General features: G+C 45.3%; 1 protein-coding gene across 3 annotated transcripts; it reads left to right on the top strand.

The window, feature by feature from the left end:
- Positions 1-39982: 39982 nt before the first annotated feature.
- On the top strand, positions 39983-142805 carry MARCH10 (membrane associated ring-CH-type finger 10). 3 transcript variants are annotated; one of them, XR_003506838.1, is made up of 11 exons: positions 39983-40204; positions 47974-48080; positions 61518-61637; positions 89128-89299; positions 104405-104557; positions 110681-112103; positions 119121-119287; positions 121928-122037; positions 129763-129876; positions 136363-138651; positions 139577-140006. XR_003506838.1 is itself a non-coding variant. In XM_027518399.1 (11 exons), exons 2-11 carry the CDS (start codon positions 47991-47993, stop codon positions 139612-139614), a joined length of 2430 nt encoding a protein of 809 aa, XP_027374200.1. In that variant the 5' UTR covers positions 39983-40204; positions 47974-47990; the 3' UTR covers positions 139615-140006. The 3 variants fall into 3 exon arrangements, 2 of the variants coding, with proteins under 2 accessions (XP_027374200.1, XP_027374201.1); XM_027518399.1 differs by having other exon boundaries at positions 136363-136405; XM_027518400.1 differs by lacking the exons at positions 136363-138651; positions 139577-140006 and adding an exon at positions 142505-142805.
- Positions 142806-144179: the final 1374 nt, after the last annotated feature.

The following is a 144179-nucleotide window of genomic DNA, read 5'->3' as shown; positions in this document are numbered from 1 at the left end:
AGTGGCTTTTGGGCAGGGCCATCAAAGTAGGATGGGTGGGTGGAGACCTATAATTGGACTTACTCCTATCTGATCTGAGTTCTCTGAAAGCCTGAGGCATTTTATTTCTCTTCTCCACCCTTTTCCCCACTTGAATTAAAATGTGATCTTCTACATCTTGAGGGTGCTTTACAGCATGGGCTTTAGAGTCTGAGAATACAGGGTCTGTACATGTGTGGTCTGGGGTGTGTCAGGGGACCTCACTGACCTCAGCTTCCTCATCAGAGAGCTAGGGATAATGGCACTTCATAGGGTTGCAGGAAGCATTGAATGGAATGCTCTAGACAGAGAAAATCACTGAAGAGAAGTTGAACAGTCATTCTGAGGGGGCTTCAAGTAGGGTTTGATGGACTTGGATAGGACATTTGTCATATCTCAAGTGGCAAAAATATTACCTCTCTTAATTAAATGTCTTATTTTGAGATCATTGCAGATTCACATGCAGTTGTAAGAAATAACTGAGAAGTCCTGTATGTCCTTTACCAAGTTTCCACCAATGATAAGTCTTATGAAACTGTAGGACTATCAACCAGAATATTGACACTGATACTATCACGATTCAGAACATCTTCTCCACCAAGAGTTCCCAGGCTGCCTTTTTATAAGTACACCCACTTCTCTTCCACTCCATCCACTCCTTAACTCTTCAGTTCAGTTCAGTTTCTCAGTCATGCCCTACTCTTTGCAACCCCATGGACTGCAGCATGCCAGGCTTCCATCACCAACTCCCAGGAGCTTGCTCAAACTCATGTCCATTGAGTTGGTGATGCCATCCAACCATCTCATCCTCTGTCATCCCCTTCTCCTCCCACCTTCAATCTTTCCCAGCATCAGGGTCTTTTCTAATTAGTTCTTTGCATCAGGTGGCCAAAGTATTGGAGTTTCAGCCTCAGCATCAGTCCTTCCAATGAACACTCAGGACTGATTTCCTTTAGGATTGACTGGTTTGATCTCCTTGCAGTCCAAGGGACTCTCAAGAGTTTTCTCCAACACCACAGTTCAAAAGCATCAATTCTACAGCGCTCAGCTTTCTTTGTAGTCCACCTCTCACATCCATACATGACTCCTGGAAAAACCATAGCTTTGACAAGAGAGACTTCTGTCAGCAAAGTAATGTCTCTGCTTTTTAATACGCTATCTAGGTTGGTCATAGCTTTTCTTCCAAGGAGCAAGCATCTTCTAATTTCATGGCTGCAGTCACCATCTGCAGTGATTTTGGAGACCAAGAAAATAAAGTCTCTCACTGTTTCCATTGTTTCCCCATCTATTTGCCATGAAGTGATGGGACCAGATGCCATGATCTTTGTTTTTTGAATGTTGAGTTTTAAGCCAGCTTTTTCCCTCTCCTCTTTCACTTTCATCAAGAGGTTCTTTAGTTCCTCCTTGCTTTCTGCCATAAGGGTGGTGTCATCTGTGTACCTGAGGGTATTGATATTTCTCCCGGCAATCTTGATTCCAGCTTGTGCTTCATCCAGCCCGGCATTTTGCATGATGTACTCTTCATATAAGTTAAATAAGCAGGGTGACAATATGGAGCCTTGACATACTCCTAACCCCTGGCAACCACTAATCTATTTCTATAATTTTATCATTTCAAGAGTATCATGCATGCAGGGAGCTCAAACCCGGTGCTCTGTAACAACACAGAAAGGTGGGATGGGGTAGGAAGAGGGACGGAGGTTCATGAGGGAGGGAACATATATATACCTATGGCTGATCCATGTTGATGTATGGCAGAAGCTAACACAATACTGTAAAACAATTATCCACAAATTAGAAATAAATTTATTAAAAACAACAAAAAAGAACCCAAACCAACCAACCAGTGTCTTGTAAATGGAATCACATAGTATATCATCTCTTGGGATTTCCTTTATTCATTTGGCATAATTCTCTGAAGAGTCATGAAAAGGTTGTTGTGTGAATAATTCATTCGTTTACATTGTTGAATATTATTTTGGATGGACCACCATTTAACCACTTACCCGTTGAAAGACATCTAGGCTGTTTCTAGTCTGGGGCTACTATGGATAAAGCTGCAATTAACATTTGTGTATAGGTTTTTATGTGAACTGAATGTATGTTTTCATTTTTCTGAAACAAATGTCCAAGATTGTAATTTCTGGGTTGCCTAGTCATTATGTGTTCAGTTTAAGACATTGTTGAACTGTCTTCCAGAGTGGCTGTAGCATTTTAACTGCATGCCAGCAATATATGAGTGAGCCAGTTTCTCTGCATCACTGCTGGCATTTGATATTGTAGTTATTTCTTATTTTAGCTTTTCTGACAGGCAAGTAGCAGTATCTCATTGTGGTTTCAGTTTGGATTTCCCTAATGGCAAATAGGGAGGAGGGAATGGCAAACCACCCCAGTATACTTGCTGTGAGAACCTCATGAACTGTATAAAAAGATAAAAAGATATGACACTGAAAGATGTCCCCCAGGTCAGAAGATTTCCAATATGCTACTGGGGAAGAGTGGAAGACAATAATAGCCCCAGAAGGCATGAAGCAGCTGGGCCAAAACGGAAACGCTGCTCAGTTGTGGATGTGTCTGGTGGTGAAAGTAAAATCCAGTGCTACAGAGAACAGTATTGCATAGGAACCTGGAATGCTAGGTCCGTGAATCAAGGAAAATTGGACATGGTCAAGCAGGAGATGGTAAGAATAAACTTCAACATCCTAGGAATCAGTGAACTAAAATGGACATGGACAGGAATGGGCGAATTTAATTCAGAAGACCATTATATCTACTACTGTGGGCAAGGGTCCTATAGAAGAAATGGAGTAGCCCTCATAATCAACAAGAGTCCAAAATGCAGTACTTGGGTACAACCTCAAAAATGACAGAATGATCTCAGTTTGTTTTTCAAGACATGCTGTTCAACATCACAGAAATTCAAGTCTATGCCCCTACTACCAATGCCAAAGAAGCTGATCGGTTCTACGAAGACCTAGAAGACCTAGAACTAACACCAATAAAAGACGTTCTATTCATTACTGGGGATTGGGATGCAAAAGTAGGAAGTCAAGAGAGACCTGGAGTAACAGGCAACTTTGGCCTTGGAGAACAAAATGAAGCTGGACAGAGGCTAACTGAATTCTGCCAAGAGAATGCACTGGTCATAGCAAACACCGATTTTCAACAACACAAGAGATGACTTTACACATGGACATCACCAAATGGTCAATACTGAAATCAAATTGATTGCATTCTTTGTACTGAAGATGGAGAAGCTGTATACAGTCAGCAAAAACAAGACCTGGAGCTGACTGTGGCTCAGATCATCAGCTTCTCACAGCAAAATTCAGGCTTAAACTAAAGAAAGTGGGGGAAAACCACTAGGTCAGCCAGGTGCGACTTAAGGTGACGAATAGGTTCAAGGGATTAAATACAGTAAGCAGTGTGCCTGAAGAACTAGGGACAGGGGTCCAAAATATTGTACAGGAGGCAGCGGACAAAACCATTCCAAAGACAAAGAAAAGATGGCAAAGTGGTTATCTGAGGAGGCTTTACAAATAGCTGAAGAAAGAGAAGCGAAAAGCAAGGGCAAAAGGGAAAGGTACATCCAGCTAAACGCAGAGTTCCAAAGGAGAGACAAGAAGGCCTTCTTCAATGAACAGCGCATAAAACTAGAGGAAAACAGCAGAAGGGGAAAGACAAGAGATCTCTTCAGGAAAATTGGAAATATCAAGGGAACATTTCGCCCAAAGATGAGCACAATAAAGGACAGAAATGGTAGAGACCTAGTCAACTCAGAAGAGATGGAAAGAAGACACAGAAGAATTGTAAAAAGATCTTAATGAACCAGATAACTATGATGGTGTGATCTGTCACCCAGAGCCACTCTGGGGTGTGAAGTTAAGTGAGCCTTAGGAAGCACTGCTGTCAATAAAGCTGGTGGATGCAATGGAATTCCAGTAGAGCTACTCAAAACCCTAAAGGATGATGCTGTCAAAGTGCTGCACTCAATATGTCAGCAAATTTGGAAGACCCAGCAGTGGTCACAGGACTGGAAAAGGTCAATCCTCATCCCAGTTCCCAAGAAGGGTAGTGCTAAAGAATGTTCAAACCATCAGACAATTGCACTCATCTCTCATGCTAGTAAGATCATACTTAAAATATTACATGCTAGGCTTCAGCATTATATAAACCAAGAACTTCCAGACATCCAAGCTGGGTCTAGAAAAAGCAGAGGAACCAGAGATTAAATTACCAACATCTGGTGAATCATAGAGACAGCAAGCGAATGCCAGAAAAACATCCACTTCTGTTTCATTGACTGTGCTAAAGCTTTTGACTGTGTGGATCATAACAAATTGTGGAAAGCTCTTAAAGAGATAGGAATACCAGACATCATCTTACCTGTCTCCTGAGAAACCTGTAGGCAGGTCAAGAAGTAACAGTCAGAACCCTGTATGGAACAACTGACTGGTTCAGGACTGAGAAAGGAGTACACCAGGGCTGTCTGCTGTCACCCTATTTAACCTATACACTGAGCACAGCATGAGAAATGCCAGGCTGGATGAGTTATAAGCTGGAATCAAGACAAGTGGGAGAAACATAAACAACCTCAGATATGTGGATGATATCACTGTAATGGCAAAAGCAAAGAAGAACTAAAGAGCCTCTTGATGAGGGTGAAGGAGGAGAGTAAAAGAGCTGGCTTAAAACTAAATATTAAAAAACCTAAGATCATAGCATCCGGCCCCATTACTGGCAAATAGAAGGGGAAAATGTGGAAGTAGTGACAGATTTCCTCTTCTTGGGCTCTAAAATCACCGTGGATGGTGACTGCAGCCATGAAATCAGAAGACGATTGCTTCTTGGCAGGAAAGCAACGACAAACCTAGACAGTGTGTTGAGAAGCAGAGACATTACTCTGCTGACAAAGGTCCATATAATTAGGGCTATGGTCTTCCCAGTGGTCAGGTACGGTTGTGAGAGCCGGACCATAAAGAAGGCAGAGCGCCAAAGAATTGATGCGTTCCAACTGTGGTGCTGAGGAAGACTCCTGAGAGTCCCTTAGACAGCAAGGAAATCAAACCAGTCAATCTGAAGGGAAATCAACCCTAAATACTCACTGGAAGGACTGATGCTGAAGCTGAAGCTCTAGTATTTTGGTCACCTGATGTGAACAGCCAACTCTTTGGAAAAGTCCCTGATGCTGGGGAAAAAATGAGGGCAGAAGGAGAAGAGGGCTTCAGAGGATGAGATGGCTGGATGGCATCATTGATGCAATGGACATGAACTTGGGCAAACTTTGGGAAATGATGAGGGACAGAGAGGTCTGGCATGTTGCAGTCCATGGAGTTGCACAGAGTCAGACACTGTTAGGCGACTGAACAACGACAAATAATACTGAACATCTTTTCATGTGTTTTTTTGCCATCTTTAATAGCATCTCCATGCCTTTTGGCCATCTTCTAATTGGCTTTTTGCCTATTTTCTTGCTGAGTTTTGAAAATTCTTTATATATTCTAGATATTCTGGGTAGCATATATGTGGCTTGCAAATATTTCCTCTGGAGAAACATGTCCAGAGCTATTTTTTTTGTCTTCACAGAATCTTGTGCAGAACAAAAATTTAAATTTGATGAAGTCTCATTGATCAGTTTTTCTTTTTATGGACATTATTTTTTTGGTGTCAGGTCTAAGACTTTTCCTAGACCCAGGTTGCAAAGATTTTCTTTTTTTTTTCTAATTGTCTTACAATTTTACATTTCATAGTTAAGTTTATGACCCTTTTTGAGTTTTCTTTTTTGTAGCAAATGAGCTTTTTTAAATTTGTTTTTGCCTATAGATATCTAATTGCTTCAGCAAGATTTTTTGAGGTTTGCCTCCTTTGAATTGGTTTTACATGTTTGTCAAAAATCATTGGGGTATATTCGTGTGAGCCTGTTTCTAGATTTTCTTTTTTGTTCCATTAATATGTCTAAAGTGTCTCTTTGCCAATACTATGCAGCTGCAATGACTACGGCTATAGAGTAAGTCCTGAAATCTAGTAGACTGATTTGTTGTTTAGTCACTAAGTCATGTTCAGCTCTTTTGTGGCCCCATGGACAGTAGTCCATCAGGCTCCTCTCCATGGGATCTCCCAGGAAAGAATTCTGCAGTGGTTTGCCATTTCCTTCTCCAGGGGATCTTTTCAACCCAAGGACCCAATCCTCGTCTCTTGAATTGGCAGGTGGATTCTTTACCACTGAGCCATCAAGGGAGCCCAGTAGACTGATTACTTCCAGTTTATTCTTTTTCAAAATTGTTTTAGCTTTTTGTTTTGATTTTCCCTATGAAGCTTAGAAAATTCTTGTCGATATCTATAAAAAGTCGTGCTGGAATTTTGATAGGAATTAAAATTTTATATCCATCTAGGCAGAATTGATATCTTTACTATGTTGAGTCTTCCAATTCATGAAAAAGGAATATCTCTCCATTTATTTAGATATTCTTTGATATCTTTCCTCATATTGTAGAATTTACAACATACAAGTCCTATTCTTATTTTGTTAAATTTATACCTAGGCATTTTTTGGGGGAATGATTGTTTATAGTATAGTATTTTTAATTTTTGTATCCACATGTTCATTGGTAGTATACAGAAATATAATTGATTTTTGGATTTTGATCTTATATTACACACCCTTAAGCTCACTTAGTTCCACAAGGGTTTTGTTTGGTTGGTTTTGTTGTTTTTTGTTGGGTGGGGGAGGCAGATTCTTTGGGGTTTTTAATGTGGTCATGCCATCTGCAAATAGGAAACCTTGTAGTCCTTCCTTCTCAACTTATATGCATTTCCTATTCTTTCTTTCTTATACTGATTCGACCTTCCAGCACTATGTTCAGTAAGAATGGTGACAGTGGACCTCCTTGGCTGGCCTCAGTCTTAGAGGAAAAGCTTCAGTCTTTCCCCATCAAGTATAATCTTAACTGTTGTAGGTGTTTTGTAGATGCTCAAAGGCTTGGGATAGATTATTTCCATTCCAAAGGAGAGAAACAGGAAAGAAGGAAAGGGTGATGGGTCTCAAGCAAAGCTAAAACCTAGCAAGGCAAATTCCACTGGATTTTAAGGCTTGAGAATAATCTTCTCCGGTTCCATGCTCTGCCTCCTGGATCCCCTAAGACAGCAATTCCACTTCTGCGGCTTCCTTCATTTCACCTCTTTTCTTTATGACCCCTTTAATTCAAATTGGCTGGGTCTTTGCTGGTAGAATCCCATCTCTATTTCTGGCCTCTGTTCATTTCCATGTATGGGCTCTCTAGTTGTGGCGCATGGGTTCAGTTGCCCTGCAGCCTGTGGGATTTTATTCCCTAAACAGGGATTGAATCTGTGTCCCCTGTATTGGAAGGTGGATTCTTAACCACTTGACCACCTGTGAAGTCCTCTGTCTCATTTCTTTTTTTTTTTTTTAACAATATGGATAGGTTGAAAATTTTCTGAATCTTCAAGTTCTGGTTCCTTTTTCTTAATTCCTTCTTCAATTCATCGCTCCTCTTCCACGTTTTACTTCAAGAATTCAGGAGGAACCAAACTTCTCTTTCAGTAATCTCAGCAAAGTATCTAATTTTATCATTCACAATTCTACCTTTCCAAAAACACTAGAACACATTTCAGCTAAGCTCTTTGCCAAATTTTAACAAGGATCACCTTTCCTCCAACGTTCAAACTCCTGTTTCTCATTTCTGTCCAAGATCTCACCAAAATCACTTCTTTTGTTGTTTTTAGGCCATACCATGTGGTGGTGGGATTTTAGTTCCCTGACTAGGGACTGAACCTGCCCTCAGCAGCGAGAGTGCAGAGTCCTAACCACTGGACATCCAGGGAAGTCCCTCACCAAAATAACTTTTAACATCTATATTTCTAGCATGCACCTCAAAACTCTTCCAGCCTTTACCCATTGCATGCATGCATGCATGCTAAGTCACTTCAGTCATGTCCAACTCCGTATGACCCTATGGACTGTAGGCCACCAGGCCCCTCTGTCCATGGGATTTTCCGGGCGAGCGTACTGGAGTGGGTTGCCATGCCCTTCTCCAGGCTTTACCCACTACCCATTTCCAAAGCTGCTTCTGCATATACAAGTAGTTGTTACAGCAGCATCCCACTTCTCAGGACCAAACTCTGTTTTAATCTGCTTGGCTTCTAAGTCACTTCAGTCATGTCCGACTCTATGCACTGTAGCCCACCAGGCTCCTCTGTCCATGGGGACGTTCCAGGCAAGAATACTAGAGTGGGTTGCCATGCCCTCCTCCACAGGATCTTCTCAACCCAGGGATTGAACCTGCATCTCTTACATCTCCTGCATTGGCAGGTGGGTTCTTTACCACCACCACCACCTGGGAAGCCCTTGGGCTTGGGCTGTTATAACAAAAGATATACCATAGCCTGGGTGACGTAACGAAAATTTATTTCCCCACAGTTCTGGAGGCTGAAAGTCTAAGGTCAAAGGCCAACAAGGTCAATATCTCATGAGGGCTCTCTCCCTGTGTTGCCGTCTCTTACTCTGTCCATACATGGCAGAAAGCAAGTGATCTCTCACTCACACTTCTTATAAAACCACTAATCCCATCACAAGGGCCCCACCTTCATGACTTCATCTAACCCTAATTATCTCCCAAAGACCTCATCTCCAAACATTAACACATCGGGGGTTAGGGTTTCAACATCTGAACATAGCCCATAGCATTGTTGAGAAGTCTTCTGTCTTCCTAGGCTGTTCCTTTTCCAATCCTTTGGGAAGAGACAGCAGGCTATTGTTTGGGTTTTCTCGTCTGCTCCTGTTGGCATTTCCAGGTTGCAGGCTTCGTCAGCTGCAGGTTTGAGGTATATGAGGCCAAAACATCCAAGAGACAGCTGTGCTGCTCCTCAGGTCCTGACATCCCTAGCCACTCTGCCTTTTCTCCACATTTCAGAGTCTTCTTTCATTTTCTATATAATGTACAGGGTTTTCAGGTTTACTCAGTGGAAAGAACAGGGAGAAGTATATCTACTCCACCTTCCCTGTTACTCTAATCTTTTTACAACTCTATTGGAAGGTTGTGCCATAACTTACTGATGAACATTTAGCATTGGTAATAAATGTCATTTTTTCCTACTAAAAACAACACTGCAATAAACAATGGAGTCGACTGTTTAGTTGGCTGTTTGCTTGTTTCTCATTTCTCTATTACCAGGGCTCAGTAGTGCCAAGCCACATAGCAGGTAAGTAATAAATGTTTATTGAATGAATAACTGCATTGTGACTGAACTGCCTCATTCCCTACCTGGTGTGGACTTAAATGCATCAGAGACTCTTATTACTTAAAAACCTCAACAGTTAGAACTGATTTGACTGAAAATGTACTTCTTAGGCGAGGTGGGAGGGAGGTCCAAGAGGGAGGGGATATATGTATCCATACAGCAGACTTCATCATACATCAGAAATAACACAACACGGTAAAGCAATTATACTTCATCTTTAAAAATAGCTTATTAATTGATAAAGACTTGATTTATACCTTCTCCATCAGTATTTGCACTTTATGATTGACAGAACTTAACTTTCTCCATATGGGTGCAAACATGATTAGAAGGAAATTCATGGAAACAAAATCCCAACATAAATGGGAAGGAAGTCCAAAAAGGACGGGATATATGTAAATATACAGCTGATTCACTTTGCTGTACAGCAGATACTAAAACAACATTGTAAAGTTAACTCTACTCAATAAAAATTAATTAAAAAAAAAAAATCCCAGTGTTAACTCCCAATGGGATTATGGGTGATTTACATTTCCTTACGTTCTAAGTTTCCTACAATGATCACACTTTGTATCTGAAAAGAGTAACACAATAAAAATCACTCAGAGTCAAAAGCTTTTAAAACTCAATGGCCTGAAGCTGCAGTCATTGGTGGAGGGTCTGGAGTCCCCATAAATAACATCATGCTGTGGGTATATTTACTGGTACGCTGGCCCTGCATGAATCTGGAAACAGAGATGGGAGCCTAATGTGAAATGCATCACACCACCAATAGCATCGCAGCTCAGGGGTCCCCAACCTCTGCTCCAAGGGCTGACACCTCCTGTCAGATCAGCAGTGACATTAGAACAGAAATAAAAGGCACTATAAACTTAATGTGCTTGAGTCATCCTGAAACCATCTCCCCACCCCAACCCTGGGCCATGGAAAAACTGTCTTCCACGAAAATGGTCCTGGTGCCAAAAAGGCTGGGGACTGCCAGCCAGACTCCTCTGTCCATAGGATTTCCCAGGCACGAATACTGGAGTGGATTGCCAGGGGATCTTCCCAATCCAGGCATCGAACCTGCATCTCCTGCATCGGCAGGCAGGTTCTTTCCCACTGAGCCACCAGGGGAGCCCGCAGATAAACACGCAGAAATTTCACACAGCTGTACCCAGTGCTGGTCAGAGGAGTGAGCAACATGGAGGCAGACAGGTGACAAAAGCTGGGGTGTGTTGAGCCATTGCCTCACGTCAGATACTGTTCTGGATGCTTCGCATGAAGCAACGTCCTAATGACAACACCTACTCCATTTCTACAGAGAAAATGGAAGCGGGGCTGCCTTGTGTGATTGCCCTCAGTCACACAAGACCAGACAGAGGAACCAGGACTCAAAGCACAGGAAGCACAGCTTCAGAGCCCAGACTCTGAATTTCCAGGGTGTCAAGGTCTCCTCTGTCCTAAAAATACCTCCTTGTTCAGCTGTTTCTTGATCTGTCATGCTTGCCAGAAGCAGCACTGAGGTGTTTGTAGACAAAGGGAGATGCAATAAACCTTGCCCATGGGAATTCTGTGTGGGCATGTATACCCCCATGGCATGCCCCTGATGGCTCACTACTGATTTTCCCCTTCCACTGTTTCTAGAACACACCTCATGATTTGCCTTCACCCCTAACTTTATTTGGGGTTCCCCAGGTGGTGCTAGTGGTGAAGAATCTGTCTGCCAATGTAGCAGATACAAGAGACATGGGTTCAGTCCTTGGGTCAAGAAGATCCTCTGGAGAAGGAAACAGCAACCCACTCCAGTATTCTTGCCTGGAAAACTCCATGGACAGAGGAGCCTGGTGGGCTCCAGTCCATAGGGTCGCAAATAAACACGACTGAGCGCGTGCACGCGCGCGCACACACACACACAGAGTTTGCTTAGCTGTGTCTAGTTGCATTATGCACGATCTTTGCTGGGCCTTGAGGGCTTAGTGGTTGCAGCCTGAGGCCTTGGTTGCCCAGCAGTATGTGGGATCTTATTTCCCAGATGAGAAATCAAATCTGTGTCCCCTGCATTGCAAGGTGGATTCTTAACCACTGGACCCCCAGGGAAGTCCCACCCTTAACTTTTTTTTGGAATATGATTGCTTTACAGTGTTGTGTTAGTTTCTGCTGGACAGCATCATAGATCAGCCACAAGTATACATTATGCCCTCCCTCGTAAACCTCCTTCCTGCCCTCCCATTCCACCCCTCCAGGTTACTACAGAGCACTGAGCTGAGTTCCCTGTGCTAGCCTTAACTTTTGACTACTACCAGACCTTTGCGTTTGGAATAGGTCTCAGCTACCTCATCACACCTCCTCTGGTTCCATCCTTACGTTCTGTTCTGGCTGCTTCTCATAGTCATTCCCATATTTAGTCCCCCTGCTGGGGGTTGACAACAGTGGGTTTATTTCTCTGGTTTTGGTCCCTGTGAAAACAGTATTCCTGGAGAGATACACCAAGTCTCATTAGTATTTTCTCCAGAAAACTCACACTAAGGCATAATAATTTGAGCCAGAAAATCATAGACTGTGAATCTGTTAAAAATGGAAGGGATGACTTTTGGTGATGATGTTGGTTATTTGAGTGATACCTCTGAGGTTCTAGAGGCTTTATATATACTGTCTTATATTGGGTTGGCCAAAGAGTTGGTTTGGGTTTTCATGTAATGGGAGAACCTGAACGAACTTTTTGGCCAACTCAATATAATCTTCACAGTCTTGGCAATGATATCATTTCCCTTTTACAGATGGAGAACAAAAGACTCCGAGAAGTTAAATAAGATTACGTAGCCAAGATTCAAATCCAGGTCTGCTGGTTGCAAAACTAGAGTTCTTTCCCCATTTCTATGCTTAAACATGAGCGGAGGAGTGAGAAAAGAAAGGAAAAAGTTGAGGACACCATATACTGTCTACGCATACAAATACATTATAAGCCCATTACTGGGCATCATCTATCAGTTTTTTGGTTATTAAAGAGACATTCATTGGCTCACAGACTTTAGGTAATACATTTATACATACACACAGTATATTTCTTGAAAAATAAGAATTATATCCTGCCAAGAGCCACTGGGAGAAAAAAACAAATCTAAACAAAATTGACTCTGCCCAATGGATTAGAACACTGGCTTTAGCACATAAAATTTCTTTTGTGCTTTCTAAATCATTTTTGCAGAAAATGAAGTGAACATTCCACATTTGGGAAACAGATTTCTATTTGGTCTTTCCAAAGCTTGAACTAAATAGTATGGGTTGTATTTGTTTGCTGCAGGCCAGTGGCTCTCAAAATGTAGTCCGTGGGCCCCGGGGATCTGTGAGATCCTTCCTAGGGTGCTCACAAAATTAAAACTATCTTTATAATTCTAGAGATTATTAAGATGCTATGTGCCTTTTCCCTGTGTTAAAATTTGCACCGATGTTAAACAATGGTGGGTGAAATTGCTGGTATCTTAGTATAAATCAAGACAGTGGCACCAAACTGTACCAGTATGAACAGTCCACTGATTTTAGAGAACAGAAAGACAAGCAACTAGGAGAAAATACTTATAAAATGCATATTTGATTAAAGAGCAGTATCCAAAATATACAAAGAACTCTTAAAACTCAACAATAAACAACCCAATTAAAAAAAAAATGAGTAAAAGATCTCAACAGACAACTCAAAGAAAATACACAGATAGCAATGAGCACATGGAAAGATGCTCAGCATCAGACGCCATTAGCAACGCAAAACGATGAGATACTACTGTATACCTATTAGATGGCTAAAATTTAAAAAAAAAGACAACAACTGATAACACCTAATGTTGGCAGGAATATAGAACAATAGGAAAACTCATTCACTGCTGCTAGGAACGCAAAATGGTATAACCACTTTGGAAGATAGTCTGGCAGTTTCTTCCAAACTTTAAATAAACAGTCTTACCAGAAAACCCCGGTGGCTCATTTGGTAAAGAATCTGCCTGCAATGCAGGAGCTTGCCTGCAATGCAAGAGAGCTGGGTTCGATCCCTGGGTTGGGAAGATCCCCCAGAGAAGGAAATGGCAACCCACTCCAGTCTTCTTGCTTGGGAAATCTCATGGACAAAGGAGCCTGGCAGGCTATAGTCCATGGGATCACAAGAGTTGGATATGACTTAGCAACTAACCACAACCACCGGACACCCAGCTATCACATTCCTCAGCATCTACCCAAATTGAGTTGCAAAAACTCACACACAGATGAGTAGTAGCTTTGTTATAATTTCCCAAAACTGAAAGCACCCAAGATGTCCTCAAAAGCTGAATGGGTAACAAATTGTAATACACTGATCAATGGAATTTTACCCAGCTACAAAACGAAATGAGCTCTAGAGGCATGAAAAGGCATAAAAGAATCAGATCAGATCAGATCAGTCGCTCAGCCAGGCCTCCCTGTCCAACACCAACTCCCGGAGTTTACTGAGACTCACGTCCATCGAGTCAGTAATGCCATCCAGCCATCTCATCCTCTGTCGTCCCCTTCTCCTCCTGCCCCAATCCCTCCCAGCATCAGAATCTTTTCCAATGAGTCAACTCTTCACATGAGGTGCCCAGAGTACAGAGTTTCAGCTTCAGCATCATTCCTTCCAAAGAAATCCCAGAGTTGATCTCCTTCAGAATGGACTGGTTGGATCTCCTTGCAGTCCAAGAGACTTTCAAGAGTCTTCTCCAACACCACAGTTCAAAAGCATCAATTCTTCGGCACTCAGCCTTCTTCACAGTCCAACTCTCACATCCATACATGACCACAGGAAAAACCATAGCCTTGACTAGACGAACTTTGTTGGCAAAGTAATGTCTCTGCTTTTGAATATGCTATCTAGGTTGGTCATAACTTTGCTTCCAAGGAGTAAGCGTCTTTGAATTTCATGGCTGCAGTCACCATCTGTAGTGATTGTGGAGCCCAGAAAAATAAAGTCTGATACTGTTTCCACTGTTTCCCCATCTATTTCCCATGAAGTGGTGGGACCAGATGCCATGATCTTCGTTTTCTGAATGTTGAGCTTTAAGCCAACTTTTTCACTCTCCACTTTCACCTTCATCAAGAGGCTTTTCAGTTCCTCTTCACTTTCTGCTATAAGGGTGGTGTCATCTGCATATCTGAGGTTATTGGTATTTCTCCCGGCAATCTTGATTCCAGCTTGTGTTTCTTCCAGTCTAGCGTTTCTCATGATGTACTCTGCATATAAGTTAAATAAACAGGGTGACAATATACAGCCTTGATGAACTTCTTTTCCTATTTGGAACCAGTCTGTTGTTCCATGTCCAGTTCTAACTGTTGCTTCCTGACCTGCATACAAATTTCTCAAGAGGCAGATCAGGTGGTCTGGTATTCCCATCTCTTTCAGAATTTCCCACAGTTTATTGTGATCCACACAGTCAAAGGCTTTGGCATAGTCAATAAAGCAGAAATAGATGTTTTTCTGGAACTCTCTTGCTTTTTCCATGATCCAGCAGATGTTGGCAATTTGATCTCTGGTTCCTCTGCCTTTTCTAAAACCAGCTTGAACATCAGGAAGTTCACGGTTCACATATTGCTGAAGCCTGGCTTGGAGAATTTTGAGCATTACTTTACTAGCATGTGAGATGAGTGCAATTGTGCGGTAGTTTGAGCATTCTTTAGCATTGCCTTTCTTTGGGATTGGAATTAAAACTGACTTTTCCAGTCCTGTGGCCACGGCTGAGTTTTCCAAATTTGCTGGCATATTGAGTGCAGCACTTTCACAGCATCATCTTTCAGGATTTGAAATAGCTCAACTGGAATTCTATCACCTCCACTAGCTTTGTTCATAGTGATGCCTTCTAAGGCCCACTTGACTTCACATTCCAGGATGTCTGGCTCTAGGTCAGTGATCACACCATTGTGATTATCTGGGTTGTGAAGATCTTTTTTGTACAGTTCTTCTGTGTATTCTTGCCACCTCTTCTTAATATCTTCTGCTTCTGTTAGGTCCATACCGTTTCTGTCCTTTATCGAGCCCATCTTTGCATGAAATGTTCCTTTGGTATCTCTGATTTTCTTGAAGAGATCCCTAGTCTTTCCCATTCTGTTGTTTTCCTCTATTTCTTTGCATTGATCGCTGAAGAAGGCTTTCTTATCTCTTCTTGCTATTCTTTGGAACTCTGCATTCAGATGTTTATATCTTTCCTTTTCTCCTTTGCTTTTCACTTCTCTTCTTTTCACAGCTATTTGTAAGGCCTCCCCAGACAGCCATTTTGCTTTTTTGCATTTCTTTTCCATGAGGATGGTCTTGATCCTTGTCTCCTGTACAATGTCATGAACCTCAGTCCATAGTTCATCAGGCACTCTATCTATCAGATCTAGGCCCTTAAATCTATTTGTCACTTCCACTGTATAATCATAAGGGATTTGATTTAGGTCATACCTGAATGGTCTAGTGGTTTTCCCTACTTTCTTCAATTTAAGTCTGAATTTGGCAATAAGGAGTTCATGGTCTGAGCCACAGTCAGCTCCTGGTCTTGTTTTTGCTGACTGTATAGAGCTTCTCCATCTTTGGCTGCAAAGAATATAATCAATCTGATTTCGGTGTTGACCATCTGGTGATGTCCATGTATAGAGTCTTCTCTTGTGTTGTTGGAAGAGGGTGTTTGTTATGACCAGTGCATTTTCTTGGCAAAACTCTATTAGTCTTTGCCCTGCTTCATTGTATATTCCAAGGCCAAATTTGCCTGTTACTCCAGGTGTTTCTTGACTTCCTACTTTTGCATTCCAGTCCCCTATAATGAAAAGGACATCTTTTTGGGGTGTTAGTTCTAAAAGGTCTTGTAGGTCTTCATAGAACCATACAACTTCAGCTTCTTCAGTGTTACTGGTTGGGGCATAGACTTGGATTACTGTGATATTGAATGGTTTGCCTTGGAAATGAACAGAGATCATTCTGTCATTTTTGAGATCGCATCCAAGTACTGCATTTCAGACTCTTTTGTTGACCATGATGGCTACTCCATTTCTTCTGAGGGATTCCTGCCCGCAGTAGTAGATATAATGGTCATCGGAATTAAATTCACCCATTCCAGTCCATTTCAGTTCGCTGATTCCTAGAATGTCGACATTCACTCTTGCCATCTCTTGTTTGACCACTTCCAATTTGCCTTGATTCATGGACCTGACATTCCAGGTTCCTATGCAATATTGCTCTTTACAGCATCGGACCTTGCTTCTATCACCAGTCACATCCACAGCTGGGTATTGTTTTTGCTTTGGCTCCATCCCTTCATTCTTTCTGGAGTTATTACTCCACTGATCTCCAGTAGCATATTGGGCGCCTACTGACCTGGGGAGTTTCTCTTTCAGTATCCTATCATTTTGCCTTTTCATACTGTTCATGGGGTTCTCAAGGCAAGAATACTGAAGTGGTTTGCCATTCCCTTCTCCAGTGGACCACATTCTGTCAGATCTCTCCACCATGACCTGCCCATCTTGGGTTGCCCCATGGGCATGGCTTAGTTTCATTGAGTTAGACAGGGCTGTGGTCCTAGTGTGATTAGATTGACTAGTTTTCTGTGAGTATGGTTTCAGTGTGTCTGCCCTCTGATGCCCTCTTGCAGCATCTACCGTCTTACTTGGGTTTCTCTTACCTTGGGCGTGGGGTATCTCTTCACGGCTGCTCCAGCAAAGCGCAGCCGCTGCTCCTTCCCTTGGACGAGGGGTATCTCCTCACCGCCCCCCTTCCTGACCTTCAACGTGGGATAGCTCCTCTAGGCCCTCCTGCGCCTGCGCAGCCACGGCTCCTTGGACGTGGGGTTGGTCCTCCCAACCACCACCCCTGGCTTCGGGTGTGGGGTAACTCCTCTTGGCCGCCGCCCTTCGGGCATGGGGTCCTCCCAGCTTCTGCCCCTGACCTGGGACGTGGGGTAGCTCCTCTCGGGTGCACTTAGCATGCCGGTCATCACAGCCGCCTGTGAGCTCATATTGCTTTAGTGAAAGAAGGCAGTCGGAAAGGGGTATATATGGTATGACTCCAACGGTAAGATATTCTGGAAAATGTGATAATATAGAGGTCATAAATAGATCAATGGTTACCAGAGTCTGGGGGAAGAAGATAAGGGGTAAGTAGGTAGAGAACATGGTTTTTAGGTCAGTGAAACTATTTTGTATGACACTGTCATGGTGGGCACATGACATGCATTTATCAGAACCCACAGAACTATGTGCCACAGAGAGTGAACTCTGTTGTACGCCATGGACTTTAGCTAATTATAACGTACCAATATTGGCTCATCAATTTTTTATGTTGTTTTTCAGTGGTTAAATCATGTCCAGCTCTTTGTGACTCCATAGACTGTAGCACACCAGGCTTCCCTGTCCTTCACTATCTCCCAGAGTTTGCTCAAACTCATGTCCATTGAGTTGGCGATACCATCCAACCATCTCATCTTCTGTCACCCTTCTCCTTCTGCCCTCAATCTTTTGCATCAGGATCTTTTCCAATGAGTTGGTCCTTCACATCAGGTGGCCAAAGTATGTGGACTATTATTAAAGGCTTTACTGAATTTGTTTCAATATTGCTTCTGTTTTATGTTTTGGTTTTTTAGACTTGAGACATGTAGGAGCCTTGCTCCCCGATCAGGGATCACACCCCTATGTTGGAAGGTGAAGTCTTAACCACTGGACACCCAGGGAAGTCCCCCAGTTCACCAATTTTAACAAACATACCACACTAATGTAAGATATAAATAATAGAAGAAACTGAGAGGGGGAAAGTTTATGGAAACTCTGTACACCTTGCTCAATTTTTTGTAAAGCTAAAACTGCTCTAAAAGTCTGTTAGTTTTTTAAAAGATAAACGTCCACTCATAGGATTTCCAATTCCTCATTGCAACTAACCTTTAAGAAGCTACAACCTGTGGAGTCTGGGTTGGTAGTCAAAGAAGAATATTCACGATTGTTTGAAAAGGCTGTTAAAATACTCTTTTCCAACTACCTATCTGAGTAGGGCCAGATTTTTTTCACATACTTTAACCAAAGCAACATATTAATATCACAACGAGTTGAATGAAGTAGCAGATATGAGTCTTTTTTTCTATTAAATCACACAAAATCTAAAAACAATCCCTCTCTTTGCACTATATATATTTTTTAAAGAAAATAGAATTTTTCTTTTGAAATGTCATTAATATTACATGTAACAGATTTTTAAGTTATTTTAAAACAAATACATATCCTTATTAAAAAATATGTTTAAATGGTCTCTGTTCACATTTCTTATACAATAAACATTGATAGATGTAATCCATACAAACAAAACCTCATTGGGGTCTTCAAAAACAGTTTAAGAGTATAAAGGGGGTCCTGAGAATAAAAAGTTTGGGAGCTGATGCCCTGGGCCTATATGGTCTGGTTAAACTTTAATTTTTAGGCTGTTTTCTGGACCATTGAAGAAATGATGGACTAATAGCAACTGCCATCTAATAGTTACATGGAAGCTGCCAATATCCAGAAAGTAGCCATCAGGGCTGTCCAGGCATAGGCAAAAATATGCATATATATACATGTATGCTAAGCATATCTCTTTTTCAAGTGTGAACTTGGAATTTGTTCAATTTTCATTCTTCTGTTATCTTTCTTTAGAATGAAACATTTCAAAGAATGTAATAAAACACGAAGGTAAATAAAAAAACAGTGCAGTCAAATTTATGGTGTGGGAACATAAGGCTTGCTATTACAGCTTTTAATGGCAGATAGTTTACAATAAACATTGGGCTTAGCCTGGTAGAAAATAGTCACAGACAGGAGGTAATTACTTGTCCATCTCCAAGCATCAGAAACGCTGGAGTCCCTCCAGCTGAATAATGTGGATCTGCCAACTGTCACTCACTTGGACGGACGCTTTTTTTTGGTTGTTGTTTTAATTAAATTGGGGGGAAAAAGAATATAAGACAAACCTCCTTCTGAAAGTGCTAAAATTCCACGGATGGATAAACCCACAGACCATCATTTTACACTGTCTTTATTAGTCTTGGATAAATCACAGGAGCTCCCATAAATAGAGTCACAGAGAGGAATGGAATGTATACGGTGCTAGAAAGGGCCCATTGCCAGCAAATCTGAATATTACAGTGTGGGTTCTATAAACAGTAAGACAGAAATGGCTAGATCCCCATGCAGATAACAAGAATATAAATGGACCTTTTAATGAGCTTTGCATCATCACATATGAAATAATAAATACACCCAAACAGAGAGAAAAAGAGGAAGAGCAAAACTATGCAAAAATTCTGTTGTTAAGATATGTGGGCAGCGTGACTCAAAATAGAAACCAAGCAGTTTTCCAAAGACTTGAAGGTTTTAGATAAGAAAATATAATCGCTCTAATTCTTGTTTAATCTTGTTCCCTACAGCTTTTGTCAGAAACAGTTAGTTACCCATCTCTGTTTATCTGAGGACAGGGGAAACTGTTCACAGACATATACTTGAAACAGGTACTCACAAGTACAGATTCTAATTTTAAGCCTTTTACATTAAAAAAAAAAATCATGGTGAAATTCAAGGTTATGTGTAGGGAGAATAGCCAAGACACAAATGCCATGCATATTTTATGTTCATCTCCAACGTGCCTCACAAACAACTTACACTTATTTTTACAATGTACTTTGGATGAAAGGGTAATTTAGCATCAATTCTTACATTGTTAACGAAAAAGGCTTTACGTTTATTAATACCTTAGATTATTTGAAATCAAGGGCTCTCGAAGTCGCACTGATGACTTAGCCAGGCTGCTTTTTTCTTGAAATAAAGAATGTGGGTAAGAGTAATTCTAATTTTTATTTGGATTATCATTTCATTGGCTAAGAGGTTGCCCCAGAATTTGCTGTTTGTCTCGGGGAACTCAAACAGGGGCTCCGTAATAACCTGGACAGGTGGGATGAGGAGGGAGGTTCAAGAGGTAGGGGACACATATATACCTATTTCTGATTCATGTTGATATTTGGCAGAAAACAAAATTCTGTAAAGCAATTATCCTTCAGTTAAAAAATAAATAAAATCAGATTAAAAAAAAGATTATATATTAAAAAAAAGAGGTGCCCCAGGACTTACTTCAAGGGAAATTTCCATTTCATTTCACAGTAAATGAAAACATTTTTTGCTTATATACCCCTATATAGAACAACTAGCCTATCCATGGCAATGCTAATAATAGTTTGATTTGTTATATGTTAAAAAAGAAGTTAAAAATAAATAGTGCCAGAACTGAGGCACTGTAATGATCTTCACTTTCAATTTTGTACTGAAAATGCATGACCTGTCACAGGTGCCAAACGCCAAAAAATAATGTGGACAGTGAGAAAATGAGTAAAATTTTAAAAGAAACTCAGAAACAGACTTGTGGACCTGGGGTGAGGGTAAGTGGAAAGGAGAAGGTGGGATGAATTGAGAGAGTAGCGTTGATATATATATACAGTGGATGTGTGCTCAGTCATATCCAACTCTCTGCGACCCCCTGGACTGTAGCCCACCAGGCTCCTCTATCCATGGAATTCTCTAGGCAAGAATACTGGAGTGGGTTGTCATTTCCTTCTCCAGGGGATCTTCCCAACCCAGGGATTGAACCCAAATCTCCTGCATTGGTAGGAGGATTCTCTACTGCTGAGCCAAGGGAAGCCAGAAAAACTTTAGCCAGAGAATAAGTTTAATCAGAGATATCAGAAAATACAGAAGCAAACGAAAGCAGTCAAAGAGGACAAAATAATAGCTTAGTCATTAAGCAAAGTCAGGTACCTTTAGTTCCTCCTCAAGGGCTACGGATAATATTCTGAGCCTCATCCTTTGAGCCGTATTATAAATACCAAAACCCCAACCAGGTAGAAGAAGTTAACTACATGATGACCAGACTGTAGCCATGACAGATGCTGCCAACATTCCCAGAACTGGCCTCAAGGAAATGGAACAAAACATCCCTGGAACTGAAGACTGCTGCTGCTGCTGCTAAGTCGCTTCAGTCGTGTCCGACTCTGTGCGACCCCATAGACGGAAGCCCACCAGGCTCCCCCGACCCTGGGATTCTCCAGGCAAGAACACTGGAGTGGGTTGCCATTTTCTTCTCCAACGCATGAAAGTGAAAAGTGAAAGTGAAGTCACTCAGTCGTGCCCGACCCTCAGCGACCCCATGGACTGCAGCCTTCCAGGCTCCTCCATCCATGGGATTTTCCAGGTAAGAGTACTGGAGTGGGGTGTCATTGCCTTCTCCGGGAACTGAAGACTAACTGTACTTAAAACAATCAAAATGACGCTCATCAGACCACTGCATGACCAATTTCAAGATAACTGTCAGAGCTGACCCAGTGCTGTTTCCATGTATAGCCCCCTCCCTCTGCCTACAGGAGTCACCACCACTGCCCATCTTGCTCCCCCACCCCTTGCCAGCCTCAGAAATAAAGCAACCTTTCTTTTCCACCAGCCTGGTCTCTATCTTGACTTCAGGGCGGTGAGCAGCCGGACCCCACTTTCAGTAACAGTACAACTTCTCTCCCATTTTTCCCCTCTGGTACTGCCGCCTGCTTTCATCAGCTTCACAGAGTCAGGGCAAAAAGCAAACACGAAGCCAGGAGATCACCATTTTGAAAACCCATACAACTCAATATTGAGCATGAAGAAGTCTTAGCTTTAACTAAAAGTTTGCACGTGGAACACTTCTAGGTAGAAGAAACCTCATGAGTGGGCTTTACTTGACCCTGCGTTTTTCTAAAAATTGGATTGTTTGCCAGCATTCATAAATCAGGGTATTTCACTAGAACAGAAACAAACACAGACCTACATTTCTGTCTTCTGGAGTAACCAGACCAGCAGCAGTTCTGGCAACACAGGACCCCCGTCGCTGTGCCCTGGGTGCAGGGGGACAGGAGACAGGCCTTGGCTGTTCTCCACCCAGGGGCTCAAGCATTCCCCCCAGCCCCTGCCCCAGCTCAAGCGTCCCTCCAACCCCTCCCCCAAGCCCACTTTGCGCATGCACACTTCCTGCTTGGTATTCTGACTATGAAGACCCTCTGGATGAACCACTAGCTCTAGCTGTGAGTCAGTGAGGATGAGCTGGATCAGATTCAGGTGTTAGCTTCTTCAGGGTTCTTCCCTATCCTTTCCAATAAAACCCAATATTCAGTATATAGTTTCCAGATCATGACTGAGCCTAAAATGAGAGGCATTTAGGGCCACTGCCCCAGATGAGAGGGCTTCCCTGGTGGCTCAGTGGTAAAGAATCTGCCTGCCAATGCAGGAGATTTGGGTTCAATCCCTGGGTTGGAAAGATCCCCTGGAGAAGGAAATGGCAACCCACTCCAGTATTCTTGCCTAGAAAATTCCATGGATAGAGGAGCCTGGTGGGCTACAGTCCATGGGGTCACAGAACAGTCGGACACAATTGATCGACTGAGCAACAACAACCCAGATGAGAATCACTTTAAAGTCATCATTGATTTAGAGATTTTCTGGGAAATAAGAGCTCAGAGTCTTTACTAAAAGTTTCTGTCTAATCTAGGTTGATCTGGGTAATGTATCTCAATTCAGAGTGAGAAATTCTGAGACCAAGCAGGGAAAATATGTGTGATGGAGGTATTACTGAAGTGTTTCGCTGGGTATGAGATAAGCAAGAGGAGAATTCCTGAGTTCTGGACCCTACTCTACCCCTAACAACCTGTGGGACTTGAGGTGAGTTGCTTAATCATTAGCTCTGTTTCTTCACCTATAAAATGAAGGGGATGTTTCTGCACTCAGAGGCCAGGCCATACATTAGAATCACTTGGGAGGATTTTAAAGCCTACTGATGCCCTACACCTGACCCCCGACCACCTGAATCTGATTCTCTGAGCTGGAGGTCCAGGAATCAGTATTTTCCCAACATTTCCCTCTGTGATTCTGAGGTACAGACAGGGAAGCAGTGCAACATTGTTTCCAAGGAGAGATGTGAATCAATATGATCTCCAAGGTTCCTTCTCAAATTTTGTGGTCTCAGGGCTTCCCTCATAGCTCAGTCGGTAAAGAATCTGCCTGCAGTGCAGGAGACCAGGGTTTGATCCCTGAGTCAGGAAGATCCCCTGGAGAAGGAAATGGCCACCCACTCCAGTGTTCTTGCCTGGAAAATCCCATGGACAGAGGAGACTGGTGGCTGCAGTCCATGAGGTTGCCAAGAGTCGGGCATGACTGAGCAACTAACACTTCACTTCAGGAGTGGATGCCAGGAGAATAGCCATTTGCTCTGTTAATTTCTCCTTTATTTCAGATTGCTTGTAAAGGCTATACATTTCACACTTTTAAAATATTTTTTTCAGTAAGTCACTAAAAGAGGCCCAGACTAGAAGCCCCAGTTCTGACACCCACTACCTTAAATTAACTTTCCACAACCATATTCAGGCATCACTTGTTCAAGGCCCACTGATTCTCACATTGTAAGTATTTTTACCCTGGGGAAAGTATCTAAATTGCTGCCATTTAAAGATACCAAGATTTAACCACTATAGAGAACAGTATGGAGGTTCCTTAAAAAACTAAAAATAAAACTACTAATATGATCCAGCAATCCCACACCTGGGCATATATCCAGAAAAGATGAAAATTTTAATTCAAAATGATACATGCACCCCAATATTCATTGCAGCCCTATATACATAGTGCTAAGACATATAAGCAACCTAAATGTCCATCAGCAGATGAATGGATAAGATGTGGTACATATATATGATGGAATATTACTTAGCCATAAAAAGAATGAAATATTGTCATTTGCAGCAACATGAATGAACTTACAGATTATCATCGTGAAGTCAAAGACAAATGTCATATGATGTCACATGTGCAACATAAAAAGTGATACAAATGAACTTATTTCCAAAACAGAAACGGTCTCACAGACATAGAAAACAAATTTATGGTTACCAATGGGGAAATCGGGGTGGGAGGGTGGTGGGAAGAGATAAATTAGGAATCTGAGATTAACAGATATACACTACTATATATAAAATAAATAACCAATAAGGATGCTGTATAGCATAGGGAACTTTTTTCAGCATCTTGTAATAACCTATAATGGAAAAGAATCTGAAAAATATACAGATGGATAGGGAGCTATAGATCTGAATTACTTTGCTATACACCAGAAAGTAATGCAACACTGTAAATCAACAGTATTCAGTAAAACAAACAAAAAGATACTAAGCGTGTCACAGTATTTAAAAGGTAACTGCCAGCCACACCCGATGCACAAATACCTAGGATGTGATGAGTCCCAGTGGAGATGCCCTGGAGTTGAAAAACATATGATGTAACTTTAGCACCTAAAAAGTAAAATATCTCATTAATAATTTTTATGTTAATCCCATGTGGAAATAATATTTTAATATAGTGAGTTTAAAAATATATATTAGTAGGGACTTCCCTGGCGGTCCAGTGGTTAAGATTCCAAGCTTCCCTTGCAGGGAGTGTGGGCTCAGTTCCTGGTGGGGGAAGTGATATCCCACGTGCCGTAGGGCATGGCAAGTTATATATATATATATGTATATATATTCTTAAATGTATATTATTAAAATTAAATTTCCCAGTTTGCTTTTACCTTTCCAAATATGGTTACTAGAGAATTTTAAATTCCTTAGGCTTTCTCCCATTTCGTTGCTATTAGATCGTTCCAATGAGACATGTCTACTTTCTGAAACTCCTGTTGAAGTTTATAGTGTTGAAAAGAAGTCAGCTCCTCAGAATGAACTAAGTTAGAGTTTGAAAAGACATTTGATGCCTAGTCTTTACTGCCCAGGCCCCTACAAGGAGTTGATTTTTTTTTTAATTGGAGGATAATTGCTTTATAATGTTGTGTTGGTTTCTACTGTACAACAATATGAATCAGCTTTAAGTAGACATACACCCCCTCCCTTCCTGAGCCTCCCTCTCACCCCCTGCCCCTCCCACCCCTCTAGGTTGTCACAGAGTACAGAGCTGACAAAGGGAAAATTTTTAATAGAATTGACTGAAACTACACAACTTCATCTGGATGAGGATGCACAAAATCAAAAGCAGGCCTCTATGGCAATAGGACACTGTTATACAGTCAAGTAGGGCCCTTGGGAGAATCCTAGTGGAAAACTTCGAGGGAGAATGATGTAGAGGAGGTCACATCCTCCTTCCTCCCACCCAACATTAGGAATATAATTTCACTATATTTACCAGCCCACAATGTTTTCCTCATTCATGCATTCACTTAATGCCAGTTCTGTCCTGAAGCTGGAAAAATGCAAATGATAAAGAATGAACTAGGGACTTCCCTGGTGGTCCAGTGACTAGATTCTACGCTCCCCCTGCAGGGGGCCTGGGTTCCAGCCCTGGTCAGGGAACTAGATCCCACACTCTGCAACTAAGAGGTTCTAAGTGCCGCAACCAAGACCCAGCACAGCCAAATAAAATAATTTTAAAAAGAAAGAAAGAAGAATGAACTAAATGAGTGAGTGCATTTGGAGGGGGCAGCATCTGAAGGTCCTACTTATAGCCACTTTGTTTTCCATCACTGGTGTCTCAAACGTTTCAAAGTCGTTGTTTCTGCAGCCTTGTGGGATTTCCAGCCAAAACGTCTCAGATTAGTAGTAATCGGGCCCCCACCCTTGCCTTATCATGCAGCCACAATAGAGGGCCGGGAGGGAAAAACATAAGACTGAATGGAAACAAGGCCAGCTCTAAGTGCAGAAAGAGTCGGCAACTATCCAGACCACGTGAATTCAGAGGTGCCTGTAGCACTCCAGCATGCTAAGGAAAATGGTTTTTCCACAGCCAAAGCTTAAGGCTTTGAAGCCGGTAAATGCAGGTGTTCCCAGGTGTCCCCCATATTAGTCATTCATACCTTAATGTGAATACTTTTCAGATCGGTTTGATTCTGTAAATGATGGGCCATGTGTGGCTGCCCTGAATAGAATTTGATAAGACTGGGAGCAAAAAGAAAGTGGGGGAGGGAGGAAACAGACAGAGACGGAAGGCGGGGAGAGCTGACGGCCAACGTCATCTGGCTCAGATGGAGCCAGCGCCTGGCACTGTGAGAAATGCTTCCATCCGAGGGGAACTGACGCGCCAGCAGGCAGTGCTGAGTGGGGCCTCCAGAGCGGCTTGGAGGCACTTCATTCCTCACCGTGAGAACCTTCCCTCTTTCCATCTCCCCGTCCGGGTCTCCCAGGCCCAAACCCTCCTCTATTGTAGGGTTTGCTCCATCCTTGTTTACCTTCCTTCCTCCCCCACAAGCACAAAGACTGCATCTTATTCCTCTATGTCCCCAGGACTTGGCACTTAAGTGCTTAATAAGCATTTGATGAATGAATACATGACTGTACTTCCCTGCCTCCTGAGGTGGGAGGATCCCAGGAGGGTCTATCATCCTGCTGGTGGAACTGGGTTCCAAAACCCTGCATCAAACTGTTTTTCTCAACTCTGGACACAACATTCTTCAACAAAGATGAAGGGGCAGAGGCGTGGGACAGGTCGGGGCATGAAGATACCACCACCTAGATACACACGTATCTATTCAGATGCTGCCAGAAGGTTGCTTGGCCCTTTCCCATGGACGCAAGTTACTGTTTCACACCCAATCTCTGTAGGTTGTTTGTTTTTTTTAATGAGGAAAAATCATTATTATAATTTGTTTTGCATCAAAATAAATAAAAAGCAGAGTATCTTTTATATCAAAATAAAAAGCAGAGTATCTCAAAACCCTCCCCTCTCTCACCCCCTCCCCAGTAGATTATTATACTTTTTAACAAACTGACTCATCACCATTTTCCAGCACTTGTGATGTGCAGCAAGCAAGTGACTGGCACTCAGGAAGCTCACGGTTCCAGTAACCGTTGTGTGGCCTTGGATAAGGGACACAGGGAGACTCTTTGTTCTCTGGCTTCTTCAGTGTATTAAGGAAGATAATGGTAGATTCAATGGGTATGAAACAAGCTTAACATTCGCCTGCATGAAGCTCTTTGAAATGCATGAAGGGCCCTACAGTGTATAAATGTAACACTTGCCCCAGTGTTCACTTAGAACCCTAGTCTGAACATTTATAAAATCTCTCTGTGGATGTGTGTACACACAAACACACACAAACACATACATGAATATATTTTAAATTGTTTAATTGCTTTTAAAATTTTAAGTAAACACACTGAAATGATTATAAGGCATCTGTACAATGTATCCTAAATGCAAGCCTGCCACGATAAGAGCTATTTGAGAAATGAAATCACATCAATGCAAGAATAGCAATGAGCCAATTGATGAAATATTGCATTAGCAACGGCCTCTGACCTCGTACGATGCCAACCAAACGCTTTTTCCTCCCTTTGTAATTTAGTTATTTTTCAGTTAAATTAATTTCTTAAAATCCACTCAGATAAGCCGCCTGTGTTAAACACACACACACACACACACACTCCAGGTATAAGTGAATTAAAGGACAAACTGACCCCAGTTGGGATTCTCTCTCCCTCTGCTTGATTTTGGAAATGGACAATATCTTGTTTTCTTTTTTTTTTTCTATCTCTGAAAGACTTTCCCATAATGTCTTCCTGCTAATTTGTGATGTCAAGGGCACCCCTCTTCCCAGCCCCTAAGACAGAAACCCGTTACCACAATACAAAACTCTGAAAATGCATCCATAAAAAACCCCACTGTGTCTCTGGCTTTTTTTTTTTTTTTTTAAGTTTTAACAATTGAACACATACTAACTGGCTCGGAGGTGGCTTTGTAAAGGTAGCAGCTCTGAGAAGCATGCTGACAAGCCCGCCCCACATGTCTGTGCTCAGGCTTGCTGGTGGAGCGTATTCCACACACAACCAGGAATTTGTGTGAGGACTGAGCGTGGTTAAGTCATGTTTCAAGAATGTTCTCTCATTATCCTGACTCAGAGGGTGCCGTGAGCCAAGAAGGGAGGCCGCCCAGTGATACCTTCTGTCCCGTCTGGTTTTCAAGAACTGCCTTCCGTGGTCTTGGTGCCCGTGAACTGATGTCACCACGGTTCAGCTCTTCACATATTCTTTTTACAGGGTGAGAGCAAGAGCACTTCCTCCTGTTGACGTGTTTAAAACTGAGTGACCTCAGGGTTGGGCTGACTGAGAGAGGGGAGAGGTGACAGGGAACCAGAGAAGGCTCCAGCCTGGAAAGAGAGGCGAGAACCAGGGACTGAGATGACCAGCCAAGAAATGTTTGGGAGAAAATAGGAATCTAAGAGCTGCGGTTTGGCAAGTTACTCTTAATGAGAACGGCAGGGGGAGAAGTGGCGGGGGTGAATGGGACAAGGAGGGCAGAGGGGTGCTGAGGAATGAGAGGAGGAGGACAGCGAGACAGGAAAAAAGAGACAGGGAGGAAAAGGAGCGGGCCTCAGTGTGGGACAGAAAGGCGTCACTGGGACAGTGCAATGAAGCACACTGGAATGAGAGGCTGCAAGTTACAAACCAGATATGCTACGCAATATGGGACCTCTGGTCTTGTCAATGTCCTGGAAGTAGGAGAAAGGGCTTTGATTATTCGTCTCTAATCATCTTGTCTTAGTGCCACTCGCCAGGAACGTACTTGAATGACATTTTGAAGTTTCCTTAATGGCTGGAAGAGGGATCAAGTGGTCCCATCTCCCAGTTCTGGTGAGGAACCTCCTCACAGGTCTCCATGTGATATGACACGTCCACACACATACACACACACACATGCACACACAACATGCTTTAAAACCACCCATGGCTTTCTGTTTTTTGGCTGCTCTGGGTCTTAGTTGCAGCATGTGGGATCTAGTTCCCTGACCAAGGATCAAACCCAGGCCCCCTGTACTGACAGCACAGAGTCTTAACCACTGCACCACCAGAAAGTTCCCACCCATGGCTTTCCATTGTACTTGGAATAAAATCTACCACCAAATCTTGCAACCTCGCCAGCCTTCCCTCACAACAGTTTTCCGGTCATGCTGGATTCCTCTCAGATCCTTGAATCCCATGAGCTCTCTTTTACCCCAAGACTCTCCCAACGTTGTTTGTCTCACCTGCGCCCCTTCTCCGCCCGCCGAGAGCTGGCTCCTCTTCATCCTTCGGATCTCACCCACAGAGACCATCTTTGACTACTTTGTCTCAATAGGTTCCTGCTCTCCCCTTCACCACCACAATATCCTCTGTCACGGTACCCTATTCCTCTCCTGGTGCTAATAGCATGTATTTATTGATTTGTCTACACGTACATTGTCCCTGACACCTATCAGTCAAAGATTTGTTAAGTGAGTCGACAGAATGTTCTAGATTCACTGGTTTGGAATGCACAGCTTTGAACACCAGCAGCAGTCCCCCATCTTGACTCTAAGTGTCTCTTCCTCCCCCTTGTTGTCCCCACCTAGCACCTATCTAGGCCATGAAGCTGTTCCTGCTGCCTGTGACACCCTGAGAGGGCCTCCCCCAAGTTGGAGGGGGGAGCATCAGTCCTTAGTAGGGGTGAAGGCAATGAGGGGTCACAAAGGGTTAAAAAGAAAAAAATTAGTTAGCCACTGATCTGATGCTTGTGCTCTGCTGGGCTTAGTCACTCAGTCGTGTCCGACTCTTTGTGACTCCATGGACTGTAGCCCTCCAAGCTCCTCTGTCCATGGGATTCTCCAGGCAAGAATCCTGGAGTGAGTAGCCATTCCCTTCTCCAAGGGATCTTCCTGACCCAGGGATCAAACCTGGGCCTCCTGCACTGCAGGCAGATTCTTTACCTTCTGAGCCACCAAGGAAGCCCCAGGTAGAACAACAGAAAGCAAATCATAAAGAGTACTGGGAATTCCCTGGCTGTCCAGTGGCTAGGACCTGGTGCTTTCACTGCATGGCCCTGGGTTCAATCCCTGGTTTGGGAACAAAGATCCTGTAAGCCCTGCAGCATAGCAAAAAAATAAAATAAACAAAAATTTTAAAAATAAAAGCTTCCTAAGAGAAGTGCAGACATTAGAAATATCCATGTCAGGGGCTACCCTGGTGATCCAGTGGCTAAGACTCCCAATGCAGAGGGCCCAGATTTGATCCCTAGTCAGGGAACTATTCGGAGAAGGCAATGGCACCCCACTCCAGTACTCTTGCCTGGAAAATCCCATGGACGGAGGAGCCTGGAAGGCTGCAGTCCATGGGGTCGCTGAGGGTTGGGCACGACTGAGTGACTTCACTTTCACTTTTCACTTTCATGCATTGGAGAAGGAAATGGCAACCCACTCCAGTGTTCTTGCCTGGAGAATCCCAGGGACGGGGGAGCCTAGTGGGCTGCCATCTATGGGGTTGCAGAGAGTCGGACACGACTGAAGTGACTTAGCAGTAGCAGCAGGGAACTATTAACAGACCCCACATGCCACAACTAAGGGGCTTCCCAGGTGGCGCGAGTGGTAAGGAACCCACCTGCCAATGCGGGAGATGTAATAGACATGGGTTCGATTCCTGGATTGGGAAGATCCCGCAGACGAAGAAATGGCAACTCACTTCAGTATTCTTGCCTGGGAAACCCCATGGTCAGAGGAGTCTTGAGGGCTACAGTCCATAGGGTTGCACAAAGCAGGACATGACTGAAGGGACTCAGCATGCACACATGCCACAACTAAGACCCAGCGGAGGAAGGAAGAAGCAGATTCCACGTCAGGGATGAATGCTCCTGTGTGTGGCATGGTCCTCTGTTGTTGGTACTGTTTAGCCACTCAGTCATGTCAGACTCTTTTGTGACTTGATGGACTTTAGCCCGCCAGGCTCCTCTGTCCATGTGATTTCCCAGGCAAGAATACTGGACTGGGTTGCCATTTCCTTCTCCAGGGCAGCTTCCTGACCCAGGGATAGAACCTATGTTTCCTGCATTGACAGGTGGATTCTTTACCATGAGCCACCTTGAAGCCCATGGCACAGTCACTGGGGGATCCCCAGATACCTCCTTGTGAGTGCAGAGGGCAAAATCTCCATGACTGCCAGGATCAGGAAACACATGATTAGAAGGGGGGCTCGCTCCCCCACATCACTGCTGCCCCTGCTCCTCTAGGGAGCTGTCTTCTGTGCTGCTCTGTTCCCCCCCTCTCCTGCTATCCAAACAAAACATCACCAAGTAACATCGACTTATTGAAGGTCCAGGAGTTGCTCAGTGCCCTGTTGATGAGAAGGATTTTTGTTGTTGTGTTTGGCCTGAATATTCATCTATCCAGAGCATATTTAATAATCACATGAGATCCCTGATGTTGTCATAGCTTTCTGAAACCTGAGTCTTGCTTAGAGCTTGGTGATCAGTCCACAAATTAAACTCTTGGCCAAACATATATGGCTTGAGTTTATCCCAAATCCAAACAAATCAGATATTCTTTCTGGACAGAAGTCAAATTCTTTCCTTTGGCAATAATTTCTCAGAAATTCAGAAAAGCCGTATGTTTTCTGTTCTCAAAGTTCTTATAATCACATCAACTGCATCAATTGCCATAATGAAGGGTTTTTGAAAAGTCTGAAGCTTCCAAAGTGGATAAAGAAATCAAAGCCTGTTTGAACTTTTGAGAACTATCCCAACAAACTTTAATGAGTTTGCCCTCTCTTTGTAAAACAGTACAACAAACCCACTACAATTAGAAATGAGGGAAATCCTAAGGGATTCCCCCAAAGGACATGCTTTTTTTTAATTAAAAAATTTTAATTTTAAAATTGTAGAGTTTGCCAATGTCCAGTAGAGTCTACTTTATCCTGCAAGAGAATCAGATCTCAAATATTTGACCTATGAAAGCCCAATAAGCATTACTAAATTTCAGATAGTTCATGGATGACTGCAAGTCTCAAACTGGATACAACCTCACAATTAGGTATAAGGTCATAAAATGTCACTCTCTGAAATTCAGAAAAAAAATCAATCTAAACTTAACCACCATGATATTAGCAACATAAGGTGAACATTTTCAAGAAATAACTACTTTAGAGATGTTTTATAAACTCATGCATGATGTATGTACCTTGATGTATCCTCAGCAAGGAGAATTAAATTTATATTATGCAAATAATCATGACAGCTACCATTTGTTGAAGAATTATCAAGTGACAGGTTCAAGACCAGAAACTTTGCACTTGAAGTTTCATTAATCGTAACACCAAGCTAGTGCAGAGGCTCGGGCTATTCCCATTGTAACTATGTGGATCTCGAGGTGTGAAGAGGTGTTTACTACGTCTTTTTGCTCAGTCACTAAGTCGTGTCTGACTCTTTTGTGACTCCATGGACTATAGCCCGCCAGGCTCCTCTGTCCATAGAATTCTCCAGGCAAGAATATTGGAGTGGGTTGCCAATTCCTTCTCCAGGGGATCTTCTTGACCCAGGGGTCGAACCCGTGCCTCCTGAATTGGCAGGCAGATCCTTCACTGCTGAGCCACCAGGAAAGCCCTGTTTACCACATATCATACAGCAAAGGCCACCCAGGACTTGTCAAGTCCAAGCCATGCTGTCAGTGGTGTAAGTGGAAGAGAAATGGTTCAGAAAAGTTGAGCAAAAAGGCAGTTAACTGAAACAAAGATGGGGTAAAAAACCTCCCAAAGCTTTGAACAGTTCAAATCAGTTATCCAGACTGAAACCTCTCTGGAGGGAAGGAAGGTTATTCCACAGGGCCTCCTCAGCTGCTAGAGATATCCCTGAGGACACTCAGCTCCCTCTGATCTAATTCAACCTTCACCAAACACACCTTCGGGTCTTTAATTTAATCTCCCAGGGATGCCTTTCCACCAAGAGGGAGGACTCTGGATATGTGACCATGGATGGTCAGCTGCCAGCTTTAGTCTCTGGGCTAAAACATCAGCTCAGTCAGGTGGAGTTCATTTAGTCTCCACTGAGTAGAATTATTAGGAATTAGATCCCAATAATTCTTCCCTGGTGGCTCAGATGGTATACAATCTGCCTGCAATGCGGGAGACCTGGGTTTGATCCCTGGGTAGGGATGATCCCCTGGAGGAGGCATGGCAACCCACTCCAATATTCTTGCCTACAGAATCCCAAAGGACAGAGGAGCCTCGTGGGCTACAGTCCATGGTGTCGCAAAGAGTCGGACACGACTGAGCAACTAAGCATAGCACATAGCACAGTTCCTATAAAGATCAGCCCTGAATTAACTAAAATGACATTTCTGACCTTAGGAACCCAAGGAACTCAATCCTGGATCTTCAGTGACTTCCACCAAAATGTATACCTAGCCCCAGGTCTTCCCTGATGGTCCAGTAGCTAAGACTCAGTGTTCCCACTGCAGGGGCCTGAGTTCGATCCCTGGTTGGGGAACTAGATCCCACCACAACTAAAGAAACTGCATGCTGCAACTAAGACCCGGCACGGCCGAATAAATAAATAATAAGTAAAAAATTTTTTAAATGCATACATAGCCCAGAAGATACACCTCAAAACAACCTACCAAGTTCTCTAGCCATCTTAATGACATTGATAAAGGACTGCTTTTAATGAGTGACATCAAGAGATGGTAACATTCCATATCCACAGTCTGGCCAAATATCTCTATGGGATGAATGCAGAAAGTCACAATAGTCCATGGCATATTCAATAATCCACTAGCCAGTTACGGTTACCAAGGGGATAATGGGGAGATGGGGAGAGATAAATTAGAAGTTTGGAAATAACATCTATACACTACTATATGTAAAATAGGTAAACAACAAAGATCTACTGTATAGCACAGGGAACTATATCCATAACTTATAATAACCTATAATGGAAAAGAAGCTGAAAAAAAAATATATATATAACTGAAGCACTTTGCTGTGCACTTGAAATTAACACAACATTGTAAATTACACTTAGCATCAAAGAATTGATTCTTTTGAATTGTGGAGCTGGAGAAGACTCTTGCGAGTTCCTTGGACAGCAAAGAAATCAAACCAGGCAAATCTAAAGGAAATCAACCCTGAATATTCATTGGAAGGACTGATGCTGAAGCTGAAACTCCAATACTTTGGCCACCTGATGCAAAGAACTGACTCATTTGAAAAGACCCTGATGCTGGGAAAGAGTGAAGGGAGGAGAAGGGGATAACAGAGGATGAGATGGTTGGATGGCATCACCGACTCAATGGGCATGAATCTGAGCAAACTCCAGGAGATGGTGAAGGACAGGGAAGCCTGGCATGCTGCAGTCAATGGGGTTGCAAAGAGTTGGATATGACTTAGGGACTGAAGAGCAACAACAAATATTTTTTAATTAATCAGATGAATCCCAGTAGGGTTCTGGAGGAGAACCCATGAAGCTTTAAAAGACCACTGTGCCCACAGTCCCCTTCTCAGAAAAGCCCCTCCTAGAGATTCTATCTGTAAACAACCTTCTATGCATTGAATGAAGGCAACATCACCTGGGTGGCCTCAGCCACCTGTTTCTGAAAAACAGAAACCCATGGGTCACAGTGAGGACCAAGGTAAAAAATGACCATATTGCGTATGAGGGAGCCCATCTCCTTGTAGGACCACTTGGCATGAAGCACTATGTCCATCAGGGGAGCTTCTGATTAGACAGTGACAAAGTGACCTAGTTAGACTCGTTCTTAGGAAGAGGAAATACTAGGTGAACAAAGAAAGTATGGGTTGTTCCAGATCAAGTAGCTGGGCCAGGTCTCCATGAGGCACCTAACCCTCAGGGGCTTAGAAAGCAGGCTACAGCCCTAGACAGCTTACTCTTTGTACTGAGTTCAATATTTCCCTCAAAAAATGTGATTTCTAAAACCTAATACACAGTCTACTTCTGAAATTTTATACTTGAAGTTGCCCTTTGCAGAACCCTTAAATTAATCTAAAGAACTTCTTGATACTTATTTGCAAACACCAAATATCTCAGTCATTTGAATCTACTATCTACTTAAGTTGGTTTTTTCCCTTCATTTGTTTATCATCCATCAGGGACACCATGCAGAGAGCAATGAAGAGCAGGATCCTTTCCCCAACCAGGAATTGTGCTTCTTCCTCAATGTAACATTTCACGTTCTTTGCATTTTGCTCTTTAAGGCTAGAACTAGTCTTATTAGTAATTTACATGAGCAACTCTGGGAGATAGTGAAGGACAGGGATGCATGACATGTTGCGGTTCACGGTTGCAGATAGTCGGACATGACTTAGTGACTGAACAACAACAAAGCTCAAATTTACCCATTAAACACTGTAACAGGAGTTGCTTGATAAAAGTTTTTACAAGCTGACCTCTGGAACTCTTGCCCTCTTGCAAAGACACCATGATTCTTTCCACAGAAGTTAATTTTCATAAACACTTGAAATGTAGAAGAGTTTAAAACTGAGACATGAAGTGACATCTCCAAACCTTTTGAAGATTTACAAATGTTCAAAAATGTATGGCTGACATGCATATGCAGTAAATAAAATCTTAAAATATGCCTCAAAAAGTAAAGCTACTGATTATTGAGTGCTTAAGTGCATGCTAGTGCTCAGTCATACCCAACTCTTTGCGACCCCATGGACTATAGCCCTCGAGTCTCCTTTGTCCATGGGATTTCCCAGGCAAGAATACTGGAGTGGATTGCCATGTCCTCCTCTGGGGGATCTTCCCAATCCAGGGATTGAACCCATGTCTTTTGTGTCTCCTGCATTGCGGGCAGATTCTTTACCTCCTGAGCCAGTGGGGAAGCCCAATTGAGTGCTTACTGTATATCAAGTAAGATGTTAAGTGTTTCACTTGTCCTGTCTCTCAAATCCCCATAGAAATCTTTTGAGGTAGAAACTATTGTTTTATACAGATGTTGAACTGGAAGAAAAATGTGGGTCTGATATGTACCAAGGTGCTTTTCTTACTAGTAGGTATCATCAGGGAATCAGGAATGGGAAGCCCTGCTTTTGAGCCACTTGCCATGTGTCCTAAGGCAGGTCACTTCTCTTTGACTATCTCATCTGGATTTCAACTTCCTCCAGTGTTAATCATTATAATCATTTTTATTTGAGGGGGATGTCCTCGCTCCAGCAGAACAAACTCTCTACCCATCATTTCACTATTACAGTTTCAGTCCAGTGTGTCTTAAAGATTTTTGCATCTTTAAGCACCTCCTTTCAAAAAGCACAAACTGTGGGGAGAGGTCGTGGGTTAGTACTTCTAAGTTAATGCTTCAATTATCAGTTAATACTTTAATAAGGATTACTTAATGGCTAGCTGACAACAAGAACAGAATATGGATTGGGCTACTGAAATTCCAGAAAAGCTACTTCTGCTTCACTGGCTACACTAAAGACTTTGACTGTGTGGATCACAACAAACTATGGAAAATTCTTCGAGAGATGGGAATACCAGACCACCTTATCTGCCTCCTGAGAAACCTGCATGCAGGTCAAGAAGCAAAATTAGAACTGGACATGGAACAACGGACTGGTTCCAAATTGGGAAAGGAGTACATCAAGGCTCTACATTGTCACCCTATTTATTTACATTACACCCTACAACTTATATGCAGAGTACATCATGCAAAATACCAGCCTGGATGAAGCACAAGCTGGAATCAAGACTGCTGGGAGAAATATCAATAAACTCAGATTTGCAGATGACACCATCTTTATGGCAGAAAGAAAAGAGGAGTGGGAATGTAAATTGATACAGCCACTATGGAAGATGGTATGGAGATTCCTTTAAAAACTAGGAATAAAACCACCATATGACCCAGCAATCCTAATCCAATCCTAATCCATTTTGAAACCAAAATTGAAAGAGACACATGTATCCCATTGTTCATTGCAGCACTATTTACAATAGCTAGGACATGGGAACAACCTGATGTCCATCAACAGATGAATGGATAAAGAAGTTGTGGTACATATACACAATGGAATATCACTCAGTTGTGGTACATATCACAATGGAATAATATACAATGGAATAAAAAGGAATGCATTTGAGTCAGTTCTAACGAGGTGGATGAACCTAGAACCTATTATAGAGTGAAGTAAGTCAGAAAGATAAATATCGTATTCTAACGCATATATATGGAATCTAGAAAAATGGTACTGAAGAATTTATTTATAGGGCAACAGTGGAGAAACAGACATATAGAATAGACTTATAGACATGGGGAGAGGGGAGGAGAGAGTGAGATGTATGGACAGAGTAACATGGAAACTTACATTACCATATGTAAAATAGCCAACGGGAATTCGCTGTATGGCCAGGAAACTCAAACAGGGGCTCTATATCAACCTAGAGGGGTGGGATTGGGAGGGAGGTTAAAAAGGGAGGGGGTATATGAATACCTATGGCTGATTCATGTTGATGTTTGACAGAAAACAGCATAATTCTGTAAAGCAATTATCCTTCAATAAAAAATAAATAAATTTAAAAAAATAAAAAGAAAGAGAAGAAGAACTAAAGAGCCTCTTAATGAAGGTGAAAGAGGAAAGTGAAAAATCTGGCTTAAAACTCAACATTCAGAACACTAAGATCATGGCATCTGGTCCCATCACTTCATGGCAAATAAATGGGGGAAATGGAGACAGTGAGAAACTTTATTTTCTTGGGCTCCAAAATCACTGCAAATGGTGACTGCAGCCATGAAATTAAAAGATGCTTGCTCCTTGGAAGAAAAGCTATGACCAACCTAGACAGCATATTAAAAAGCAGAGACATTACTTTGCTGACAGAGGTCTGTACAGTCAAAGCTATGATTTTTCCAGCTAGTCATGTATGTATGTGAGAGTTGGACCATAAAGGAGGCTGAGCGCAGAAAAATTTATGCTTTTGCACTGTGGTGTTGGAGAAGACTCTTGAGAGTCCCTTGGACAGCAAGATCAAACCAGTCAATACTAAAGGAATCAACACTGAATATTCATTTTGAAGACTGATGCTGAAGCTGAAGCTCCAGTACTTTGGCCACCTAATGTGAAGAGCCGACTCATTGAAAAAGACTCTGATGTTGGGAAAGATTGAAGGCAGGAGGAAAAGGGGATGACAGAGGATGAGATGGCATCACCAACTCAATGGACATGAGTTTGAGCAAGCTCTGAGAGATGGTGAAGGACAGGAAAGCCTGGTGTGCTGCAGCCCATGGGGTCCCAAAGAGTTGGACACAACTGAGCAACTGAACGACAACAATGCCACAAGAGATGGACAGGTATTAGGGATTGCTGAAGAACCAATGAAAGCTGGATGACAAAGTGCCCAAAATAAAGACTTCACGTAAATATTGGGTTGGCTTAATATTTCATTCAAATTTTTCATAAAAGTATGGAAAACCCAAACATAATTTTTGGCCAACTCAATATATTTGATCTGGGCTCTGCCAGGCTCAGGATGTGCCTTAGGAGTTGGTATGAAGGCAGGGAGTAATGTTCAGTGTGTAACACACAGTTGCTTCTGGTGGAAGTATGATTGAAGAAGCGCTGAATGAGGAAAAGCAAGAAGGTAAGCCCTGGGGAAGGGATTTCATTCCCCAGGGAGTAAGGTATTTTGAGAGCTTCCTAACGTGTGGCTCAATGACACTAGATCTGTGCTGGTTTTAGAACAATGGAAATGGTGGGCATAGGGTGTGGAAGACAGGGATGCAGGGTGTGGTTAGGAGGCCCATCTAATAACCCAGTTAAAAGGTTGTGCGTGCGTGCTCAGGTGCTCAGTCGTGTCTGACTCTTTACTACCAAATGAACTGTAGCCCACCAGGCTCTCTGTCTGTGGCATTTTTCAGGCAAAAATACTGGAGTGGGTTACCATTCCCTTCTCCAGGGGATCTTCCTGACCCAGGGATTGAACCCACATCTCCAGCATCTCCTGCACTGGCAGGTGGATTCTTTACCACTGAGCCACCTGGGAAGATTAGTTAAAAGGTCACAGAGCCCCAAACTAGGGTGGTGGTGATAAAAGAAAGAAGGGTGTGTGATGCTGCAGGAGACATGGAGGTCAACTGGATTTAGGGGATTACTGAGAAAACACCCAAAGCACGGACACCTGAGGATTCTGAGCACGGATGAATAGTCCAAGTATTTCTATTCTCCCTTTTCCCTATTCTCTACCCAATCAAAAATGCCAGAACTTGACATTAGTTGGCAAGTTATCAGGTGTCTAAATATGCACAATAAATGGAAGAGAGTCATCTTTGCCTACGAAAACCACAGACAAAAATAAACCTGACAGAGGGCGTATCTAGCACAGGCTCAGGCGCCTTCTTTGCAAATCTGTGGGCACTAGTCTAAACCTCCAAGAGCCTTGGGAAAAGCAGCCAAGATTACTGACAACCAAGAGAAAACCGGACTCCTGTCTCTGATCTACCATTGATGGGGTGACCCCCTTAGTCATTTATTTCTTCCTTTTTATGTTGGCGCAGACATTTCAGAGATCCCCTGCGCAGCTCAGACTGCAGGGCTGCACTGTCTTTCCCTCTACCGTTGTGTTGCCTTTAATATTATTTTATTCGATTAAAAATACTTTCCCCTCTGGTTTTCATTCTTCAGCACTAATCCGGGCAGGAGCGAAGGCCTCAATATCTAGATCTGGGCTTTGGACATCAAGACAAAGCCAATCCGACTCCTTCAGCACCTCTTCTTCGCTTGCCGCCATCGCCGCTTGGCCTTCCGGATAGCATCCCGACTAGTTCCCACGGCAACCGGCCGGGCTCCCAAGTCCGGGTTCAGGACCTCCACGGCCGCAGCCCCGCCCCCCCCCCCCCCCCCACGGCCGCGAGAGGAGGGCGGGGGCCGGGTTGCCAAGGAAACGGGAGGACGCTAGGCAGCCGCCCCCACCGCCTCCGCCCCTAGCAAGCCCGGCCGCCGCCGCCAAAAGCTGCCTCCGGGGAGGAGGAGGAAGAGGGGCCGGTAGAGGCGGGAGAGAAGAGCGAGGAGGAAGAAGAGCACCGGGACAGCCCCGCGCGATTGATGGGCGGCTCCTCCGCCCTGGACCGGCCCGCCTGCCCCGCCCCTCGGCCCCTTTAGCCCCTTCCAGGGGGAGAGGACTGACCCGCAAGGTAACGGCCGGCCCGGCCGCCCCCGCGACCGCGCGGCCCCTGGTCCTCCGAGGATGTGGGGGAAAAAGATGGGAGATCACTTTTCCTTGAGACGACTCCGATTCTGGGACGGGGTTGAGGGGGAGGGGGGTGCGGAATCCCGCCTAAATCCTAAGGACTTGGTCACTCCCTCTCAGCTGGCCACACCCCCCGCATTTTTCTACCTCAGACACGGTGTGGGGGTCCTGTATTTGCACTCTGGCAGGCCCCTTGCATCCACATAACTTCCCCCCCATACTCCAAGAGAAGTATACGGTTCACGGCCCTTCCGGCCCCTCAGTGAGAAATTATTAGTATTGTTGAGAGCATCGAATTGCTGGTCCAGCCTGTGACATCCCCGCCCAGCCCCAGAGTTTCCCAGTTACACGTTGAGTCTGTCTTTTCTGGGCTTGATGGTCAGTGTATGACCGTCCGGCTCTTTCACGGTTTGATTGATAAAGGGAAGTCAACGCCAAAGAACTTTTCTCATAAGCCATTTACAGTACTTCACCCCAACCCCGCCCCCGATCTCCTAGGCAAATCGGATGGAAGAGTCAAACCATCTACCCTCGCCCCTCTCAGTTCCCCGTCTTTTTCTTCGGTCATAGTATTATTCTCTCAGTAGTGGAATGTTAGGAAGAGTGAGCCTAAATCACTCGTATTTGTCGCCTATACTCAAAATATTTTTGTAAGTTAAGATTTTTTTTTTTACAGATTTTTCGAATTTTTAAGATTTTTGAAAGTTAAATTTTAACAAATTTTGTAATCTTTGTTATTACAAATTAATTGTGTAAAGAAGATGAATAAAGCCTCTACAATCCTTCTTCCCAGCACCGAGTTATGGAAAGGTGGGAGATTTATAAACCTGATGTGCAGTGCTTAGTCACTCAGTCCTGCCCAACCCTTTGCTACCCCGTAGTCTGTAGCGCGCCAGGCTCCTCTGTCCATGAGGATTCTCCAGGCAAGAATACTGGAGTGGGTTGCCATGCCCTCCTCCAGGGGATCTTCCCATCCTAGTGATTGAACCCAGGTCTCCCACATTCCAGGCAGATTCTTTAATATCTGAGCCACCAAGGAAGCCCATAAACCTGATGATCAAGTATAAATATAAATACAGCCATTTAGGTTTTGGTTCAGAGGAACCTTAACTTGAAAGAGGGGCTTACATTGACATTTTTCTTTGTGAGTGAAGCAATAACATATTCATTTTGATGACACTTATAATATGAGATGGAGAAGGCAACGGCACCCTACTCCAGTACTCTTGCCTGGAAAATCCCATGGATGGAGGAGCCTGGTGGGCTGCAGTCCATGGGGTCGCTAAGAGTCGGACACGACTGAACGACTTCACTTTCACTTTTCACTTTCATGCATTGGCGAAGGAAATGGCAACCCACTCCAGTGTTCTTGCCTGGAGAATCCCAGGGATGGGGGAGCCTAGTGGGCTGCCGTCTATGGGATCACACAGAGTCCAACACGGCTGAAGTGACATAGCAGAAGCAGCATAATATGAGAACATCATAAGAAAACAGTGAAATGGCTTGATTATTATTAATAATAAAAAGAACTCCCTTCCCATCAATTCTTTTTTGTGAAACGTGACCATAGAACAGAAAGACAGCACATGTGATTTTTTTAGAGCACTGGAAGAAATATATTCGGCAGTCAGACTTTGTTTCTCCTTAGTCAGGGAAATTAAGTCTGAATTCACTGGAAATTGACACTAGAGAGGAAGGCATATGTCACAAAGTTCTTAGAATATTCCTCCCTGAACTTTCACAGACGTGTAGAATTTTGAGGCCAAGAAGAATTGTTCACTCTCGCTTTCAGCCAAGTAGGACTTCCTCTCCCACATGCCTCCTCCTCCTCTCTTCTCATTTCCTGCTCCCTCTCCTGACTTAATATGGCTTCTCCTGTGGATTTCTAAAGCCCCAAACTGGCACATTATCACCAGAGACTTAAAACAGAAGTGTGCATAACCATGAGTGGATATTGAATTGAGAAGCAGTTCAAAGGTGAGAAACAGCAGAGAATACAGAATGCTGTTTTAGAAACATGCTCCCTGCCCACATGTTATTATCACTCTCCTCCCCTCCACCTGCCTGTATTTGCTAAGAAAAAAATTGGGGCTTCAAATGGCCATCTGGTTGAGTAGGCCCACAAAGCTGAGATCCACACATGAAGCATGATCTCATGTGGATTTATTTCCATATAGTGATTTCCATTTCTGGTTCCTCCTGCTCAGTTTTCCAAACCCGAAGTCCAGTATGAAGTTCAAGCGCCACTTCAGAAATGTGGAGGATGTTCACCTAAACTGTGGTGACCTACCCATCATCTCCTTGATCTAGCTCTAATAATCTGTTTCTTTGGGGCCTAGAGTATTTGTTTAATCTCACAAAGTATTGATGTATTTAAGTAAGAGATTAAATGTGGCACCACGATGCTTCCAAATATTGATTTTATAGTAGAGTCCAGTCATAGAGAGTTTATGGGAGGACAAAGAGACTTGTAGGCAATTTTAAAGTCCATTATTTGGTAGGTGATTGTGAAGTCAGAGGTAACCTAGCATGGAGTAATTCAGATAATGCTATTTCCCACCTCTTTAGACAAAATTATTTCATGTCTCTTGACTGAGAAGCCTCCTTAAAATAACACGGCATTAAAGCCAGGAGAGATTAGCTGGTTTTTCCAGGTTAATTTTGTAACCAAAATGTATCATCCAAGTGGATTCTGGGATACACTCTTTTAGTGACCATTAACATATTTTCATTGTGAATCCTTATGTTCTCTGCCTGATTAATATTCAGACAGGCTTTTCTTTCCATCAGTAGCAGCAGGGATTCATCTTTCTGCCAGTTTTAACACCATTGTTTTCTGAAAAGCGTGGGAACATAAGTTTATTCTATGCAGGTACAAATTCATATGAAAAGTTAAAAGTAGTCTCTTAAATTAGACTTCCATAAATGACTATTAAAATTCTCAGAGACAAAATTTAGGCTTTGTGTGTCATCTGTGGAACTACCTATCAGATTGTAGTTTTGGATTCTGACTCACAAAGATCAACTTGCTATAAATGAGAGAAAATATGCCCCAAGGGGCCAATACAAGTTCCTAGACGATATTGTTTGGGGCTCAATGATAAATCTTGCAAGATTTCATAGAGACCAGACCAGACACTGGGTCACCATGAGTCAGAGGCAACCTGATTCTGCCAATACCTGAACAACTGGAAAAATAAACCAAACAAGGAAGGAGAGCCATAGAATACAGACACCTGAGGTCAAGAATGTCCTCTGCCTTATCTTGCTGTTTCCCCAGAGCCTCCAGCAGCATCTGTCACATGACTGTCATTAAAAAACACATGTAGGAAAGAAGAACCAAGCTGGAGGCATCACTCGTCTTGATTTCAAACTATATTACAGTGCTATAGTAATGAAAACAGTATGATACTGGAAGAAAAATAGACATATAGATGAATGGAACAGAATAGAGAAATAAACCCATGTATATGTGGTCAATTTATGACAAAGGAACCAAGAATATACAGAGGGGAAAAGATAGCCTCTTCAATGAACAATGTTGGGAAAACTGGACAGGCACATGCAAAAGAATGAAACTGGACCACTGTCTTACACCACACACAGACATCAACTCAAAATGGATTAAAAATTTGAACGTAAGACCCCAAACCATAAAACTCCTAAAAGAAGTAAGATAGTAAATTCTTCAATATTGGTCCTTGCAATGGATTTTTTAAATGTGGCAACAAAAGCAAAAATCAACAAGTGGGCCTCCATCAAACTAAAAGGCTTCTGCACAGCAAAGAAAACCATCAACAAAATGAAAAAGCAAACCCACAGAATGGGAGAAAATATTTGCAAATCATATATCTAATAAGGGGTTAATATACAAAATATATAAATAACTCATACAACTCAATAGCAGATAAACAACCTGGTTTTTAAAATGAGCTGATCTGAATAGACTTTTTCCCAAAGAAGACATACAGGTGGCCAACAGGTGCATGAAAAGGTGTTCAACATCACTAATCAGGGAAATGCAAATCAAAACCACAACGAGATACCACTTCACATGTGTTTGAATGGCTTTTATCAAAAAGAAAGAAACAACAAATGTTGATGACAAGTGTTGGCAAAGATGAGGAGAAAAACCCATGTGCACTGTTCATGGGAATGTAAATTGGTGCAGCCATTATGGAAAACAGTATGGAGGTTCCTCCAAAAAATTAAAAATAGAACTACATTTGACACAGCAATTTCAGTCCTGGGTATTTAATCCAAAGGAAATGAAAACACTAACTCAAAAAGATATTAATATATGCACCCCTAGGTTCATTGCAGCATTATTTACAATAACCTAGACATGGAAGCAACTGAAATGTCTTATCAATGGACGAATGGATAAAGAAAATGTGGTGTATCTATAAAGATCCCCTGGAGAAGGAAATGGCAACCCACTAAAGGATTCTTGCCTGGAAAATTCCATGGACAGAGGGGCCTGGCGGAGCTTGTCCATGGGGTCACAAAGAGTTGGACATGACTGAGCATGCACATACTCATGGACACACACACACACTCTCTCTCTCTCTCTCTCTCTCTCACACACACACACACACACACACATAATGGAATATTATTCATCTGTAAAAAAGGAGGAAACCTTGGCATTTGTGACTACATGATTGACCTTAAGGGCTAAGTGAAATAAGTCAGAGAGAGACAAAATACCATGATCTCTCTCATATGTGGAATCTAAAAAATGAAATCACCAAACTCATGGATACAGAGAGCGTACAGAGAACAGCTTGGTGGTTGCCAGAGGCATGGAGTAGGAAGAGAGTGAAATGGCAAAGGAGCTAGAGAGTACATACTTTCTGTTATTAAATAAATACTAAGGATGCAATGTACAACATAGTAACTATAGTTAATAACACAGTATATGTGAACATTGCTAACAGAATAGATCTTAGAAGTTCTCATCACAAGAACAAAAAATAATTGTAATGATGTGGGCTGACAGATATTAACTAGACTCATGGTGGTGTTCCTTTCACAACACATACAAATACCAATGTACTCCTGAAACTAATATGATGTTATATGTCAATGAGGTAGTGCTTAGTTATGTCAGGCTCCTCTGTCCATGGGATTTCCCAGGCAAGAATACTGGAATGGGTCACCATTTCCTTCTCCAGGGTATCTTCCCAACCCAGGGATCAAACCTGTGTGTGTCTCCTGCATTGGCAGGCAGGTTCCTTACCACTGAGCTACCAAGGAAGCCCATATGTCAATTATATCTCAGTTAAAAAATATATATATATAGATAGATAGATAGATAGATAGATAGAAAGAAATAAGTAAAAGAGCTTCACTGGTTAATAGGCCCCTGATGACCTTATAAATGAAAGCCAGTAGACTCACTATGAACTATGCCATTAACTAATTCAATGTTTTTGTCATAAATTTAGACCACACCAGTCAGAGACAAACTTCTTGAAAGCATCGTCTGCACTTCCTTACCTCACATTTACGCAACTCAGTGCAATCTGTCTTCGGCCCCGTCACTCCACTAAAAGGCTCTCACCAAGGTTATTAATAATCTCCTCCTTGAAACACGCACTTCTCAGCATCTGTGAAACTGCGCCCACCTGATTCTCGGTTTTCCTCCTGCCTCTCTGGCTTCTTCCCAGAGTTTCTCTTCTGCTGCCTTTCCTGTTCTTAAAATCCAGTGGTCCTCAGAATTTTGTCCTGGGTGATCATTCTCTTTTCAATACCCACCCTGCCTTCCACTGCAGCTGTTACCAAAATGCCAGCAACGCCCCAGTCTTCCCTTCTCTAGTCAGCTCCAGAGCAGTATATCTAACTGCTTACTTGACATCTCCATTTGCTGTCCCCGGCCCCCTCAAAATCTCCATTATTTTCTCACAAACCTGCTCCTCATTCCAAGTTTTCTGAAGGGAGGATTGGCATCAACCATCTGGCTGCCCAAGCCAGTAACCTGGGCAGCCTGCTGCCTTTATACCTCCATCTTTTTTATTATCATGTCATTTTTATTATCACCAAGACCTGATGATTTTTCCCTCCTCAGTGTCCCTTGAACTGATCATGATTAGAGCGTGGGCACTGGCATGAGACTCCCTGGGTTCAAACCCCAACTCTTGGGCTTACCAGCTCTGTAACCTTAGACAAGTTACTTAATCCCTTTGTGCCTCAGTTTCCTCGTCTGCAAAAGAGATCTAATTTTTGCTGCAATGGTGAAGATTGTGTGAGTTAGTATGTTTAAATGTGTCAAACACTGCTTAGCACTTCCAGAGGCTCCATAAACAGTAGCTATGAGCTCCTCCTCCTCTTCCCCTCCAGTTGTGACCCAAGTCTGGGCACCATCTTACGTAGATTCCTCTAACATGTCCCCAGTGGCCTGTCCACTTCCATTCTTCCTCTACCTCCTCCCCCACCCTCCATCCAGTCTCTATCCTACAGCTGGAGGGACCTTTGGCTTTGTTTTGGTTTTGGCTACAGCTTATAGGATCTTACTTCCCCGACCAGGGATTGAATCTGGGCCCCTAGCAGTGAGAACATGAAGTCTTCACCCCCAGACCACCAGGGAATCCCCTGAAGGGAACTTTAAAAATGCAGATCTAATCATGTCCTCCCCCTGAATGGAACCTTCCAGGGGCTTTATATGACTCTGAATCCAACCTCCAAGGCTCCTTGTGAGCTGGGCCCACAGCCCTTCCGTGGCTTTCCTGGCCTCCCTGTGTTCCAGCTGCCCCATCCCCTTCCTGCCCTGAAACCTCTGTACTTTTTGTCCTTTCTGTCCCAGATCCTTTCTGTCCCATTTCCAGCCCAGCTCACTCCTTAGCAAAGCCAGTATCCTTCCCTAAGGAAAACCTTGCCTCCCCCTCCCCCAATGACAGTTTCTCAGAGACCCCGTGTTTCCGCTCCGTCGCACTTATCAGCATCAGGGTCCACTGTCAAGTTCTAAGACTTGGGGTTTGAACCCAGAGAGTCTCACACTAGTGCCTGTGCTCTAATCATGATGGATCCCAGGGATACTCAGGGATGAAAACCATCAGGACTTGGTTTTCATATGGTTGGGCTAGGAGGGGGCAGGGTGAAGGAAGCCACCCAGGTTACTTGCTCGGGCAGCCAGCTGGTTGATGCCAACGTTCCCTCCAGAAAACTTGGGAGGAGGAGCAGTTTGTGAGAAAGCCATGTGGAGTCTGAGGGGCTGGGGGACTACCATATTCAGTGCTGGCTTCCACCCTAGATTGAGAAACACAAAGCCCAGGGCCATGTCATCATCCAGACCACCTGACCCCCATGCCCAGCGGAGTGCCTGAATTGGAATAGGGGTGTGATCATTGTAGAGTCCATGCGTTTATGTGACCACGGGGCTCAGAGCTTCGGTCATTGCTAATCGAGCTAGGTTCTTTTTTGTCATGTGGTCAAACTGCTTCTGCCGGTCTAACTCCCTCTGAGTAACCAGGACAGGCTGGCTGAAGCCAGCTGATGAAAGTGGCTACATTATTTATGTCTGGAACAAGAGGGCTGTAAGGGCATCGACACCCAGACAAAGAGTCCTCTGAGTCTGAAAGGAGCATCTGTGCCCTTCCAACAATGGACATGAGATTAATAAGAGAATAAAAGCAATTATACTAAGAGAAGTCCCCAAATGGCAAAGCAACAAAGGGTTATATCACAGCACATTTATTCATCTTCTATACACAGGTCGGGGATTAAGAATCATGTTACACGAAGCAAAGGACAGGCAGAAGTTCGTCAGTGATGTTCAATATCTGCGGGACATGCAGCACAAGGTGGACTCAGAATACCAGGTAATAGCAGGAAGTGAGAATTCTCTTCCACCAGCAGTATGAGGAGAGAATCGGGGAAACGGTACTGGTATATGAGAAGCAGTAACAGGTTTCCAAAAGCCAAACCCCACGCTTGGGACTTCCCTGGCAGTCCAGTAGTTAAGACTTCGCCTTCTAATGCAGGGGGTGCAGGTTTGATCCCTGCTCTGGGAACTAAAATCCCACATGTTTCAAAGCCAAAAAAAAAAAAGTAAAACAGAAGCAGTATATTAATGCATATACGTGGAATCTAGAACAATGGTACTGATGAGCCTATCTGCAGGGCAGCAATGAGACACAGACATACAAAACAGACTTGTGGACACAGGCGAGGAAGGAGAGGGTGGGACGAATTGAGAGCAGAGCACGGAAACATACACACTGCCACGTGTGAAATAGATAGCCCGTGGGAAGTTGCCTGTAGATCACAAGGAGCTCAACCTGGTGCTCTGGGACAACCTAGAGAAATGGGGATGAGGAGGTAGGAGGGAGGTTCAAGAGGGTGGTGGGGGGCAGCGATATATGTATGCTTACGGCTGATTCAGCCTGTTGTACAGCAGAAACCAGCACAACATTGTAAAACAGTTATCCTCTAATTAAAAATATATTTAAAAAAACCAGAAGCAATATTGTAACAAATTCAGTAAAGACTTTAAAAATGGTCCATAACAACAACAACAAAAAAAATCTGTAAAAAAAAAAAATCTCAAAAACCCATACTTAACAGCTGTGTGACCAATGAAAAGCTACTTCTCAGAGTCTGTTTCCTCATCTGTACAATGGGGATAATTGTGCCCGCCCCCCCCCCCCCATTATATCCTCATGGAAATGAAATAACATTTTTAAAGTATTTAGCCCAGGGCTTGGCACACAAACCTTATCAACAAATGATATCAGGGCTTAAATTGGATAAACCAGCAATCAAGAAAAAAAAGACATTAAGGAGTTAACCGGGTCACCCTACCATTTATCAAACAACACACCCTTCCATTGTCCTGCAGCCAGAAGAAAGGTGGTTAACACATTCTACAACAAGCTAACTCTTCGTCACCCTAGTTACAGTGTTTACATGCAAAAACAAAACAGACAGGGAGCCTGAGAAGTCATGATGTAATTACCCAGAGCTGGCGTGGGACAAACCTACCAGACTGGCTTGTGGGATTCTGGGAGCAGTTAGAAAGTGTCACTCAGCCCACTGGCTGGAGGTCACCCTCAGCAACCAAGGAGGCACATCCTTAGCTTCAGCTGAGGATCGAAACGTGCTCCTTCCCGAAGGAGAACAGAGACCTGTCACCATCAGGCTTTTCCCCTTCTTGGCAATTTCAAATATAACCCAACCTCCCGTGTCACCAAGGCAACCAGACCGATCTCAGTAACCTGATTTCACCTGTATAATACAGTTCAGCTCTGGGCCTGGAAATGAAGTCAGCAATTGCCTCCTACTCTTGTCAATCCACCTCCAAGGCTGTAGAATTGAGGGGATTTCTATAAGATAATAAGAACGTAAACATCCGAACTGGTCACACTGGGAGGCCCTCTGCTTTCCACAAAGATGTCTCTGCCACAGAGCCCAGGTTTGGACACACTTGCTTGAAACTGTCTTCGGAACAGGCACGTAAGAAGATCAATCTTATTATGTGATAGTCTCTCCTGAAGAAAACCGCACAACCGCGCAGCTTGGAGTCACTTGCAGCTTTATTTTCTAATCTCACTTGGGCTTTCAACACTGTGCTTGTTAATAAGGACACTTTCAACACTGTTTTTATAAATAATTATTATTATTAAGTGCCTACTGTGTCCTGAACGGGGCTTCCCTGGTGGCTCAAGTGGTAAAGAGTCCACGTGCTAATGCAGGAGACTTGGATTCGATCCCTGGGTTGGGATGATCCCCTGGAGAAGAAAATGGCAACCCACTCCAGTATTCTTGCTTGGGAAATCCTGTGGACAGAGGGACATGGCTGGCTACAGTCCATGGGGCAGAAAAGAGTTGGACATGACTGAGCGAGTGAACAACAACAACATTCTGAACAAAGTCCCTTCTCTCCCCGAGTTCTTATTCTATGACTGAGAAACAAGCTACACACACAAGTAAATTAATATGTGAGACAATATAATATATATGATAAATTTAATGAGGCCAGTAAAACAGAGGTAAAGGGGGTTGGGTGATGCTCTTTTACATAGGCAAGTCATCTTCTTTGAGGAAATAACATTTGATCCTGGAGGTAAAATGATGGGAAAGAGCTGGTCAGAGCATCCTGAGCAGCAAGGAAGCAGGTGCAAAGGCCCTGTGGCGGGAACTAATGGTGCAAACAAAAGAAGGTCAGCTTGGCTGAAACACTAAGGGAGGATGTGGATGGGACCAGATCACATCGAGTCTCTCAGGGCAAAGCTTGGTCTTTGGCGCTTACTCTTATCCCAGTGAGAATTATTAAACAATTTAAAGCAGGAGAGTGGTATGACCTGATTTACCTTTTTAAAAAGATCACTTCAGGGGCTTCCCTGATGGTCCAGTGGTTAAGAATCTGCCTTGCAATGCAGGAGACACCAGTTTCATCCCTGGTGTGGGAGGATCCCACGTGCCTCAGGGTAACTGAGCCCAGGCACCACAGCTGTCAAGCTTGCGTTCTGGAGCCCGTGAGCCACAATTACTGAGCCCACGTGCCTAGAGTCTGTGTTTCACAACAAAAGAACACACTGCAACGAAAAGCCTGCACATCACAACTAGAGAGAACCTCCCCACTCGCCGCAACTAGAGAAAGCTTGTGCGCAGCAATGAAGACCCAGAGCAGCCAGAAATAAATGAATTTAGGGGGAAAAAAAAAAAAAAGATCACTCTGGCTGTTGTGTGGGAAAAGGACTGAAAAGGGCAAGAGAAGCTGCAGAGAAACTTGTAAGGAAACTGATAAAAATTTAGGCGAGACCAGCATGGTGACAGTGGGGGTGGTGAGAAGCAGCCTGACCCAGGAAATATCAACAGAAGCCGCACAGACATCTTGCTGATAGGGAGGAAGAGTGAGGGAAAGAGGGATGAAGGATAACTCCAATATTTTCTCTGTCCATCAGTTCCCTCCATTATCACGGTTTAAACTTTATTTTTTTCAAACCTCCCATTCCTGTACTTTCAACAAGGACCATCTCTCCCTGTTTTGCACACACACGAAACCAAAGAACTTGAGGCCGACAGGTGGGACCCCACTCAGCTCTTCCCCTTCCATTCCGGGATGCATGCCTGTCTAGCCCTCAAGGCTCAAGGGGAGAAGGACACTCTCACTGCTGGGGCCGGACCTGAGAGCTTGGTCCACGCCCCTGTGTTCCCAGCCCCTCTCCATCCGTGGACCTCTCATCTGCATCCTTGGAATTCCTTCTCTTCTTACTGTCTCAGCCCACAAACACGTTCAACTCTCTCACACTGAGAACAAAAGAACAAAGCTGTCTGTGGACCATGAGATCTTTTCTAGCCGCAACCCCGGCACTTTCTAGTCTCCATATGTCCCCAAACAGTCAGCTAGACTTTTGTCTCCACTCCCTGCTCCCTCGAGTGCATCCCATTACCTACTGGCCTGTTAGTCTCCTAAGATAACTTTTAACTCTTTGTTTTCTGAAGCTTTATCTGCATTTGGGGCCATTACTCTTTCTTTCTTGAAACATTACTTCTCTGGCTTCCTGACGTCACGTTCTCCTGGTTTTCCTCCTGTTTCACTCACATTCCTCGCTCTACCCATCACGTGTTAATTCCCCTAGGTTTCCATCAGCCCAGTTTTCTCCTAATTCACAGGTTCTATGGCCCATCTCAACCCTTCCTATGTGTTTAACTACCACTCATACACTGATGGGGCTTCCCAGGTGGCTCAGTGGTAAAGAACCTGCCTGCTAATGGAGGAGACATGGGGTCAATCCCTGGGTCGGGAAATCCTCCTAGAGAAGGAAATGGCAACCCACTCCAGAATTCTTGCCTGGGAAATCCCATGGACAGAGGAGCCTGGAGGGCTACAGTCCATGGGGTTGCAAAAAGAGTCAGACACTCATGATCTGTAATCCTGAGTCTTCTCAAAGTGTCAGAATCCCATACACACTTGCTTGCTGGATGGTTCCATCTAGGAGTTGGAAAGGCACACTGAATTCAGCACGTCCATGGTGGATTCTGCATGGTCCATCCCCGATCATCCTCTTGTGCACCCCCTCTCTGAAGATGGTGGCCCAAGCCTTCCCTGACTCCTTTCTCTTTGTCACCACGCACAATCCCCCCACCCCCACCCCTGCCAGTTACCAAGTCCTGCTGAGTTTACCTAAAAGCTCATGAACTTGTGCCTCCCTTCTCATCCTGTGGCCATTGCCCTGGTTCCAACCTCCATGGTTTATCTCCAAGTTTATTAAAATATCCTCATATCTGGTCTCCCTGCCTGCAGCCTTGCCACCTTCCAGATTGAAATGTATGGAAAATGAGAACTGAGTATGCAATTCCATCGTTTTCCCCTCACACAGAGGCAGGTCCCAAACCCAAGAACCACAACAAGAACAGCCCAATCCTCCACCACTTCTCTAACCTCCCTTCCCTGGTCCTTATTCTCTCAGCAAGAGTGGTGAAGACCATAGTTTTAACTTAGAACTAGAGGGGCCCTCTGTATTCCCATGGGACCCTCTCTATTCCCATAGCACCCTCTTCAAAACAAAGCAAAACCTTATTTAAGTGTAATTTACATATCATAAAATTCACCTGTTTTAAGTTTAAATTTACCCAGTTTGCTATCATCACCATCATCTGGTTTTAGAACATTTCTATCACTCCAATACCAAAGCACCCTTTTCATACCTCTTTTTCATTGTTGATGAAATTGTATTGGAATTGTCTTTTGTATGTCTTTCTATCAAACTGGACCACAACTTCTTCAGGGAAGGACAGAGTCACTTTCCTATGTTGAATTGAATGCCTTGTCATTGATGAAAGCCAGCATTAGCGAACTTGACCACCAACGATGTTTATCAGACACAGGTCCAGCTGACTTGTAACTAATCTTCAAAGTCAAATCCACCTTCATTGAGCATTTTCAAAACCACTCACCACAAGGTCTACAAAAATAAATTTGATTGTCCTTAATATGTTCTGAGGATTGTCGAATTAAGTATATAGCAACCCACAGAAACTACTTTGATGGGAATAGTGATGAGTTATATTATTGACTCTGTCCCTCGCCTTCTTCCAGAAAAGATTTAAAGTAGGGATTTAAGAATCAGTTGCATGGGACTTCCCTGGTGGTCCAGTGGTCAAGACTTCGCCTTCCAACAGAGGGGCTGCGGATTCAATTCTTGGTCGAGGAGCTAAGATCCTACATGCCTTGCAGGCAAAAAAAAAAAAAAAAAACCTCTTAAACACACACACACACACACAACATAAAACAGAAGCAATACTGTAACAAATTCAATAAAGACTTTAAAAATGGTCCACATGGAAAAAAAAAAATCAGTTGCATGAGTTTAATGACCCCCTCAATAACTTGGTCCATATACAACCTGTGTGTATTTAGATAATTTACTAAGATAGACTTTGCACTGGGTAGATACTGAAACCCTGGGGCATCAGTGAGCTTGGCCAGTTACTTGTGGAAACCCCAGCTTTTACTCGGACCCCAGTGATGTGCAAGGGACTCCCCATTTCAGGGTGTACAATAGTGTAAGGCCTAATAACCAGATGTGACTCCCAAATCATAGACCTTTGCCACATACGCCTTCCTGTGCTGGACTTGCCTTTAATGAACTGGCTCAAATTGAAGCCCTTAGAAACCTGCTATACACACTATTCCTGCAACTGCCTAAAATACTCTTCAGGCTGGTATGCACCAAATTAGCAGTGCCTTTACAGGTCTGTCTGCTAGCAGCAGGAGAGGAAGGGTAAACCCACCCTGAGTTATTCTGATGCTGTGCCTCTCAGTGGTTGGGTGGGACACTTTTGAAAAACCAAGAGGAAATAAACATCTATTTGGCATATTACATGCTATTTCAGAATCTGGTAGCTAGTACGTAATTATACACCATCTCAGAATTTGGCTCTGTTTCTTCAAGGGTGTTCATGCTGTTTAGCTTTTTATTTCCCCTTCTTTTGGTCAAATGTGTTTATGTAGCTTGTGGCAAAATTTAGCCGTTAACATCCACTGAAAGCTAAAAAGAAAGATTACACCTGGCATTTCAGGATGATTTTCTAGACTCTATCAAATGGGTTCAAATGGGTTTCACTTCATGTTGCTTATTTTTCATTCGGATTCTTTCAAGTACAGATCAAAACCTAATATGATGATATAAACTTGTTTAAGGATGTGATGGGTCACTGCACCAGGTGGCACGAGTCTGGGGACTATCCACTCGGGGGGTTGAGGGAACAGAGATAATTCAACTTTTTCTCCTGCAGGAGTCACGGGGAGGGATATGTGACATGTGCATTCCTCTACTCTTCATAGAACAAACAAAAAAACTCACTGGAGGGGAATAGCATATCAAACTGTTTTTTATACCTTTGATTTCTCAACCTCTTAAAACTGATGAACTTTGATAATGTCCCCAGTGATAATTAAAAGCCCAAACTCTGAGTTAGGCATGTTGGATCATTGTTGTTATGGAGTCACTCAGTCGTGTCTGACTCTGTGACCCCATGGACTATAGCCCACCAGACTCCTCTGGCCATGGGATTCTCCAGGCAAGAATACTGAAGTGGGTAGCCATCCCCTTCTCCAGGGCATCTTCCCAACCCAGGGATCAAACCGGAGTCTCCTGCATTGGCAGGCAGATTCTTTACCACTGAGCCACCAGGGTAGCCCGTGATGGATCATAAGAACAATTAAAAGCAACTGAAGGCCGAAGTAAGTCCTGCTTCTCAAAATGCTTGTGGGGTTCGAGTAACAATAACCTTGCTGATGAAGATGTAGAGTTGGGTCATCATTACAATGCTTTTTAGACCAGAACCGTGAAGCTGGAAGAGTTCCTGGGGTGTGTGGCTTCTTAAGGTACCAGGAGCCCAGATGATGACTAGAAGAATGGGGCTGGTAAGGGGCTGGTAATAAAAGGGACAAAAGAAACTTTGAGCATCCCTGTGGGTTCAGAAAGCTGTAATTCTGAAGCAAGTGGTTTACAGAGGTAGCCTGCATGACTGGGAGTGGGAGTTCCTCAGTTGGCTGCTGAGGGGATGGGTGGGCTTAGCAAGCCGACCTCTGCTTCTGGGGCAGATAAACAAGGATGAACGTCAGGTCTGCAAGAAGAGTCTTTCTTCTTCCACAGCCAAGATTGGAGTCACATTATTTGGCAAGAGCAGACTTTAGAAAAAAGGAGTACACCCAGACGTGGGATTGGAAACAATTAGAAGTTGATTAAGACTACGATGAAGATGGTAGTGGTGACGATGATGGTGGTGGTGGTGGTAGATGGTGATGATGCTAAGTTTTACTGAATGCTACAGCGAGCCAATCACTCTGCTTGCTAAGCAACTTACCAACAGTCCCTCAGGCTCTCCCTGCAGTCTTGCAGCACAGAGACACCTCCATCCCAAAGATGAGAGAAGCAAGAATCTATGGAGCTTGCCCAAGGTCACAGTGCTAGAAAGTGGCAGAGCTGGGTCCCGTTGTGTTTACCAATACTGAGTTACAGTGAATCACAAAGCCCACATCGTCCCCCACAGGCACACAGGCACGTTTGTTTTCCAGCCCCACAGTGGTACCTTCTGCACAGAAGGCAACCTGAGCACGTGTTACAGTCAGAAGGATGGGTTTGGGGGTCCAGCGGGTGCGACACCAAAGAAGAGCGAAGGAAGAAGCCCCGATTCTCCCCAGAAAGAAGAAACAAGGCGTTACCTGGAGCCTCCACTTCAAGACTCAGCCAGTTCTTGCCACAAGAACAGAAACTTATTTATAGCACTCTAGCTCCAGACACATGAAACTGAAAGAGAAATAAAGTCCCAGGATAAGGGGAGCCCCTGGTGACGATGAATTACAAATCTTTTCCTTCTCCCCATCCTGGGGATTTCACACTCCTCAGCCCCTATCCCTTCAGGACCCTCCAAGCAGAAACCGCATCAACATCAGAAAACAACAACAAAAGATCATTCACATGTACAAATGACAAGAAAACTGGTCCCTGGGTAGGGCTGGGGGGTATGGCCAGATTCTTGCTGTTTCTAGGACTGGAAGTCCAAACTTAGCTCTGTCCCCATGTCCCCTTCTCAGCAAAACTGTAACTTGGAGAGGACTAGTGTTTGATTTACATGGAAAGATTGCTTGGCTGTTTCAAGATTAAAATTAGAAAGTACCTACCTTGCCACTGGTTTCTTCTGCTCCTCTATGAGAGAAGGTGGAGGGAGGGGGAGAACTAGAGGGGAAAAACATTTTTTTCTCAACATTGCAAATCATTCTATTCCTCCTCCCCTTTTAGTAAAGAAATGTTTAAGTCGCAGGCATTCTTGGAGAGAAGTTTCAAAAAACACTCAGCCCACAAGAATTCTGTTCATCCCACAAAATCTGCCTCGGTCCTGCATGCAGTTGCTAATACGGGCTCCTCCACTTTCAGCCCATCAGCATTTCCTTCCCCAGCCTTTAGGGTAACAGAGACCTCTGAGGCTCCAGGAAACAATACTACAGGCTGGGGCTCCCCTGCCCCCAACAGGAGCTCCACCACTCATCGTAAAGAAATAGGGAAAAAGAGGCCCATATTTAGTTGGACTTTACTGACCTCTCCAGCTGACTCTTTTTAGTTTTAGCTTGGTTTATTCTATCATTTGGTGTCTGTTTAACTTATTATAGTTACTATTCAGTATTGGGGGTGGTGGTGTTCTTATTTAAATTATTTATTAAAACAAACACTGTCCAGAATTATTTAAAAGGCTTAGCTATTTATTGAATATATGGCATCATTTTTGAAAATAACAAACCAAGGGCTGAAATCAAGATTGCTGAGAGAAATATCAACAACCTTAGATAAGCAGAAAATACCATTCTAACGGCAGAAAGTAAAGAGGAACTAAAGAGCCTTTTGATGAGGGTGAAAGAGGAAAGTAAAAAGCCTGGCTTCAAACACAACATTCAGAAAACTAAGATCATGGCACCCAGTCCCATCACTTCATGGCAAATAGATGGGGAAATAGTGGAAACAGTGACAGATTTTATATTCTTGGGCTCCAAAATCACTGCAGATGGTGCCTGCATCCACAAAATTAAAAGATGCTTGCTCCTTGGAAGAAAAGCTATGACAAACCTAGACAGTGTATTAAAAAGCAGAGGCATCACTTTGCCGACAAAGGTCCAAATAGTCAAAGCTATGGTTTTTCCAGTAGTCATGTATGGATGTGAGAGTTGGACCGTAAAGAAGGCTGAGTGCTGAAGAGTTGATGCTTTTGAACTATGGTGCTGGAGAAGACTCTTGAGAGTCCCTTGGACAACAAGGGGATCAAATCAGTCAATCCAAAAGGAAATCAACTCTGAATATTCACTGAAAAGAACTGATGCTGAAGCTCCAATATTTTGGCCACATGATGCAAAGAGCCAACTCACTGGAAGAGACCTTGATGCTGGGAAAGATTGAGGGCAGGAGGAGAAGGGGAGACAGAGGATGAGATGTTTGGATGGTATCACCAACTCAATGGACAAGAGTTTGAGCATACTCTTAGAGATAGTGAAGGACAGGGAAGCCTGGCGTGCTGTAGTTCATGGGGTCGCAAACAGTTGGACACAACTTGGAGATTGAACAAAAACAAGGGGAAAAATTCCTCCATTTTGGAGTGTTCTCCCTTTCCAAGCAAGGCGGGGTAAAATGATACCTTTCTCATAAGTATCCAGGATTCACCTTGCTGCAGGTGCCACCTGGCCGCTGTAGATGAACTCTGAAACCAGTGCTTCACCTGCCAATCAGTTGTGAAGCACAGTGTAACTGATTCTCTGTTCCCAAGTCCAAGTGGTAAATGTTTTGTTAATATCAGGTCATTTCTACTCTTAACCTTGTGGCAGAATACTGGCTTTCCCCTTGGCCATGAAATTCTGACAAGTCCTTCAAGGAAGGAGATGCATTTTCTAACAGAGGGAAAAAGATGTGGAAGGAATCTTTCCTTTCTTTACCCAGGCAGGAAAAGGGAGATGTCAAGCCTCATTTAGAAATAAGATTGTCTTTATGCTGCATTTCTTTACTATAGCAGTGGATAATTCGGCTCTGGCAGGACAAAGGTGAGTTCAGTTATTGGACCTATAGAAATTCTGCAAGAAGTTTTGCTATTTTGCAGTATTTAAAATGTCAGTTGAGGGCTTCCCTGGCAGCTCAATGGTAAAGAATCCACCTGCCAGTACAGGGGACATGGGTTTGATCCCTGATCAGGGAAGATGCCACGTGCCATGGAGCAGCTAAAACAGTACACCACAACTGTTGAGCCTGTGCTCCAGAGCCCAGGAACCCTCGAGCCCTGGAGCCCATGCTCTGCAACAATAGAAGCCACTGCAATGAGAAGCCTGCACACCACAACTAGAGAGTGTCCCCGCTCGCTGCAACTAGAGAAAGCCAGCACAGCAACCAAGACCCAGCACAACCAAAAATAAATAAGTAAAATTATTTTTAAAAAGTGATGATGAAACAATTGGAAGGGAAACCATGTACAAAGGGAGGAAGGGAAGGAGGAAGAGATGAGAAGAGAAGAGAAATAAATCGGGGTCCATACTTCATATAGGGCTTCCCAGGTGGCACTACTGGTAAAGAACCCACCTGCCAATGCAGGAGATGCAGGTTCCATCCCTGAGTTGCAGAAGGTCCCCTGGAGAAGGGCACGGCAACCCACTCTAGTATTCTTGCCTGGAGAATCCCATGGATAGAGAAGCCTAGTGGGCTACAGTCCATAGGATTGAAAAGAGTCAGACACGACTGAAGTCACTTAGCATGCATATTTCACATCATGGTGGTGGTTTAGCACTAAATTTTGTCTCACTCTTGCAACCCCACAGACTGTAGCCCGCCAGGTTCCTCTGTCCATAGGATTTTCCAGGCAAGAATACTGGAGTGGGTTGCCATTTTCTTGTCCAGGGGATCTTCCAGACCCAGGGATTAAACGCAGTCTCCTGGGCTGAAAGCAGATTCTTTACCAACTGAGCCACTAGGGAAGCCCTTCATGTCATATATAAAGTTAATTCCAAACAGATTATAGATCTGTATGTAAAACTATAAAACTTTTAGGAAAAAAATAGGAGAAAGCCTTTGTTTCCTTGGGTTATGAAAAGTGGCCTTAGATACACCAAAAGCACTATGCAAAAATAAATAAAAATTGAAAAGCCAGATAAAGATAAATATCTTATGAACATCGCTCATGTGTAGAATCTTAAAAAAAAAGACACAAATGAACTTATATACATAACAGAAATAGATCCACAGACATAGAAAGCAAATTTATGGCTACCAAAGGGGAAGCGAGGGAGGGATAAATTAGGAGTTGGAATTAATATATACACACTGCTGCTGCTAATAAGTCACTTCAGTCGTGTCCAACTCTGTGTGATCCCATAGACGGCAGTCCACCAGGCTCCGCCATCCCTGGGATTCTCCAGGCAAGAACACTGGAGTGGGTTGCCATTTCCTTCTCCAGCGCATGAAAGTGAAAAGTGAAAGTGAAGTCGCTCAGTCATGTCCGACTCTTAGCGACCCCATGGACTGCAGCCTACTAGGCTCCTCCGTCCATGGGATTTTCCAGGCAAGAGTACTGGAGTGGAGTATTGCCTTCTCCGATATACACACTACTACATATAAAATAGATAATCAACAAGTACCTACTATATACAGGGACCTATACTCAGGATTTTGTAATAACCTGTATGGGAAAAGAATCTGAAAAAAGTGATTCATATATCTGAATTACTCTGTTGTACACTGAAACTAACACAGCATTGTACATCAACTATATCTCAAAAAAACACAAAAAATCCATTGACATGCCCATAGAACACAATGGCCTTGGGTTTTGTTCAGTCCTAATACTGGAAGAGAAATATTTTGGTACTAAATTTTGTTTTTAAAAATGGAACAATTCTTTGGTTGTTTTATTTATTTTTGCATTTGGGAATAGATAGTTCCCTCCAAAACAAAAAGGAAATTTAGCTAACATTAAGTGCTAGATGCTGGAGGATTCAAAAGACATGGTCTTTACCCTCAGGATTTCTTGCTGATCAGCAGTAGAAACAGGCTCAAAAAATAAAACAACTAAATACAATAGTGGAAAAGTTGCATAATTCAAGTCACGTATGTATACAGGAGCAATTAATAGGGCTGGGGAAGAATATACCCTGAGTCAGGGTAGAAACTACAGGGATGAGATACCCTGTGAGCTGGTTCTTAGCAGATAAGCAGGGTTTGCCAAGAGAGCGTGCTGTGAAAGGTATTCCAAGTGGAAGGAACAGCGATGTGCTAAAGTTCTCATGTGTGAAAATTCTTACCCTGTAGCTGGAAATCTACAGAATTCTTACCCTGTAACTTGGAATCTGACCCAAGGGGATATAGAGCAATGGAGGTGAGCATGAGGAGAATGAAGAGAATAAGAACGAGGGGAGGGATAAATTAGGAGTTTGGGGATTAACAGATACACACTGCTGCTGCTACTGCTGCTAAGTCGCTTCAGTCGTGTCCGACTCTGTGCGACCCCATAGACGGCAGCTCACCACGCTCCCCTGTCCCTGGGATTCTCCAGGCAAGAACACTGGAGCGGGTTGCCATTTCCTTCTCCAGTGCATGAAAGTGAAGAGTGAAAGTGAAGTCGCTCAGCCGTGTCCGACTCTTAGTGACCCCATGGACTGCAGCCTACCAGGCTCCTCCGTCCGTGGGATTTTCCAGGCAAGAGTACTGGAGTGGGGTGCCATTGCCTTCTTCAACAGATACACACTACTATATGTAAAATAAACAACAAGGACCTGTTGTATAGCACAGGGAACCATATTCAATATCTTGTAATAACCTATAATGGAAAAGAATCTAAAGAATATGTGTGTGTGTGTGTGTGTGTGTGTGTGTGTGTATACCTGAATCACTTTGCTGTATACCTGAAACTAACACACTGTTGTAAATTAACCATACTTCAGTTTTTTAAAAAAGGGAGGCTGAGAACAGAAAGAGAAGTAAATACAGTGTACTAGAAAGAGCTAGAAGGCAGCTCTAAAAGGCAGCTTTGGGGTAAGTACTTGACAAAATGCCTCTGTTGTTTGAATTTGTTAAGGCAGCAGCTAATATTCTTGACCTGGCATTTGGGGCAAAGAGAGGAGGAAATGATGCCTGGGTATCTTTACACCTGATAAGAGGTATTGGTGAACACTTAGATATGGACGTCTGTATTGCATGTTCCTCATAATAGGAATTCCAAGCATAAGGTTATCAGAGCCAGTTGTAGACCTAAGCCAAAGAAACATTTTTGTTGTTATTCTGCAGGCTTGTCTAAGACGACAGGAATACAAAAGAGACCCAAATGAGAAGAAACGAGATCAATTTTGGGGGCAAGAGACAAATTTTGAGAGATCCCGGTTTTCAAGCGGGTCATCTTCCAAACAGGTACTTCGAACTCTGGGAGACACTTTTTTTGCTGCAGAGGGTGTGTGTGTGTGTCTGTGTATGTGTGTCTGTGTGCATGATGTTTAAGAATTTCAAAGGGCAGGGCGGGGAGAGACAGCGGGAGAAACTCTCATCCTGGCTACCACCCCCACCATGCCTGCTCCTCCTCTGCTGTGTGACCCTCCCTCTTTACCCTGTTGAGTCTCACTCTTCTTTCCTATACATAAAGGGTCCAGTGGAGAGGTACCATCCAAATCAGAAATGCTGCGACTGTTTAAGAGTTGGAAGCACTGGGCCTTCTAAAGTGCAGTATCATACTATATCTATATATCTATAGCTATGCCTACTTGATCTGTCTATATAGAGACATATATATGCAGGCTTATGATCTTACCCATTGCATTGCTTAGTATAGATTTTATTTCAAATAGAGTAAAATGCAGTAATAATTGCATCATGTAATAACTAGAAATTGTTCAAGTATTTTTGTCTGGATGATACTAATAAATAATGAGACCAATATAGGAACTTTCCTGGTGGTCCAGTGGTAAAGAATCCACTTGCCAAAGCAGGGGATACGGGTTCGATCCCTGGTGTGGGAAGACTCCACATGCCTCGGGGCAACAAAACCTGCGTGCCAGAACCCCCAGCCCTCGTGCTGCAACTCCTGAAGCCTGAGCACCCAGAGCTTACGGCCACAAGAGAAGCCACCGCAGTGAGAAGCCTGTGTACTGCGACAAAGACCCAGTGCAGCCAAAAATAAATATAAATAAATAAAATAAGATCAGGAATCTGCCTGCAAAGCAGGAGACCCAGGTCCAATCCCTGGGTGGGGAAGATCCCCTGGGGAAGGAAATGGCAACCCACTCCAGTATTCTTGCCTGGAAAATCACATAGACAGAGGAGCCTGGTGGGCTACAGTCCACGGGGTTGCAAGGAGTCGGACACGACTTAGCCTTTAGACCACTCCAACATAACAGCAACATGAAAATGATAACAACAGTAGTAATAGTTACCATCACTTGAGTGATTACAATGTTCCAGTACCATGCTAGGCGCTTTTACCTATTCATTTATTTAATTCTCATAAATCTTTTTGCATGTTATAGCCTCATTTTATAGATGAGAAAACTGAGCCTTAGAAAAATTAAGGAAGTTTACCTAAGATTTCACAGCCAGTATGCCCTGATGGCTCAAACAGTAAAGAATCCACCTGCAATGCAGGAGACCCGGGTTTGACCCCTGAGTCAGGAAGATCCCCCAGATCTTCAGGTCAGAAAGATCCTTCTTCCCCTGGAAAAGGAAATGGCAACCCACTCCACTATCTTTGCCTGGAGAATTCCATGGACAGAAGAGCCTGATGAGCTAGTCTATGGGGTCACAGAGAGTCAGACACAACTGAGCAACTAACACACACACACACACACACACACACACACACAGATTCCTTTCCAGGCAGTCTGACCCCTGAGAGGGTGGCTCTGAACCACTGAGCTGTATGATCATATTTCATGTTTAAGATCTTATCTGTGTAAGGTTTTACTTATCCTATGTAAGCACTGAATACCGCAGGCTGCATTCAATACCGGTTGTTAGTATGGAGAATTGATTTAAGATGAGTATATGCCTTTTATGAATTCTTATTTAATATTTTATGCCTAAAATATACTCTGGAGGATGGACTCTCTTTTCTATCAGTAGTGTGGATCCCTGAGATGGATCCTGGATACCTGATATCAATCAAGTTCTTGTTGGGATTTCTTCTCTAATCTAGGACATTCACATAGCAGTTATTTAATGTTCAAAGGACACCTTAAAAACATCAGTGATTGATGATTATGGATATATCCCTGGGAGAGACCTATACTCCCTATTAAGGAACATAAAATTGCACAATAAAACATTCCACCTGAAGCCCGAAGGTGAAAGAAACTACCTCACAATATTGGCAGCTCTGAGAAGAACACGCCGCCTGCATCTTTTCCTGCTGGTTGTTATTGTTTAGTCATTAAGTTGTGTCTGACTCTTTTGTGACCCCATGGATGGTAGCCCATCATGCTCCTCTGTCCAAGGGATTTCCCAGGCAAGAATGCTGGTGTGGGTTGCCATTTTCTACTCCAGGGGATCTTCCCGACCTGGGATCAAACCCACATCTTCATTGGCGGGCACATTCATTTCCACTTGAGCCACCAGGGAAGACCATCTTTTCCTGTTAGTCAAGGACCAAATAAAATGCCTGGTGCTGATTAAACTTATGGAGTGAGATTAATCCAAAACTTAAATCTAGTTTGGCTAGACCAACACATTTTTAGCATTAAGATAAATTCTCCCAGTTTTGCACTTAGAAACAAAAATCAAGGACAGATGAAAAAAAAAAAAAAAAAAGTAACGTAATTTCAAACAGTAGCATGTAGCAATCTTCCTAGACTGGAATTACTAAACAAATAGGCAGCTGGGTTCTTCTTCTATTTTCATGCAAAGTCTCACGTGCAGAGTCTTGGCCATTTTGCACGGCAACACATGCATTTGGGATATTCTAGGACTTGAAGTTTCATGCTGTAAAAATTACTCATTCTTTGAGGCAGGCATCCCCAACCTCCGGGATCTAATCCCTAATGATCTGAGGTGGAGCTGATGTAATAATAATAGAAATCAGTGCACAATAAGTGTAATGTGCTTGAATCGTCCTGAAACCATCCCCCCGCCCCCGATTTGTGGGAAAATTGTCTTCCACGAAACTGGTCCCTGGTGCCAAAAAGATTGGGGACTGCTGCTTTAAGACAGCATTGCAAAACACTCAGACCACATCTAAAAAAGGACACAGTTGTACATATAAAAGTAATTATGAAATAAAGACAAAAATATGTGGTGAAATGCATAAAACTGGCAATTTCTAAAGCCCAAGGACAGGATTTTTCATGTTGGCTTTGTGTCACGGCACCTCGGTATGCCAGAGAACTCAAAACATGACTGAATACTCCCGATTTTTTCCAGATGATGCTGTCCCAAGGGCTTGGGTATTGATTGTACAAGTGCCAGGGCAGCCCTGATGGCTCAGACAGTAAAGAATCTGTCTGCATTTCAGGAGACCCAGGTTCTATCCCTGGGTTGGGAAGATCTCCTGGAGAAGGCAATGGTTACCCACTGCAGTATTCTTGCTTGGAGAATTTCATAGACAGAGGAGCCTGATGGGCTACAGTCCATGGGGTTGCCAAGAGTCAGACGCAACTGACATTTTCAATTTTCACTGTCGTACAAGTGCCTTCCAGGCTGCACCTTCTCTATCAGGAAGAGCGACAAAACACTGCTACATGTAAAATGGATAATCAACAAGGACCTACTGTAAAGTACATGGAACTCTGCTCAACTTTATGTGGCACCTGAATAGGAGGGGAGTTTAGAACTGGACATGGAACAACAGACTGGTTCCAAATAGGAAAAGGAGTACGTCAAGGCTGTATATTGTCACCCTACTTATTTAACTTATGTGCAGAGTACATCATGAGATACGCTGGGCTGAAGGAAGCACAAGCTGGAATCAAGATTGCCGGGAGAAATATCAATAACCTCAGATATGCAGATGACACCACCCTTATGGTAGAAAGTGAAGAACTAAAGAGCCTCTTGATGAAAGTGAAAGAGGAGAGTGAAAATGTTGGCTTAAAGCTCAACATTCAGAAAATGAAGATCATGGCATCTGGTCCCATCACTTCATGGGAAATAGATGGGGAAACAGTGGAAATAGTGGCTGACTATTTTTCTGGGCTCCAAAATCACTGCAGATGGTAACTGCAGCCATGAAATTAAAAGATGCTTACTCCTTGGAAGGAAAGTTATGACCAACCTAGACAGCATATTCAAAAGCAGAGACATTACTTTGCCAACAAAGGTCCGTCTAGTCAAGGCTATGGTTTTTCCAGTGGTCATGTATGGATGTGAGAGTTGGACCATAAAGAAAGCTGAGCACCGGAGAATTGATGCTTTTGAACTGTGGTGATGAAGAAGACTCTTGAGAGTCCCTTGGACTGTGAGGAGATCCAACCAGTCCATCCTAAAGGAGATCAGTCCTGGGTGTTCATGGAAGGACTGATGTTGAAGCTGAAACTCCAACTTTGGCCACCTGATGCAAAGAGCTGACTCATTTGAAAAGACCCTGATACTGGGAAAGATTGAAGGTGGGAGGAGAAGGGCATGACAAAGGATGAGATGGTTAGATGGCATCACCAACTCGATGGACATGGGTTTGGGTAGACTCCGGGAGTTGGTGATGGACAGGGAGGTCTGGCGTGGTGTGGTTCATGGAGTCACAAAGAGTCGGACACGACTGAACAACTGAACTGAACTGAACTTGTAAGGGAATGGATACATATATATGTATAACTGAGTCCCTTTGCTGTTCACCTGAAGCTATCACATTATTTGTTAATCGGCTATACCCCAATACAAAATAAAAAGTATTTTTTTTAAAGCAGAAAAAATAGTAGTGGTTAACCCAATTAATATTTCTTACAAACCTATAAAGTTATATCAATTTTTATTGAATTTATTCATATTATAAATAATGAGGGCAGTCATAACCCTATTTATTAATAAGCTAAGGACTTATGTGAAGAAGGAAATGGCAACCCACTCCAGTATTCCTTGCCTGGAGAATTCCACGGACAGAGGAGCCTGGCAGACTACAGTCCATGGGGTCGCAAAGAGCTGGACATGACTGAACACACACACACATAAGGACCTAAGTACCAAGATAGATTCTCTAAATCATTCATCACAAAACATTGGATTGGCAATAAATGTGGGAACATTTTATCCTACAAAGTAGTATTTAATTAAAGGAAAATTAAAGGGTTGATTTACAAGGTTAAAAAAAAAAGTGACAAAATTCGAGTTTTCCACAGTGAATTTCACCTCTGCTTCACTCCCTGTATTACAGACATTCCTTGGAGGATCTTGGAGGGGGTTGCCTCTGGATCAAAAGTGCAGGCAGGGCAAGGTGAGGGGAGATGTAACTCAAGGCATCCTTCTCAACAGCCATCTGGCTTGTGTGCTCATAATGCTAATCACTCCTCACTCCATCTTTTGACTTCTGCCTGGTACAAGTGAAGCCAGAGAACCCTTATGTTAGCAGTCCCCAAGCTTTCTGGCACCAGTGACCAGTTTTGTGGAAGACAATTTTTCCACGGACTCAGGGGAAGGGGATGGTTTGGGGGGATGAGTCAGGCATATTATGTTTATTATGTACTTTATTTCTATTATTATTACATTATGATGTATAGTAAATAATTATACAACTCACCATAATGCAGAATCGGTGAAATTTACTATGGTCTCTGTGCAGTCAAACCTCTCTGCTAATAATAATCTGTATTTACAGCAGTAGCTAGCATCACCACCTCAGCTCCACCTCAAACCATCAAGCATTAGATTCTGATCAGGAGTGTATAACCTCCTGCTGCTGCTGCTAAGTCGCTTCAGTCGTGTCCAACTCTGTGCGACCCCATAGATGGCAGCCCACCAGGCTCCTCTGTCCCTGGGATTCTCCAGGCAAGAATACTGGAGTGGGTTGCCATTTCCTTCTCCAATGCATGCATGCATGCTAAGTTGCTTCAGTCGTGTCCAACTCTGTGCGACCCTATGGACAGCAGCCCGCCAGGCTCCTCTGTCCACAGGATTCTCTAGGCAAGAATACTGGAGTGGGTTGCCATTTCCTTCTCCACATAACCTAGATCCCCGAATGTGCATTTCACTGTAGGGTTCATGCTCCCATGAGAGTCTAATGCCGCTGCTGATCTGACAGGAGGCGGAGCTCAGGCGGTCATGCAAGCCCAGGGGGAGTGGCTGTAAATACAGATGAAGCTGGCTTCCCTGATGGCTCAGTGGTAAAGAATCCACCTGCCAATGCAGGAGATGCAGGTTCAATCCCTGATCCAGGAAGATTCCACATGCCGCAAAGCAACTAAGCCCGTGCGCCACAGCCATTGAGCCTGAGCTCTAGAGACCCTGGAGCTGCAGCTAGAAGTACACGTGCCTAGAGCCTGTTATCCGCAAGAAGAGAAGCCGCCTCAGTGAGAAGCCCGTGCACTGCAACGAAGAGTGGCCCCTGCTCGCCGCAACTGGAGAAAAGCCCGAGCAGCAACGAAGACCCAGCACAGCCAAAAATAAATAAATAAAATTATTTTTTAATTAGAATATAACAAATATTTTTGAAAGAGAAAAAGAATGTAACAAATATTTTTAAAAGAGAAAAAAGCAAAGAAAGGGGCAGGAGAAAGATACAGTCCAATGAGATAGCGTGAACCCAATCCAAGTCCTCTTCCTTAGGAGAACACTCCCCTGAGTAATATCCTTGTGAAGGTGGCTATGGCTGCAAACTCGAAGGGAGGTTTCACCTCAGATTGGAGAAGGAAAGTTCATTCCCTGATTCAGTGGGTTGTGTGAGAGTGGATGGCTTAATCCATGGGAATTTTTCCAACTGTACAATCATGAGGTAAGGCATGCCACCACCTCATTTTGACACTTGTATTACAATTTCCATTACTCGTTCATTCCTTAACTCAGTCTCAGGCCATCACAATGCGGATGGGCCTGGAATAAGTGAGGCATTTGCCATTAAGTAATAGCTATAGGACTTGAGTTTGAGTGAACTCCGGGAGTTGGTGACGGACAGGGAGGCCTGGCGTGCTGCGATTCATGGGGTTGCAAAGAGTTGGACACGACTGAGCAACTGAACTAAACTGAACTGAATAGCTACAGTATCAAGAAATCATTTCCAAGCACCTGCCTGGGGGGTGGGCAGATCCCCAAATGCGCAGCTAACATGGTAACCCTTCCCTTATGGCCCAACCTCCTTACTCCTGAGGCTTGGTGCTCAGTCTAAATCGAAGATAAAGCAATCTTCGGCAAGCCTGTGCTGAGCTGGTCTTTAAAGCAGCACCTTCTAGAAAAGGGACCCCTTCTGCACTGTTGGTGGGAATGGAAGTTGGTGTAGCCACTATAGAAAACACTGTGGAGGTTCCCTAGAAAACTAAAAATAGAATAACCATATGATCCAGCAATCCCCCTCCTGGGCATTTACCCAGACAAAATTGAAACTCAAAAATACACATGCACACCTATGCTCATAGCCGCACTATTCACAATAGCCATGGTATGGAAATAACCTAAATATCCATCAACAGATGAATGGATAAAAATGATGTGGTACATATATATGATGGAATACTACTCAGCCATTAACAAAATAAAATAATGCCATTTGCAGCAACATGGATACAATTAGAGACTATTATACTAAATAAATTAAGTCAGAAAGAGAAAGGCAAATACCATATGATATCATTTATATGTGAAATCTAAAATATGACACAAATGAATTTATCTATGAAACAGAAAAAGACTCACGTACATAAAGAACAGACTTGTGGTTGCCAGCGGGAAGAGGTTTGGGGGAGGGATGGAGTGGGAGGTCGGGGTTAGCAGATGTAAGCCATTATAAATAGAATGGATAAGCAACAAGGTCCTGCTGTATAAAACAGTGAACTCTATTCAATATACTGTGATAAACCATAATGGAAAAGAATATAAAAAAAGAATGTCTGTATAACTGAACCGCTTTGCTGTGCAGCCGAAATTAATGCAACACTGTAAATCAACTACACTTCAATTTTTAAAAATTACCAAAATAAATAAATAAAGTGGCTTCTCCTAAATGCATTTAAGTTAGTGATGTGACACAGTACAAAGAACACTTACCATCGAGGGCCAGCTCTGCCCCTCATTACAGTGCAAATTCAGACAAAGCACTTTACTTCTAAGCACTTCAATTTCCCATCAAGGAGATCCTTATTATTATGCTATTATCTCATGGGATCACTGTAAGAATGAGTGAGCCTCTCAAGTGTCATACGAACATTAGATTCATAATAAATTGCCTTGGTGTCCAGCTATTTCTGCAAATGATGCTCCAACACTTACGTATGGAGGAGCAGCTCCTGAGGCTTCTGGAGTGCCTTCTTTCCCCTCAGCCTGGTCCCAGGCCACATGTCTAAAAGCCAACCTAATGTAGCAACTTAATTTTAGTCCCTTTGCAAAGTTACCTACAACCTTCTGAGCTGTTTAATCAAATTAGAATTTAACAGGGAAATAAACAGCAGCTCCGCAGAACCAACGAGACCTTGGATGATTTAGTAGATTAAAGGGCAAAGCAGGGACTTCCATGGTGGTCCAGTGGCTAAGACTGTGCTTCCATGCAGGGGGTGCAGGTTCCGTCCCTGGGAGCAGAGCTAAGATTCCACATTTCTTGCCACCAAAAAGCCAAGCCGTAAAACAGAAAAAATATTGTAACAAATTCAATAAAGACTTTTTAAATGATCCACATCAAAAAATATATATATATATAAAAAGCAAAGCAGTCTCTCAGTATAAACAGGAAACAGTGTCCCCAGGACACTGATGGCCCAGAGGAGCCTGCTGTGATGACAGGGACACCAGGATATTAACCCTAAGCCTCTCAAGACTTCACAGAGAAGGGTCAGGAGCCCCAGTCCCCCCACAGAAAATGGTGAAATTGACTGGGTGACAGGAACCTTCAATGGAGAAAGTCATCGTGGACCCTTCTCATCTTCTAAGACCCTGCATCCGTGCCAGATGGGAACTTCCAAAAGCACAAATGTCAAGGATTGAGGACGCACGCAATGTTTACAGGATCGGCAAAGAAGGTGACCAGCCCTCAGTTTTTCAAGAGCACCCCTTGCTAATAGGAATAGGATTATCCTCCTCCCAGCATCAGCAACTGAGCAGCTCGATGTCTAGATCCCACGCCACAAGGACCCAACGTGACACTGGAAGGAGGCGGTGAACCTGACTCCAGCAACAGCTGGCTCCGCCCCAGGCCTGGCTCAGCACGATGTTTACCTCCACGAGATCACCTGAACCTTCCAGAAGGCAAGGGAAACTCAAGTGTGGAGGCGGCTCCCCAACACAAACATTTTTAATTGTTTTGTTCATGATCATCCATACAAACTTGAGAGGTTGAAATGAAAAGTAAAGCCTCTTCGAGTAATCTGCAGTGGCTTAAAAAGTCAGAATGTGTGTTCATACATGAAGGAAGCAAAAACATAAAACTGTGCTGTTTAATACAGTGGACATAAGCCACGTGAGGCTATATAAATTAATTAAAATAAAATTGTAAATGCAGTTCCAGGCTCAGTAGCCACTCGTGGTCCAGGGCTGCCATACAGGACATTAACACTGTTGCAGAAATCCTGTGGAACAGCACTGCTCCAGATTATGTTGTTGTTTAGTTGCTAAATTGTGTCTGACCCCATGGACTATAGCCTGCCCGGCTCCTCTGTCTGTGGGACTTCCAGGCAAAAACACTGGAGTGGGTTCCCATTTCCTTCTCCAGGGGATCTTCCCAATCCAAGGTTCAAACCTGCGTCTCCTGCATTGCAGGCAGGTTCTTTACCACGGAACCACTAGGAGAGTGCTCCAGATTACAGTCAAGTCCAAAAGATAAGACAAGATCTCATGGGCCAGGAAGGGGTTTTGTTTCCCAGAAATCAGCCCTGCGTAATCCAAACTACAGCGCTTTGCCCATGACAGCTCCTTGCAAACGTTCGCTCTCGGATGATGAGTCAGCTGGCTTGCTTTGCGTTTGGGTTTTCCTCCGACCTGGGTATATTTGCACGCCTCCTTTCACTACCTTTCTCTTCAGCCTCTCCTGCCTGTGAAAACCTTGAGCCTCTCCTCTTTCAAACGGCTCTCAGGGAGTTGTTTGTTCTCCCATTAATCTGTCAGTGTCAACCTACCGACACCCTTGGTGGTGTCACGGAAGCAGCCAGCTTAGCATGTGGCATATGTGTTCTGTGACTCATTCTTTTGATTTTCTCTAACTTCTTCTTGTGTGTTGCCAGACTCCCCATGGGCTGGGCCTCCCATCCTGCCTGGGGGCTGTGTGTGGCTGAGGCGGGTCACACACACACAACACACACACACACACACACACACACACACACACACATGTTCCAACTGCCCCACCCTGGGAGGCTGTGAGTCATCCCTAACACCTGGCCAGGTGTTGTCTCCACCGCCCCCTTGACTCTAGCGCAGATTCCTCGCCCTCAAGGTGCCCCTGAGTGACTACACACCTCCGCCCCACATCTCGAACCCGACGTGGACGTCAGGGTGATGGAATGCGCAGCCCACGGTTTGCCGGGTGCACACCTGTGAGAATCTTCGCTTGAGTTTGTTTTGCCTGAACTTCTTTCTGCCCAGGAGAATTCTGGAGATCCTCAGACTCCTCCGCCCTCTCCTTCTCACATTTGACAGCTGTCAGACACCAGAGCTGGAGAGTCTTACCTTCCTCTGTCTTGAGATCTGTCCACCAGTGCCTCCGTTTACACAGCTCTATCTTCCTTTTTTCTTTTTGCCTGGATTACTGTAGGAGCCATTTTCCTGGCCATTTCACCTTCACCTCAACCCTTCTGGCCAGTGTCCTAGGCAGCAGTAAGAATGATCCTTCTAAAAGCAAATTAGATTGTGTCGCTCTGCTATTAAAAGTTCTTTAGTGGGGACTTCCCTGGTGGGCCAGTGGCTAAGACTCTGAGTTCCCAATGCAGGGGGCCCAGGTTCCATCCCTGGTCAAGGAACTAGGTCCTACATGCCGCAACTAAAGGTCCCGTGTGCCGCTACTAAGACCCAGTGCAGCCAAATAAATAAATATATTTCTTAAAAGTTCTCTAGTTGTTCCCCATTGTCTTAGGATCAAGTTCAAACACCTTAGCAAAGTGTTTGATGGCCCTGATGGCCCTCAAGGCCATTGGTGGCCTGACCCTCAACTCTGCAAGCACTTCCTTTGGGAAGAGCTTCCGAGCAGCTACTGGGGGGTCCAGTGGTTTTGTTTTCGTTCCTTCACTGTGTCCCCATACCACTCTCCAGGCTCAAGCACACCTTAGGACACGTGTCTGTCTCCTCCTCAGTCTGGGGGTCACTCAGGAGCAGGCCCTGGTGGTTACTCCATTTCCAGTGCCCACCACATGCTAAGCGCTCCATGAATGCTTGAAGACTGACAGTCGCAAGACCATTTTAGGAATATGCTCATGTTGAAGTCATAGTGATGCAGCCGGAGCAGGACTCCTCCCCTGAGCAAGAGAAGAAAGCGAGTACTGTTACCAGGGTGGTGAGCAATCCCCAGCCTGGCTTGAAATCATCCAGAGGAGGGTGGTTTGGTAAGACAGGCAGTGAACAAGGGCCAGTCTGGCTCTGAAGATTGAAACTGCCATCAGCCATCTGGAAATAACCTCACTGCTGATGACCAGACTAACCAGCTACAGAGAGCCTGGCTCACCAGGCTCTCCCACCACCAAGGGATGGGTGGCACCTTTAAAGCTCTCGGTAGGTTCCTTTTATCCCAGGTGGGCAAGAACACAGAGACATAAGAAGCTCTCTCCTACCATTCAGCACAGGGAAGTCTGCTCGGTTTTATGGGGCAGCCAGGATAGGAGGGAGGTTTGGAGGAGAGTGTGCTGCTGCCGCTCTGTGTGCTCAGTTGTGTCTGACTCTTTGTGACCCGAAGGACTGTGGCCCACCAGGCTCCTCTGTCCATGGGCTTAGCCAGGCAAGAGTACTAGAGTGGGTTTCCATGCCCTTCTCCAGGGGGTCTTCCCAACCCGGGGATGAAACCCAAAGCTCCTGCATTGGCAGGCAGATTCTTTACTGCTGAGCCACCTGGGAAGCCCCTTGCGGGAGAATGGATACTAGTGTGTGTATGGCTGAGTCCCTTTGCTGTGCACTTGAAATTACCACAACGGTAATCAGCTATATTCCAATACAAAATTAAAAAGTTAAAAAAAAACAGACTCATGACTGAGCAGAATCTTTGGAGCTGACCTCTGGACATGAGCCCACCATTGCTTCAGACTGCCGGCTTTTCAGATGAAAGCATCTTTCTTTCCTGCTGACACACACACACACAAACACACAAGCAGTTCTCCGTGGACAGAGGAAACTCAGACTAGCCCAAAGTTGACCCAGGACTCACTCGTATTTTATAAGAGGTCATCTTGGTGTAACTGAACATTCCACCAGGTAACTCACCAGGCTGAACCAGAGGTTTTCTTTGCGATCAGTTCGGTTCAGTTCAATCACTCAGTTGTCTCCGACTCTTTGCAACCCAGTAGACTGTAGCACGCCAGGCTTCCCTGTCCATCACCAACTCCTGGAGCTTACTCAAACTCATGTCCATTGAGTCGGTGATGACATCCAACCATCTTATTCTGTCTTCCCCTTCTCCTCCTGCCTTCAATCTTTCCCAGCATCAGGGTCTTTTCAAATGAGTCAGTTTTTCTCATCAGGGGGCCAAAGTATTGGAATTTCAGCTTTAGCATCAGTCCTTCCAATGAATATTCAGGACTGATCTCCTTTAGGATGGACTGGTTGGATCTCCTTGCAGTCCAAGGGACTCTCAAGAGTCTTCTCCAACACCACAGTTCAAAAGCATCAATTCTTCAGCGCTCAGCTTTCTTCATAGTCCAACTCTCACATTCATACATGACCACTGGAAAAACCATAGCTTTGACTAGACGGACCTTTGTTGACAAAGTAATGTCTCTGCTTTTTAATAAGCTTCTAGGTTGGTCATAACTTTTCTCCCGAAGAGCAAGCGTCTTTTAATTTGATGGCTGCAGTCTCCATCTGCAGTGACTTCAGAGCCAAAAAATAAAGTCCGCCACTGTTTCCACTGTTTCCCCATCTGTTTGCCATGAAGTGATGGGACTGGATGCCATGATCTTAGTTTTCTGAATGATGAGTTTTAAACCAACTTTTTCACTCTCCTCTTTCACTTTCATCAAGAGGTTCTTTAGTTCTTCCTCGCTTTCTGCCACCAGGGTAGTGTCATCTGCATATCTGAGGTTACTGATATTTCTCCCAACAATCTTGATTCCAGCTTGTGCTTCATCCAGACTGGCATTTCGCACGATGTACTCTGCATATAAGCGAAATAAGTAGGGTGACAATATACAGCCTTGACAATCTCCTTTTCCTATTTGGAACCAGTCAGTTGTTCCATGTCCAGTTCTAACTGCTGCTTCTTGACCTGCATACAGGTTTCTCAAGAGGTAGGTCAGGTGGTCTGCTATCTCCATCTCTTAAGAATTTTCCACAGTTTGTTGTGATCCACACAGTCAAAGGCTTTGGCATAGTCAATAAAGCAGAAGTAGACATTTTTCTGGAACTCTCTTGCTTTTTTGATGATCCAACAGAAGTTGGCAATTTGGTCTCTGGTTCCTCTGCCTTTTCTAAATCCAGCTTGAACATCTGGAAGTTCATGGTTCACACACTGTTGAAGCCTGGCTTAGAGAATTTTGAGTGTTACTTTGCTAGTGTGTGAGATGAATGCAATTGTGCAGTAGTTTGAACATTCTTTGGCATTGCCTTTCTTTGGGATTCGAATGAAAATTGAACTTTCCCAGTCCTGTGGCTGAGTTTTCCAAATTTGCTGGCATATTGAATGCAGCACTTTCACAGCATCATCTTTTAGGATTTGAAATAGATCAACTGGAATTCCATCACCTCCACTAGCTTTGTTTATAGTGATGCTTCCTAGGACCCACTTGACTTTGCATTCCAGGATGTCTGGCTCTAGGTGAGTGATCACACCATCATGGTTATCTGGGTCATGAAGATCTTTTTTGTATAGTTCTTCTGTGGATTCTTGCTACCTAGTTCCAAAGAATAGCAAGAAGAGGTAAGAAAGCCTTCCTCAGCGATCAATGCAAAGAAATAGAGGAAAACAACAGAATGGGAACGACTAGAAATCTCTTCAAGAAAATTAGAGATACCAAGGGAACCTTTCATGCTAAGGCTGTGATCAGATTACAGAGTAATTGGAAGACCTGGAGCGCAGGCCCCTCTGTGGACACACCCAGGGCCCACAGACCTTTCAGAGCAGCAATGGTGCAGGCGAATAACTACATCTGGGCAAAACCAGCAGGACCTCATTTCTTCTTTGTTTCTGTGCTTTGCCTGAGCTCCACTAGGTAATATTAAAATAGGGCATGGCAGGAAAATGGGGCAACTGTCAGTTCAAATTGCAGCTGCTTCCAGAGCATCGTCCTGCCTTTTCAACAGATAAGCAGGATAGCCTAGAGTCAATCCTTCCACAGGACGACTCTGCCATGCGGCCAGGTCAGACAAACACCAATTGGTTATCCCCGCTCAGTGAAATCCACAGTACTGAGCCTTGCTGACCTCTGACCCCAAGAGTTCCCCGTGTTAATTGGACTGAGCAGCTCAGAAATTGCATGAGCGAAGATTATAATAAAGTGGCTCTTTTCACATTTTATGTAGTGCTGTGTGTTTCCATTTGTAACCTCTTATTAAAATCCCCTACTTAAAAAAAAAAAAAGATTCCACTGCTTTTTAAAACCAAAAAACTTGTTAAAAACCTATTAAAATTCAGACATCAAAATTTTTTAAATTTTCAGTTGCGAGATGTGATTATTCAGAGGCATACCTACATTAAGTATAATTTGTAATTACCACATTTCATCATAAAACCTCCTTTTGTTTTACTGTTACATTGCTTTCTTTTTACAGAATTATAAATCACTGGTGTCCAAGACACCGTGTTGGGTGGTATGGGGCGATAGTGATGAATAAACTGCCTCGCTCCCGCCCTCGGGTAGTTCATAGTGTTGGTAAAATAAGACATCACATGAATGCCTGCAGATCAAGATAGTATCTGATGAGTGTGATAAGAAGGCAAGGGAAACCTGGGAAACCTTCCTGGAGATGCTGATTTTCAGTTGGATATTAGGGCAGGTACTGGGGAGCTGGGAGTGGGGGGTGGGGAGCCAAGGTAGGGCAGAGGTTACAGGCGGAAGGGACAGCTGGAGTCAAGGAGAGGCACCCTGGGGAGCAGGTCAGCGGGCCAGTTTCCCCGCAGCACAGGAAATGTGCATCAGAGCACCCCCTGGGGGAGGGCGTGGTGGTGCTCACATCCCCCCACAGCCCTTCCTCAGGATCAGGAGGGCACCCTTCTTGCTCCCTGATGCTGCTCTCAGACGACCGCTCCCCTGGCTCTGTTGGACATGCCATCCGCTGGGGCTTGTGCTCTTTATTCCACCATTCCCTCCTGCCTTCATCCTTGTTGTCTCCTGGCCACTCTCCCCTCTTCAGTGAGGACCGGGCGTGGCTCCCTTCCTCTCCACCCCATCTCCTGAACTCTGGTCGCAAGCATGGATCAGCAGTCTCCAACCTTTTTGGCACCAGGGACCGGTTTCGTGGAAGACCACTTTTCCACAGACCAGGGGCCGGGGGATGGTTTGGGGATGATTCAAGCACATCACGTTTATTGTGCTCTTTATTTCTAACCTGATGCCACTGCTGATCTGACAGGAGGTACCTGTCTGTGGTCCAGAGGTTGGGGACCCCTGGCCTAGATGAGTTCAGCATCTACCTGGGTGATCCAGCCACACCCTGCCTCCTCAGTTCCCCAAGCATCTTAAAGGTCCCCCTCCATCCCTCCCTGCTACCCTCCCCAATGCCACATCCTAATCGGCATCACCAGATAAAAGTTCTCCATCTCTAAAAATTACTGATCACCACCAGCCTTCCTGCTCTTCTGCTCAATCACTTCTACTGTGACACTTCTTCCCACGGGGAACCTCTGGTTCACTGGTTCCTCTCCCTTTGCCCTCTTATTGCCCCCTCTAGGTAAACTTCCCTTCCCAAGCAGACTGTGTTCTGTGTTTGATCCTCTTTACGTTGCCTTGCCCTTTGTTTTGTTTCCATACCTCTCTGACAAAATCCTGCTCATCCATGGTCTCTGGGTCTGCACCCAAGCCACTGAAAACTGCACCGCCCTCCCCTCATTGCCATTCAGTCATCAACCTCCCCACCTCTGCTCAGGAGCCCACCTCCTAGCTCTCTCCTCACTCCATCCATAGTCCCTTCCATTCCTACACCTCCCACCTCTGTACCAGAGCCTTCCCATCTGTGTTTAATAATGACCTAATCTCTCAGGGCTTCCCTGATGGCTCATATGGTAAAGAATCTGCCTGCAGTGTGGGAGATCTGGGTTGGATCCCTGGGTCAGGACGATCCTCTGGAGGAGGAAATGGCAACCCACTCCAGAATTCTTGCCTGGGAAATCCCATGAACAGAGGAGCCTGGAGGGCTACAGTCCAGGGGGTCACAAAGAGTCAGACACAACTGAGCAACTAACCAAGCTTCCTGTCTAAAACTTGAGCAGAACAGACCTTCCTTGAGTCCACATCCCCTCCACTTATTTCTTCTCCCTCACAGTCAAGGTTCTTAGGAGAATCATTTACTCTGATTGACTCTGTTTCCCCACCTCTTACTCACAACGCAACCCACTCCAACCTGGCTGCCATGCACATCATTCCACAGAAATGGCTCTTGATCATATGCCTTCCACTTCTGTGGTGCAGAAGGGCTCCTGTGGTCCTCACTGTGCTCGACCTCTCGGCAGCTCTGACTCATCTGGCCACTCCACACTTCTTGAAATGCTGTGTCCCTGAGCTTCTACGAAGCCACAGTCTCCTGATTCTCTCCTGGCTTCTGCTCCTCCCTTCTCCAGTCCTGGGATTCTTCCAGGCTTGCTTCTCTTCTCACTCTACACCTGGGAGTTAATCCTGGTTTTCTGTCACAGGCTTCTTAGGCAACAACGATGACTTCTTTGCATCTTCTTCTCACAATAATATTTTCAAATGCATAAAATAAGATGCACTTCCTATTCACAATGTAACCCACTTCACTCTGGCTGCCCATCAACAGGCCCAGTGCTAAAGTTCCCAGCCTGGCCCTTCGTTCTTTTTTTTTTTTCTCCTGGCTGCACCACACAGCATGTAAGATCTTAGTTCACCAACCAGGGATCGAACTCATGCCCCCTGCCATAGACATGTAGAGTCATAACCACCGGACCACCAGGGAAGTCCCTGTCAGCTCTGTCAGGGCAGTCTTTGAGTCCTTATTCTCATATTCCCAACAGAAGTAGCTATGTTGCCTTTTCCATTGGAGGTCCCTGTTTGTGTAACTGTATGCTCATCCTAAAGCACCAAGTGTGAGATAAGAAATTTCTTTTAAAATTTATCTTACATTGACTTTACTGAGTTGATCACTGATCTCTCATTGTTACTTGATGATATCATGAAGAGAAAGATTGTTTTTTTAATATTTATTTATTTATCTGGCTGTGCTGGGCCTAACTTACTGATCTTTGTTGCGTCGTGAGGGACCCTTCATTGCGGCATCCATGTTCTCTAGTTGTGGCTCGTGGGCTTCCGTAGTTGCAGGGTGGGGACTTAGTTGCTCTGTGGCCTGTGGGATCTTCCCAGACCGGGGATCGAACCTGTGTCCCTTGCCTTGGAAGGTGGATTCTTAACCACCGGACCACCAAAGAAGTCCCGGCTAAGACTTTTTAATCTAAAGAAACGAATGTCTATGATGAACCATACAATCGAAGACCAGCAGCATTCCCCAAAAGTACCTCATTTATCCCAGCAGCCCTGAAAACACCTGCACTTCTACATCTCTAGTGCTGCTCCATCTCCCTCCAGTATTTTACCAAGAGCTTCTAAACACACAGAAAAGCTGACAGAACTGTACTATGAATATCCACATCCCCACCACCTCGATACCACAGTGCTGACACTTTGCTGTACTTGTTTTATCACGTATCTAGCCCCTTATCCATCCGTTGAGACATCGTGTGTTTTGGTGCATTTCAAAGTAAGTTGCAAACATCAGTACTCTACCTACTTCCCCCTGAAAAAAACTTGAGCGTAAGATGTTATGGAAAAACCCAAACGAACTTTTTGGCCAACCCAATACATCGTTCTGGAAAAAGGAATGGCAGCCCACTCCAGTATTCTTGCCTGGAGAGTTCCATGGACAGAGGAGACTGGTGGGCTACAGTCCATGGGGTCATAAAGAGTCAGACACGACTGAACGACTAACACATACATACATCATTAGCCAGAGTTGAATATTTGTTTACGGTTTTTGTGATTTGATTTGTTCTATTTTTTCCCATTTTTTAAATTTTAGAGGTAAAAATTACCTGCAGTGACTTATACAGATTTTAAGAGTAGTATTTCATGAGTTTTGATAAATGCTTGTAACCATATAACCTGACCCCCACTGAATTTCCATTATCCCATGCCCCTTTCCAGTCAATTCCTGCCCCATCCCTCAGAGGCAACCACTATTCTGCATGTTTTCACCATAAATTAGTTTTGCCTTTTCCCATTTTTTTACACTCTTTTCAGTTTAGCTTTTAAGTCATTTCAGACCCTTTTTAGAAATAGGTGGAATATAGATTCTAAACAGATGAGCTAAATAAATGAACCTATTCAATAATTAAATTAAAATTACATACAAGTTACAAATTACAATATTTTCCCAAGATAACAAAGATTCTTTCTAAACGATAATATGTAGTTGGAGAATATTTGTAGAATCTGGCAGGTACATCTGGAAATGTAAATTAATACAGCATTTCATTAATACAGTTAATACAGTTTGGGAACAAAAATTTGTAAATCTTTGTGATACTGTTAATCTACCAATATAAATTCCCACTTCAGGAATAAAGAAATAATTGATGATGTGCATGAATACATAAGAATATTCATCATAGCATCATTTACCACAGAAAAAGTTGGAAGCAACCTAAATGATCAACAGAAATAATTACGACAGAGCCGTACAATGTGAATATATTGTAAAGACAAAGAGAACTGTTAAGAAAGAATAAACTTTACTTAGTGGTTTGTTAGAGTAACATTTGTATTGTGATTCTGAAATTATTTCCTGTGTATTGCAGAGTAAAAAATTAATAAATGTTTTAATATGACTGAGGAATAAAGATTTTAAATATGAGAGAGAAAATAAAAGGAAGGGAAAACCCCATAAAATATTTAATTTTAACTTTAAATATTTCTGCGAGCTCATAATTTTTAAAATACATATTTCTAATTAATTTCACCGAAAAGACTTAGGAACACTGTCCCTCTGTTTGCAATGAATGCACATAGCAAGCAGATATTGATTTCTAAAAAGCTTTCTAAACTAGAAGGAACCAGAGCTTACTGGGAAAACAACTGATTCTAGGTCTGAGCCAGGTAAAGTCCACAGTTAGGCTATGAAATTTTACTGTACCCGAAAGCGAAGAAGTGCTCAGAGATTCAAGTCAACAGCAGACTAGAATGAATTCCCATTCACCACTGCTAGTATAATTTGAGCCTCAAAAAATGTGATGAGATAATTAAATAAAATATGCCCGTGAGACCACAATGATGATAACAAACAAGTAAACAAACAAGAAGGGAGGAAAGGAAAGTTCTTCTTTAGAGAAGAATACCAGCCAGTAATTGTAGAAGAAATGATAGAAAAATCATCATTTTGCTACTTTGATGTAATTATCAATTCAGTCAAAGCACATCAAAAGATGCTAAAATTATTGAATAAAATGTGTAATTAATAGGCTATTTAGTGTCAAAGAATCATCTGATAGATTACCTACTAATTACAAAAGGGAAAAATTCACTTTTATATTAAAAAATAATATTAAAAAAAAAATCTAGCAGTCAGAAATCTAGCAGTCAGCTCCTTACCCTAGAGACCAAATAGTGTTGTTTTGTGCTGAGGTGATGTTACAAAAATGGATATCACCACCTATGCAATATTCTTACCCAAAATGATTAACCCCCAATTTTATTATGAGAAAGCTTACAAATCCAAAACACACAACCTTCTACGAGGCTGAGACTTTTCAAACAGAAAAAATCATGAAAAGACAAAAAGGGCCGAGAATTAAAGAGACGTAACAAGTGCGCATGCAACTGGTGGATCTTCATTGGATGGTAGATCGGAACAAACATTTTGGTGACAGTTTGGTTTGAAGATGCTCTACATATTAGGTGATGTTATGGAACTATTAAATTCTCTTGGGTAGGATAACAGTATTGTGGCTTTGTAGGAGAATGGCTATTTTGAAAGGAGATGCATGTTGAAGTATTTAGGGGTAAGAGTATCATGAAGTCCAGTCACTTTTAAATTGTTCAGAAAAAGAATATATATATTAATTATATATATATATATAGAGAGAGAGAGAGAGAGAGAAAACAAATTGGCAAGGTGAAGGGTAATGGATGTTATTTCTATTGTTCTTTCAACTTCTCCATAGATTTGAAATTTTTAAAAATAAGGTTGAAAAAATTGTAGAAAGGTATCTATGGATGCAATGTATTGTTAAGTGACAATGTAAAGTATGGTTCAATTCTATGGCTGTGAGAAGAAACATTTATGCAGATACATAAACATATGTGTAGGATAATGTTAGCTGCTATAACAAAGGGACCAAAAATGTGATGACTCAATCAAGACAGAGGTTTATCTCTTACACCTATGATGGCCCAGGTTGGCTGAACCAGATCAGAAGGCATCTCTCCTCCACTAGGACTCACAGGGATTCAGGCCTGTGATGTTTCTGATTAACACATGACTTTCAAAGCTGTTGCCTTTCCAGCTGAGGTGCAGGGCCAGAGATGATCTCTGAAGTAGGCTGCACACATCACTCCCACTTCCACCCCATTAGGGAGTCTTTCCTCCCAGGGCAACACCTCGTTGCAGGGGAAACTGAGTCATTGAGTTTGAGGTGGGTGGCACATCCCAGCTGCAGCTCTCATCACTTGAGCAGAGATTTCAGTGGAAAGCTAGCAGTCTCCAACAGAGTCATTAAAAAGGGGTCTGAAACAACACAGACCAAGCGATTTTCAGTTTTTATTCCAAGGTTAATGGAGCTTTGAATGCTTCAAAATTTCTCTCTTTGTCTTTAGTTTTCCATTATGAACATGCATTTTTCTTGCAATAAAGGAAAGACTTACATTTTATGAAAACAAGCCATTGAAACTACAAAAACATCATTTCACTGGCAAATTGGCTGGATGCTTCATTTTTTTCTCCCTGAAAGAAACATACAAGCTAATCTTAAATACCACAAATACCACATTAAAATGACAGCTTTCAACTCAGAAACCTTCAGTTGGACCCTATTCTCCAATGCATTGATTCTCCATCCTTTGCTTGAATCTCAGAGACCCCCACGATGTGTGGGGGACTGTGCCAGCCGGCTATATTTCTTACCTCTGTTCCCCACGCCCTCTGTTCTGGCCACGTGCCTCACTGAGAATCACACCACGCATGTCACTCCATCCACACCTTGGCTCCTGTGCTGACTCCAGCCAAAGCCAGTTCCTATCAGTCTTTCATAGCAAATACCACCTAGAAAATACCACCTCCTCCATGAAGCATCCCTTAACTTCTCGTGTTCTTTTTTTCTTTTTTTGCTGTGCAGGCCTCTGAAATTTAGAATCGGTACCACCCAATTTATCACTTAACTAAACATTGTTTTGCTAGTACAGCTAGTACTGTGCCTCTCCCATTGCAAGCATGGGCTTTCCAGATGGAGCAGTGGCAAAGAATCCACCTGCCAATGCAAGAGATGGAAGAGATACAGGTTCAATCCCTGGGTTGGGAAGATCCCCTGGAGGAGGAAATGGCAACCTACTCCAGTATTCTTGCCTGGGAAATCCCATGGGCCGAAGAGCCTGGCAGTCCATGGAGTTGCAAAGGGCTGGACAATACTGAGCACACACACACACTGCAAATGCCTTATTTGTATGTGGGGGCTGAAGACACAGTAGGTACATACGATGTTTTTCAATTAAATGTTTTATGACTTATTGTTTCGAGTAGGAGGTATTTTTCATGGATGACCTCCACTTAAGCGCCATCTTTCACATTCTTCAGATGCTCCTCTCACAGAGGGCAGTCTCAGTGTGCTACAGAACACTATATTGGAATGTTCAAATTTTTTAAATCCAACAATTTCCTGGCCACATGCCACTTTCTCACTCACTGCCCACCACACAGAACTCCATCTCAAAGAACACTACATTCGTTTGTCCCCCAAGCATGAACATGTATGGTTACCACCCATGTAAACCAACCATGATTTCATTTCCCATGAGGGATTCAGCTGCGTTTAAGAAATACTAGCAAGTGTCATAAAACAGGTCACGTTTGCCATTTCAGTAGCTTGCAAAGCTTTCACCCAGAGGCCCTTCCCCAGGGGGATGTCTCGTAAACAAGAAGCAGGTTCTACTAAAGACCAACAATGCCTCTCCTTCAGAGAGCAGCCCCAAAGGTGATCAAAGATTATGAAGACGTTAACCCCTAAGGCCACTGTTGCTCTCAGGTCAGTGTCTCAGACAGGATCATTCTAAATTGCTAGCATGAGAATCAGAAAAGATGGCAGACAGGAGCATATTCTCTATAGCTGTTGTTGGTGAAGACAATGGCTCATGAAATTCATGTACATGACAGCCCAGCTGACTCCCAAAAGCTTCTCCTGCTGAGTCTGATCTCGTCCAACCCCACCTGGCAGCCACGTCTTCAGGTGGGAGACACAAACGGGGTGAAGAAGCGGTGGGATTTAGGTGAGTGATACCCAAGTTCAAATCCCACCCCCCCCAAAATTACTAATCTATTCTTTACTGTTGTTCAAGTTTACAGTCCTGGTAAGCAATTTCAAAATCGTCCTGCACACGGGAAGCACTTTGCTGCCCTTGATGGTGGTTTAGCTGTTAAGTCGTGTCCGACTCTTATGACCCCATGGACTGTAGCCCACCGGGATCCTCTGTCCATGGGATTTTCCAGGCAAGAATACTGAAGTGAGTTGCTATTCCCTTCTCCAGGGGATCTTCCCAACCCAGGGATTGCTGCCCTGACAGTTTTTTTTTTTTTTCCCCCTAGAAGAGAAAACATTTAGCCAGCTTTATGAGACTGCATAGAACCTGCTAACTTTATATTTCTTTAATTCATAAAGGTACGCATCCTGTCCAGAATGCTATTGGGTTGGCCAAAAAGTTCATTTGGGGTTTCCCATATGATGTAATAGAAAAACCGGAATGAACTTCTTGGCCAGTGCTATATTTATACAAGCTGCCCTCAATTTTCAAAGGCAGTTTTTATGTTTGAGGCACAGTAGGAATGTGGACTTTGGGGACAACGCTCGGAAGACACACGTTTGCACCCACAGTCCCCTGGCCACCCTTCCTGTGTCCTTACTGTTTGAGTGTCGAGTTTCACGACCTTGATCCTTCTCTTTCACAATCTCATGAGAATGCTTTATTTCAAATGTAACGAGCACACTGCCTTTCTCTGGCACCAGCCTGACACTGTTCTTTGCCTGTTTTCTTATTCACAGCAAGTCATGTCCTGATCTCTACACTAGGTCATAAGATCCACTCAGCTCATCCATCACATGACACTGGCTACAATGGGATTTGCACACATCAATCAGAATTCAGCAATGGGAGGGAAGGAGGGAGGTGGCATACCAGTTGAGAACCAGCTCCTTAGGTCTTGGAAATGAGCCATCAGGCAAGAGCTGGAAAATGACTTGATCCTTTCTGTTCCTGATGACTTCTGTCTCCTTGCCCTTCTGATCATCTCTGTTCAGTGTCACCTTGCTGTTTCAGACTCAACATCAGTAGGTCCTTGTCTAGAGATCTAGTCACTCTCACATCCCTGAGAAAATGTATCCCACTTCCCAACTCTTGGGTCTCCACCTTCTAGAAGGTCTAACCAGAACCATTATAATGTTTCAAAGTCCTACTTCAGTGCTCAGTGCCACTTCCATACCCTAAGGTAAATTCCTCCTTTTTCCTGTATGAGTTTTTCTCTGAACTTTTTTTCTTTCTTTTTTTTTAAATTGGTTTGATTTAGAATTTTTTATATTATTTATTTGGCTGTGATGGGTCTTACTTGCAGCATGCAAACTCTTAGTTGCAACATGTAAAATCTAGTTCTCTGACCAGGGATTGAACCCTGGCCTCCGGCATTGGGAGCATGGAATCTTAGCCACTGGATCACCAGGGAAGCCCCTTTCTGAACTTTTGAGAGATTCTAGCTCTGACTAAGGTAATATCTCAACTTTATTATGGACGATGCCCAAAGAGCAAGGTGGGGAATCTTTGAAAAATGTTAATTACAAAAATCATAATACCCTATATACAAATTAATTTCAACAATAGTTTCTTTAATTAACATGGTTTTCTTAGGACTCTTTTCAAACTACCAAGAGAGAATCTAATGTCTACACATGTATTATATAGTCTAGGCTTTTCAGTTTTGTTTGTTTGTTTGTGTTTCATGTTTCAGGCTTTGATTTTGAAAGACAGAGCTAGTTTTCTTCCTCTTAAAGGAATAGCAATGTGCTGTTGCCTCCACCTCCGTGTGACATTTCAACATAGGAATACAAGGGAGAAGAAATGAAAATTGTAATTGCTCTTTAAAATTGCAAGAGGAGGAGACACTTTTAAAATCAGCTTTAAATCAGTATAATTTAATTATTATCATCTGATAATCTTTCAATGTTAAATATTTTCCATTAGAGCTTTATTGTCTGAAAGGGAAATTGTACCATATTTTTCTTAAGGCTAGATAAATGTCAACTGGCTATTTATGTCACAATCATAAATTATACAGCCTTTGGAAGAAATCAAGAGTCTGGTATAGGACTTGCCACACCTTGCTGTCCATTGCTCTTTGAAATATGTGAAAACCCATTAGAATTTCTCAGAGGGGCTTACGGTTTTGGTTTCAACAGCAAGCAGTTAATGTTCAGTAGTTAGCTAGTTAATTGTTTAAACGGCTTAACATGAATGGCTAATTGCAAAAGCCAACGCTTACAGGGCACTTCCTCAGTGTTCTAAGTGCAACAAACATATCTTAACTCATTTCATCCTCACAGAACCACCAAAAGGAAGGGACTATTGTTCACACATGAGAAAGCCTGAGAGGCAAAGAGATGAACTAAAACTAACCCTATGTCACGCAGTCACTATGTGTGACAGTGAGGATTCACTCCCAGCATGCTGGGCTACAGAGTCTTATATATTAATCTTACATTTTATTGCCAGAATGAGTTACTACAACTTCTTTCACCCAAGGCTCATCCTCCTTGGATAATATAATGGGCTTGCCCGAGAGAGGATGCATGAGAATGGCTGAGTACGTGACAAGACACAAATGAAAACACAAAATGTTGAAGTGATTGGCTTAAGATTAGTCAATGAAGCAAGCAGGAAAAGACTCAGCACTGCATTTATAAGTATTCTAGTTCTTTCCATTGTGGTTTTAGTTTCCAGCTGACAAAACACTCACTTTCAGCTGTAATTTCTGGACCCAAGAGTGATTATCATACTCGTAATATGTATGACTGAGTTCCTTTGCTGTCCACCTGAAACTATCAGCTATATTCCAATATAAAATAAAAAGTTAAAAAAAAAAAAGAAAAAAGAGGGATTCACAACTGGAAGTCAGGTTGATAGAACCAGGAACCAGAGAAAGATGTATTTGAAAGGCAAATGCATGATTCCAAACATAATTTTGTTGTTGTTTGTTGCTTAGTTGCTAAGTTGTGTCCAACTCTTTTAGGCATGGTTTAACTGGCCAAACTTTCTTTCACGTTTGGTGCTGTTAAAGCAAGAGGTACAAATGAATGGGGGAAGGAAGGATAAACATGGCTTAACACCCCACCCAATTAAGAGTCTCTTCACCAACTCCTCTGGACTCACCACCGCCTGGGGCAAGCAAAAATTCTCGTTCTGGCTGAGGATGATGGGGAGAGACCCACCAGCAGCAGTGGGCACTATTAACTGCTCTTGATGCTGTAACCATGGATACTGGTCGTCTTAGCCCAGAGCATCTTTCCTACCTTTCCATTGGCTGAAAATAGATGTGTGAGCAGGCTTCTCCATTCACTAATGTAAGTGTGTGGAAGTTTGGTCACATGCTCACTGATGTTCTTCTTGCCTATGACCGTCTTAGGCACTATCATTAAAATTTGCCCACATTTCCTTCTCTGAGAATGGGAAGCGTATTTCATGCCCAGAAATGACCTCATGTTTCATCTTTGACATTTCAGAATCATTATCAAGGATTTCTATTAAATTCCAGATTCACAAGGGAAAAGGGAGAACAAGCAACTCATTATGTCCTTTCCTTCTTCTCGTCCCTTTATCTGAGGGTGGTCTGTTTTCTGAAAATGCAGAGAGAAACAATAATTATTTGTTGGAAGGCTGTCGCCAGGCTCTAAGTTACCAAACATGATTTATAATCCAGAGAAGAATGATCTGTCCACCTGTAGATTTGTACTGACTTCCCTGTAGAAGACTGACAGGTAGGGGACTTTTTTGAGAGCTGAGTTTGTCTTACGTTGCACCCAATAATTCAAAGCTATTCAGAGTATTTTCCTGAGTCAGGTGGCTTGAAATGAAAATGCCACAACTGTCAGCGAGAACAGGGAGCAAGATCAATACAAATTGCCACCACTGGAGAGGCATGGGGGCATTAATTTAGCACTCTGTGTCGACAGAGGAATACATTTTCAGAGGACTTGCCAGTACAGACCGTTGTGCAATGCAGGAGTATTTAGTGACCCTTTCCCTGGGAGGAGGGGAGGCAATCCTTTGGTTTTATTTGCCATGGAGCATATCACCTATCAAATCATATGAACACCAGGACCTAAGACCGTAAGGCAGGACTTAAATCACCTTCAAGACCAAGTTTCTCCTAATTATGTATTTTTTTTCACTCTAAGTGTGGCCAAGTATGATAATTGCTCAGTCGTGTCCAATTCTTTTGCCACTCCTTGGACTACAGCCCACCAGGCTCCTCTGTCCATGGAATTCTCAGGCAAGAATACTGGTGTGGGTAGCCATTCCCTTCTCCAGGGGATCTTCCCAACCCAGAGATCAAACTCAGGTCTCCTGCACTGCAGGCAGATTTCATTGCGTCTGTAAGGCTGTGTTAAGATATTCTGACACCACGTGAGTCATGATTTGTCCATGCATAGATTTATACTGACTTCTTTACAGAAGACTAACAAGTAGGGTCTTTCTTAAAAGATTAATCTATCTTATGTTGCACCCAATAATTGAGAGTATTAAACTGAGGTCTCATTTATTCAGTCCCAACACTCGTCTCTAAATTTCCTTTTCATTGTCAACTATATGATTAACATAAGGAATGGTTCTTCCTCACCCACACTGGAGTAGTTCAAATAACAAATATCAAGAAGTTTAAATGCATGGATGCTTTCATATGCAGCTTTTAACATGAGCTGTTTATTGGTCATCCAATTACTTAAGGGTCAGGAATTCATTCTTTTCATAATGTCATACCAAATAGACTCATTAACTTTGCTATTATTTCTAAATTGCTACACCCAGTCCATGAAAATCTGACTGGCGAAAAGGGCACATTGAGCAGGCAGGACACTCCGATGTCTCTGCTGGGAGGTTGCTGCATTTGGCTTGTCTCTTTTTCCTCTGCCCAGCAAAGAGGACCTATTGATCACTGATACTCAGATCTGACCTTTCATTTTCGGTAGAGTTCTGCTGATGAGGATGCTCAAGCCGAACCAAGATTATCTGCCACAAGTTCTGCTTGTAAGACCGATTCTAGACTTCCGGCAATTGACCAAACCTCAGTCAAGCAGAAACATAAGAGTACCATGACTCCCAAGAAATTAGAGAAAGCGGGCCCCAGCAAACCCCCTCCAGGTGAGTGGCAGGTTTATCGAAATTCACAAAATCTAAAAGGTGAGTGATGGTTTTCTGTTTTGTTTTGAAATTCACAAGCTTTTTTAAGCCTAGCATCACACCAAGGACAACAATCAGATAGGTGGTCTGATAACAGACCAGTGTTTTTCATGTGGCTCATTCAGGTTTTGGAGGGTTTGATGATCTTCCGCTAGTGATCAGATTCATTTTGGAGAACATCAGGTTGAAGAGGTGTGAAGTAGGCAGAGTAAGGGTCTCCACTGCCCGTGCATTCTGCCCACTCACTGCCTTTGTGTGGCACTGGCTTAGAATGGCTGCCCTTTCACCTTCGTCACACTTCTAGGAGGATAAAGGCATTTGGCCCCAGGTATCAAGTTTTATGACTCAATCCAGAGCATGAAGGGAAGCTTTCAAATGCATCTGAATGGCATAATTTACTGCCGAGAAAGAGAGTAATAAAGTCTTCTAGTTCTGTGGTTGTCCTCTCTGGGGGGAAACAAGGGGGGCCTTGATAAATCCTCCCCTTTGTGCAATTTGGTAAATAATTCACTCTTTAGCTGCCTTTGAAGCAAAGACCCATCCTCTGCTTCAGGCAGGAGCGACTTAATAGTATCCAGAGAGGGGATAAATGCAGCCGGAAGTTTAGAGTCCCTCAGGCTCATCTCCATTAGAGCCAACATCTGTAGGACAAACTTGATTCCTCTGAGGAACTGATGTGGAAGTTGGGATAGCCAGGCAAAAAGGCCCGTCTTCTGCTTGCAATGGAATGGAAACGATCCAGATTAACTGCCCAAGAATTCGTAAATAGCATGCAATTTGTTTAAAAGCACAATGACTTCCTAATCCTAAATAGCTCCTGTTCTGCAACCACCCATCCAGTTAAGTCTGGATGCATTTTTAGACAATGGCAGCTCTCAGATTAACTAGGCATATTTCATAGCTTTAATGAAGTTGGAGAAAAAAATTGACTTCTGAAATGATATCCTTTCAGGAAAAGCCCCAACTCCTTTTCCTAGTTAATTGGCCAAATTTTCTTTTACCTTTGGTGCTTTTAAAGCAAAAGGTACAATGAACGGGTGAAGGAAGGATAAACATGGCTTAACACCCTACCCAATTAAGAGTCTCTTCACCAGCTCCTCTGGATTCACCACCGCCTGGGGCAAGCAAAAATTCTCGTTCTGGCTGAGGGTGATCGGGAGAGACCCGCCAGCAGCAGTGGGCACTATTACCGCTCCTGGTGCTGTAACCACAGATATTGGTTGATGCTGTATAACCCAGAGCATCTTTCCTACCTTTCCATTGGCTGAAAACAGACGTGTGAGCAGGCTTCTCCACTGTAATGTAAGTGTGTGGAAGAAGTTCGGTCACATGCTCACTGATGTTCTTCTTGCCTATGACTGTCTTAGGCTCCATCATTAAAATTTGCCCACATTTCCTTCTCTGAGAATGGAAAACCTATCTCATGCTTAGAAGTGACCTCATGTTTCTTCCTAGTTAACAGCTGCTCATTTTGAAGTGTTTTAGTAGGAATTAGGTTTTTAATTCAACTGTTTAAGAAGGAAATAGGGCAGATAAGATCACTCCTCAAATATCTCAAATACATGCTGTCATGGATCGAACTGAGGATATCTTTTTAAAAATTGAATTTAAATAATGGAACTGTAGTCACTCGTTATAATTTTTAGCCTTCTTGCTAAAACCGGGTAGCCATTTGCATGCTGTGTTTTGTCCTTTGCAGAGATAAATCATTCAAATGGACAATTCAGGCCCATTCCACGTTTGGTTTGTTTGATTAACACAGATGTTCTTCCAACTGAGCGAACTCCATATGGAACTTACAACACTTACAGGAAAGGAAAATTAACTCACTTTCCATTCTATAAAACCTCAAATTTGAGGAATTACTAGACTGGAAAGCACCAAGGTATAGACAAGAGAGCCAAGTTGGCAGAAGGATAATTATTTCACCAAATAAGAGATGTTACTTCCCCAATGGCTCAGCAGGTAGAGAATCTGCCTGCCATGGAGGAGACATGGGTTCGATCCTTGGGTCAGAAGATCCCCTGGAGAAACAAAGGGCAACCCAATCCAGTATTCTTACCTGAGAAGTCCCACAGAGAGAGGAGCCTAGAGGACTACAGTCCCAAGGGTCGCAAAGAGCTGGACACTATGAGTGACTAAGCAAGCAACACTTGGAGTAAAAGCCTTTAAAAACCACCTTGATTAAAAAAAGAAAATCCACCAGCTTAAAAATAATAATACAATAAATAAATTTTAAAACACCAGCTTTATTATCACATTATAGCTCTAGGCTGTGTCCGAGCTCTATGCAACCATGGACCGAGCTCTATGCAACCACAGGACCACTGTGGCCCAGCCATCCAGCGAGCATAAAAACCCTGCTGATTGATGTTAGTTACTATAGCAAATGGGGTTAATCAGGTAAACTAAAGGTAGGGTCTTGGTGTGTTGGGATCCACTCATTTTACATGTGTAGTCTCACCCACAGAATTCCCTTATCAGTCCAGGGAAATGAGAGCCCATGGACAAGGCAATAACTTAAGCTGAGTTTATTCAGGCAAAGTTGAGTCCAGTGGTGGTGATAACTCAGAACATTCTGATAAATACCCTGCTATAGTAGAAAGAGAGGCGTGGGGACCTAAAGTATCTAGGACACAGCCATCCAATTCAGTGGGTAAATTCACAAGCTCCTGCTTTCCTTCACCTCTGTGGGGAAATAAGTTTCTAAAGCATTTTGGGGGCCACCCAAAGATTGCAGTGAGTTACCAAAACTTGCCATGTCAGACCTGAGTTCTACGCAAAACTAATTCCATTAAGACAGTGGAATTCCTTTGCTCAATAGGCTAACATTCCATACTGTGTTATGCCACACTTTTCCTGGATAAAATAATTCAGCTGGGGAATGTGGCTTGACTTACATGCAAACCTATGTAGTGACATTCCGTTATAATCCTTATATGTGAATTATCATCTGGAACCCCTAAAACGGCTATTTACAAGAGAGGAACCACTGGTACCCGCTACTAATAGATTTATAACCAAGAAGGTCTCAGATTTTCATTGTACTTCACACTCTGTTAGGAGGAATTCGTGCATTTTAAATTAATTCATATATTCCATGGAACTGTTTCTAAATGAGTTGGCTTATGATTCGCCTTTTCCCCTATCTCCATGCAGTTGTGGGCAAGTGCTTTAGCAACAAAATGCTTGGATTAGCATCTGGGCCCTGTTTCTCATTTGCTGTGTCCCTTTGGGAAGTAACTTCTCTGTGCCTCAGTTTCCTCATCTGTAAAATGGCAGAGCCTGGGAGTCAGAACAGATCCTACCTGCTAGCATAGCTGGGAGGATTCAGTGATAAAACATTCTCAACCATTAGAACAGCCTCCAGCACTATAGCTCATACATGATAGCTCAGTTGGTAAAGAATCTGCCTGCAATGCAGGAGACCCCGGTTTGATTCCTGGGTCGGGAAGATCTGCTGGAGAAGGGATGGGCTACCCATTCCAGTATTCTTGGGCTTCCCTTGTGGCTCAGCTGGTAAAGAATCTGCCTGCAATGTGGGAGACCTGGGTTCGATCTCTGGGTTGGGAAGCTCCCTTGGAGAAGGGAAAGGTTACCCATTCCAGTATTCTGGCCTGGAGAATTCCATGGACTGTATAGTCCATGGGGTCACAAAGAGTCAAACACGACTGAGTGACTTTCACTTTCACTTCACTAAGGTATCCTGCACACAAGAGCTTTATTCAGTAAGGAGAATGGACTAGAAATTTTGTTTTGTCTTTATGTTAACTCCTCCCCCCTCCTCAGTCTTCTTTCCCTTACCAAAAATCAGAGTTGTACTTTTAAACACCTAACACAAACACAGGCACAGACACTTTTACTACACCCTGAATTTTCAAAGCATAACACCAAATGGAAAAAGATGAACAATCAGAAAGCATTCACCAAGCCAGAGATTTGCTTTCCCTCCAAAAAGACATGAAAAACTCAGGCGGCAAGTCAAGACTCAGCTGGGTCTGACATGCAATCGATTCAGAAATCCTATTTCACAATCAAGGTGAACATGGATGTGGAGTGAGAAATAAGCCTGGCCCAGTTAACATATTCTTCTTTCAGAAGCAGGGGGAGGAGGCGTGGGGATTAACCTTTACCAAAGGCCCAGTCTGTACCCAGGATCTGAGTCCTTCCATCGACCTGTATGAACCAGTGGGAAGCAGAGCAGACAGCAGGCCTATTGAGTGCACTGAGCTGTAGGGGCCACCGGCTCCTGGACTCCTGCCTGTTCCCAGAAAACCTCCCAGCCCCATCCTGACTTGGACAGGAGCCGCCTCTCCTTTCCAGGACATGTAGAGCCATCCAAAGGCCATTGTGCTGTGGGGGTATGACACCCAGAGTCCTAAGACGCTCCTGACCCCCAGTGCCAGGCTCATAGGAAGTAAAAGCCCTCTTCTGCCCTCTCCTCTCACCCGGAGCCCCGGCACAGTCCCTCTCGTTATGTGCCAGGAAAAGTGATCTGGATGGAGTCCGGTGAGCCTGCTTCCAAAATCTTGCCCTTTAAAACAGAGCCAAATGTTCTGATATTCTCCTCACTTCTTATTGAGTTCAGTGTTAGTCATTACCAGATACAGATTTGTAGGAGTAGCAAGACCTAGTCAGCCTAAGAGTGGGCTTATGATGGAGACTAAAACTAAGAAAAAGCAGCAAACTCATATTTTAAAAGGTACACCTCTAAGACAACTGTGGTCTCTGTTGGATTGGGAAATATTCACTTGAAGAGCAGCCAGGAAGAGAAATTTGAGGGCAAATCCCAAATCTTCATAACTTACCTGGCAAGTCAGTTCTGTTGAAGATTCCCTGAGAGGCCAAGATGAATGGGTTTCCAGGCAAGTCCAGCGGCGTCCAACAACTTTCCAAGCTGTCTGCCCAAGTTAGAAAACAACTGACATAAGCAAATGCTCCTATATTTATAGACTGAATCCGAATTCTCAGTCCATGTATGGTAATGCTCCTAAATGAGGGGCGCAGGTATCACAGAGCCTGGAATTTGAAGTCCTGGTTCAGATTTCTGGTCTACTTCACCCTATAAATATAAACTGGCAACTTCTTCAATCTCAGTTTTCTCATCAGTAAAATGGAGTTGTTACCAACACCACAAGGTAGACGTGAGGAGTAAAATCCTGGGTATAGACTGGGCTTTAGGTAAAGGTTAGGTAAAGGTTAATCCCAAAGACCCCCTCTACTTATGAAGCCTGCTCCCAACACCATAGGCCGCTCCCAGGTTAGCATCTCTGTAAAAGAATAGCTCAACCAAAGATATTTTAGTTTGAGATGTGACAGGTCATAACTTGATCATTTAAAATGTTTAACTCTTTGATTATCAATAAAGTCATCCATCTATACCTCCAGGACCTATGGGATATTAGCAACACATTCAACTCTCCCCCACCATCTCAGAGCACATGGCACAAGGGGCCTTGGTTTTCCTGCCCATCATGCATTCATTCAGCACTTCACTATTCACTTACTGCCTGCTTATCTGCCAGGCAGCACATAGATACTGGGGATACAAGACTCAAACACACAGGACCTGCCTTCCAGGGGCTCCCAGCCTAGTGGGAGGGTGGGACACCAAGACACCCTGGCCAAGGTAAGTTCTAAGGATGTGTTGGGAGGGGCCTGTGGGGCAAAAATTCCTGAAGGAGGGGATTTAGCCAGGGCCAGAGGAGGAAGGCGGAGAAGGCAACGGCAAGTCACTCCAGTACTCTTGCCTAGAAAATCCCATGGACGGAGGAGCCTGGTGGGCTGCAGTCCATGGGGTCGTTACGAGTCGGACGCGACTGAGCGACTTCACTTTCACTTTTCACTTTCACACAATGGAGAAGGCAATGGCAACCCACTCCAGTGTTCTTGCCTGGAGAATCCCAGGGACGGCAGAGCCTGGTGGGCTGCCATCTATGGGGTTGCACAGAGTCGGACATGACTGAAGCAACTTAGCAATAGAGGAGGAAGGTGGCTTCCCAGGTGGCTAGGGGTAAAGAACCCGCCTGCCAGTGCAGGAGACACAGGTTCAATCCCTGGGTCAGGAAGATCCCCTGGAGAAGGAAAGGGAAACCCACTCCAGTATTCTTGCCTGGAAAATTCCATAGACAGAGGAACCTGGCGACCTACAGTCCATGAGGTCGCAGAGGCAGACAGGACTGAGCGAATGAGCACAGGAGATTAAAGCAGGAAAGGTGCACCCAGCAGAGGTGCTGAAGACACAAAGGTGTGGAAGAGAGGATGAGGGAGGGGAGAGAGAGAGGACAGACAGACAGACATGGAGAAACTACAATGAGTCTAGGGGCTCACAGTATCTCCAGACAAGGAACAGGGGCATCACCTGAGAACTTGTTAAAAATGCGAGAACCCCAGCCCTGCCTTACTGACTCAGAACCCGCATGTAACAGGCTCTCTGGGAGATTGGTGTGCACAGGTTGAGTATGAGAAGCTCTGGGTCAGGATCAGGCTACAAGTTAGGAAGTGTAAAGTTGATGCCCTCCAGGTAAGCAAGGACCCGGCTCCAGAGGGCCCTGAGTGTCATGCTGGAGGTGCTGGAGCAGCGGGCTGAACAGGGAAAGGGCTCTACCAGATCAGCATTGTTAGCAGCTGACCGTGCCCAGGGAAGGGGGTTGGCAAGGAGGGTGAAGGCAGACAGAAGCCAAAAGACCAGACTACCCACAACCGCAGTGGCCCCAGAGAGACCTGAAAAGGGCTTGACCTGGAGCAAAAGCAGAGGGAGAGGGTCTGGGCCAGAGGGATGTTTAAGGAGGTAAACCTGGCAGAATTTGGTAAGGGTCAGGAATGGGGAAAAGGAAAAAGGAGGAATCCAAGAGATCTTGGTTTCTGGCCCAGAAAACTAGGCCAACGGCAGCTGCCTTTGCCAAGGCTGAGAAATCAAGGAGAAGGCAAGGCTTATTCTGTGGCTGCTGTCTTCAGGAACATCCTAGTCAGGCCAGGAGATGCCAGGAAGCACCTGCTTACCCAGGTCTGCTGCTCAGCAGAGGACTCCCGGCCACCAGGAAGAAGCCAAGGGCCGGCAGTGAGTAAGAGGTGGCTGAAACCACAAGAGTGTCTTCCCTGAGAGAGTGGACGGAGTAATGAGAGAGATGGTGCAAGAACAGTTGAGGAAGGAAGGGAAAGACAACTACAGAGAAAGGTTCCAAGAAGTAGGAGCCACTCTGGGAGCCGAGAGGCCTTTGAAAATGGGTGGGTAAGCTCCTATAGCGCTTTCAAGAACTTAAGGATTAGAGCCCTCCATTATAGGTAATGGCTCCAACAATGGCGTCTTAGCTCTGGAACCAAGTTCAACCGCAGCATTTCCCGAACTCCTCTGTTGCTAAGAATCGCCAGGGAGGTCCTTAATAAAGCACACACACCTGAGGCCTGTCCTGACTCAGAGCCTGTCTCTCCAATGAAGGGGCCTGGTTTTTTAACAAGCTCTATAGGTGATTCTCATCATACGTTGGGCCACTGTCTCATTGCCTTGCTTCTCAAACTTTAAAATTCTCCAGAAATACCTGGGAACCTCAATAAACTGCCGGTTATGATTCGGTAGGTTTGAGTGGGCAGGAAGTCTGCATTTCTAGGCAGCTGCCAGGTGACAGCCACACTGCTGTGGTCTCAGGACCACCCTGGCAGGAACAGGGCTAGAGAGAACACCTCTCTCATTTTGCAGGCAAGGAAACAGGTTCTGAGGCGGTAAGCCGTCAATCCAAGGTGACCCAGCTTGGTGAGCACCAGAGCAGAGAGATATGTCCTGCCTGAGGGGGGTCTCTCTGAATCGTGACTCCATCAGACGCCCATATTCTGCCTCCAGCAAGGATGGCAGATTGAGTGTGAGGTTAGCAAACAAATCATTAACTTCACCTGGACCCCTCCCTCCTGTCCACCTGCTTCTTCCTGCTTGCTCCCTCTCCCTGCCCGTGAGCCCACCAGGATCTCTCTGGTCCTTTCTCTTTTCCCCCAAGCCTCCCCTCTGCAACAGAAAGGCCAGATTAGGGCATGACCACAACCTCCCAACCGGGGTGGGCAGCTGGAAGATCAGGGGAGAGAGGCTTACCTAAGTGAGACCCCGTGGACCACCATATGTTGCGGCCAGAACAGCTAATTAGACTGGCTGTGGGAGAGGAGAAGGGCCCGGGAGCTTCCACATGGGAACTTAGTGGGGAAGAACTTTCCTGCATCTGTCGAGGACGCCGGAGACCACTGGCGGGGAAGGGGAGTGGTGGTGATATCACTGCCCTGCTTAACTCTTCAGCGACTCTGAGACCCGAGCCAGGCGCCTCCCGGGCAGGAGCCGGGCACTCGGAGATGCCATCCACCCCTCAAGAATGATTTTTGAGTTTTGATTCATTCTCAGCCTTTTGAATGTCCTTTCCCCCGGGCAAGTGTTACCTCCTGACCGCTCTTTTTCTTTCGTGCAGGTGACAGCAGTGAGCACCCACTGTTCTGTGTTGAATATTCCCCTTACTGCTCCGTCTTTGCTTTCTCCCCTGTCCCGCAGCCCAGTACCAATTACTGCTGCCTCCTCCTGCCACTACTGCCACCCGCCTCCCCAGCGGCGGGCCAGGTCACCCCACCACACGTCCCTCCAGCCCCCTTTCCCCCCTTCCTGAGCCCCTCTCCTTCCTCCCTGGGCCCCGTGCCCGAGTCTCCAGCCACCCTGTGCTACTTCCCCATCTCCAGCCCCAGGCCCACTGAGACCCCTGTGCTGTGCCTGCCCAGCCCCCGACGGCCCAGTAAAATTTACCTGGTGTGGTAAGTGGCCCTCGGCAGGGCGGGGCGCACAGCACAGTGGAGCCGAAGAGAAGGGGGGAACCTCAAGCTTCCGGAGGGCAGGTGGACGAGAGGGGGGACCACGGCTGGCCAGTGTGGTGCGTCGGGGGCACAGGAAGACCAGACAGCTGCGGCCACTTCACTCAGCCTTCTCCTAGCACTCGAAGGAGTGAGCGACAAATAAAATCCCATCCTTCCTTTCTCAGTCTCTCTCTCTCTCTCTCTCGAGACTCATTTGATTTCTTCATGCCTGTGTCTGGCACAGTTTGGATCATAACCGCCAGAAACCCAGCAGGCCCCTCTGTGTCCGATGGTAGTCCTGGAGGTGTGACCATGCCCTCAGAGCTGGCCCTGAGAGGGAGGCATCAGGGACAGGACCGGGTGGGGGATGTCCTCGCTGGATGTGAGAGCCGGCTCAGGACCACACCGCGGAGGGACAAATGAAAGGCCTCAGTCACTGTTTATGTTTTCTTTCCTGACTACTTATTAGGCCCTACATCTCTCCAAATCAAAAAAATCCCACCTCCTGGGTCCCTAAATAAAACACATTTATGGTCCATAATTAAGCTTTCATTAAGATCTCCTCTGGGGATGTGAGACAACACACATTTCCCAGCACACTCAGACCAGCAGACAGACACGGCCTATTATTTCTGACTGTACAGAAGGCTGCCTATTCTACCAGGGCAACATCGGCTCTTGTGGTTAAGCTGTAATTCTGCCCATGATCCAAAAAAAGCAATAAAACCTTTTCAAAAGGCATCTCTCAGGCACAATCCTAGGCACTGGGCATTAAAGTGGAGATAGTGTGGGGGAGGGGTACAGGTTCAGGAATTGTATTTCCCTCTCCACCTTTCTTTTTCACTTTGTCTATCCAGAGCTGTGTCTGCGTATACAGTGATGTGAGGAGTTAAAGGATGATCAGGTGCATGGAATTAACATGGGCCACTTAAAAGGACGAGGTTCTCAGTTGTCAGGGGCCTTGGTGGGGGCGGGGGGTTGTTTTTGTAGGTCTTTTCCTTCTCTTGTGTTTCCTGCCTAGAGAAGTTTCTCCAGTATTTGTTGTAAGGTTGACTTGAAGGTGCTAAATTGTTAACTTTTAAAGCTTTTGACTTCTCCGTCAAATCTGAATGAGCGCCTCACTGGGTAGAGTATTCTTGTAGTTTCTTCTGTTTCATGGCTTTAAATGTATCATGCCATTCCCTTCTAGCTTACAGAGTTTCTGCTGAGAAATCAGCTGTTAACCTTCTGGGTTAACCCTTGTATGTTATTTATCATTTTCCCTTGTTACTTTTAACATCTTATCTTTGTCTTTAATTTTTGTCAGTTTGATTAGTATGTGTTTCAGTGTGTTCCTGCTTCAGTTTATCCTGCCTGGGACTCTCTGAGTTTCCTGGACTTGACTGAAGTTCTATTTCCTTTCTCATGTTAGTGAAGTTTTCAGCTATTATGTCTTCAAATATCTTCTCAGATCCTTTCTCTCTTGTCCTTCTAGGGCCCCTATAATGAAAATGTTGGTGTTTTTAATGTTATCCCAGAGGTCTCTTAGGCTGTCTTCATTTCATTTTCTCTTTACTCTGTTCTGCAGTGTTGACTTCCACCATTCTTTCTTTCCCTCAGTTATCCTGCTATTGATTCCTTCTAGTGCATTGTTCATCTATTTGTTTCTTCTTTAGTTCTTCCAGGTCTTTATTAAATGTTTCTTGCATCTTCTCAATATTTGACTCCATTATTTTTCCCAAGATTCCAGATCATCTTCATTGTCATTGTTCTGAATTCTTTTTCTGAAAGGTTGCCTATCTCCACTTTATTGTTTTTCTGGGGTTTTATCTTGTTCCTTCATCTGGGACATAATCTTCTGCCTTTCCATTTCTGTGATTTTCATTCTGGAGGCTGCAGGATTATAGTTCTTCTTGCTTCTGGTAGGCAAGGCTATCTAAGAGGCTTGTGCAAGCTTCCTGATCTGAGGAACTGGTGGTGTGTAGAACTCAGTCTTGCTCTGGAGGGCAGGGCTGTGCTCAGTAAAACTTTAATCTGCTTGTCTGCTGATGGGTAAGTCTGTGTTCCCTCCCTGTTAGTTTTTTGATCTGAGGCAACCCATCCCTGGAATCTGCACGCTATATGGTAGAGCCAATGGTGATCTCCAGGACGGCTCATGCCAAAGGGTACTTCCTATGACTGCTGTGGCCAGTGCCTTTGTCCCTGTGGTGAGCCATTGCCAACCCATGCCTCTGCAGAAGACCCTCCAACACTAGCAGGTGGGTATGGTTCAGTCTCCTGTGGGGTCACACTGCTGCTTCTCTGAGTCCTGGTGTACACAAAATTTTGTGTGTGCCCTCCAAGAGTGGAGACTCTGTTTCCCCTGGTCCTGTAATCAGATCCTGCTAACTTTTACAGAGAGATTTCCTGGGGATTCCTAGTCCCTTTGCTAGATCCGCAGGCTGGAAAGCCTGACATGGGGCTCAGAACCTTCACAACAGTGGGAGACCTTCTGAGACACTAGTGTTCACCCGTGTCTGGGTCGCCCATCCAGACTGGGCCTTGATTTTATCATGACTGCACCCCTCCTACCATCTCACTGTGGCTTCTCCTTTGACTTTGGATGTGGTGTATCTTTTTTGTGTGTGTGCCAGCATCTTCCAGTCAATGATTGTTCAATAGTTGTGATTTCAGTGCTTTCACAGGAGGAGGTGAGTGCACACCCTTCTTCTCCACCATCCTGAACTAATCTCCAGTCGTCAGGGTCTTGTATAAATATAAGATTTCTACTTTTTTTTTTTTTTCTTTTGCTGGTCAAATTAAGAACTCTTCAGTCAAACAATTGGTGCCCCAGCAATGTCAAGACAATTGAGGCAGACGCCTCCTATATAAACAGCTGTTTGATTTCTTTGCTACTGGAGGCATCCCTTTGCCCAGATACTAGAAGGAATGGGTTTTATGGTGCCCAAAGCAAGCCACAGTCTTCCCAAAATTCACTGTCAAACTTCAGGGTGATGGGTTGCCTGGCAACAAAACTTCTGAACACAACTTGCTCCATCCTCTGTAAGGCAAAGGCTCTGTCTTACTACCTGGAGAGGAAGTTATATTTCACCTTTTAGTGTCAGTATAATTTAGTCTTCCTAAAAATTAGTATATGTAGCATGCTATCATGAAGATCATCTTAGGAAGGCCCCCATGACCTGAACTTTTGTTCACTTTGGATGTGAGGAAGGTGATTAGGAACTGGAATCCATGTGCTGATACATACAAACTAGGCACTTTGTGTGCTGCTAGCCTGTCCAACTCTTTGTGATCCCATGGACTGTAGCCTGCCAGGCTCCTCTGTCCATGGAACTTTCCAGGCAAGAATACTGGAGTGGGTAGCCAGTCCCTTCTCCAGGGATCTTCCCAGCCCGCAGCTTGAACCCGGATCTCCTGCGCTGCTGGCAGCTTAGGTCACTTCACTTGTAACTGCAGGTGCAGATGGAAAAGAAGGAGCAGTTCATAAGACTTTGCCTTCCATAGAACCTAAAGGATATCACAGGGAAGAAGTCAGTGGTGCAGCCAAGTTAGATTATAATCTTTAGGCCAAAATGTCTTACTCAGCTTTGTGAGCCCTTGGATTATTACAGAGAAAAGGCATTTGTTGAACAAATTACAATAAAAAGAGTTGCTATTTGTCTTTTGAATTTTATAATAGGATTAAAGAAGAGAGCAAGAATTACACAGGAGTAAAGGGTGCTGAATAAGTTATTCTCAACCCATAAAGCCTGCATAATAATATGTTTCTGGTCAAATTTGGTTCTCTCAGGGGAGTGACTTCAGATTTCCAATTATTATTGGTACTATTATTATCACTGTTTATGGCAGAAGCAGCAGTTACCATTTTTAGCAGGTAATAAGCACCAGACACTGAGTTAGACCATTTACCTACATTATTGCTAAACCTCACGATAACTCAAAAGGATGCGAATATTCCCATTTTACAGTTGCAGATACTGAGATACAAATGCCCAAAGTCAGAAGAATCTGGCTTCATTACCAGCAGTGTTTTCTTCACTGCCAGACCTGGTCAAACAATCTCTAGTTTTTTCAGTTTTATTACTTTAGTTTGCTGATAACTCAATTAGAGGAGACATGGTTATGGAAATCATTCTGGAAATCACTTAAGAGAGCTGATGCTTTGAAGAAAGTACTCTTTTGAACAAAACAGACTAATCTGTTATCTTGGGTGTTCAGCACAAGGGAAAAAATGGTTCTACTTTTGGAATTACCCATAGTTTTCAGCTGAATGCATCTTCTCAAGCCCTATAAACCATACTAAGTGATTATTACTTGTCCTGCAAGAGAGTTTGAGAAAACACACAGGCTGGCTAAGACAGGGTCCTCATCCTTAAGGAGCTTACAGTCTAGTTGGAGAGAAAAGACACAATTCTGAGGCAATCTTGGAATATTTAAATACTAAATGCCCTAAGGACCCTGAAAGTTCTGGCCAACACAGGAAACAGGCCTCCAGGGACCTGCTGGCTGGAGCAAGCTAGTGCAGGCTGGAGGAAAAAGGCCCTCTGGGAGACAGGGGGCGTAGGGGTGTGGATGGAGTGGGGGAGCAGGAGGGCTGCTGCCTGGGGTGTGAAGGAAATCTGAATATTCGGCTGGAAATCAAAGTAAAATCCTCATAAAAAGGACCTTTGAGCCAGGTCCTGAATATCCACTGGACTTGGCCTGTGCCCCAAGCCTGCCCCTTCCCTGGTCCTCCTCCTGTTTCCTCTTCAGTAAAGAATGATCCTGCTGCTTCCCTGCCCAGCCGCACCCATCTGTCAGGTGCTAGGCAGGGGGCAGTTGATGACTTCTGAGAGCTGCAGAGGAATAAGGCCCCAAGTGATGGAGAGAAGCCTATGGGCCAGAGGAATGCAGCTCCTGGGGTAGGAGGGCAGGATCCCTTACTGTTAAGCCCTCCATCCCTCTCTCTCACCCTCCTCTCTCCCAACTTAGTGAGATCCTATCTAATCACCATCCTACACCCTCCAAAGAATGTATTCTCATTTTCTGGAGAATTCTCTTTCTGATCATGCCCACAGTCTCTCTGGGCTCCACCGACGTGCCCTCAGCTGGAACCCACGCCACCAGCAGCTCCCCCTTCTAGCAAGTTCCCTGACGAGGGCCTGTCAGGGAAAGTAAGCTGTAGCTAATCATTGTTTTAAACCAGGCTTCACGGGCAGCCAAGGAGAACTTCCATTCCTTTCCTCAATCTGATTTTAAAAGACCCACATAACCACAACTTACACCGTGGGACATAAATCCAGTTGTCTTCATGTGCCAAGGAAGGCTGTTCTCGCGCATACGACTCAGAGACCCTTCCCAGCTTTACCCTCCCTCCCCCTTGGCTGCTGGCTATTTGTGAAAGTTCTGAACTGTCCAAGAGGAGATGAGCCAGGCAAATTCTCCTGGAAGCATTTCATCTAGAAATTCACCATCTAACTGCCTGTGAACTTGAGAACTTGTAGAGATGCGTGGAAAACAACAAAACTCTTTTCCCAAGCTCATATGCACTGAGACTTAATACATGTGAAGAGGAAACTTGAGATTATTCATACCAATTAGCAACCTAATTCAAAATGTGACTTAAAAAAAAAAAACATATTACCGGGAACTCAGTTAGAATTGGCACTTCAGTTACTGTCTTCCTGGGAATGTATCAACACCCCCCCCCACCCCCCCGCCACCCAGTGGTGGATAACACACAGGCAAAAAAAAAAAAAAGGTCCCCAGATGCTTGGACTCTTTCTGGAAGGCCATATTAGTTGCTAATAAGCAACCTGAGGATATGAATATCTAGGTGCAGAACAGACTGTGATTCAAGTTTGGATGAGGACATGGGGAGCTGGGCTTTGTGTGTCCCAAAGATAAAGGCTCTCGATGGTTTCACCAGCAGGCCCATCCCAATATCTATGAACTGGAAGCTAGAAACTTCTTAGCAAAAGGAAGGACCCCCTTCAGAATCCACATGGCAGGTGTCAGGGGGTGTTCATGAATGGTGATCACAGTCTTGTGAAGTAGGTATTATTATTCCCATGTCACAGGTGGGGAAAACTGAGGCTTCCGGAAGTGATCTGTCCAAGCCCATGTGGTTACAAGATCATAGAGCCAGGTTTCAAATCCAGCTTCTCCCTCACCTCCTGTTTTTTTTTTTTTATTCCCCTAACCGCCTTCCCCACCACAGGCCCTCTGAGCAGTCTTTCTACAAAGATGTTTTCCTATACAAAATTATTGAAAAGATTTTGCACTTTTCAGCAGCCCAGGCACCACAGATTTTATCAAGGAAGAGGAGGCCAAACCTGGGGAGACTGACAGTCAGCCCAGAGACGCAGAGCCCACGATTGTCTGGGGACAGAAGCAGACAGAAACTGCAGCGGCCTGGGAAGGTACCTGCCCTCAGGGGAATAGGTGAGGATGCTCATACATCTCTGACCTCAGAGACTGATTTACACTATTACATGGTGAATTCCGTGTGCTTTTTGTGTGAAGAGAGTGTACTTTATAATGAAATACTTAAAAGGTTTTAAAAACAAACTATTGGATCCAGTTTCCTTCTCTGAGGGAGGCTGGCAGGCAAAGGCAGGGCGGGGAGAGTTTTCATTTTCTCTGCCATTACTCCATAAGCAAGACCATGTAAGGTTTTGAGTGGATGCCCACCGTTAGGCTTCTGGAGAGGGTATTTTGGTGGTGGGTGGTAGGTATGGGGGTGGGTGGGGGAGGGGGTGGGTAGAGAAGCAGTTTCCAGCTCTGAGGATGTCTCACCCCGCCGCAATTCCCCACCTACCTCCCAGGAGGGCAGGATAGAGGTCTGTGGATGGCAGACAACTCACCTCCCCCAGAGATTTTCTCCCTTCTGATCCAAGGTGTCAAGATCTTAGCGTGTAAGAAATAACATAGAGGCAGATATAGGCTTTATTTCAAAACACTGGTTTGGCCGACACCTCCTCTTTTGGTCCTGAGCATTCATCCCAAGGCCCGAGCCACGCTGCTCGGCTAACCACGCTGTCCTCTCCTGCGGTGGCAAAGGAAAGGAGGAGTAGGTCCTAAGGAGCCCCCTTGGGGGTCAAGGAAAGGGACGCTTGACAGCTCACCTTGCCAGCCAAGCACCTGTTTCGTCCCCTTGGAGGAGCCACTGAGCATCACCTTTCCGCACCACCCACTGAACGCAGGAGCCTTTACTTAAAAGTATGATATGTACTGTGGTGGACACAAGTAAATATAGAACATGTACTCGGATGGCTTGAAGTTAGGGGAGATTGGAGCACATGTGACTCTGTAACAGCTCAATGTCCAGAGGCCCCCAGTGATCTAATGCCTCCTGGCAGGAAGGGCAGAGCTCACTGCTAATCCCAGCCCTCCATCCTCCCAGTGGTGCAGCCTGGGGTGGTCAAGAAGCCAGTCTGGGTTACAGTGCCCATGTTTTAAAATAAGGATAATGAAATCTACCTTGCTAGAATAACGAAAGGAAGTGCTATTCTCAGCAGCACTTGAATATTGCGGGAACTCAACTACCACTAGTTTCTCCTGCCATCTCCCCGACAGTCCTCAGTGAACTCTAGACTGCTGTTTGGAAGGTGAGGTTCCCCGTGTATCAAACATTCCTTGACCCACGAGTCTCATCTAATCCTCCACGTGTGCCCAGAAGATACTTTCCATTATCCTGAGATTCACTGAGAATTTGTCCTGATCTTCTATTATACCCCTGACTCCTTATCTTGCCTCTGGTCCTTTTTTTTTTTTTTTCACATTCCAAAGCAGTTTGCAAAAAAATAAATGAATAAATATAATAAAGTAGTTTGCATAAGTTGGAGTAGGAGCCAGATGTTTGAATTGTGTCAGCAAGAGATCCAAAGCAAATGTGACAGAGAGCTAATATATTGAAAGCGCTTACAAATCAATAAGGAAAACATGAATACCTAATAGGAAAACCGGGGAAGAGGCACTGCAGACAGTTTCACAGAAGAAATAATACAGGTGGTTAATAAAGTCTGGGGAGGGGGGTAAAAAGTTCAAGCTCACTCAGTAGTAAATGTAAATTTACAAGAGAGAAATTTGGCCTACCAAATGGGCTAAGGTCTTTTTTTAGAATAATGCTCAACGACTTCTCTGGTGGTTCAATGGTGAAAAATTCACCTGCCAATGCGGAAGACATGGGTTTGATCCCTGATCCAGGAGGATCCCACAGGCTGCAGAGCAACTGAGCCAGTGTGCCACAGTTACTGAAGCCTGTGCACCCTGGAGCACGTGCTCTGCAACAAACGCCCACGCACCGCCCACTAGAGAGTTGCCCCTGCTCACCCCAGCTAGACAAAAGCCCACACAGCAGGGAATACCCAGCACAAGTATAAAAATAAATAAATAGAGTAAACAAAATTATATAAAAAATACTGCTCAATACTGATAGTGAAACTACTAAGATTTTCCAGGTACAGATACTCAGGTGCTATGCCAAGCCCGCAGCTACACTCCCAGGAACCACCACAGTTAGGAGAGATGCTTTCGTATCCTAGCTGGAGGGTCACTTGGGCCAAACTGGAATTTGGCAACCTGTGTCCTTGTCTTTAGAGAGCTTGCAATTCCACTCCTGTGAATCTATTCTAAGAAAATAAGATCTGCAGTCTAGGAGGTATGAGCGAGGATGTCTATCATGGTGTGATTTGTGGCAGCAAAAATCTGGAAACAATCTACATACCCAACAACAGGGGGAAGGGTTTGTATAATGTACCCTTAGAGTAGAATCATTATCATGTTCTTAAAGAACAATTAATGGCAGGAGATAATGCTCACAATAAAAATGTTTAGGGAAAGAAAGCAGGACATAAAAGTGTATATGCCCAAATACCCAATTTTGTTTTTAAAAATAGTATTTCTAGATAAGCAAGCCCTGGGTTGTAAATTCAAATGTCTTCAGGGAACAGGCGGGAAGGGCAGAGGTGCCTAACACCGGCTAGGATGCTTGCAGTCCACCAGACACACTCCGCCTGAAGGCAAGTAACTCAGTGTTCAAACAGGCAACTGCAGAATAAAAGTAGCCCGGGGTCTTGAGTTTGCAACCCACCTCTGAATTCCAGAACAGCAGCGATGTTCCTCTGAGTTTCAGATACTTGGTGATTTTCACTTCTTCTTCATCCTCTTGTGTGTCTCCCAAGTTTTCTACAATAAATACCAACTACTTTTATTAACCAGAGGAAAACAGTTAAAAGTTTATGGCTGTCAAAACAGATGAAAACTGTTGGTCAAGCACATGTAGAAGTCTAGAACAAAGCCACAGCCTTCGGGCAGAGAGGTGCTTTTTCTGGTTTCATCTCGTTGCACCTACAACGTACAGTCGCACCTAGTTGGGCTCCTGGAAACAGCAGGCGTTCCGCTCACAGCTGGAGCCCATGCAGGGCCTCAGAGAGGCCTCAGCAGCATCTGCAAGGCCTGAGCTGTGAAGACTACATCCCTGGACATAGGCAGTCTAGGGGTCATCCCAGGCCTGGAGCTATGAAATCTGCTCCCTATTTGATAGACACAAGAAAAAGGGTTAAACTAGCATAAATAAACATAGAATAGCACAGTCTGCCACCTTTAGGGGAAACACACAGGGACTGAATTTTTAAAGAGGAAGGCTGCTGGGATGGTGAGGAAGGGTGGAGACGCACTCCCTGGCGTTTCTGGAATCTGCACGCTCTGCAGGGCAGCACTTAGCCTGCAGCTCCCTCCTGCCCCAGAGGCCAGTGTCAGTGGCTTCCGTGAAATAAGATGTGGCTCCTGCTGTTTCCAGTTTCTGGGTTTCAGAAGCCACTCAAGCAGATTCTTGTTATCTAGCTAGCTAGCTGATAGCCTATTGGGGGTGGGGGGTGGGGGCATCTCCCGGAGCCTGAACTAAACAGACTCAGGGCAGAGGAGCTGCTCTGTGTGTTCACAACCAGAAGATTCAGGTCTCAGCACTTGCTAGCTAATCTCTGAGGCCCTTGTGCTCAGTCACTTCAGTTCGTGTCCGCCTCTTTGCTACCCCATGGACTGTAGCCCGCCAGGCTCCTTTGTCCATGGGATTATCCAGGCAAGAATACTGGAGTGGGTTGCCATTTCCTTCTCCAGTCACATTCAAAATGAAAAGTAACCAACTGAAGACTATACTTCTGAATCCACCGTACTACCTTTTTCTCAAAAAAAAAAAAAAAAAAAAAAAAATATATATATATATATACACACACACACACACACACAAAAAAAACATATATATGGACTTGGCTGGTGGGACAGTGGATAAAAATCCACTTGCCAGCACAGGGGACACAGGTTTGATTCCTGGTCCAGAAAGATTCCATACGGCACTGAGCAACTAAGCCCATGTGCCACAACTACTGAGCCCACAAGCCCTAGAGCCTGTGCTCTGGAACAAGAGAAGCCACCACAATGAGAAGTCCACGTTCCGCAATTAGAGAGTAGCCCCTGCTTGCCACATCCAGAGAAGGCCCACATGCAGCAGTGAAGACCCAGTGCAGCCAAAAATAAATAAAAATAGCAGTGTGTACATGTAATATATATATATGTATGTATATGTATATATTTATACATACACACATATGGTGGCATAGTGGTAAAGAATCTGCCTGCTGATGCAGGAGACACAAGAGATGTGAGTTCGATCCCTGGGTTGGGAAGATCCCCTGGAGGAGGAAATGGCAACCCATTCCAGTATTCTTGCCTAGGAAATCCCATGGACAGAGGAGCCTGGTGGGCTATAGTCCAGGGGTCATGAAGAGTCAGACTCGACTGAACACAAGCACAACAACAGATACATATATCAGGAGAACTCAGATCACTACGCAGAAGCATTTGTTCTTTAAAAAGCCATCAGCCCAGCCTGGGTGGAAACACAGCTCCACTCCTTTATATCCACAGCCACATACCAGAGCATCCTAGAATCACTGCTTCGTCTCTTACTGGGGTTTATAAAACCCAGGGGGAGCCTGATAGGAAAGCTTAACTGATTTCCAGAAGAGCCAATGAGTAAAGATTCTCACTGTGTCCCCGAGTGTCCCATGCGGTTCACAGTGAAAAGAGGCTTACAGAGGGACCAGGACTGGTGCTCCCTGGGAGCTCCATTAAAGCAAGACTGTATGGACTTGGCCTTTAGCTAAGCTGCACACTCAGAGGATTTGCATTTTGCCTGCCTGAGCTGTTACCGCACAGGCCTTCCTAAAGCTGTGGAGTCCTGGCCACCCTACAGGGTGAATTGCTTTAGAAGGATAAGGAAATAGCGCCTCACCAGACCCTGCAAGACAGCAGGGAGGGGAACGGGGGAGGGGAGGGTGGGGTGGGAGGAGGGCTGATGGCAGGAGGGAACACAGGTGAGTGGAATCGGAGAAGTAGGTCCAGTGTTCTATCCACACTACGAGGGTAAAAATGCTCAGCAGTTCACACGTGATGAATGAAGTAGATTCTTATTTTCACAAGGAAATTGTTTCTTCAGGAGCAACACAGGGTAGTGGTTATGGAGACAAACTGCAGCATCAGGCAGACCTGAATTCAAATGTTCACTCCATCATTTACTGGAAATAGGATCTTGGCAAGTTATGGGACTTCCTAATGTATATAGCACAGTTAGCATGCTGCCCTCAATAAATTGTGCTTATTCACTAATTTTACAAGGTAAATTTTAACCATTTACCTTGTAAATGAAACCATTTCACCCTCAGAGGATTCCACCCATTTGGGCACTCACCCGACTCTTTCTACACCTCCCTATACTTCAGATTCAGGAGACAATGGAGAGGAATTCTATCATAGCCAGAGGTCACAAACTGATTAGGGGCTAGTGACAAAGGGGAGATCATGATTTCATGAGAGAGTTATGATTTTTATCTGCAGGGAATAGTAAACGTAACCACAATCATCAATTTAATGGGACACCAGTTTCTAGAGCCTTCCTCCAATCTGCCACAGTGGACCATGCATTTCTTAAGGTTCTGTGAAGCTGCGTGTGAAGCAGGAGTATGAATGTATGTTGAATGAATTGGGATGGGTCAGCGCTGGTAGTTTCTGTAATAATCATTCCTGGACCGCTGGTTTTCCTTCTCAACAAATACAGGTATGAATATGAAAGTCATATTCATATTGAATGAGAGGTTTTACTCATCATCAGCCCTGACTGATATGGGGGCTGGACAGTCTTCCAAGAGCTTCTGCAGAAAAGATCTGTATCCTCAGGGTCACTCTGCTGCCCCAGGACCAACCTGAGCTCCACAAGTATGCAAAACAGAATTTGTAGGTGGTAAAGTGAGGCCATGGACAGAGGAGCCTGGTGGGCTACAGTCCATGGGATCGCGAAGAGTCAGACGCGACTGAGTGACTCACACTTTACTTTTAAACTGAGGCGGACTCTGCTGGACACTTTCAGTACCTCCAGCCACTTTAACCACGTCCGTTTTCCTCTCCAGGGCTTGTTGGTTGCCTTATAGGACCCTCCCACTTGGTATTAAGAGGTCTTGCATCCACGAGCACCTACAGTAAAATGATTAAGCTTGTCTTTTCTCAATGCAGATCCAATAGTTCAACAAGAACATCCAGCATGGGCAAGTGATACCAAGCTGAAGAGGCCGACTCAAGAGAGAAGAAACTTGGTCCCATCCTCACAAGTAATAATGGTGATGGAAAACTCCCGCACTGAACGAGCCAGAAAAGGAGACACAGGCACGCGCTCCCAGAGCACGCCACACTCAGCCCTGCCCCAGGCCTTCCAAGGAACACACAGTCCCCAAGAGTTGGATGAGTCCTTGGGGCCACCACTTGTAGCCAGCACCCTGGGAGGGCCGAGAAGGACCACGTTTCGGTTCAGAGACGAAGACTTCTATTCCATTTTATCCTCAAACCCTGGAGGTGAACATGATGACACAGAAGAGGAAACCCACATGGAGGAAGAACTTTTGATGGCTGGCATGCACCCGCCCCGTTCTCCTTCCAGTCATAAGAGAAGTAGATTCCTTGGGACACTGGCCACTCAGGCCAAAAATAAAAACTCTGAAGAAAATCCTGCACACTGCAGAGTGAATTCTATAAGGAGAAGTGAGGCCAGCCATGGCTCCTTAAGAATTAGCAATGCGATGGAGCCAGTGACAGAGCAATCTTCTGTCGGGCAAAGGATGTCCCAAGACCCTGGGCTCTCTGATGGGGGATCTATTAAAGGAAAAGACAGCAGTGACTGTGAAAGTGAGAAAAAGGCCTCTCATTCATGGGACACCCAATCCGAACCCAGCCTGGAGGATGACATCAATGCTGAAAATGAATCCCGTGATGGTATCTCTATGGAAGAGAGGCCTGGAACCCATGCTTATGAAAGAGACTGTCAGGCCTATTTAAGTGAGTCTAGTAACCCTCTTGATTCTTTCCTTGCTGGTAGACCAATGGCTCCAAGATCATCAGTGAATTTGTCCCATAACATGCCTGGATCAGTCACACATTTCACTCTGAGAGATGATACTCTGGCAGACCTGCCCCCATCATCTACCTTAGTTCCCAGTTCAGACTCGGAGGGAAGTTCCAGGTTTAGCGGTCATCAACCACTGTCCCCCATTAGAAACAGGAATCTACTTGCTGGTGCTGAAAACTGCAGTTACCTTCCAGTAGACAGTGCACATGACCTTGATGTCAGGGGAGCAGAAGATGTTACTTCAACAAGCCCGGCTCAGGACGCTCCCTTATATACAGACAATCTCTTGCCGAATCCTCAGGGCAACCTGTCCTTGATGGAGTCTTCCAGCTCCTCCCCATCAGGAATGAATGTACAAGGCCACTTGCACGTGGTGCGGTCTCTGCAAGAAAACAGACCTTTTACATTCTTTGCTGGGTCTGAGTTCCCAAACCAAAATGAGAATGGAAGCGGAATGGAGTTCTCTGGCTTTACCAAAGCAAAGGGAGCCCCTAAAATGAAGACGGATCCTGAGAAACTCAAGAAAATACAAGAAAGGTGAGGGGTTTTCATAAATGTATGAATATGCAACTATATTTTTAAAATTCCATTTCTCTAATGCCAAAAAGCAGTGCTTTCCTAAAAAGGTTGAGTTCAGTTTAGTCGCTCAGTTGTGTCCGACTCTTTGCGACTCCATGAATCGCAGCACGCCAGGCCTCCCTGTCCATCACCAACTCCCGGAGTTCACTCAGACTCACGTCCATCGAGTCAGTGATGCCATCCAGCCATCTCATCCTCTGTCGTCCCCTTCTCCCCCTACCCCCAATCCCACCCAGCATCAGAGTCTTTTCCAATGAGTCAACTCTTCGCATGAGGTGGCCAAAGTACTGGAGTTTCAGCTTTAGCATCATTCCTTCCAAAGAAATCCCAGGGCTGGTCTCCTTCAAAATGGACTGGTTGGATCTCCTTGCAGTCCAAGGGACTCTCAAGAGTCTTCTCCAACACCACAGTTCAAAAGCATCAATTCTTCGGCACTCAGCCTTCTAAACAGTCCAACTCTCACATCCATACATGACCACTGGAAAAACCATGGCCTTGACTAGACGGACCTTTGTTGGCAAAGTAATGTCTCTACTTTTCAACATGCTATCTAGGTTGGTCATAACTTTCCTTCCAGGGAGTAAGCGTCTTTTAATTTCATGGCTGCAGTCACCATCTGCAGTGATTTTGGAGCCCAGAAAAATAAAGTCAGCCACTGTTTCCACTGTTTCCACATCTATTTGCTGTGAAGTGATGGGACCAGATGCCATGATCTTCGTTTTCTGAATGTTGAGTTTTAAGCCAACTTTTTCACTCTCCTCTTTCACCTTCATCAAGAGGCTTTTGAGTTCCTCTTCACTTTCTGCCATAAGGGTGGTGTCATCTGCATATCTGAGGTTATTGATATTTCTCCCGGCAATCTTGATTCCAGCTTGTGCTTCCTCCAGCCCAGCGTTTCTCATGATGTACTCTGCATATAAGTTAAATAAGCAGGGTGACAATATACAGCCTTGACGTACTCCTTTTCCTATTTGGAACCAGTCTGTTGTTCCATGTCCAGTTCTAACTGTTGCTTCCTGACCTGCATATAGGTTTCTCAAGAGGCAGGTCAAGTGGTCTGGTATTCCCATCTCTTTCAGAATTTTCCACAGTCTATTGTGATCCACACAGTCAAAGGCTTTGGCATAGTCAATAAAGCAGAAATAGATGTTTTTCTGGAACTCTCTTGCTTTTTCAATGATCCAGCGGATGTTGGCAATTTGGTCTCTGGTTCCACTGCCTTTTCTAAAACCAGCTTGAACATCTCGAATTTCATGGTTCACGTATTGCTGAAGCCTGGCTTGGAGAATTTTGAGCATTACTTTACTAGCATGTGAGATGAGTGCAATTGTGCAGTAGTTTGAGCATTCTTTGGCATTGCCTTTCTTTGGGATTGGAATGAAAAGTGACCTTTTCCAGTCCTGTGGCCACTGCTGAGTTTTCCAAATTTGCTGGCATATTGAGTGCAGCACTTTCACAGCATCATCTTTCAGGATTTGAAATAGCTCAACTGGAATTCCATCACCTCCACTAGCTTTGTTCGTAGTGATACTTCCTAAGGCCCACTTCACTTCTCTAGGTGAGTGATCACATCGTTGTGATTATCTGGGTCATGAAGATCTTTTTTGTACAGTTCTTCTGTGTATTCTTGCCACCTCTTCTTAATATCTTCTGCTTCTGTTAGGTCCATACCGTTTCTGTCCTTTATTGAGCCCATCTTTGCATGAAATATTCCTTTGGTATCTCTGATTTTCTTGAAGAGATCTCTAGTCTTTCCCATTCTGTTGTTTTCCTCTATTTCTTTGCATTGATCGCTGAGGAAGGCTTTCTTGTCTCTTCTTGCTGTTCTTTGGAACCCTGCATTCAGATGCTTATATCTTTCCTTTTCTCCTTTGCTTTTCGCTTCTCTTCTTTTCACAGCTATTTGTAAGGCCTCCCCAGACAGCCATTTTGCTTTTTTGCATTTCTTTTCCATGGGGATGGTCTTGATCCCTGTCTCCTGTACAATGTCACGAACCTCAGTCCATAGTTCATCAGGCACTCTATCTATCAGATCTAGGCCCTTAAATCTATTTCTCACTTCCACTGTATAATCATAAGGGATTTGATTTAGGTCATACCTGAATGGTTTAGTGGTTTTCCCTACTTTCTTCAATTTCAGTCTGAATTTGGCAATAAGGAGTTCATGATCTGAGCCACAGTCAGCTCCCGGTGTTGTTTTTGTTGACTGTATAGAGCTTCTCCATCTTTCGCTACAAAGAATATAATCAATCTGATTTCAGTGTTCATGGGATTTTAAATCACAGGTAAGCCCTTCCTTGACATTTTAATGATGCTTCTTTCAAGAAAATTGTCTATTTTGTTGCTTTTAAAATATATATCTTTACAAAGAAACATTCTGTGTTCCAGCCCAATGTCTTCAGTATTCCCAAAGTGTTTTTTTCCCTTGCATGCTATAACTGTAAGAAAGGCAAGTTTGCCAGATAGCACGTCTTTCGGCTGCATTGCATATCTTGCAGTAACTTACTTTCCTGACCAGGAATTGAGCCCATGCCGCCTGCAGTGGAAGCACCAAGTCCTAACCACTGGACAGCCAGGGAATCCCAAGCGTTTTTGACTGTTATACATGGCTTTCCCTTACCCACCCGCTCACCCCCAGCAATTAGAGATTTTTACGAAAAGGTTGCTATCTCCCCAGAGAAGGAGCCACTCAGCACTTGAAGTTCACCAGCTCTCCCCCATGGGACTCTGGGCAAATCCAACCAACAGTTCTAGAATTTGAATCTTCCAAACTACAAGGCCAGTCTCAAACAGTTACCATAGTTACCTCAGTTCTCTGAAGGGCCACGCTGGGGTGACCACTGCTTCCATTTTCTGTGCTGTTTCTCATGCATGAGAAAGAGAGAAATCAGATCTTTTTTGAATTGCTCTTTTCTTTGATATCTCCTTTCTTGTGAGATGATTTGGGGATATTTCACAACTATGAAATGTGATACTTTTTAAAGCCATCATTAAGCATCATGTCAGGATTCGACCATTTCACTCCTCCTAGGGGTTACCATGCCTTGATGTTGGCTTACTGATCTGGAAAGTGGTTCTTTGAAGGCAAGCCCTCTTTCTCGTGTGTTAGTATGGCTCACTGGGCCATTAACTTATTAGTGTTCATTTGCAAGTGAGAAAATTCCATGGCAGTGAATTTGAGTGCAAAAAGGAGGAAAAGATAAGACTTAAGACTTAGAATGCACACATACTCCTAGAGCTCTTCTCCAACTGCGGGGATGAAGTTACCTTCCTTGTCAGTGGCACTTTTTTTTTGTTTTCATATCAAACTACCAAAAGACTGACCCAGGGTTAAGGGCCAAAAGGTCTCAGCACCAATCCATCCTCACCTACCCCCAAACACATTTTTAAACCCACTTGTCAGGGGTCTGGATTTCCATCATCCCAAAGCAACGCCTTTGGGTGAAAAATGACTTCTGTTAAAAATGCATCTACGTCTAGGGGTAGTAATGCATTAAACAGCTGTTATTTGTGCACTGTGTTTATCAGACACTCTCTTTTTCTGTATATAATAAACCTTATGCTGTTCTAATTATTTGAAAAGCATTCATTTTGGAAAATATTAAAAATACAGACTTAAAAGAATAACCAATAACCCTATAATCCAGAGAAAAGCATTGTGAAAAACTTTGTTTCCAGTCTTTGGTCTTTGCATATAAATGCAATTTTTAGTAAACATGGTCATATTTTATAATATGCCTTATTTTAAGATTTCAAGCCCGTTTCTCAATGCCTCTTACACTCTTTAAACTTTTCCCTTGACTAGTTAGATACATACAAATAAGTATATAACATTTGCACACATCTAGAGAATTAGAGAAGGCGATGGCACCCCACTCCAGTACTCTTGCCTGGAAAATCCCATGGACGGAGGAGTCTGGTGGGCTGCAGTCCATGGGATCTCGAAGAGTTGGATACGACTGAGCGACTTCCCTTTCACTTTTCACTTTCATGCATTGGAGAAGGAAATGGCAACCCACTCCAGTGTTCTTGCCTGGAGAATCCCAGAGACGGGGGAACCTGATGGGCTGCCGTCTGTGGGGTCACACAGAGTCGGACATGACTGAAGTGACTTAGCAGCAGCAGCAGCAGAGAATTAGAACAAAACCTAGGCATCTGTATGACCACCTTCCAGCAGACAGAAACTCACTGGAGCTTGTGAGCCCCTCACCCACCCTACTTCCTCATGTCCTCCCTTCATCTTCTCCCTCCTAACACCCCGTGTGTGTGTGTGTGTGTGTGTGTGTGTGTGTGTGTGTGTGTGTGAAGTGCTCAGTCATGTCTGACTGTTTGCCCCTGGAAAGCATTCTTACATTGAATTTATAATTCCTTTGCTTTTTATCTTGTTGCTGTTGGAAGTTTTTTGCCTTATGGCTTCACCATATGAGTATATGCACTCCTAAACAACACACTGTGTATATTTTTGAACCTGTAGAAATGTTTCTATTATTTTTGAATTCCATAGAAATGGAATAGCTGTTCTGTGACTTGCTTTTCCCACTTATATCATTAGGCAGATGCATCCTGGTTGATATTTTCGGGTTTAATGCATTTGCATTCACCACTACAGACTACTTCGTCCTAGGAATTACTACAAGTCAATGGACGTTTGCGTCCCCTACCGTTTTCTGTGCACGATGATGCACGATCAGTCTTGTGAACGTCGCCTGGCGTACATGTGAAGGGTCCTCCGGGATATATATGTAAAAGTGGACTTGCTGGGCTGGTGGGTAGCACAGCTTCCACTGTGCAAGTTAACATACTGTCTCAACGACGTGTACAATGATATGCACGATGTGTACTGCCTCGATGAGTTACACTTAGCACAGTGCGTGCTAAGTCACTTCAGTTGCGTCTGACTCTTTGCATCTCCATGGACTGAAGCCTTCCAGGCTCCTCTGTCCATGGGATTCTCCAGACAATAATACTGGAGTGGCCTGCCATTTCTTCCTCCAGGGGATCTTCCCCACCAGGGACTGAGCCTGTGCCCCCTGCGAGATGAGTCAAGTACTGGACCACCAGGGAAGTCCCTCTTGACTCTTTTAAATGTTAAATAGCCATTTGTCTTTCTTCTTTTACAAAATGCTTACCTATGTCTTCTGCCTATTTTTCTTTTAGAATATTTTTCTTTTATGTTAAGAATCCTTCATATATATATATATATATATATATATATATATATATATATATAAAAGAACCCATTATATATTCTGGCAACTAATCTGATCCTTTGACAGTTATATCTTGGACATATCTTTTCTCAATTTGTATTGAGAGTTGGTATCTCCTCTTTCTTGATGTTTTCTTAAGGAAAGTAAATTCTTAATTTTAATGTAGTCAATTGTATCCATCTTCTGTTTGGACTGTGATTTGTATCTTGCTGTCTTAATTAAGAAATCCTTTGTAACCTGGGGTCATTGCGACATTCTACCTACTCTTTTCCAAAATCTCTACAGTTTTGCTTTGCACACTTAGGACTTAATGTGAAATGAATTTTGGACTCAAGTGTGACATTAAATGTGTGGTGTGAGGTATGCATTTTGAACACCCAGGATCTTCCCCCTGCAGAGCCGCATCTGCCATATAACATAAGTGTGTAAGCTTGTCTCAGGGATCTCTGTTCTGTCCTTTTGGCCTTTTTGTTTTTCCCTAAAGAACATCATCTCAGTGACTGCGGCTTTATAAATTTATCAGAGCAAAGCCTCCCTCTCCATTTTGTTCCATAAGAATCTTTCACTATACAAACATTTAAGCATCAGCTTGTTGGGATTTTCATTGGAATTGCATTGAATCTATAGATTATCTGGGGGAGTCTTTTTTTGATAAACATGGCATATTTCTTCTTTTGTTGGTGACTATCACAAGACAGTGCAATTCTGTTCTTTTTCATTGAATTTCCCTTTCTTGGGGAGAAAATTCTCTTAAGAAACTGAGCATACTCTCCTATATCCAGAGCAATGGCTATTTCTTCCTCTCTGTTGATTTTAGTCTCCAGCCAATTTTCCTTTCCTTGACCGGACAGTCCCCAGGCCCATGAAGATTCTAAAGCACAAAAAAATAGCCTTAGGCCTCTCAAAACCCTCCCTACAGAAATATCTACCAGCTATTCCTGACTTACTGTTTATGAGATACAAATATGTTTGCTTACACTTTCACTAATTCCATCTTCATCACATACTAGCATCTTATATTCTGGAATGTCGGCATAATTCACTGGCAAGGGTAATGGTGAGCTCAGGTCCAAGTTCACTGGTTCATCATTCATCCCAACCAGCATCTACTGAGTAGCACCTGCCAACGCTCGACAGGCTCCAGATGCACCTTATCACCATCACCTGCACCCAGGCTGCCCTTACCACCCTTGTAAGTAGGTAGCAGTTGTCAGATTATCCTCATGGCTTTACACTTGAGGAAACAGAGACCCGGGAAGCTTAAGCAGCATGTCATCAAACTCAAGGAAGCCTCAAACCCAGGCCTGCTGACCACAAATCCCCCCACGCTCACCTCCCCCCAACACTCACTAACACACCACACCAGCTAAACCCCACAGTGGCCGAGGTGTGGAGAGGGGCTCCTAGCCTCTGGCTCAGCTTCCCTCTGGAGTCCTTTCCCAATCTCTAGCTGTGCGATAGGAGCGCTGGGTTCTCCTGGTGAGCTCGCACCCATTGGTAACTGCAAAGAAGCCTGACAAGAATCCATGCACTTATTATCAGTGACCATGCAGCAGGGTCGGAGGGAGCAGTGGGTGAGCCCCAGGAAGGCGCAGCGGTGGAGATCGGGTTCCCTCAACCTTCCTCCTTCCAGGCTCCCTCCACCTCCCCCACCCCCCTCCCCCGGCCCCAAGGACGCTCTGGGAGCTAGTATTTGTGGAAACTAGTATTTGTGGAAACTGCCGACGTGCAGACTCCTGGTGACGAGCGCTTGTTTTCCTTTTAGTCTCCTGGAGGAGGATTCCGAGGAGGAGGGAGACTTGTGTCGCATCTGTCAGATAGCCGGGGGTTCCCCCACCAACCCTCTCCTGGAGCCATGCGGCTGTGTGGGAAGCCTGCAGTTTGTTCATCAGGAGTGCCTGAAAAAATGGCTGAAAGTGAAAATAACATCAGGTAGGTGGGGAAGGCGGAAGGACATACGTGCCGCGATATGTAATTAACACGAGACGCCGCCGTGTGGGACCCGCGAGCCCCGACAACAGAGAACAGCGGGGCACTGGCCCAGGGCTCCTGCTGGGAGGCCCATGACAGACAGGATCAGGACTAAACGCTGCTTTCAAATTATGGGAGGTAAATGAGTTGGTTTTGGTTTTGTTTTGTTTTTTTTTTTTCAAGGCTCAGGGATGAATCCTGGAATGTGCTATTAAATTCTACTCCTGCTTGAGGCCTGAGCAGAGATGCTAAGATTACCTCTTGGGAAAGAGGGAACCACAAACAGGCCCATGCTTGGACTTCAGCAAGCACCCAGCAGTCAGGACAGCTGGTAGACCCCCAGCAAGACCTGCTTCCTTTGACTTGTGAGAGAAGGTGTGGAGAGGCTTGACACCCAGAAACTGAGCCAAGCTGCCTTTCTGGAACAGGGGAAGGAAAAGCCTACCAATGTAATTTTTCTAGCCCTACATTAGATAAAGAGATTCCCATTGTGCTCATTTTGGCAGCTCTGTCTCTAACAGAGCTTGTAACTGGGTGTGAAGTCCCCATTCTCAACGCCCTGGGGAGGTTATAACCTAAATATAGCCACGTCAGTAGGTCGGCTGTAGTTTTCTTGGCAGGGAACAAGAAGTTTCTTTAAAATATTTATGAACAAGAGCAACTTGAATAACAAAAAAAAGGGGGGACGCCAATGCAAAGAAGAGTTTACTTTGAAAAGACCTGCTATGTCTTTCAGAGTCCCCATCTCTGCAAACTTTTTACCCTAGAGCCAGAGGCTGTTTCTCTCCTCCATGCTGTCCTCCTTGGTTGTCATTGTGCTAGGCGACCCAGGAGACCTTGACCTTGACCCTGTCCCCATGGGTTGTGGCCAGCCCCCCCCTCAACAAGCACAGCACACCATTTAATCAGGGAATGAACACTCGGGATGAACCAGTTAACTCTTCTCTCCTCAAGGCCCTTTCTCCACATCTGGAGGAGAGTAGTAGCAACTGCAGCCCGAGTTGCTTAAAGGCATCTTTGCACAGTGAGCAGAGAACCTAGCCCTTCAGAGAGCAAAGAACAAGTGGATCTCAGCAGCTAATGACCCTGCCGTGCAATGCTTTATCTTGCTAGAAATTTGGGCCAATTAAACATCTAGAACAGAAAAAATTACTCATGAGATATGTGATGAAAGTGCTGCTAAATGCTTGTAAATGCCAATTCTGGCCTGGGTGTGCTAGGCAGGATTAGACTGGAGGACACATGGGATGATCCATAGCCTTAAGTATTACAGAATGTTGTTAAAAAAAAAAAAAATCAAGTCATCAAAATGCAGATGAGGGATCAGTGTTCATCCTTGTCTTTTGAAAGTCTCTATAATTTACTACCTGTTTGTATCCCCACTGGGGAAAAGTAGAACTGGATTGTAAAACTGTACAAACTCTATCTTTACCAAATAAATTCAAGTAACTGATTAGTCTTCTGTGTTCTTTTTTTTTTTTTTGGCGTGCCTGGTGGCTTGTGGGACCTTAGTTTCCCAACCAGGGATCAAACCTGGGCCCTCTGCATTGGAAGCATAGAGTCCTAACCACTGGACCACCAGGGAATTCCCAGTCCTCTGTTTTCTAAAGCATAAAACAAACACCAGTACATCATTAACCAAAATGCAGCACCTACACCAGGGGAAAGGACAGACGGCATCACACTTGCTTAGATATAACAACCATAGATCTGCATCTTCCACTTTGCACTGAGGAATAGGATAAAGGGGGGGAAACGTGCTGATCTAGAATTCGCATCAAACAAAACTAAACAGGAGGACCTCCCTGGTGGTCCAGTGGCTAAGACTCTGTACTCCCAGTGCAAGAGGGCCCAGGTTCAATCCCTGGTCAGGGAACTAGATCCCATGCACCACAACTAAGAGTTCTCATGCCACAACTAAAGGTCCCACAGGCCACAAGTAAGACCTGGCACAGTCAAATAAATAACTATATTAAAAAACAAAACAAAAAATCAACAACAACAAACCAGGAACAAAGGAAGCCTTCTCCTGTGTCTTTTCCCAAATGAGGCTGAGCTCAGGCTCAAGTGTTCGACCCAGATATCGCTATACCACAGCCCACATGTGGGCCTGGGGTCCCTCACTTTCTCAGTCGGGGAGTTACATGGGCAGAAGTAAAGGCAGATTTTTAAGCCATAGGTCGAAGATAGCTTCTGCCATCAATTTGGTCCTTACTAATTTATTTGCCTGGACTTGTGTTAGATCTACCAGGAAAAACATCAGTAACATAGACCCAATGTTCACTCTTCTGGCAAACACGTGTGTCACAGACTCTCAGCCTCCATGTAGTAATTCCAAGTTTATGAACCTATGTGTTTATATTTAAACAGAGAGCAAGACCTGTTATTTAAAAGTCACGGGAATTTCACTCATGGGAAGCTTGCATAATAATGAAAACAATGACAAAGAAAATTTCAGCTCTCAGGTTCAAGGTCATTTTCTACAGAAGATGACCCACTATAAAAAGGCCACCAAAACTCAGAATTCCTAACACATACAAATTCGCTCTCAAAATGTCAACACCAAAAGGGTTACGTGTAACAAAATTCTTTCATTTTAAGGAGCAGATCTTGGTGCTGTAAAGACCTGTGAGATGTGTAAGCAAAGCCTACTGGTCAACCTGGATGATTTCAATGTGACCGAGTTCTACCAGAAGCACCAGCAGTCCCGGGTAAGAGAACCTCCTACCCATGCTGGGTCCACATGGGTAGAGGTATAAGGCAGGAAGGAGCTCTTTCTCTGATACCAGGAATAATAGTGGAGGTGGGGTGCAGAGGTCCTGTGCAAGGCTCCCAATTCAGCTCGCTTCTCTGAGAAAGTCTGTTCCCAAAATCGGACCACTGGAGGATTAGAAGACTTAGTCCCACTGCTGAGGTCCCACTACTGTCAGGGACAAAGTAGGAAGCTGAAGTAGCTGACTAGACATATAGAGATAGGAAAAGTCTGGCAAGCTCCACACCCAAATTTGCTGAAACAATTGAAGTTGAATAGCCACAAGAGAAAAAAAATCAGGGTCTTGGAGAAATAGTCCCCAATTTATATATTGAGTAATCTTGGGGGGTAATGAGGAACAGCTTTGCTCAGGGTTTAAAAACATGTAAGCACCTGTTTACCTGTTTACTCTGTGCTTTTTTTTTTTGGCTGCACCCAACCAGGGATTGAACCTGTGTCCTCGGCAGTGAAAGCAATTAGTTCTAAGCACTGGACAACCATGGAATTTCCCTATTGTGTGTTTAAAAACAAAACAAAACAAAACACCTCGTGAATTAACTCCCCTGGGCCATTGGATTGCAATTCTAGTACTGTGAAAGAGTTAACTTTAGATGGGAAGGTGGTTTATGCCCGAAATAATAGTTCATTGCCCATGTCTCAGGCAAACACTTCTGTTTAGAGCTATGCTGCCCAACATGGAAGCCACAGACACAGCTAGCTCACAAACAAGTGGTTACTTCCAGTCCAGATGTGCTGTGTTACACACCAAATTTCAAAGGCTCAGTCCGAAACTAAGAGTGGAAATCCCATAGACAGAGAAGCCTGGTAGACTACAGTCCATGGGACCACAAAGAGTTGGACATGACTGAGCAGCTTCACTTTCACTCTTAAAAAAAAAAATCACATAAATAACTTTATATTATAGTTTAAAATAAATAGTTAGTTGCTCATTTGTGTCTGACTCTTTGCAACACCATGGACTGTAGCCTGCCAGGTTCCTCTGTCCATGGGATTCTCCAGGCAAGAATGCTAGAATGGGTTGCCCTTCTCTTCCCCAGGGGATCTTCCTGACCCAGGAATCGAACGCAAGTCTCTTGCATTGCAGGCAGATTCTTTACCGACTGAGCCACCAGGGAAGCCCGTACTACAGTATAAGTGATATTTAAAACATATCAGATCAAATAAAATACATTATTAAAATTATTAATAATTTCACCAGTTTCTTTCTATACTTCTTTATTGTGGCTCCTAGAAATTTTCAGGTTACATGTGTTGTCTGCATTGGTGGCTCACACGGTATTTCTATTGGGTAGTGCTGATCTGGACGATGCCTGGCAAACAATAAGCAGTCAATAGATATTTCTCTCAAATGAAAACGTCCCATCGTTACCATTATAATTCAAGACTGACCTCCCTCATCACGCAATTAGGGGAAAAAATGATTAATAACCACAACTGTAAAGGGCATAATATAAAAACCATAAAATCATTGTTAGCAACTGAAATGTCACTCTTCAGAGGAGTCACTTTGGCTTTCAGATCATTGGCCTGTCAATGTGTGTGTGCCAAGTCGCTTCATTTGTGTCTGATTCTCTCGGACCCTGTGGACCACAGCCCACCAGGCTCCTCTGTCCGTAGGATTCTCCAGGCAGGGATACTGGAGTGGGTTGCCATGCCCTCCTCCAGATCTTCCCGACCCAGGAATTGAACCTGATAACCCACGTCTCCTGTGTCTCCTGGACTGCAGGTAGATTCTTGACCGCTGAGCCACCAGGGAAGCCCTGGCCTATAGCCAGACCTTTTTTGTGCAAAAAGCACAACAGAGTCGAAATGGTTCCCCTGAGTTTGGGCAGTCCTATAGTTACCTTTTTAAATCCTGGGTTATGGCTCCAGGAGAGAGTCACCACCAGCCTGTGAGTAGGGGAAAGCTGCCATGGCCACCCCACTGCCCCGCAGAGAGGGAACCGGGAGATAACTACCCCAGCCTCTCTCCTCCTGCCCTCTGGTCTCCTCCTAGGACCTGAACACAATGGGGAGCCCAAGCACAAGGGGGCCAAGTAAACGCAACCCATAGAGATCAGCCTCTCGGCCGCAGAGCAGGGTGAAAAATGGAGCTGGAGGGGAAGATGGAAAATACCCAGCACACTAATTACACGACATGGAAGCAGAAAAGAGTTTAAATTAGTTTCGAGGAGAACTTGACAGGCCATCAAAGCCTTTTGAAAATGCCCTTCATTATAATCACAGGGAGAAACTAGATTGACAGACCTACCCTGGTGGGAGAACAAAGGTCGCAAGAACCAATGTGCAATATTTATCTGCGGATGGAAAGCAGCCGAGAGCTCCCTCTTTTACGGCAGTTCCGACTGTTCCGATGGCTGGTGGTGAATTTAGTAGTGTCTGTTTGCTAACAGTCCGAGTTAAACTGGAGGCACTAGGGAGGTGTGACTTCCACAAGTTCAGAAACTCTCCACGGATGAAGATGGGAGTAACTGTCATTTAGCACAAAGACAGTGACGGGGACTTCCCTGGTGGTCGTAGCTAAGACTTGGTGCTCTCAATGCAGGGAATCCCAGCTTCGATCCCTGGTCAGGGAACTAGATCTCACACGCTTCAGTGAAGATCAGAGATCCCATGTGCCCCCACTAAGACCCAGCACAGCCAAGAAAAGACCAGAGAGGAGAAAGAGTGAGCCTTCCACACACAGGCTTTTGAGGACAAAGCCCTCTAAGATACCTCACTTAGCATCTGACCACAGACTGTGGACTTGCCCAGTAGGTGCCCAGCCAGCACTGTCAGTATTCTCTGAGGGGCTTGGATTAGTGTGTGTTTCCCGGCTTTGGTTCAATGCACCTGAGTAGAGCCAGCAGGAATGCTAACCGTGACCTCTAACAGGGCACTGAAATCTGATTTTCCCTCCTTTTTTTGGACATTGGGTGGTCCCCATAGGGTCAGGGCTTGTTACCAGGCTCCAGGTGGCTGGATTAGGAACTCCTAAAGGCTGTCTGGGGGGTGGCCCCATGAAGCTAAAGCAGCTGGAGGGGCGGAGGGGAGACCAGGACCTGAACTAAGCACCTTGGGCTGTGGGCATCAGGCAGTCCATTTATTGGCCTGCCAGGGTTGGCATCAACTTGCTCCCGCCCTTACTCAAAGATGCCTGGAAATTAAGCCCAGCAGGCATTCCACACCCACTGCCCACCTCCCTGCAGTGTTGCCCGTGAAGCAACTCCATATTGTCGTGTGTGTATGTGTGCACACGCACGCTCTTGAACCTGGAGGTGGGACTCACAATTGATTGATGGATTGGTTGATTGGGTTTCTGAGCGGAAGGAAGAGCTCCTGGATGGCAACAGATAGAGCTCCAAGGAACAGTCCAGGTTGCAAAATGGACCAGGAGAAAAGAAGTTTAAGAAAAACTGAGGTCAGAGATTGTACACTCAAATGCCATAGAGACCAGGCAGATTAACAGCTGCTCAGAATCTCCCAAGTGCCATCCACTGGGAGCGGTGGCGACTATGGCAAGGCAGTGAATACTCCTTCCAGCAGAAGGTGGTCACATCCTTCCTTCTTTCCTACCCTCCTTCCTTTCAACCAGGACACATCCACAGACCAGATTCTGCTTCCTGGCTACCAACTGTTGATCCTTAGCTGAGAGCAGCTCTTTGAGATGGGTGGTTGCCAAACCAGGGCCCACAGCATCATCTGGGAATTTGCTAGAAATGCACGTTCTTGGGCCCTGCCCAGACCTAGTGAATCAGCATTTGGGAAAAGGGGGTGTCCAGGAACTGCATTTAAAAGGCCCTTTCAGTAATTCTGACACGTGTTAAAGTTGGGACCACAAGAGTCAAAAGTCATCACTAACCCAAAATTATACACTTTCCCCCTCATTCTTTGATCCATGCATGTATTTATTGAGCAATAATATTCCAGGCATGGGCCAGGCACTAGGAGCAAAGGGGCAGGCAAGGCACATGTGGTCCTTGCCCCCAGTCCTAGCTTTAGTTCTTGTCTCTTGCAGGATGTTTTCTGTTTTGCGAAATACCACGTCCACTCATATTAGCTCATTTTGTCATCACGCATTGAGGAAATGAGGCAGAGCAGAGGCTATAATTCTCCCCACTGATAAATGGAGTCCCCTTCTCCATGCACAGTTAAAAGTCTTTGCCCAATGTCACAGGGCATGGTGGCCCCAGGCTGCCCATTCTGGGGTTCCCGGCTCCCTGTGTGATGAAGAAGTGCCCCTGCCATCCTGGCCCCTGCCACACAGGAGGGGCTCAGCGGGCCTCTGGCTATCATTGTTTGGAAGCACAGGCCTGACTGTGCTCCCTCTCGGCCGCTGACCGTGCTCCCTCTCGGCCGCTGACCGTGCTCCCTCTCGGCTGTGGACAGATGTCCCTGGACACACGTAGCCACCTAATCCCCCTCACACCTGGGAGCATCCTTGGAACATATTTGAAGACTTGCTAGAACTCTTAGCCAGGCTCTCTTTCTTTGAGCAGATTACATTGAGAATTTCCATCCATAACAAATCTCTCTGCTGAAATGGATTTGAACAAAATAAAAGGGCAGGAGAAAAGGAAGGAAAACATCTGGTAGGTGGGCAGAGTGCCCCCCTGAGCTCCTGCCCACTGCTTCACGTGCCTCCCCACCCCCATCTCTGCTGTTGCACGTGGGCAGCAAAGTGTGATGCACACGGGCCGTGGAGGGTCAGGTCGGGAGCAACTCCAATAAATAACGCTCCAAAAATTAGCTCATCCTGCCCTTACCGACCAAACACGACGGATGGAACTCTCTGATAACAAACGCCTCCCACTTGTGGCTTAGGGTAAAAAGGATGACTCCACGCTGACTATGAAATGTCTGCGCCGACTGGCCCACCCGGCCCCTTTTGTCCAGCATCACAGGCTCTGCAAAGGGCACATAAAGGAGCTGGGCCAGCGAGATTTATGGCACCAAGTGACAGGTTCCCTCCCACAGACCAGGGAAGAGACACAATCTGCTGGAAGTGACTTTTCAAATGATCTGCAGAAAACATTAGTGGATATTTTCCCATCTGCATGCCTCCGGGTCTTATGGAGTCATAAAAAGTAAATGATTTCCCTGCACGCTTTGACAGGCCCGATAGTTCCAAGCCATTTTCTATCTGATTGACTTGCCGTTATGCATCGGAGTGTCTGGGAGCAGAAAGGCTTCCTGGTGAAGCAAGCACTCAGGAGACAGCCATCGACAGCTCATGGGAGGCCCCCCATGAGGAAAAGTCAACAAGGGACAAGGCTTGGTCTGTGTGGTAGGTAGTCCGGGAAGGCTTCCCAGAGGTGGTGGCTCCTGAGACAGATGGCAAAGGAAGCACCGGCTCCTGGGGAAGGTGGGAGGAGGCCTTTAACACAGAAAAAAGAGAAACGAGCCATCTCCTCTCTGCCTGTTCTAGGCCAAGGTCAGAAGAGAAAGGCTAAAAATAGGCTAACCACTAAGGACTGTTGGCTGGAGTCTTTGAAGGCAGGTCTGTAGGGCAGGAGGGGGCTCAAGCAGTGACCTTGAGGCCAGTGGTCACCAAGATTCAGAGCTGGCCCCAATGCAGAAGGGAAGAGCGCAAGGATCTTTGCTCAGCTTGAGCACCTTTTCTGGCAGCCGATCCATCCTGGAAGGGGTGTGCTCTGTGCCGGCTTCCTGCGCTGCCCTCCATGGGATGGGAATAGGACACCGGGCGTGTGAAGCCCCTCGGGCCTCCGGGGGAAAGGAAGGAGGCGGCACTGAGATGCTACTGTGTCAAGGCCGAGCTTCAGTTCTCCTGGGAAAGCAGTCACGGTTTCGACCTTTCCCAAGGGTGATGTCAAGGGCCGTGCCCTCTGCCGGGGCTTCTAGTCCCCTGGGGTTTCCTGAGCATCGTCTGGCCCATCCCCGATCCTCCCACCCTGGAGATCTGACCCAAGGACAGATGGGGGAATAAAGCGGCAGACGGGGAGGAGTCATCACAAATCTGAGAATTTACTGAAGGTCGAGGCAGGTCCACGGGGCGAGGCTCCGCAAGACAGACTGCCAAAGGAGCCAAGGACAGAGGAACCACGGTCACTCGAATGGTCAGATCTTCCCTAGAGGAACCTCCCAGTGTTGTCAGCACCAGTGAGAAATACACCACCACCCACCCACTGAGAAAAAGCAAAGATATCAGCCAGTGCACGACGCGGCATACACAGCAAAGACGAAGGCTTAGGACTCAGGGAGGAACGCCTGGAACAAATGCGTTTCATCGGGAAGCCTTCTGCAAGGAGGCGACCTTGTGACGGCTGTAAAGAAAGTCATGGACACAGCCTTGGAAAGGTGGAAATTGGCAGAGGAGTTTTCACAGCAGAGACATGAAGGGACTTCCCTGGTGGTGCAGAGGCTGAGACCCCATGCTCCCAGTGCAGGGGGTCTGGCTCCAATCCCTGCTGGGAAACTAGATCCCACCTCCTGCCACTAAGAGTTTGCATGCTGCAGCTGAAGATCCCACATGCCCTAACTAAAGAGCAAAGGTTCCGAGTGCTGCAACTGAGACCCTGCACGGCTAAATAAAGATTTTCAACAGAAACAGACGCACAAAAGCAAGCCAACAAACCATGTGAGAAAGAGCACGCGCAGAGGCCTTGAGGTTCACGTGGCATCTGAGGCCCCACTGGGCCTCCGAGGCCCCACCGGGCACATGCTCTCTGGGGCTTAGATGACAATAGGGCAGCCAGGGAGGGTGGGGAGTCAGGGAGCCCCTAGGTGCGACCATCACTAAGCCCAGTTGTGAAGGGAGAAAGTTAGAGAACTAAGGCCTGAGGCCCTTTCCCTGAGCAAATAAGGGATCTAGGAACATCAAATGTTCCCACCATGGACATGTGTCCCAGATTCTCCAACAGACCCGTCTGCCTTCCTGAGTCATACAGTCTTATCCGGTTGACTCCCCTTCTCAGCGGCCAGCGGCTACACGTGTACACACAACATGACATCCAGTTGCCTCCATTCTGCCTAATGTGGTCTCACCGCACCATCTCCCCAGCCCACGGCAAGACTTTTTAAAAATTCAAAGCCAGCACCTTCCCCATATACTCCAGCTACACGAGTAGAGAATTTTGCCCAACAAACACTCCGCCCCCTCATGTGTGTGCGGCCATTCAGGGCCTCTGTCTAAAAGGCCCTGAATGGCCCTCAGAGCCACCTCCCAAAGTCCCTCCCATCCTTTTAGGACCATCAGAGACACTGTCTCCCAGGTCATATGCCACCAGCCTCTTTCTTCCCATTCACGACTCCTTAGTGGCCCTTGACACATCCCACTGATACGGGAGCCGTCTTTGAATGAGGCACACTCTCTCCCACATCACAGAATGGGGTCCCAGCAGGGAGCTGAGACCTTTGGCCCTGTGTTCTCCCAACACTCAGCTCAAGGCCATGGCAGGTAACTACTCAGTGAGTGTCCACAGCCCAGGACCAGGCCAGGAGCTTCTTCAGGCATCCTCCACTAGGCAGTCAAGGATTCCAGGATGCCTCCACCCCGGGTCCCCTTCTGCTCTGTTGTCCGGTCCCCCTCCAGAGCAGGCCTTGCCTTGGGGCTTGGGCTCCCATTCCTATTTCTTGTCCCCTCTTGGCCTAGGATCCTCCACCCTATGATTGAGCCCATGAATATTTTATAGATGAACTTAAAGGCTTTCTTGTCCACCTGTAGGTACAAAATGAGCTAATGAATTCAGGCTTGTACCTGGTGTTGCTGCTTCATCTCTATGAACAGAGGTTTGCAGAACTCATGAGACTCAACCACGACCGGGCCACAAGAGAGAGGGTGAGTGGGGCCCTGCCTGGGCCGTCAGCAGCAGCGTCACTGACCTTGCTGTGTGCTTTAGGAGATGTGTATCTGTGTTCAGCTGGTGGGATATGGCACCGTCATCATTGGCACCAAGACTAATGGCTGCCAGCTATAGGCACAGTGGCCCTCTGGCTGAAAAGTGACAGTCAAGTGTGAGTGTTAGTTGCTCAGTCGTGTCTGACTGTTTGCAACCCCAGGGACTGTAGCCCACCAGGCTCCTCTGTCCATGGGATTCCCCAGGCAAAAATACCAACATGAATAGATGAATAGCCATTCCCTCTTCCAGGGGATCTTCCTGACCCAGGAATCGAACCTGGGTCCCTTGCATTGCAGGCAGATTCTTTACCATCTGAACCACCAGGTCACGTAATTGTTTCCTATTAAATATGAGTGGTAATTAAATGGTCATTAATGGTTATATAAGCAAGTGGGTCTCTAGGGATATTTGGCCCCCAAAATAGAGGCCAGCAAGGCTGCGGGGGCTGGGTGTGCATCACACGTGGATGTCCACTGCCCAAGCAAGGAGGGTCCATGAGAAATAGGAACCTTCCCTGCCCCCAGCCAAGGGAGCTGTTTATTTTGCTTCGGCTCCCAGGGTATGTCATCCCAGCATCTGTGTGTGTGTATATGCCAAGAAACAAAGGTGCTGATGGGGTCCCATCTGTCATTAGAGAAGCGTATTTACCAGGAACGATCATCTGTGGCTGCCCTTCCTTTAATAAAAGAACCAGGGCCCTCTAGCAGACTGTGTGGTGTCGGGGGAGAAGCCTAGATCCACTACTCAGATCAGAATGTGGGAGAACAGGGCAACCTCTGAAACGTACAGACACCCTTGGCCATTATCGAGTCAGAACCCTGAGCCCCAGGGGACTGTCAAATGCGCCCGGTGGCTGGGCCAGGGAAGAGCACTGTCAGGACAGGGGTGCCTTCCTGACCCGAAGGCCACGCCAGGCACGGATATGCTTTTAGTGTTTGGGGTTTCCAGGACACCCCCTGAGCCTCGAAATTTGACCTTCTGCTCACTTTAGAAGGTCACCACAGATTCAGAAGGGACTGAATTCACAGGTTCACAGAGTTCACAAGTTCAGAAGGGACATCCCTGGTGGTCCAGTGGTTAAGACTCCATGCTTCCAATGCAGGGGATACAGGTTTGATCCCTGGTCGAGGAACTAAGATCCCACATACAGTGCCACATGGCAAAAAAAAAAAAAAAGGTCACCATTGGAAAGCAAGCCAGTGTAGCCGTGGACCAGCCGCCAGTGGAACCGTGAGGCAGCTATAGTGATGCCCTGCTACGCATCCCACGCACCTCTTTCTCTTCACCGTCTTGGCTCTCCATGTCTCTCTGTCTCTACTTTTCTACCTCAAGTGGACAAGAGGCACCTGCCAGCACCAGTCACTGTCTGAAGGTGAAACCCAATGACTCCAAGTGCTCCCTACACAGCCCCAGTCCCTGCACCACTGGAGGCCGTGGCAATCCATTTGGAGCCATCCCTGCTAGAAATGGGCTTCCCTGGTGGCTCAGTGGCAGAGAATCCACCTGCCAATGCAGGAGATGTGGGTTTGATCCCTGGGTGGGAAAGATCCCCTAGGAGGAGGAAATGGCAATCCATTCTAGTATTCTTGCCTGGGAAATCTCATGGACAGAGGAGCTTGGTGGGCTACAGTCCATGGGATTGCAGAGTTGGACACGACTGAGTGCACACACACGCCACTAGAAATGTTGGGTTCAAACCATTCATCATAAGAATTTGAGACCTGTCTCTATATCTTTCTGGCTTCCATTCTCCCCTTAGACCCTAAGCTCTCAATTAAGACAACAGGCTGGGTCTTCGCCAAGACATCTCCTCAGGCATCTCACCCTCTCTCTGACCCAGGCCTGTCCTTCCTTTTACTCTTCCGTAGTTTTAATGGTGACATAAATTCCTTAGAGACATACATTTTTTTTTTTTAAGTATAACAGGAAGCAGGAAATGATCCTTTGTTAACATTTCTGTAACCTTATTTTCACGATTCCACATCTTATTTAATGAACTTTTTATTGCACATTGAACTTCAAAGCACCCAGGGTTCAATAAAGGTTACAGATGGCCATATCATCAACAAACACAGGCAAGAGACGTTAGCCTCTGGAACTGTAAGGCGCACACAGGAAGGCAACAGAGTACAACCCACTGGATGAAAAACCCACGCCCTTAAAGCATTGACTCTAGAGAATGTTCTGGTAAAACTATCCCAGAGAAGGAGCAGGTAATGTGGGGAGCAAGCTGGGAGCCAGCAGGGAAGGAAGCAGGAAGGACAGGGCATCACTTCTCTCATCACAAGCTTACTTGTAATTTGAGATTCCCCCGAAATATTGGGTGGGCCAAAAAGTCCTTTGAAGTTTTTGTACCATCTTGCAGAAAGACCCAAACAAACTTTTTGGCCAGCCCAGTAGTTCTCACCCATATAAACCACCAAGCAGTAAACAGTACTAAGAACTAGTTAAGAGGTACCCGAATGGAAGTAGGAAAACAGGTGTGAATGTGCTCAGTTGCTCAGTCATGTCTGACTCTTTGTGACCCCACGGACTGTGGCCTGCCAGGCTCCTCTGTCCATGAGATTCTCCAGGCAAGAATACTGGAGTGGGTTGCCATAACAAGTGGCTTTTGTCAAATTGATTCTCTTCTGGATTTGAGTCTCAGTATTTTCTTGCAGAAGATTCTAAGGGTGATGTTTAGCAAGAGAGAGTCACTATGATGGGAAGGAACACCTCCTCCCCTCTTCTTTACTGAGCAGAACCTGAAAAGCCATTCATAACAGGCTCCTGGGTGTGTCTCAGTAAGACACAGTGGTGAAGGCCTGTCCATGGTGGTGATCACTCATTCACACCTGCATATCAGGTGCTGAGATGGGGACCTGGGAAAGTGGCTATCAGACATGATGTCCCTTTCTTGGAGGAGTTAATAGTCAGGTGGGAAGGTGAGACTCACATATAGGGAAAACCAGGAAATAATAAAAAAAAGTAGCCCTTGATCCAGAGAAGGCAATGGCAACCCACTCCGGTACTCTTGCCTGGAAAATCCCATGGACGGAGGAGCCTGGTAGGCTGCAGTTCATGGGGTTGCAAAGAGTCAGACACAACTGAGCGACTTCACTTTCACTTTTCACTTTCCTGAATTGGAGAAGGAAATGGCAACCCACTCCAGTGTTCTTGCCTGGAGAATCTCAGGAACAGCAGAGCCTGGTGGGTTGCTGTCTATGGGGTCGCACAGAGTTGGACACGACTGAAGCGACTTAACAGCAGCAGCAGCAGCAGCCCTTGATCAAGAGAACTAACAGATCCAGTGAATTCCCAAAGGCTGTGAAATAAAAAACCCAAGATCTTCCCTGACAGTGGCTTCCTGGGGTTTTCAGTGATCTTATAAACAAATAATTTGGCTCCCCAGTGAGGCTGTGAGCCTTTTTAAGGCAAAGTTAAACCTTCTACATCTATCCTTTTCCTGAAGCTGGACACACAATGAATCATGTTTGACTGCTGACCAAGTCCCAGACACTATGGATGCCAGGAGCGCTGAGTGGTTACAAACTTGCTAAATTACTGCCGGAAAAGGATGTGGTCTGCTAAGGGTTGCAGGGGTGGGTCAGGGGGAGGATATGGTCATTGGCAAGTTGGAATAAGGAACACTTACCTCTTTTGTACACCATGCTCCTCCAGTGCCTTGAAAATGCCTGGCACATACTAGGTACTCAGTAACCTCCTGATGCTCAAGCAATGAAAAAGTGAACAATACTTGCTTCTTCCAGAGGCAAGTATTGAAAAAATTGGAGAAATTTGGAGAAAGTGATAATATAAATTTATGGAGAAAAAAAAGCATTCTAGGTAAAGGAACACTTTCAAGTTCAAGGTATATTTGAGTATTCAGAGGTTTTCTACATGTCTACCATGTGCTAGGTTCTAAACTGTGCTCGGTCTGCTCAGTCATGTCCAACTCTTTGTGACCCTATGGACTGTAGACCCCCAGGCTCCTCTGTCCATGGGATTTTCCAGGCACGAATACTCCCTCCTCCAGGGGATCTTCCTGACTCAGGGGTTGAACCCGTGTCGCCTACATTGCAGGTAGATTCTCTAACCACTGAGGCATCGGAGAAGCCCCTGGGTTCTAAACTAGATCCTGGGAAATATGAAGATGATCAAGACACACTTTGCCTAAAAGGGATTCAGAGTCTAAAGAAACAGATGGGTAACCAAGAGTATCCAAAAAAATAAAAAGTGCCTTGTGTTATTTCAGGAGATGGAGCTGGATGTGGAAGAAGGCAGAGTTAAAGGACAGGAAGGGGCCGCTGTTCGTGCCCCTCCTACCCCCGCTTCTTCCATACCTTCTGCAGGACAGACCCTCCAGGCAGGAGGGACACAAGCCAACGTTTCAGAGGGCTTTGCTTTGAATCCAGTTAGCTTGTACTCTTTGCCATCCGTCTTCCCACTGCTTTGGGAGCCTGGTGGCAAAGCTGCTTCTGTTATTGCTCCTGTCAACCGATCAGCTGAGGAGGTGATGCTGGAACTGAGTCTCAGACCAGTGCTGGTGGGGAGGGAAGGGCACCCAAGCAGAAGGGAACACAAAGGCTCAGGAAGGAAAAGACTTGTGTGTTTGGGAAAGTCAAGGCACTGAGTGTGGCCAGAGCTGGTGGGAAGTAAGGAGGATGTGACGGGGTTGGGTGCAGCTCTGGGAGGCTATGTAGCCTGGGGTTGACAGGTCAGGAGAGCTCTGTTTCTGAGAGGGAGTGGGAGCGGCCATGTGGAGGGTGGGCTGAAGGGGGAAGAAGCCCAGCTGGGCGGCTGCTGCACTGGGACAGGGTTAGGGGGCCCACGTGGGGAGCACTGGAGGTGGGGGGCCAGATTTAAGTGGGCACAGAGAGTGAGCTATGGGCTGAAGGGAGCAGTGACTATTATGCTCTGCAAATGCCTAGCGGGAAACTGGCCTTTCCTCTCTTCAGCTGTTTACAATGGGAGCATCTCCAGAGAACATGGGGCCCCACCAGCCTCACCTGACCTATTTGGTTCACCCTTTAATCTCATGGGGACACAGGACTGTTCTGCAGGGTGAAGCTAAATGGACATGCCTTCCCTCCGCCTTCTCCCTTTCAGCGCCCATGTGGCACACTCCAGTATTCAGGGACTGCTCCCTCCGGGGTTCCCTAACCTGGGCTTCCTCCTGGCTGTGGGTTTTGTCTGTGCCACACTCTCCATCCCCTCTCAATGAAATGACCCTGTACCCGAAATTGCTCTCCCTGCCTGCCCATGTGTGTGTGCGCACTGAAAGGCAGAGCGCAGACGGGACCCCATGGCTTCCACGATGCCCTCCTGGCCCAAGTACCCACCTGTCTTCTGCCACAGGGGAGCTACTTTCACAGTTCACTTGGAAGGGGAGGGGAGGGTGTTGAAGTCGCTCTGAAATCCCACTGGCCTATCCGTGTGAGGCTCCATGGATTTTCCCTAGGCTCTCCCCATTCACACCATCTCTACAAAACGGAAAACCCTTGCCTCAGAAGACCATATCTACCCAAAATTATGCAAGGCCCAGACTTGGCGGACTGTTGGGAAAGCTTGCCTACTCACCAAGTTGGCGCCCCCTGGTGGCCATCATTAGATAGCCACCATCTCCGGGCACAGAATCTAGAGGCAGGATGAGGTCGTCCTAGCAGCCTGGGGAACACGGAGGCCGTTGCTAGCACCGCCCGATGTATAATTTACCAGGTAACCAGGACTGCTCCTCTAGAAGAAATTCCAACCTTCTGCCCTTCCCCCTGGCCTTCTGCGGAGAGGGACCCAGGGGCTACACTGACCAGGCAGTTGCCCCAGTAACAGTGTCCAGCACCCCTTGTTTTGTCCCCCAGCCTGTCACAAAGGCCCTCCTCCCGCTGGGGGGGGGAAGGGCACAAGCCCCAGAGCCCACATCCTTGCAGCCTGGCACAATGGCCTCCCACGGAGTACACAGTGTTTCTCATTGTGGCATAAAATGCCATAAAGTCAGAACAAAGAGGGAGCCCAGAGCCTTGATGGGCCTGCTGCTTCCTGCCGGGTGGAGAATACAACCGATTGTTTAAAAGCCAGTGGTGAGGCAAGTGGCCAATTAGCACGGCTTTCACCCCCACTGCCTGGAAATGTGACTCTGGACTGTCAGGATGGGGTTCTGCTGCTCAGATCAATTGCTGAGAGGTCGCAGGTCTGTTCACACTGCCAAATTTAGACAGCCCAAACAGGCGAAGGTGACCTGCGCTATCGCTGACGCTGTCTTTAGGAGGCGCCTACGCCCCACAGGTGCTGAATATCCACACTGCCCTCGCACCTCCACGCCTCCTTCTCTGCCCCTTTAAGGTGATGTCAGGGATTCCTAGAATATTCCCGCGACTAGGGGATTAGACATCTGTTCACAATTGCTTTGGAAAAAAACGGTTCATTTTTCATTGTCTTCTTTCCCATAGTTGTCAAGAAACTACCCACAGCCCAGGCTGGAAGAAAATGAAAGTAGGTGTTGGGGATCGGTCCTGCCATGTTGAGGGTGTTTGGCAATTTGCTGTCTTTCTGTGGCTGTGTTGAACCTAATCCTATGGAAGGAAGTAACAACCGCCCCCTGCCCCCAGAGGCAAAAATAACCCCACAAAGCTGGGGAAACCCTAGCTGCAGCAGTCAGCAAGGCAGTCCAAGTGTGCTGGATGCAGAAGAGATAAGAGTTTGAACTCATGCTGAAAGCGAAAGCAAAGGCGGGCAAAGGGAGGATCAGTCTTCCTCGGACATAGGATGACCTGCTGCAGGTTTTTTTTTTTCTTTCCCTTTACTGGGATTCTCCAGCATCCAGCACTCGGAGGAGCCTCTTGGGTTTTCTTCTAAACCCCGGAAGGGCGCTGTGGAGCCATTACATAAAGGGCTATGTATTCACATAGCCATCACTCACAAGTTAGTATTGGAGTTACTGGATTTTCTCACTCTTCCGCCCAAGCCAGCGGGCCTGCTGGATTCAGAAGTTGAACAAGGAAAACAAGTGTCGGGAAAGGGCCAAGGAGCCAGGCCAGCTGTCTCCAAAGCAGGCTTATTATCCCATAGAAAACCTGACTCAAGAAAACGTGCTCAATTAAAGCAGGCAGGCTGGTGGTCAGATGTGGGAAGAACTTTCCTCATCAGCTGGGAGGATAAACGTTACAGTGAACTAAGGAACGGGGTGCCAGAGGTGACAGTTCCATCCCCAGAGGCTGTTCTGGAGAGAAATGTCACAACTGCCTGCCTTAAAAGGTTTAAAACAGCTATTTCCACTCAGGCTTTGCCATCAGAATCACCTGGGGAACTTAGAAAAATACAGATTCCTGGGCCCCTCCCAGAGACACCGATTCAGGCACTGGGGGGTGGGCCCCTGGTGACCGTGATACAGTCAGTGGTCATGGTAATGCTTTGGGGACCCACACCCCGCCCCCAGCAACCGACCGGCCCGCAGAGGCTGAACCAGCTCAAAGCTCCACAGGGTGGGGCCCAGATGACGACCCTAGAGCACCCATCTATTATTCAGGGCACGCAGTCCCGAGAAGCCGGCAGATCATTTTCAGAGTGGGGAGGGCTCTACAGGGCTCTCTGTTCACAAAAGGAACTCGCAGGGTCCCAGTCCCCGGGCGCCACCGCGGGGGTCCAGCCGAGCCGGGCGAGGGCCCAGAGCCCCCTCGCGCCCTCGCAAGGTCGCGGGGCCTCTCGGTGGGCGGCCGGTCCCCCGGCGTCGTCGCCTGGGTCGACCCCGAGCAGCTGCTCCGCCTCGGGCCGCCGGGAAGGGAGGCCAGGCAGGGAACGGTGAGAGCTAGGAAAGACCTTTGTGTGCGGGCGCACGCACCCCGTCTGCGCCCGGCCTTTGCCGAGAGCCCCGGCTCCGTCCAGAGAGGGCACCCCGCGCGTCGGCCGGGAAGGCTCCGTGGCCCGAGGCTCCGGGCAGGGTCTCGGCGCCGCGCCCGGCCGCGCCCGTCCCCAGCCCCCGCCCCGGAGGCGCCCGCGCTCTTCCCGGTTCGGGGAAACCTGCAGCGGCGGGCGCGCCCGGGCCGGTCTGGCTGGGTAGGGGCGACCCCTAGTGCCCAGCGGGGCCCGCTGCCGCCCTGCCGCGGGGGGCGGCCCGGAGCAGGATGCAGAGCCTCCCTCCACACCCCGGCTTGGGGATGCGGAAGGGGCACCGCGGCTCCAGGCCTGGGGCCCCCGGTTTGAGTGCCATCTCTAGAGGACGGGAGAAGAGCGCCCCCGGGGTGGTGCTTAAAAAGGAGCCTCCACCGAGGGAACCCTGCCTCCTGTGTTGCTCCGAGGCAGATGGTTCCCGCCCCCAGCCCCGCACCGGGTCACCAACCGCCTCTCTTCAGGAAGCTGGGACTAGCTCTAGGATCCACCCCCTCCCGGTAGAGTCCTAATGTGGGAGCCTCAGATTTCCCCCTCTGGAAACGGGTCCAGGCCCTTTCCGCCTGTCCCAGCCCTGCGCACACCCCAGGCGCCGGCAGGGGCAGCCCGGCGCAGAGGGACCGTCTTGGCACGCTGCTCAGACGCCGCCGGGGCCTGGCTTCCCGCCCGAGCTCTGATCAGGACAAGAGCCAGGGCAGCCAAAGGCGGATCCACACGCCTCGCGCCCTCCCCCTGGGGCCGTGGCTTCTCTGGTCCCCGGCAGCCTGGCAGGACTCACCTGGTTGGCAGCGCTCTGTGAAGATGGGTTGCTACAGCTGAGTCAGGCTGTGACCCGCTGCCCTAGCCCCATGCAGGTAAACAGGGAGGGAAAAGGCAACACATCAGGGCACAGCAGGTGACACAAAGATGCCAGCCTCTGTGGCTCATGCCAGCCTTCTCACTGGGCACCCTGTCCTGGGCTTCTGGGAACCGAGGCTGTGCACAAGATGCCACAGGTGGCACCGAGGTAAGGGCTGCTGGGGAGAGGCCCTGGGTGGGTGTGCCTGGGTCTAACAATTTGTCACACAGCCCCCCCTGACAGCTGCTTCTTGGCTGGCACGAATAACGGTCACCACAGCCAAGTCCAAGTCTAGGGAGGGGAATCATGCCTCCAGCAGCCATCAATACAGGTGTGAAGAGGAGCGGCCAAGAAGGCCTTCAGCCAAGGCTGGGCCAGAGCACCTGCCCCCTACCCTAAATGTACAAGTCAAGGCAACTAGATTTGGGGGAAAGAGGAAGGTGAAAGAAGGTGGGCAGCTCTTGGAGCTGGGGCTGCGTTGTGGTGGAGGAAGAAGCTGAGAGCGTCCAGGTAGGGATGGAGGGAGGCGATTACTCTTGTTCCCTTGCCCTTCACCAGTCAGAATGTGCTTCCAAATAGGGAGCGCTCACTGCAGCCAATGAGAAAATAAATATTGAGAATGAGAATCTTTCTCAAGAATAAAGAAAGCACCCCACCTGGCCTCCTCCTCTGACTCCACTGCTTCTCACTGCCCCTGTGCCCCCCCATCATATGACCCTCTGTGTCCAGCCAATTTGATCCCTGAAAGACTGCGGGGTCTCTGTTCCTCACACTGTTCCAGGCACTGTAGCATGTGTGGTGTGTGTGTGTCTGTTGTGTATTGTCTGTGTGTCTGGTCACTGGTGCTGGGGCAGGGGCTTGGGGGAGCTGGGCAGGAAGGGCAATGATGCCATCCTCCTCCACGACAGAGTCCGCAGCCTGAGCTTCCTCTTGCTTTCCAGGTTCCGAGCTGGGAGATGGGAGTGGCAGCAGTTTGTGAAGGCAACAGCCGAGTTGTCTAGCAAGGGAGCTGGCCTGGAGCTGGCCAGGCAGAAGCCTCTCCTCTTGGCCACCCTTCCTCCATGCCCACAAGCCTCCCTTCCTCCTCGCCACTGAAACCGAAACCGATGTTCCCAGTTATCTTTTTCACCTTCTGCCACTCTCTTTTTGGGGTCTGGCTCGAGCATCCACAGACAGCAACAGCGACCCGCTCAGTCCCAGACTTGGGCTTGCTGAGCCCCCGCCAGCTGCCCAGCTGCTGCCCTTCCACCCAGAAGTCCAAGGGGACCCATTGGCCCTAGTGGGCCCCGTGGCCTGAGGTCCCTCTGTGGAGGGCACCCCTTCAGGTCTCACTCCACCGAGTGGAATCAGTAAACTGACGTTGTTCACCCAGTTTTGTGTTGTGCTCATTCCAGTCCCCTTGGACAAAGGCTCAGGGCCTGAAACTCTGAGGAGTACACCTCCCACACCCCCCACGTCTCACCTCTCCTTGCCCCCCACCATCACTGCCACATGGGATGACACCGCCTGGGCCCCCAGAGGCTGGCTGGCTGCCCCTGTAGGTACCCATTTAGGAGGGTTTGGTACATTTACTCCACACTTCTCTCCTACTTGCATCTTATCATCCAAAGACCAGATCAAGACTTAGGATGAAAAACAAGGCAGAGAATTTAGTAAGAAAAGAAGAGGTAGGTGTGGGTATATGAGACAGAGACAAAGCCAAGTCAAAAAATAAAGATGGAGGGAATGAACTACTGATACCTGCAAAAACGTTACAGCAAATGAAAGAAGTCAGTCACAAAAGACTACATACTGTATGATCCTATTTACATGCAATTTCTAGAAAGGCAAACCAGAGAAACAGAGCAGTGCTTGCTGGGGGTTGGGGAGGGAGCGGAGAGGGACTGCACACGAGCTCGAGGGGACTTTGCGGGGTGATGAGGGGCTTCTGAAAGCTGGTCTGTGGTCATGTTCACACAACTGGATGCATTTACTGAAGCTTATTGAACTGTGCGCTTAACACAGGCGAACTCGGATATAATTGTAAAATATGCCTCAACAGACTTTCTAAACAACGGAAGAAGGGGCAGAGAAAGGGTAAGAGAGAGGAAAAGGTAAAAGGGGAAGAGATGCTTCTCAAAACGCCTTCAAGACCTGCCCTCCTCAGAACAATAGTGACCACTGAAGATGTTGCTGCCAAAGGGTCCCCTCAATAAATTACAGTGTCAGTAGGGTTTAGGAAAAGCTAGATGTCAAAATCTTGTCTGATATGTTCCACAGTTAGGCAAAGTGACTCCAGGACTGCAAACAAATTCCACCAGGCTGCGTAGATCCAAGAACCAAACAAAAGGACATCTTTAAATGTGCATAGTCCCTAGAAGAGCCACTCAGGTTGAAAATATCTCCATAATGTATATAAAATTCCTATAACCTCAAGTTTCTCCATTCACCAGTGGAGCTCCAAGCCCTGATCATTCTATGAGAGAATGGGTCTTTATTTTTAACTGAATTGTAAGGTCAACTGAAGATAAAGGATTTGTCCAGGAGCCAATACTGAGAAATACCTAAGGGACAATGCATATTTTAAAATAAGGTTTACAGAGAACTTAATGGAATTTGAGGTGGCTGGGTAAATATTCTGGCAGGCCAAACCCACAGGAAGATGTAGCAGGGTTTGAGGCAGCTACCCTGAGACCGTTATAGGTTTACATCAGCCGGTGTTGGGTTTGGGGAAACTATCTGAAGGATTTACAGACAAAAGCAGGAGTGCCTCCTGTGAGGTCTGGGTGGCGAGAGGTGCAACATAATAGACCGCACCATTAATTCATCGTCACTGCAGCCCAGGGGTCTGCCGATGGGGCTTCTCATGGCCCAACATGCCAAAGTACCAAGTCTCCTTTATTAAAAGACAACGATGGGTCCAGTATTCTTTCCTGGGAAACCCCACGGACAGAGGAGCCTGGCAGGCTACAGTCCATGGGATGTCAAAGAACCGGACACAACTTAGTGACTAAACAACAATGTGGATTTGTCAGTTTCTATTATGTGTGTGTGAGTCACTCAGTCGTATCCAGCTCTTTGCAATCCCATGGACTGTAGCCCGCCAGGCTCCTCTGTCCATGGAATTCTCCAGGCCAGAATACTGGAGTGGGTAGCCTTTCCCTTCTCCAAGAGATCTTCTCAACCCAGGGATGGAACCCAGGTCTCCTGCATTGTAGGCAGATTCTTTACTAGCTGAGCCACAAGGGAAGCCCAAGAATACTGGAATGGGTAGCCTATCCCTCCTCCAGTGGATCTTGCTGACCCAGGAGTACTGCAAGAAGCTTAACAATTAAATGCATTATTTGTGATTAAAAAAAAAAAAAAGACAATGATGGGGACTTCCCTAGTGGCCCAGCAGTTAAGAATCCACACTCCCAATACAGCCAGCCCAGGTTTGATCTGGCCAGAGAAGTAAATCCCACATGCTGCAAAAAAATACTGGGTGCTCCAACTAAGACCTGGTACAGCCATATAAATAAAATTTCAAAAAATACTTAAAAGAATGATGAAAAGGGCTATCTCCCTCCCCTATAACTGGCTAAATATTGGCAGAATCTACTCGAGGCTGAGGCACATTGGACAGGACACAGGGTCTTTCTATGCCTTTGGCTCTTTAGGCAGCTTTTACCAACTATCAACTTGTGCTTCGCTGGTGGCTCACAGGGTAAAGAATCCACATTGCAGGAGACCTGGGTTAGACCCTTGGGTTGGGAAGATCCCCTGGAGAGGGAATAGCTACCCACTCCAGTATTCTTGTCCAGAGAATTCCATGGACAGGAGTCTGGCGGGCTACAGCCAATGGAGTTGTGGAATTGGACTCAACTTTCACTTTTTTCAACCACGCGTAGGTTGTGAAGACACAGGGGGAAAATGCACAGCACCCACCTCCTTGGAGCTCAGTTCTCACTGGGGCAGCAGGACATGTGTAGAAAACATCATACTGAGGTAACAGGAGCCCACAGGTCGTGCTTACAGAGCACGTCCTAGGAGCTGGGCCTGAGGGTAAGCGTTTTACATTTATCTTTAATCCTCACAATACGCCTGTGAGGCAGATACGAGTAACCTCATGTTACATGGGAAGGAATGTGCACTAGGGTTCTCTAGAGAAAAAGAGCTAATAGGATATATAGAAAGAGATTTAGTATGAGGGATTGGCTCACAGGATTATGGAGGCTGAGAAGTCCCACCGTCTGCCATCGGCAAGCTAAGGACCTAGGGAAGCCGGTGGTGCGGTTCCAATTCAAACTTGGGCCTGGGAACGTGGGGGTGGGGGTGGGGATGGCAAGAGTGTGAACCCTGGTTGGCGTCTGAAGGCCTGAGAACCAGAAGTGTTGATGTCTGAGAGCAGAAGATGAGTGTCCTAGCTCAACAGAAAAGCTGTCCTTTCTCTCCCTTTTTGTTCTATTCAGGCCCTCAATGGATTGGACAATGCCCACCCTCCCACCCTGGGGAGAGTGATCTTCTTTACGGTTTATTGATTCAAATGCTAATCTCTGGACTTCACTGGAGGTCCAGCGGTTAAGAATCCGCCTGCCAATGCAGAGGACACTGCAGCATGTAAGCTTCCCTGTCCTTCAGTCTCCCGGAGTTAGCCCAAACTCATGTCCATTGAGTTGGTGATGCCATCCAACCATCTCATCCTCTGTCTCCCCCTTCTCCTCCTGCCTTCAGTCATTCCCAGCATCAGGGTCTTTTCAATCAGTCGGCTCCTCACATCAGGTGGCCAAAGTTTGGAGCTTCAGCGTCAGTCCTTCCAACGAAGCACAATTTGAAAGCATCAGTTCTTCAGTGCTCAGTCTTCTTTATGGTCCAACTCTCACATCTGTACATAACTACTGGAAAAAACCATGGCTTTGACTCTATGGACCTTTGTCAGCAAAGAGATGTCTCTGCTTTTTAATATGTTGTCTAGGTTTGTCACAGGTTTTTCTTCCAAGGAGTAAGCTTCTTTTAATTTCGAGACTGCAGTCACCCATCCTCAGTGATTTATATACACTACTTTGTACAAAATAGAACACTAATGACAACTGACTGTATATAGTGCAGGGAACTCTACTCAGTGACATAAATGGGAAGGAAATCCAAGGAATACAGGATATATGTATACGAATAGCTGATTCAGTTTGCTATACAATGGAAACGAACAACATTGTAAAGCAACTGTACTCCAATAAAATAAAAGTAATGAAATATCCATAATAGTGCAAATGTCTCATATATGAACCAAGCCCCCACTTCATTTCTACACATCCTAAGCAATTCTCCTTTTTTTGGCCGCAGAGTGCTGCATGCATGATCTTAGTTCCCCAAACAGAGGTCAAACTCGGGCCCCACAGTCTTCACCACTAGACCACCGGGGAAGTCCCCATCCTATGCAATTCTGCGCATTGAGTGCCATGCCCAACCCCAGCCCAGGCTAATCAGGTGTCCCTCCCCCGCTGCCTCAGGAATGGAGGCCAGAGAAAAAGGAAAGGAGAGAGGTCACTTTTAGCCCTTACACTCAAAACAGGCTTCTGAAACTCA

Source organism: Bos indicus x Bos taurus, chromosome 19, assembly GCF_003369695.1.
Source record: "Bos indicus x Bos taurus breed Angus x Brahman F1 hybrid chromosome 19, Bos_hybrid_MaternalHap_v2.0, whole genome shotgun sequence".
Classification (NCBI taxonomy): domain Eukaryota; kingdom Metazoa; phylum Chordata; class Mammalia; order Artiodactyla; family Bovidae; genus Bos; species Bos indicus x Bos taurus.
Note: the sequence above shows the minus strand (reverse complement) of the source record. Positions and strands in the feature narration are given on the sequence as shown.

Coding starts and splice junctions, on each gene's coding strand:
- MARCH10 (XM_027518400.1), top strand. CDS start 47,991: ATGTTACACGAAGCAAAGGACAGGCAGAAGTTCGTCAGTGATGTTCAA. Junction 112,104..119,120: donor CTCAAGAAAATACAAGAAAG/GTGAGGGGTTTT, acceptor TTTTCCTTTTAG/TCTCCTGGAGGAGGATTCCG. Junction 129,877..142,504: donor ACCGGGCCACAAGAGAGAGG/GTGAGTGGGGCC, acceptor AACCACGCGTAG/GTTGTGAAGACACAGGGGGA.